Source organism: Silene latifolia, chromosome X (genome assembly GCF_048544455.1).
Source record: "Silene latifolia isolate original U9 population chromosome X, ASM4854445v1, whole genome shotgun sequence".
In the NCBI taxonomy this organism is placed as follows: Eukaryota; Viridiplantae; Streptophyta; class Magnoliopsida; order Caryophyllales; family Caryophyllaceae; genus Silene; species Silene latifolia.
The window spans coordinates 336,526,052-336,653,770 of record NC_133537.1 but is presented as its reverse complement, the minus strand read 5'-3'; the positions used below and the strand labels follow the sequence as shown (position 1 = coordinate 336,653,770).

General features: G+C 36.1%; 14 protein-coding genes across 17 annotated transcripts; 3 read left to right on the top strand and 11 right to left on the bottom strand.

Annotated features, from left to right (window-relative positions):
* Positions 1 to 4,650: 4,650 nt before the first annotated feature.
* Positions 4,651 to 5,439, bottom strand: LOC141620971 (putative F-box protein At4g38870). The gene has a single exon (XM_074437704.1). The coding sequence runs from the start codon at positions 5,437 to 5,439 to the stop codon at positions 4,651 to 4,653; it is 789 nt and encodes a 262-aa protein (XP_074293805.1).
* A 14,280-nt stretch (positions 5,440 to 19,719) lies between these two features.
* On the bottom strand, positions 19,720 to 20,901 carry LOC141620970 (putative F-box protein At1g19160). The gene has a single exon (XM_074437703.1). It carries the CDS (start codon positions 20,899 to 20,901, stop codon positions 19,720 to 19,722), a length of 1,182 nt encoding a protein of 393 aa, XP_074293804.1.
* An 11,337-nt stretch (positions 20,902 to 32,238) lies between these two features.
* LOC141619068 (small ribosomal subunit protein uS9) lies at positions 32,239 to 32,939 on the top strand. The gene has a single exon (XM_074436099.1). It carries the CDS (start codon positions 32,336 to 32,338, stop codon positions 32,780 to 32,782), a length of 447 nt encoding a protein of 148 aa, XP_074292200.1. The 5' UTR covers positions 32,239 to 32,335; the 3' UTR covers positions 32,783 to 32,939.
* Positions 32,940 to 38,100: 5,161 nt separating this feature from the next.
* On the bottom strand, positions 38,101 to 39,570 carry LOC141619067 (2-hydroxyisoflavanone dehydratase-like). The gene has a single exon (XM_074436098.1). It carries the CDS (start codon positions 39,396 to 39,398, stop codon positions 38,466 to 38,468), a length of 933 nt encoding a protein of 310 aa, XP_074292199.1. The 5' UTR covers positions 39,399 to 39,570; the 3' UTR covers positions 38,101 to 38,465.
* A 5,483-nt stretch (positions 39,571 to 45,053) lies between these two features.
* LOC141619075 (protein phosphatase 2C 70) lies at positions 45,054 to 52,696 on the bottom strand. 2 transcript variants are annotated; one of them, XM_074436107.1, is made up of 13 exons: positions 52,384 to 52,696; positions 51,152 to 51,341; positions 50,337 to 50,528; positions 50,076 to 50,251; positions 49,818 to 49,976; positions 48,873 to 49,016; positions 48,731 to 48,792; positions 48,274 to 48,409; positions 47,233 to 47,327; positions 46,316 to 46,431; positions 46,063 to 46,192; positions 45,351 to 45,405; positions 45,054 to 45,257 (listed from the first exon to the last, which is right to left on the bottom strand). In XM_074436107.1, the coding sequence occupies exons 1-13, from the start codon at positions 52,531 to 52,533 to the stop codon at positions 45,099 to 45,101; spliced, it is 1,764 nt and encodes a 587-aa protein (XP_074292208.1). In that variant the 5' UTR covers positions 52,534 to 52,696; the 3' UTR covers positions 45,054 to 45,098. The 2 variants fall into 2 exon arrangements, with proteins under 2 accessions (XP_074292208.1, XP_074292209.1); XM_074436108.1 differs by having other exon boundaries at positions 50,337 to 50,553; positions 52,384 to 52,615.
* A 4,977-nt stretch (positions 52,697 to 57,673) lies between these two features.
* On the top strand, positions 57,674 to 64,511 carry LOC141619074 (peroxisomal adenine nucleotide carrier 1-like). 2 transcript variants are annotated; one of them, XM_074436106.1, is made up of 6 exons: positions 57,674 to 57,946; positions 58,630 to 58,861; positions 59,501 to 59,647; positions 59,824 to 59,987; positions 60,271 to 60,589; positions 64,335 to 64,511. In XM_074436106.1, exons 1-5 carry the CDS (start codon positions 57,801 to 57,803, stop codon positions 60,545 to 60,547), a joined length of 966 nt encoding a protein of 321 aa, XP_074292207.1. In that variant the 5' UTR covers positions 57,674 to 57,800; the 3' UTR covers positions 60,548 to 60,589; positions 64,335 to 64,511. The 2 variants fall into 2 exon arrangements, with proteins under 2 accessions (XP_074292207.1, XP_074292206.1); XM_074436105.1 differs by lacking the exon at positions 64,335 to 64,511 and having other exon boundaries at positions 57,696 to 57,946; positions 60,271 to 60,717.
* On the bottom strand, positions 60,998 to 64,017 carry LOC141622520 (putative GPI-anchored protein At3g06035). The gene is made up of 2 exons (XM_074438557.1): positions 63,814 to 64,017; positions 60,998 to 61,608 (listed from the first exon to the last, which is right to left on the bottom strand). Exons 1-2 carry the CDS (start codon positions 63,893 to 63,895, stop codon positions 61,091 to 61,093), a joined length of 600 nt encoding a protein of 199 aa, XP_074294658.1. The 5' UTR covers positions 63,896 to 64,017; the 3' UTR covers positions 60,998 to 61,090.
* A 282-nt stretch (positions 64,512 to 64,793) lies between the features above and the next one.
* LOC141619072 (putative GPI-anchored protein At3g06035) lies at positions 64,794 to 66,813 on the bottom strand. Its single transcript, XM_074436104.1, has 2 exons — positions 66,484 to 66,813; positions 64,794 to 65,430 (listed from the first exon to the last, which is right to left on the bottom strand). The coding sequence occupies exons 1-2, from the start codon at positions 66,563 to 66,565 to the stop codon at positions 64,931 to 64,933; spliced, it is 582 nt and encodes a 193-aa protein (XP_074292205.1). The 5' UTR covers positions 66,566 to 66,813; the 3' UTR covers positions 64,794 to 64,930.
* Positions 66,814 to 67,052: 239 nt separating this feature from the next.
* Positions 67,053 to 72,666, bottom strand: LOC141619070 (clp protease adapter protein ClpF, chloroplastic). 2 transcript variants are annotated; one of them, XM_074436102.1, is made up of 11 exons: positions 72,273 to 72,547; positions 71,947 to 72,189; positions 71,047 to 71,900; positions 70,635 to 70,952; positions 69,877 to 69,936; positions 69,288 to 69,382; positions 69,030 to 69,202; positions 68,169 to 68,281; positions 68,023 to 68,068; positions 67,694 to 67,734; positions 67,053 to 67,466 (listed from the first exon to the last, which is right to left on the bottom strand). In XM_074436102.1, exons 4-11 carry the CDS (start codon positions 70,947 to 70,949, stop codon positions 67,311 to 67,313), a joined length of 999 nt encoding a protein of 332 aa, XP_074292203.1. In that variant the 5' UTR covers positions 70,950 to 70,952; positions 71,047 to 71,900; positions 71,947 to 72,189; positions 72,273 to 72,547; the 3' UTR covers positions 67,053 to 67,310. The 2 variants fall into 2 exon arrangements, with proteins under 2 accessions (XP_074292203.1, XP_074292202.1); XM_074436101.1 differs by lacking the exon at positions 71,947 to 72,189 and having other exon boundaries at positions 71,048 to 71,095; positions 72,534 to 72,666.
* Positions 72,667 to 73,595: 929 nt separating this feature from the next.
* LOC141619071 (glucose and ribitol dehydrogenase homolog 2-like) lies at positions 73,596 to 81,085 on the bottom strand. Its single transcript, XM_074436103.1, has 4 exons — positions 80,438 to 81,085; positions 75,334 to 75,710; positions 74,299 to 74,657; positions 73,596 to 73,834 (listed from the first exon to the last, which is right to left on the bottom strand). Exons 1-4 carry the CDS (start codon positions 80,558 to 80,560, stop codon positions 73,812 to 73,814), a joined length of 882 nt encoding a protein of 293 aa, XP_074292204.1. The 5' UTR covers positions 80,561 to 81,085; the 3' UTR covers positions 73,596 to 73,811.
* A 1,741-nt stretch (positions 81,086 to 82,826) lies between these two features.
* Positions 82,827 to 87,259, bottom strand: LOC141619064 (peroxiredoxin-2F, mitochondrial). The gene is made up of 5 exons (XM_074436096.1): positions 86,963 to 87,259; positions 86,739 to 86,768; positions 84,699 to 84,857; positions 84,062 to 84,156; positions 82,827 to 83,299 (listed from the first exon to the last, which is right to left on the bottom strand). Exons 1-5 carry the CDS (start codon positions 87,167 to 87,169, stop codon positions 83,194 to 83,196), a joined length of 597 nt encoding a protein of 198 aa, XP_074292197.1. The 5' UTR covers positions 87,170 to 87,259; the 3' UTR covers positions 82,827 to 83,193.
* Positions 87,260 to 87,968: 709 nt separating this feature from the next.
* Positions 87,969 to 95,193, bottom strand: LOC141619063 (NEDD8-activating enzyme E1 catalytic subunit). The gene is made up of 9 exons (XM_074436095.1): positions 94,812 to 95,193; positions 93,501 to 93,664; positions 92,469 to 92,671; positions 91,704 to 91,936; positions 91,354 to 91,416; positions 91,216 to 91,272; positions 90,681 to 90,802; positions 89,775 to 89,892; positions 87,969 to 88,627 (listed from the first exon to the last, which is right to left on the bottom strand). Exons 1-9 carry the CDS (start codon positions 94,977 to 94,979, stop codon positions 88,337 to 88,339), a joined length of 1,419 nt encoding a protein of 472 aa, XP_074292196.1. The 5' UTR covers positions 94,980 to 95,193; the 3' UTR covers positions 87,969 to 88,336.
* A 3,892-nt stretch (positions 95,194 to 99,085) lies between these two features.
* On the bottom strand, positions 99,086 to 104,465 carry LOC141619062 (protein trichome birefringence-like 10). Its single transcript, XM_074436094.1, has 4 exons — positions 103,558 to 104,465; positions 101,794 to 102,183; positions 100,591 to 100,749; positions 99,086 to 99,760 (listed from the first exon to the last, which is right to left on the bottom strand). Exons 1-4 carry the CDS (start codon positions 104,025 to 104,027, stop codon positions 99,379 to 99,381), a joined length of 1,401 nt encoding a protein of 466 aa, XP_074292195.1. The 5' UTR covers positions 104,028 to 104,465; the 3' UTR covers positions 99,086 to 99,378.
* Positions 104,466 to 123,706: 19,241 nt separating this feature from the next.
* Positions 123,707 to 125,217, top strand: LOC141619060 (putative aspartic proteinase GIP2). Its single transcript, XM_074436093.1, has one exon. It carries the CDS (start codon positions 123,750 to 123,752, stop codon positions 125,088 to 125,090), a length of 1,341 nt encoding a protein of 446 aa, XP_074292194.1. The 5' UTR covers positions 123,707 to 123,749; the 3' UTR covers positions 125,091 to 125,217.
* Positions 125,218 to 127,719: the final 2,502 nt, after the last annotated feature.

The following is a 127,719-nucleotide window of genomic DNA, read 5'->3' as shown; positions in this document are numbered from 1 at the left end:
CCCACTCAAATGTACGGACCATTTAGCCATTCGTCCTGACAATTCTGGTTTTCTCATGATAGTTTTAAGAGGATAATTAGTTATCACAGAAATTGTATGAGATTCAAAGTAGGGACGCAGTTTATGGGATGCAGTAACAAGTGCAAGGACAAGTTTTTCTAGTGATGTGTACCTGGTCTCTGCCGAAAGCAGAGACTTATCGATGTAGTATACCGGATCTTGTGATCCTTCCGCTCTCGCACTAGCACCGCACCGATCGCCGCTTCGTGGATCGATGAGATATAGAACAGTGGCTCCCCCGGCTCTCGGTTTCGACGGAGAGGCGAGTCCGAGATAGCGTTTGACTCCGAAATGCTTTTTCGTGGTCGTCCGTCCATTCAAATTTTTGGCTTTTCCTGAGTATATCATAGAATAGCTCGCATCCGTCCGAGGATCCGGATATGAATCTGTTTAGGGCCGCCACTCTTCAAGTCGGCCGGATGTCTTTGGTTTTGCGGTGACTCGGTGCAGGATTGCTCTTATTTGCTCGGTCTTTGGCCTCTATTCCCTCCGGGTCACCATGTACCCTAGGAATTTTCCACTGGATACTCCGAAGGTGCACTTCGTAGGATTCAGCTTCATTTGATATTTCCTGAGGGTATTGAAAGTTTCTTCCAGGTGCTGGTGGTGCTGTGAAGCCTGCTTCGATTTGACGACCATGTCGTCTATATACACTTCCATAGTTTGGCCTATTTGTTCTTTAAACATCATGTTCACCAGCCTCTGATAGGTAGATCCTGCATTTTTTAGTCCAAAAGGCATGACATTATAACAATAGATACCTCTCTCGGATCTGAACGCTGTCTTTTCCTGGTCACTGGGGTGCATCTTTATTTGGTTATATCCGCTCCAGGCATCCAGGAATGTCAGCATCTCGTGGCCTGCAGTAGCATCCACCATGGCGTCTATATGTGGCAGAGGGAATGGATCCTTCGGGCAAGCTTTGTTTAAATCCGTGAAATCGACGCAGACCCTCCACTTGCCATTCTTCTTTGGGACCACTACCACATTAGATAACCATTCTGGGTATTTTACTTCACGAATCTTTCTGCCTGCAAGGTGTTATCTACTTCCCGATTTATGACCTGGTTTCTTTCGAAGCAAACTTTCTTCTTTTTCACGCACGGGTTTATAGCTTGGATCCACACTTAGCTTGTGAGTTATCACACTTGGGTCTATCCCTATCATGTCATCATGTGACCAAGCAAAGCAATCTATGTTAGTTCTCAATGTAGAACGAGTTCTTCATTTAATCTTACCTCTACATTCGATCCAATGAGAATAGTTCGTTCGGATGCGGCGGGTCCAGGATGACTTCGTCTAGTTCCCGCTCGCCGAGGCTCAATGTACTCGTCTGGATGCGCGGCTCTGTAATTGCTATGCGGCGAATTTGTTGTCGGCTTCAGAGCCACCTTGTAGCAATCCTTAGCTTCTTCCTGGTCCCCACGTATTTCTTGCACCCCCAAGGTGTTGGAAACTTCGTGCACGGTGGTACGTTGAGGGGATTGCTTTCATCTCATGGATCCAGGGCCTGCCAAGGATTACATTGTAAGTAGAGGGTCCATCAATAACCAAATACCTTACTGTTTGTTTACACCCTCCGCGTAGGTCGGGATGATGATTTCTCCTAGGGAGTGCTTTGTTTCACATTGAAACCAACCAAGGAACCGCCTTCTTTGCTAGATCTTTTCGGTGAATCCCATTCCTTTGAGTGTTTCCATCATGATCAAGTTGACGGAGCTTAGGTGTCCACTAGGATCTTTTTTACTTTGCAATTTCCTATGGGAAGCGTGATGATTAGGGCGTCGTGGTGCTGTTCAGGAGTAGATCCTGCGTCTGTTTCGTCGAAGGTGACTGATGGCAGATTCTGGTGGTTAACCCCGCAGGAGTTCTCGGTCCTGTCTCCTTTAGCCCTGGTTGCGTGCCTCTTAGCCGCCGAGTAGGTCGGCCCACACAACTCCGATCCACCGTAATGACATTCACAATTCTAGAACAATGAGGAGGAGGGGAGGCGTAACCCGATCTCTTGAATTTACTCTTGTTGTGTTTTCGGGGAGGAGGTGATCCAGGTTTCCTTGGTCATAGTGGAATTTGACTTCTTTTTTGAGGGAGTGGCATTCATCGGTGTTATGAGTGTTGCTGCCGTGGAATTCACACTTTTTGCCGTGTCCCCTCTTTCTTTGGGGTTTCCTTCGGAAGTTTTGGCCATCGACTCTGCGTCCCGGCTCTTTCAAGGCTTTGAATAGTCCTGCAAGATTGGTAGTGAAACCATACTCACTTACTTTTGGAGGCAGATCTGCTTCTGACTTTCCTTCTGAGCTTCCAGAAACTTTATTCACGTTCCTGCTGTAGGGTTTGGATCTTTCGCTTTTCTTTTCTGCGGGAGCCTTTCTGGATACTGGGTCTGAATCATAAGTGCCTCTTACAGGTGCAGCGTCCTCTTCCAGCCTCATGACAGCGATTGCCTTTGACTGTACCTCCTCAAAGGTAGTGCATGGATGCATGGTTAACTCCTTGTATAATCGTGAATCCCGGTGTGCGACCCTCGGCGGAAGGCTTGTATAGCGGTTGCTATATCACACCTCGGAATTGACACCTTTTCTTTGTTGAACCGGTTCAAGAAATCACGGGTTGATTCCTCAAATCCTTGCACCAGCCGATAGAGGTCGCTGGTCTGCTTCTCTGGCTTTCTGCTGCTGGCGAACTGCTGGTTGAAGGCATTGACTAGATCGGCGAAGCTGGATATGTTTTTGTTTGGTAAGCCTACGAACCATTGCAGGGCTGCTCCTGACAGTGTTGATCCGAAACCTTTGCACATGCAAACTTCCTTTAGAGATCCAGTTGCGGTTATCACCATCATTTTCTGCTTGTAGTGGTTGATATGGTCAAGTGGATCCGTGGTTCCATCGTAGAGTGTCATAGCTGGCGGCACACATCCTTTGGGAACACCGATTAGAGCTATATCATCCACGAAAGGTGAGTCTGCGTAGCTATCTTTGGCTGCTTTCTCCAGCGGACGGGCTACGCCTGGGATCCTATACATTAGTTCCCTCAGCTCCTGATATTGCTGCTCCAGCGAATTACCTGCTCCTGCAAGAGGGTTAGAAACAGGCAGAAAAGAGCCAGCAGGTGTACCTCCTAGCCAGGGTGCTCCTGATAGTTGGCCTGGTGCTGGGTGACTAGTTATTGGTGTTGCATTGATTATGGATCCAGGCTGCCATCCTGGTGTCTGCTGCAATTCTCCGATCCAGGCTCCACTGGTGAACTGGTTGCAGGATGGGTTTGCTGCATTGGGAACAGACCCAGATTGCCATCCTGGTGTCTGGTGTGTGGGGGTACCTGAAAAGGGTGGAAGGTCAGATCCAGAAGGGGTGTTAAACAAAGCGTTACCTGTCGTCTGCTGCAGACGGTGTGGATTATCGAATGATAGACATCCCAATCCTCTTGGCTCGATTGGTTCGCTGGGTGCTACCCCTGCAAGATCCAGCCTGGTAACTAGTTCTGACGGGATTGATCGACCCGATCCTCCACTGCTGGTTCTGACTGGAGCCTCTGACGCTGATGCTGGTTTGGATTGGACTGCTGTCACGATTTGAGCCATCATATTCTGGTTGTCTTTCCTCAGATCCTCAACGGCCCGACGCAGAATGTCCATCCCTTGAATCATCACCTGCATCGGATCGAGTGCTGGAGATCCTCTGCTTCGGGGAATTTCTGCACCTGCGCTTTCCTGGGTCGGGCTTCTGGATGCTGCTTCGCCTCCTCTGCTGGGGCTACTCTCCCTGCTGGATTTGGGCTGACTGGATGCACCTGCTGCCTTGGGAATCTGTGGTGGTTTCTGAGGCTGGGGCATGGCTCTGGTTGACATGCTGGCAGGGATCATTTGACTGGATGCAGGGGATGCACTGACTGATCCTGCAGATGCAGAAGAGAGGCCTGCCGCAGAGGATAGGGCTGACATACTCTGGCCACTGGAAGGACTCGGGCTGGTTCCAGACATTGCGATGGATGGTTCGGTTTTGCGAGGCTTGGCTATAGAAAATGATCACTATGCCCCACGGTGGGCGCCAAACTGTTTTGGTAAAAATTTACCGACTATGAACTAATTATGTGAGTGATAGTGATTATCCTTAATGCCAATTATGTTTAAAGTACGAACGAAAGGAATGACGAAATGAAGATAAGCGAAGAGAAAGACACGGAGGATTTTTGGTGACGCGGAAAACCCGGTGTGGGAACAACCGCGGGGGGAGTCGGAATCCCGCCAATTATAGCACTATAATCGAGATTTTATGAATACGTAAGGAAATACAAGTATAATATTGCTAGATAATTATCGCCAATTGCCAATGATTTTTTGGGTGGAGCTGTTGATTGATGATACTTGTGAATGACCTTCGTAGACTGCTTTGCTCTCGTTTTTATAGCTGTTGGAGTCTCCATTTAGGGTTTGACGGCTGCTTCTGCTTCTGTTGCGGATTTCCTGGTCAACTCCCTAAGGAATAGGGAGTAGTTGTTTGACAAGGTCCCTTTCTTCCTTTGCACGTGAGTTTTTATCTTATATAATTTGTGTTTGTTTGCTTTCCATCCCATGGTCCACAATGCGCCACCTCAGCAATCCCTCTCTCCCCTCTCCTTCCAATTGTCGCACGCCACGTAGGCATCCCTTGTCACTTTTCTTCGCCAATAATTCGCTGCCATGTCACGGATAATAAATGACATTTTTATCCATAACAAATACGACATTGCATACCTCATTTCGTCGTTAACGTGCTGTATACCCTGAAGATCGATAAATCTCCAAGCTTTATTGATGCCTATAGTAAATACGCTCAATTTCACTTGGTCATCGTAGTAGGGGGATGCACCAGAAACACACACTACTTTATAACAACCAGTTGAATCAACTGCTATTCCCGCGGTACTCATACCCTCTACAGGAGGCAGACTAATGTTTTCTTTAGTCATAGGATTCGCCACATGAAATATTTCTCTGTTCGACGAATTTATAAGCAAGACTAACCCATTAAAACAGGAAACTACTGCAGTATGGGAAGGAATTTGGATTTCTGTAGCATCATTCAGTGTAGGCGTGTCAGCATCGATATGAATCACATGATTATGATCGCTATGTGGGCAATCGGTCTCTTGAATGAGGAAACCGGGAGTAGACATTAGACAATTTAGTTTAATGAAATCAGGATCGCGAATTATATCGTACCACTGCTTGCACACGTATCTCATAACGTGAAAAAGGGCATTACCAGGAATAAATATTAGGATGTTAAATATTACCTCTATTGGAAGATATGGTGTGTTACGAGAAAGGTTCGAGGAGGAAGTTGGATAACAATGATCATGAGGAGGCTTTTCAACTGCGTTTCCGGTTGCGGTTGTCATCGTTGCGTCTGCCGTTGTTGCCGTCTTCTTCTTTGATGACATTCTTTGTGTGTATTCAATCTTCTGCCCTATTTGTGTTTCTTGTTGCAGTTTTTCGATCAACTCTTTTCTACAGCCGTCATATATAATATACGGAGTAATAACCTAGCTAGGATGAACTCAAAACAGTATTTTAAAACCCGTGAAATTTACGGGCAGTTTTATGTTCCGTAGTTAGATAATTATCCGCGAAAGTGGTAATTAAGCCCCTTAACTTTGTTCAATTGTGAAATTAGGCCCCATAAGTTTCATTTGGAGCAATAAAGCCCCTTAAGTTTCACCAAAAGTGAAATTCAACCCATTTTCTTAATTTTCACCAAATTCTTACATTAAAATCACTTTTAATACAATTTATCAAATATAAATTATTCTGTTTTATAATTTTAGAACTTTTATATTTATACTACTATTGAGAATTGTTTTTTTAAATGTTATAGTATATAGACAATTTATTATATATGTATGAATACTATATAAATTATAAACAATTTACTAAATATGTATGTAAAAGTGTTCTTCAATGATTAATAAATTATGTAGAAATTCGTAAAGTTGAAATTATTAATTTTTAGTATTTAATAAATTATTTAATACTAATATAAAATGTTTTTAATTAAAATTCTTGTGAAAATTTAAAAAATGGGGTTGAATTTCACTTTTGGTGAAACTTAAGGGGCTTGATTGCTCCAAATGAAACTTATGGGGCCTAATTTCACAATTGAACAAAGTTAAGGGGCTTAATTATCTTCAAGCTAATACTCCGTATATTAATAGTAATAAACTAAAAGTCATACGAAAGTCAATCGTATCTTATATAAAATGTATAGTAAAACACAACAAAATAGATTTGATTATGTGTACAATTTGTATCCATATTATTTTAACAAAATCATAACTGAGATATAAATTTGTCAAGTTTCTATTCGACCGGCCGATCCTATCCGATTTTTCAGAGTCAAGACCTGAAAATCTTGAGCCGTAACCCGTTCGATCTAAACCCGAAATAACCCCTTACTTATTTAGGCTTGAAACCCGGCTCGGACAGGACAAACCGTTGAGCAAAGATAGATCAAGATTTTTACTAAAATATTAATACGGAGTATTAATATATTCTATTTGAAAATTAATTCAAAAAGTATTAGTTTAAGTCCTTTAAAATTTCTTTCAATATAATTAGGGTTTTTTGATAACTGCTACCACGTATAATTCAGATTTTACCAACTGCTACCAAAGTAAAATTTCTTTAAAAACTGCTACCAATGTTGTTGGTTCGGATTAAAACTAACTACCAAATCAGGTTAGGAAGCAAATAGAAATGATCTCAGCCATCCATTTCAAATTCTCATCTTAAGTTCAATTTTTTCTTCCTTTAATGCCCTTACCCCCTCCCTTGTGTGTTTCTAATTCATTCTTCTTTCATTCATCTTAAATTTCACCAATTTCAATTCTCATTCTCACTCACTCTCTCTTTTTTCCATTCATTTGACTTCATATTTCAACCTTTTCATCATCAATTTCACATAATTTTTCTATCTCATCTTTTTTCTTCCTCCATTTCATATACCCATAGTATATTATCAAATTAGGGTTCTTAATTTTTTTCGTTTTCTAGATTTGTAGCAATGAATAATTAATTGCCAACTCCTCACTTTACTTGCTCTTCAATCATTTTCTCACCTTGCTGCCTGCTGCTATCCGTCTCCTTCTCTATTATAGAGTAACCTATTGCAGGTGAGGTGGGTAATATTGTTGCACATTGTTGCTGCAATATCTCTTCACTTATTGAGTTTCCGCTCTTACTTTTGTGCTTATTCCAAACACCACTATAGCTTAATGAAACCCCGTTGCATCCATTTCCAGATACGTAGCCATTGGGAATGAACCCTTCCTTAATATTTGTGGGGTGCCAACTACAAAAAGGGACGAATTTGGGGATTCTGGGATTGGAAAACATTGGGTTCTTCAGATTGGATTTAACTCTAATCAGGGATTTAGCTGATTTGGAGAATAAGGTTTAGACAATTTTAGGTTGCAAAATCCCCAATTTAATTGGGAGTAAAATGAGAAGTTTAAAGAATTGTGTTTAGGTTGATTAATGAGTGATGAGTGAAGTAAATAAATTAAGTAGGTTATAAAAAGAGGGATAAGTTTGGGTAATGGGATGATATGAGTGAGGAGAGTGTAAAATATGGGTAGTATTGTCTTTTCATGCGTAAATAGGAGGTTCGTGATCATTGGGTAGTTAGTTTTAATCCGAACCAACAACATTGGTAGCAGTTTTTAAAGAAATTTTACTTTGGTAGCAGTTGGTAAAATCTGAATTATATGTGGTAGCAGTTATCAAAAAACCCATATAATTATTGTAAACTTGAATATGATTAAAATACTTATAATATTAAATATGCTTTAGTTTTTGAAAATATTTTTCCAATCTATAAATAGGTGTTAGATACTAATTGTTGACCTGTACTCTGACTCACTGACCCTAACACAACCCGTGACTCGCATGAGTCGATCAGTATTTGAACTGACCCAATCCGTAGCCGACCAGCCCGACCCGTTTTATTGGTCATTGAAATATTTAGACAACATAGAGGATATATAACCACACTTAATGATACGGGAGTTGCGAGTGACAAGATTGACAATGGTGATGTTGCTCGTAGCTTCGTGCTAGCAGTGGGTCAGGATACCTTGTCGGGTTCTTCGTCATGTTTCGTTTGCTTGATATCTTGTAGTGGACCGTCAATTATGTGACGATTTTATTATCCTAGCTATTAAAGTATCTCTTTAACTTCCTTGTTTAATAAGGGTCCTTAATTTAGCATAAATGATGGTCTTAATTAGCAACTTTTCGTGTGTCTCGGGTAGTTCTATCAATCGGTTTATTTGGATGGCTATTTATAGCCCTGAATGATTTGTAATTGTTATTCAGAAAGATAAGAAAATTCACAATATTTGCTTGCTTAGCAATTCCCGTTTTTATTCAAATGCGTCTTTGAATATTAACTTGTTCGATCTCAATAGGTCTTGAGTTCGTTCGCCATTGATAAGTTATAGGTCTAACTTATCAAATATCGCTTCCGCATTTTAAATTCGTATCATAAGTGGTATCAGAGCCTCGGCTCTTGATTTCCCTAAATCTAGACGGTCCTAGGCATGTCAAAGCCAACTTTTTAGTTGAATTTCCGATTGCGATTGGATTTCAAAGGTTAAACTTGAACAGGTAGTTCGAGGGTTAATCGGTTTTGATTACTCATCTTTAGGGAGAGTTCTACAAAAAAAAAAAAAAAAAAAAGGTACTGTTCACGTGAAAAGTACTGTTCATCCGAAAAAAAAATGGAGTCTTTAAAAATTTTCAATCCAACAAAAGGTTTGTTCTTTTATAAAGAAATTCAAGAGGAGGTTGATTATATCTTGAATCTGGATTTACCTCCGTTGTTTGATGATTATGATGACCCATTGTTGTCTAAGGGTGAAGAACACGCGGTTTATAATGGTGGTTTTTCCGTTGATTTCAATTTGCCTCCGAAATTTGACGATTGCGAAACATCGTGTTACTCTTTTGATGATGGCTATGAGTTCAGTCTGATTTCTAAGACCATCAAGAGCACACTTGATTCTATTGAGTTTCACGATCAGTTCAATTGTAATTTGGTCGATCTTCAAATGGAGAAGGGTGCCCCAACTATAAAGGATTCATCTCGTTTGTATTATTCGTTGGGTTCGGATTTCAAGGCATCGTGCAACTCACTTGATTTTGTTTATAAATCCAGTCTGATGTTAATCATATTCATTTTTGATCCAGGCGGATTTCTACTACAAGAATTGAGGTCAATTCTTTTGTAAGGGGGAGGGGATGATACGGTTTGACTATGCTAATGGGTAAGAGTCGAAGCTTCTTCGATGGTTCGTTTGCTTATTAACTTGCAGTGGACCGTCGTCAGTTAATGTGTGACAAGTTTGCAAATTATTATCTACAACTTTGTTATCTTAACTAATAAAGGGAGTCGTAATGTATCTCTTTAGTTTTCTATTTTAATGCTACAATAAAAGAGTCATAATTTAGTGAGTAATAGCCCTCATTTAGCTGAGTTATGAGGGACTTTTCATTGCTCCTTGAGGCCGAGCAGTCAGATTAGATGGCTATTTATAGCCTTTGTCTTCCTGTAACTTTTCATTCAAAAATGATAAGAAAAGATTAAGAAAAGAAAACTTGTGTTTTTTTTATTGTTTTGGGAGTGTAGTTTACATACCAAAATTCAGTTAGTTTTCGACGCGATTCGAGTCTAACTAGATTGTTTCTCAATAGGTCTTGAGTTCAATCAACCCCATTGACAAATTATAGGTCTAGTTTGTCAAATATCCTTACAAATCAGATCGGGTCGTATCTAGTACGTTCGGATCTTGTTTGTTCTTTCTTTGTTTCCGCTGCACTCATACGAGTTTTATTCTCTCGAGTAAAATTCGTATCATAAGCTTATGATACGAATTTAAAATGCGGAAGCGATATTTGATAAGTTAGACCTATAACTTATCAATGGCGAACGAACTCAAGACCTATTGAGATCGAACAAGTTAATATTCAAAGACGCATTTGAATAAAAACGGGAATTGCTAAGCAAGCAAATATTGTGAATTTTCTTATCTTTCTGAATAACAATTACAAATCATTCAGGGCTATAAATAGCCATCCAAATAAACCGATTGATAGAACTACCCGAGACACACGAAAAGTTGCTAATTAAGACCATCATTTATGCTAAATTAAGGACCCTTATTAAACAAGGAAGTTAAAGAGATACTTTAATAGCTAGGATAATAAAATCGTCACATAATTGACGGTCCACTACAAGATATCAAGCAAACGAAACATGACGAAGAACCCGACAAGGTATCCTGACCCACTGCTAGCACGAAGCTACGAGCAACATCACCATTGTCAATCTTGTCACTCGCAACTCCCGTATCATCCCCTCCTCCTTAGAAAAGAATTGACCTCAATTCTTGTAGTATTGCTCCGCCGGGATCAAAACAGAACACGACCAGCAAGATAGCGAAAATGATGATGAACACGAGTCTTCTTTGCCTTATTTTCAGAATACCCTTGTGCCATATCGACTTGTGCTTTCCACCCCTCCACCCTCCGTGCACAAACATAGCTAACTTACCACGAACTCCTTTGTCGAACAACCCGAACGAGTGCAAGGGTTCTATCGTAGTTGCTGCCCAAACGAACCAGAACGAGCACGAGAATTTTTGAACCTCCTTAGGACTAACCTCGCATCCACAACTAGAACGAAATATATCCAACCCAACACCAAGAGCTGGTGTATAATATGGTGCCTTCGAATCAACCATTACCCTTATAACTTTCTCAATGGACCAACACTCCCATGGAAAATCAGAAATCAAGACACCAACTTGAGCATTAGCAGGACACACGACATATAACTCAACCCAGAAAGTACTCCCACTCACACTCAACTCCATTGGAATGGTGTTTAATTCAACCATGGTAGCCATAACTTCAGAACTTAAACATCTACCAAAATTAAAAGGATTTGCAAAAACGAAATTAATGCAACCTGGGATTGAATTTGTGAGTTTATAGTATGACACAGGAACAGGAATGAACGAACAAAAACTCTGCTCCTTTTCCGAATAATTTCCGCTGCACGTTTCAGAATCCATATCGTTGTTAAAGAATGCTTCAATATCTGACTTGATTCGGGATTTATAATTACCCTTAAATGAGAATGACGATTGAAAACTCGGATTGCCAGGAATCGTTTTGATGGCATATTCAATCTGAAAAGACGACTCTTCAACACTTATATCACGCTCCCCTATTTGATAATCAACCATATAAAAATTCATCAGGTCTTTAATCTCAGTACAATACCGCGCCTCCTCATTGTCATATTTATCAAATATAGGCGGCAAATCGAAATTCACAAAATAATTGTCTTCCTCCTTAAAATCCTCAAAATAGAAGACAACTTCTAAATACTCCTCTGGGTACGTGCCCCCAATAAACTCCGGCAATTCCGAGACCTTGAATTTGTCCTGTTTCGGGCGAAAACGGTTCCCTGTTGGCTGATTACGGAGCATTTCTTGAACCTGGTTGAGTAACATATCGTCGTCGAAGTTTGCCATCAGGTTTGTTGAATTTTTTTTTTTTTTTTTTTTGATTTTTTGTGCTTAATCGAACGAAAGTAGGATCGTCTCGATTGATGGAAATCAAGAGCCGAAGCTCTGATACCACTTATGATACGAATTTTACTCGAGAGAATAAAACTCGTATGAGTGCAGCGGAAACAAAGAAAGAACAAACAAGATCCGAACGTACTAGATACGACCCGATCTGATTTGTAAGGATATTTGACAAACTAGACCTATAATTTGTCAATGGGGTTGATTGAACTCAAGACCTATTGAGAAACAATCTAGTTAGACTCGAATCGCGTCGAAAACTAACTGAATTTTGGTATGTAAACTACACTCCCAAAACAATAAAAAAAACACAAGTTTTCTTTTCTTAATCTTTTCTTATCATTTTTGAATGAAAAGTTACAGGAAGACAAAGGCTATAAATAGCCATCTAATGATGCTCGGCCTCAAGGAGCAATGAAAAGTCCCTCATAACTCAGCTAAATGAGGGCTATTACTCACTAAATTATGACTCTTTTATTGTAGCATTAAAATAGAAAACTAAAGAGATACATTACGACTCCCTTTATTAGTTAAGATAACAAAGTTGTAGATAATAATTTGCAAACTTGTCACACATTAACTGACGACGGTCCACTGCAAGTTAATAAGCAAACGAACCATCGAAGAAGCTTCGACTCTTACCCATTAGCATAGTCAAACTGTATCACTTAAATGGTGAAAAAAATTATTGGGTAAAAAATCCGTAATTAAACCGCTAATAATTTAGAGTACTGTATCTTCTACTTAAATAATAATACTCTTTTACTAAATATCCTATAAATGAGGTAATATAAATCTTCACATTTTTTTCATCAATTTTAAATCTCAAATTTTTTGACTAATTTAATTATCTATAATGACATTCATGTCATTGTTCAATATTAATATCATCTTAATATGTAGTATATGTCATTTTTTATAATAACAATTAATCATATTTTTGTGTTTTATCAATGTATATTTTTTTGTAAAGAACGGGTTGTACTTTTCATTCATTTAGATTAACAATTTCACACTAAATAATAGTGATATATAATTAATAATGTATTAATTATTAAAGATAATAGAAGTATTATATTTAGTCTCATTTTTTATCATATCCCACATAGACATATAACTTTTAATATAAAATTATCTACTCTTACCATTCGTTTTGGAAAGATTAATTATTCAGTGAACTAAATTCATAAGATTGAAGGTGGGTTGTAGACAATTTAACACACTTTGCAATCTACCTAGTATAAAAGCTAGGTTTTTTCGTGACTTCTCATTGGTTGCTGAATTTAGGGATGTATTTTGCATGTGGATCCCGCCATGATTTATATAACAATTAATTACTCTCTCTCCTCAAATCAATCCCCCACATTCACTTTCAGTTATTTAATTTCTCACATTCCCTTTTTCAGATCTTCACTATGCATATATTAAATAATTTTAATTTACATCAAATTATAAACTAAAACATAATACATGCATAAAAAAAGGGAAATCTGGCATATTTTTATGTGCTAAAAAACAAGATAAAAAAATTAAATAGATCTGAATAATTACTAAATGAACATAACTAAAAATATTTAAAAATTTTAAAAATCATTAAATCAATGAGATTTAGTACAAAAAAGAGAATATGAAAATTTTGGGCTTCAATCACTATTGTGAACAAAATTAATTTCGTAATTTTATGTTTTTTTTTAAAAAAAAAGACAACTGTCATGAGGTCCATTTGATTAGCTACAAAAAAGAAATTAAAAATATTAGAATTTCAATTATTTATTATAAAAATAAATAAATAAATTCAAAATAATAATGAGATTAAATCTATGAAATGCACTACAAACCCAAAAATTGACAATATATTTCAAATATAGATATTGTATGAAGTATCCAAATTTAGGTAAATCTACCATTTATGAAAATGCATCTTTATATTGTATTAGAGGTAGATACAGTACAATGGAAACAAATTAAAAAAATACCCAAAAAAAATATTTACAACCACTTCAAAATATAGAACGTTAATAAAAATAAATAAATTTGAAATTACCGATATAAAGTTTATTAAAATTGAAAAAAATATATACACTTTAAAATACATGCAAGTGAATATAAAAAAATTCAATATAAGTTTTGGAGCATGCATACAAAAATTTCTTCTAACTGTTTTCTATAATAATTAACTTCGAACTCCAATTCTGATCCTATAGTTTTAAAATAGAATTGTTAATTAGGTCTATCGAAAAGCTTTTTTATGCATTAAATGAGAAAAGATGAAAAAGGTTGTTTAAGTTGAGTAATATGAGGGATGAAAGATTAAATGATGAGAATGTAGAGAGAGTTTTTATTGCGAAAACCAAAAAAAGGATGTAGAGAGTTTAGGAAAAAAAAGAGAACAAGATGGGGAGATGAGGTGAGATGGAGTCATGAAGGAGTGATGCGGCCTAAGTGTTAGCTTCTAGGTTAGGAATCTTCTAGATAAGTTATAAGTAATATTATTGGTCCATATTTTAATTTGGGCTTATTTGGTTTGCTTGTGCTTTATATTTTCTGCATTTTTAGTTTTACCGTAGTGGACAATAATGTCGTGTAGACCTGTCAAACGGGTCGGGTCTCGAGTCGGGCCATACAGGTTGGGTTATTAGGTTCGGAATACGGGTCAAATAAAAGTTTATGACGTCTTTTATTTTACCATTTTCCAGCCGAAAAACATATTTTCAAATTAAATTATATTTAATATTAATTATATTATTATATTAATTATTTTAATAATTATTTTATTATTTAATGATATAAAACTGACGTTTAAATAAATTTTTAATTAAAAATATAAAAATAATATACTATATTTTATATTTATTATTTCGAATATAAAATAAAAATATTAATATTTTAATAATATTCTTCATTTATTTTTGACCCATCGGGTCGAACGGGGTGGGTCGATTTTCGGCCTTAGAATAACAGGTCATTTCGGATTCAGGATCATTTTGGGTCGCGGGTCAAGATTTACGGGTGTTTGACCCTAAAAAAATCGGGTCATATTTTAACAGGTCTAATATTGTTGTTTATTTTCATGTCGTCCATGTTAAAGTATATTCACCAAAATCGCATTTGTGGCTCCGGAGCCAACTTCCATTGATATTCCTCCCTTTCTTTGCATTTTCTGTGTTTACGGTATATATGTACATTATTTTCTTCATTTCATTAATTCTTCTAATATTTCTGATTTTAGTTTGAAAATAAAGTTCTTCTATATGTAAATGCAAGAGTTTCAAAACTATTTAAATTTTTCAAATGATAAATATATTAGTACCTTATTTATTCAAGTTTTTAAATATTAAATCCCGTAAATTCTATCCGCACGGGCATAATTATAAAATATTATATTATTATTAATATAAACATCATATTATGTTATTTTATTATTACATGAAATATACTCGTGCATATTTTTGCACGGGCCTAAAACTAGTTAAATGGGAAAAACTAAACCCACGTTTTGATGTGGAACCACCCTTTAATTTTATTTTATTTTCTTCTGAAAATCAATAGCCAATAGCACTCTCCAAATAACCTAGTTTGTGTACTAGGTAGATTGAGTTTCGAACCAAAACCTTTAGAAAAATAAAGTCTATTTTAAACTATTTACAAAAAATGGTTCGACATTATCAAAAACGACAAAAATATTTCTCTTGATAAATCTCCAGGGTGTCGATGTGTAAGAGGACGACTATCCAAAAATTTACCTAATACGCATTAAAAATAGCGGATGTGGATTCACTTGTTACCAAAATAAAACATTTATCTCTCCACCAAATTTTCCATTCAATTTTCTTTTTGGAAAACTGCTCACAAAACTCCCATGCTTTCAAGCGTGTGAAGTAGAAGAGTGTGTTGATGCAATTCATGACCCAACATTCACTATGGTCCTAGTGGTATTCTTTTTTTAACAAAGGGGGTGTAAATAATAAGGGTTTTTGTATATTCATTTAGATGTAAGCGCTATTTGGTAAACGATATATTGGTCAATTTTTAGCATATTTAAAGATTTTAGCTTTTTTTTTTTTTTGATGACGAGGGGGTTGAGTCCCCCCCGGGCCCATGCATTCCCGCACCACCACATGGACCATGTAAGCCACCCCATTCGGGGGCTGCAGTGGCCAAGTGATCATCGCCCCAGCTGGTAGTCGAACCTGAGACCTCTCAACTCCTGCATTTCTGCAAGCTTCAAGGTTTAACCCAGCTACCACTGGACTAACACCACTTGGTTAATTAATATAAAAAAAATAAAAAAAAATTAGCATGTTTGATCAATTAATATGCTATTTTTAGTGTTTGGTAAACAACATATTTGGGGTCAATATGCTGTATTACAACATGCCGCTTACCCTAGCATATTGTAAAATATGAAAAAAATTTCCATTTTACAAAGAAAACTAACAATCTACTAATCGTAATCTGTCAATTACCAAACACTCAAATTAATTCTGCTAATTATAATATGTTAGTCAAACCTTCCGATACAATCTGTCATTTATAATCTACTTTTACTGAAATTAATTCGCTCTTTACCAAATAGGCCGTAAATACAAGCTTATTTATACTAACTAGGTTATAACCAATTAAAATTCACGGGCCGTTCTACTCTACAGACATGTATATACGATTATTAAAGATTATAATTTGTAATTCTGAAAAATATTCTCAATTAGATCATGTTTATAGATTTTACGAATAAATGATTGAAAGTTTTACAAAAAAATATGTTCGCAATTTATACGTGTATGAAGAATAAGCTTTACAAAATGTTACTTTCTCCGATTCTTTTAAATTACATAACTTTTTAAGATTATTTTAATGAAATGTGACAATTTGGAGGAATAGAGGAAACATTTTAATTGCAACCATTCCTTATTTGGCCTATTATGAAATTACAACATTTCTACTTTGATCTTGTTTTTGTAGGTAAAATAAATCATTCTATGAAGTGAGACTCACCTCTTTCTCACAATTCATAATAGCCGTTCCAAAAGTAAATGTTTCAATTTCAAAGAGGGAGTAATATAATAACGAAATTGGCGACTGACATATATATCCCCGATACAATGGAAATTATTTCTTTTATTGTTTGTTTGCGAAAGATATAGATTTCTTACCATATCCATATAGCAAACCCATGAGATATGAGTTCTTCATATCCATACTTACCTGTGAAATTTATAGTTCTACAATATTATGCGTTAATTTTAAAAATAATTATACGATCGGGTTGTTCTTATCCTATAAATTTAGATTATAATCCTCCCCGTTGCTTAATCGGAAATCTTATAATGGAACAATTTTAGATTATGTTGATTATTTCAAATTGACTAAATTGCTTCTCAATGAAAATATAAATGATGGGGATCCCGAATTGATGAGAACAAATAATCTACCGTCACAATCTCCTTTAGTGTTCACAAACACTATGATACTATGTGTGGCCCGCTGACCCACATATATGAGGCGGTCATAAACTCCCTTTCACTAATTATTAAATAATGATTCACCGAAAGACATACGACTTTTTTTTTTGGTTCATATATATAAGTAGTTAAAATTAGGGATGGGGCAGAGGATTAGTATGAGGCTAGGAGCGCTTGCCCATGCCGGCGGATGAAAAATTCGAGATTTTGTCAAGTTTTTGAGTTTTCTCAAAGTTATTTTATATCATTCTTGTCTGTCCCCGTTGATTTTAAATCATGGCTCTGTTACTGTTTAAAATAACGTTTTGGTGCAATTAAAACACATATATACCATTTGATAAGAACTTACCCGACTCGACCCCTAAATATTAACTTGATTGTAACAAAATTATATTGCATAATTTCTTATTTCTCTATTTTCTTTCTTTTTTTAGGTTTCAGATACAATTTATATGGAATTCACAAAAGGAATGAATCTTTATAGATGATGTTTAGCCTAAATTAAATATGGTTTTTTTTAAAATGTGCCTAAATGGCACATAATAAGACTTATCTACATCTAAAATAATTGTCCTAATTAATTTATTCTGTTTCCTAGAGTACTTCATCTCTCAATTATGTGTGGAGAAAAATAAGGAAGGGCTGATTGTAATTAGCACAATTTATGAAATTTAAAAAACTTAATGAAATAATTAAGATTAACCTATGCCTAAACTATTTATTATCACGATTCACGTGTCTATTGGGCACATTTTAGAAAAACCCATTAAGGCTCCGTTTGGCACGACACTTCAGGTAACTTATTTGACCAAAGTAGCTTATTTGACCAAAATTTCAGCTACCTGATTTTTTTGAACGTGTTTGGCAAATAGCTTATTTGGTCAAATAAGGTACCTGAAATGAAATGCTACCTAGAGTAGCATTTGAGATTTCAGGTACCTGAAATAAATTATCTTCCATTTATTACCCCTTCAATCTATAATATTAAATAATTATCATATCCTTTTACGTCATTTTACAAAAATCAGCTACCTTTTCAGCTAGTTTGCCAAACATTTTTTTATAATCATTTACCTTATCAGCTCTTACCTTTCAGCTACCTTATCAGTTACCTTTTCAGGTTTCAGTTAGCTTTTCAGGTTCAGTTAGTCTTGCTGAAGACGGGTCGGAGCAAGTGACGGGTAATGCCACTCACAAAACAGATAGGGGGGACAAGGTGGGGGCACCCCCATGTGCTTCCCTCTCTTCTCTATTTGGGTCATTTGTGAGAGGAAATGGTATCCGTCACTCCAAAGTGACGGATACGTGCCGTCTTCAATGAGATTTTGTGTTTCAGGTTTTAGATAGGTTTTCAAGTTTCAGCTACCTTTTCAGCTAGTTTTACCAAACAGAGCCTAAATATTGGCTATAAAGTTTTACCAATGATTTGTAATTAGTTATGTAGAAGGAATCTTTTGTGCATATGTTTTACCTAATTTATGCTTTTTTAAGTCTAAACTTCTACCATAATGTCATGTCATCTCTACTTATATACATGTAATCAGTAACTTAGAATATTAATACATAGATTGATGATTGATTGAATTGATGATTGATGATTACAAAGGTAGTATACTAGTATACAACTAACTAAATCAAAAGAGAATCATTGACTTCATAGAATAAGGAGCAATAGATGGTAACTAATCACACAAATTATACATTGCTTGTAGACTAATATTACGATAGTTGACTAAAGATATTTCGGGAAGATATTTGTGCTGGAGTATCTTTGATAGAAGATGTATCTTTGATATTTCCGCTTAAGATGGACGGTCTATGACGGAGTCCAATTTTGGATGATAGCTCATGAAAACGCGGCTTGTGAAGAGGATTAGTCGGTGACTCGGTGTGTCCGCTAGTTGATCGCTGCCATTAATGTATTGTATTCGAATAAAACCAAGACGAACATGTTCTTTGACAAAATGAAAGGCGAGAGCAAGATACTTTATCCTTGTAAATATAGAATAGGTGTAGCAAAAGATTTGAAAGAAATGATTTTCATTATAGTTCATCGGTGACTCGAGCGATAATATAGAAGTACGAGTCTTTAGAACGGATCATGTCCTTGTAAAGTTGCGCGCTCATATGAATAAGAATTTGTGTCACGTCAATTAGCCATTTTAACTACAACTTTTTATTAATTAATTTACTGTAATCGTGTTTAAAAAAATATTCCCTATCTACTTAAGCTAGATTATTATTTGAACCAATTTCAATTCCGTGATAGAAGGTGTTATATTTAATAACTTGAACACTTAAGAAAGATACCCTTCAATTTGAATTGTTTTGTTTAATCACCCCGGGTTCTATAACACTAAAAAACTTCAATGATAATAAATATTTTCATCTGGATTTTACCAACATTGTTTTTTTAATTAAAAAGTAATTTAACGTAGATTCAACATTTATGCCTTCTAATCTTCGAGCACGTCACTCCCAGGCGGCGTACTTGGCATACGTAAGTTTGCAGGCTATTACGTAAAATAATAATGTCCATCCTGGTCGTTATTTGTTTGCAGTCCTACAAGTTCTTCGGTGAAATCAATGTGTTTGCATGAGACAGGAGGATGCGATAATTGAGCCTACGCTTGATCCGAAAAACCATCAAGTTATCGCTACCAAACTTATAACGAGCCAAAGCAGACCCGTCCTTGATATCACAGTAGAACCACAGTCGCCCTCCAAATAATTTAACCGGTTGATAAAGCAAATTTACATATGGATCCAAGACTTCATCGTAGCGACTACATAGAGTACTCACATTAATAGAGGCTAATTCAGTCCACTCACCAGATTTTACGTCTGTCAATTTCCAGACCCTCCATGTACATCCTCTTCCTGAAGCTATAAACCCTAGATTTGTTCCCATACTTATGAACGCGAAAGCAGTTTTAACTACATCCTCTGGCTCAGAAAACTGATAAATAGTTTCCGTCTCAATATCCAACGCAAATCCATACCGTCTACTGGTAGTATGGTAATAGTGAGTCCACCAATAGATAAATCCTCCCAAAGTTTGTGGACAATACGACATTGCATCCCTCATTTCCGAGTTAACGTGCTGTATACCCTGAAGATCGATAGATCTCCAACCTTTGTCGATGCCTATAGTAAATACCCTCAATTTTACTTGTTTATTGTAGGATCTAGATGCACCAGAAGCACACACTACTTTATAACAACCAGTTGAATCAACTGCTATTCCCGCGGTACTCATACCCTTTAAGGGAGGCAGACTGATGTTTTCTTTAGTCATAGGATTCGCCACATGAAATATTTTTCTATTCGATGAATTTGTAAGCAAGACTAACCCATTAAAACAGGATACTACTGCAGTTTTTGAAGGAATTTGGATTTCTGTAGCATCATTCAGTGTAGGCGTGTCAGCATCGATATGAATCACATGATTATGATCGCTATGTGGGCAATCGGTCTCTTGAATGAGGAAACCAGGAGTAGACATTCGAGAATTTAGTCTAACGAAATCAGGATCGCGAATTATGTCGTACCACTGCTTGCATACGTATCTCATAACGTGAAAAAGGGCATTACCAGGAATAAATATTAGGATGTTAAATATTACCTCTATTGGAAGATATCGTGGATAACAATGATCGTGAGGAGGCTGACGTAGTTTCGAGCGAGTTGGATAACGATGAGGCGGTCCGTCTGCCGTTGTTGCCGTCTTCTTCTTTGATGACATTTTTTGTGTGTATTCAATCTTTTGCCCTATTTGTGTTTCTTGTTGCAGTTTTTCAACAACTCTTTTCTACAGCCGCCTCATAATAATAATAATAACCTAGGATGAACTCAAAACAGCCGCCTCCGTCCCGGTCAATTGCAAAAAAGGATAGGACAACAAATGACCGAAACAGGAGGAGTATTTGTTAAAAATCTTTACAAGTTATTTCTTAGAAATTGTGTTTCGAACTCAAAACCTTTAGAAAAATAAGGTCCATTTTAAACTATTTACAAAAAATGGGTCCATAATACCGAAAACGACAAAAATATTTTCTTTTAATAAATCTCAAAGGTGTCACTGTGTGAGATGGCGACTACCTAAATTATACAGTGTTTAAAATGCGGGTCATCGTTTATAGTTTTCGGTTCTTCTACATTATGAACAGGCTTCATCTTGTGATAATATCTTGCAATTGAAGTTCAGGGACAAGAGAGTAATTAACTGAAAATGAAAATAATTGAAACAAATCATTTAGTTTGATCTCAGGTTGGGCGATTACGATTCACATAATATTTAGGTTCGGGCAAGTCAAATCGGATTCCTAGGGTTGGATCATCAAGAGCTATCAAAATGAAAATAATTGAAACAAATCGTTTGTGTTGCCATTAATAATCACAAAAAACAAGCATTTAACTTTCTCAATCTTTATCATTTAAATTACATTTTCATGCTTGATACAGCCTTAAAAAAACAATCACAAAATACAAGTTTGTCTTAGAGAAGAGCTTCGTATTTTAAGTGATCGTACTAGTGTCACATGTCGCGATAAAATGCTTAAGCTAGGCTTTTTATGTATTGTATAAATTTATTTAATTTACACACTTGTTATTTACGATACATGTCTATACACAAAACTATTTCATGTTTATGTCATGAAATCAAGCAGCTTGTGCGATTAAGGTTCAGGCATTCTAGGGGGCTTTAATTTTCTGTTCTATGGTCTTGAATTTTTTTCCTCGTAATGTTAAGGCGCATTTCCGTAAAGCAGTGTCTCTTAAAAGTTTGAACAAGTTATCAGAAGCACAAGCCTCTTTGGATGAGGCCGTGTTGGTGGAGCCTCATAACCGTGATATTCTTAGGGAGTTGGAGGATATTAAGAAGCTTCAAGCTCTTAAACCAAATGGTAAACGCGTGGTTGATCACTCTTTCGATGTTACGGATATTAGAAAAGGAAAAAGGCCAACATCTACTTTTGAAATTCATAAAACTGGTGTGTTGAAAGAGGTGCCTGAGGTTGTACTTTCTGAAACATCGAAGTTATCTACTAGTTATGTCGATACCTCGTCATTAGATAATATGGACCTGGGTAGTGCTAGCAGTTGTGCTGCTAATTATTGTGATAATGCTGAAGCTAGTTCCAGTCGCGCTCAATCGACTTCAATCCTTGTTCTAATCAAGATGAAAAAGTTCAGGGACATTTTCATGTTGTTGCGGATGCTAAGTTTCAGCCCCTGTTTGAAGTGGGGGTTGAAGCTTCTTCTAGTAGGGGCCTGTTATTGAACAATGACATGCATGGTCTGCGATAATATTAAAAGTAGTAGGATCTCAGATATGGTGATAGAGAACGACTCCAATGCCGAGACTTGCCCTCGCTCGTTAGGGCTATGTGCTAGTCATCTTCCCGCTGCTAAATCTGCCAGATATAGTTTCTCCAACAAAAAATCAAACCCATAAAAAACTGTCTCTCTCTTTCAAAGATTATGAAAACTTGATGTTAGGGAAGAATCTGCAATTTTTTCATCCAAAGTCGGGGGCTCATATGAAAGTTCGCCCCCTCTCTACTAAACCTTATATCACTACAAGAAAAACTGAAACAGGCGACCGAAATTTGGCGACTGAAATAAGTAGTCGCCAAATTGGCGACTGATTTTCAAATTGGCGACTGAAATTAGTCGCCAATTTGGCGACTGACTTATTTAAAAAGGGAATCAAACGTGGCGACCGAACTTTTGGATTTGGCGACTGAATTATTGGTAGTCGCCAAATTGGCGACTGATTTTCAGTCGCCAAATTGAAAATCAGTCGCCAATTTTTTTAGTAGAAACCAGGCTGTCATTTTTAAAAAGGGAATCTACGTGGCGACCGATGTTTTAAATTTGGCGACTGATTTTGTGGTAGTCGCCAAATTTGGCGACTGAAATTCAGTCGCCAAAATGAATTTCAGTCGCCAAATTTTTTAATACAAATCAGCCTCTCTATTACTTTACTCTTTACGAAACAAAAAAAAAAAACAAGGGAGAGCGAAACAGCGGCGACGACGACACAACCAACCAACAACACCACACAACCACCCTTCCACCGCCATTTCCACCGCCACATCCACTCTCTTTAATTAGGTTAGTTGTTTTTGTTTAATTTCAGTTTATTTAGTTTAATTTGTTAGATTAATTTATAGTTAGTTTGATTAATTTGTGGTTAGTTGGTTAGATTTATTTGTAGTTAGTATGTTTGATTAATTTGTAGTTAGATTTAGTTTAATTTGTAGTTAGATTTAATTTAATTTGTGTTTGAATTAAAAGCGGGAAGTGGTGATTTACCCCCATAACTTTGTGCAATTGTGAAATTAACCCCCACAACTTTCAATTGGAGAAATTTGGCCCCATAACTTACATAATAAGTGAAATTAAACCCTTTTATCAAAATCTCACGAGAAATTCAATTTATCATATCAAAAAAAGTAAAAATGGTTATGTTTTTATGAAAAATACAAAATAAAAGTTTAAAAAACTAAAATAAAAAAACAGCATAAATTAGATAGAAAAAAATTAAAAATACTTTACAAAAATCAAACAATTTATTATTTCTATATAAAGTATATATTTTTCAACTATTTTTTACAATTTTTGTAAAAAAAATTCAATTGCAAAATATTTTTTCAACTTTTTTTACATACGTATGTAATTCGGTATGATTTTTGTTAAAAAAAAAACAATTAACAATTTTATGTGAATTTTTTTGAAATGTTGAAAATTAGAAAAATTTGAATATTTTTTTTTTGCCCTTTTATTATATTTTTTGTCATGAAAATATTTTATTCCGACTTCTGATTTTAACACAACTACCTAACAAAATATTTTGCAATTGAAATTTTTTTACAAAAATTGTAAAAAAAAGTTGAAAAATTTGTACTTTATATAAAAATAATAAATTGTTTGATTTTTGTAAAGTATTTTAATTTTTTTTATCTAATTGTGCTTTTTTTAATTTATTTTTGTAAACTTTTATTTTGTATTTTTCATAAAAACAATAACCATTTTCACTTTTTTGATATGATAAATTGAATTTCTCGTGAGATTTTGATAAATGAGTTTAATTTCACTTATTATGTAAGTTATGGGACCAAATCACTCTAATTGAAAGTTATGGGGGTTAATTTCACAATTGCTCAAAGTTATGGGGGTCAATCACTACTTCCCCGGAATTAAAAGGGAATGATTAAGGGGGTTTTTGTGGGGTGGGCCGTGGTGAGGTGGGTGGCGGTTCGGCCGTGGGTGGGCCGTGGTGGGGTGGTTGGCGGTTTGGCCGTGGGTGGGCCCACCGGTGGCGGTTCGGGTCGTGGGGTGGTGTTTGGTGTTGGTAGGTAAGTGAAACCGTCTCATTATCATTAGTATTAAGCTAAGTGGAACCGTCTTAATTAATATTATTATTAATATTAAGCTAAGTGTAACCGTCTTTTGCATTAATGGAATTAGCTAAGTGGAACCGTCTTTTGGATTAAGAGAAATTAGCTATTAGCTAAGTGGAACCTTCTTTAGGACTTGATTTTGATAAATTTAGTTTGATAATTCATGTTATTGATGAATTGAGGTTGAATAACCTTGTTATTTTTGTTTTTCTTTTCTCTTTTCGGGGGGTTGTCACCACGTTGCTAGGCACCACCGCACGTGTAGTGTTGCTTCTTGTTTTCTTTTCATTTTTGCTTTTACTTGATTAGGTAACCTCCTCTTACCAGTTACCTTTTAAATTTACTAATTTTAGTTCAAATTATGTTACGGACTTTAGGATAGAAGCCTTTATTATGTGGTTGAATTGGGCTATTGATTGACTTAATTAATTTAGTACTTGATTGTGTTGTTGTTTGATTTTATGTTGACTTAGTACCCGTTCAAGAATTACTCATTAGGAGTAATTCTTGAATAGTCCCCATTTTGGGACTGTCTTTGTACGTTTCAAGTCATTTAGGTAATAAACACGTACTTGTGATTTATTAATGAGGAATGAGTTTGGTGGCGATCCCTTTAATGTTCTCCGAATACATGTATATGTGGAGTAATTAGTTATTCTACATAGATGTGTATTTGGAGAAATCAAGGGAATTGTCGCTTAATTTTTTCCTCATTAATAAATTACAAGTGTGTTTGCTAGTGACTTGAAACGTACATTGACGGGTTTAGGTTGGAGTGATAAGGACCCCATTCGAAGATGGATTACTTATTGACAATATTTATATATTGTTTTCATATGTTTATTGTATAATGTGGAGTATAATGTTTAAATTTTGTATGTAATATTATTGTTATTTTTTAAAAAATGTTTAAATTATTTTGGGGTCTTCTTTAGATTAAAATGAAGAGATTGGAACGTTCATGGATGTATGAAGGAAGATTAGACCATTCCAATAAGAAAAGACGTCATACCGCTAGATTTATAAAGGGTGTTAGCGAGTTTATTGAATTTGCTAAACAACAAGATGAATATGACTTGGTAGACAAAAAACTTAGGTGCCCTTGTGCCAAATGCAAAAACCTGAAATACCAGCTTGACATTGTAGTAGAAGAACATCTCATTATAAACGGGTTTAAGCCAAATTATTACAATTGGATTTCACATGGAGAAATATATTCTCCAATTCATGAACAAACTCACACTCAACAAATACAAAATGATGAGAACCCATATAGAGAGATGGTTGTTGATGCTATGGATTCCACTATTTTTAATAGTGATGACCATACAACTATTTCTGAAGAACAACCGCCACGCCCGCAAGCAAAAGCCTTTCTTGACATGTTAAAAGCCTCAGAAAAACTCTTGTATGAAGGAAGCAGAATGACATTGTTACAAGCCGCTTCTAGGCTAATTACATTGAAATGTGAGTTTAATATGTCATTTGTTGCTGTTGATGGCATTGCCTTGTTCCTTGAGAAATCTTTCCCCGATGATAATATCATGACCCGAAGTTTCTATACTACCAAAAAAGTAGTTAAAGGTCTTCAGTTACCGCATGAAAAGATTGATGCATGTCCTGAAGGATGTATGCTATTTTGGAAAGATGATGCTTTGCTTGACAAATGTAAAGATTGTGGGGCGGATAGATATGAGACAAGTGAAGGAGATACAGTTTTGGTGTTGAAAAAAGGCAACGGTAGTAAGAGAGCCAAAAAGAGTAAGAAACCAATAGCATGTAACCAATTATTTTACTTTCCTCTCGTACCAAGACTTCAAAGAATCTATGTCACCAAAAACATTGCCGAACAAATGAGATGGCACAAAGAAAACCCGCATGCTCCGGGGAAGATGAGTCATCCTAGTGATGGGGAAGAATGGAAACGATTTGATCAGATGTATCCTGATTTTGCCAAGGAACCCCGCAATGTACGACTTGGCTTGTGTACGGATGGATTTGATCCTTTCGATAATTTTGGGAGGAAGTATTCTTGTTGGCCCGTTATGGTCACACCATATAATTTACCACCTTGGTTATGTATGAAAAGACCATTTATCTTCTTGTCACTTATTGTTCCCGGACCAAAAAGCTCGAAACGTAATTTGGATGTTTATTTACAACCATTGGTGGAGGAGTTGAAATATTTGTGGGAAGTTGGGGTGGAAACTTATGATGTGTCTAAAAAACAAAATTTTCAACTTAAAGCTTCCCTTTTGTGGACAATAAATGATTTTCCCGCCTATGGTATGCTATCTGGATGGTCTACACAAGGACAAAAAGCATGTCCTTGTTACATGGAGGAAAGTAAAGCATTTTGGCTTCCCAATAGCAAGAAAATAAGCTGGTTTGATTGTCATAGATGCTTCTTACGAGAGGGAAATCTACATAGGAAGAACAAGAAAGCTTTCACAAAAGGTAAAGAGGTGTTTGATGCCCCTCCGAAACGAGTGCCTGCGGATGAGATATGAAAGACGGTATGTGATTTACCATTCCCTATTGATGGTACCGAGGAAGAATTTAAAGAATTGAAAAAGCAGAAAAACGGTTGGTTTAAAAGAAGCATTCTTTGGGACCTTCCTTATTGGAAGACAATATTGATAAGACATAATTTGGATGTAATGCACATAGAAAAGAATTTATTTGAGCAACTAATTGACATGATCATGGATGTAGAAGGTGAAAAATGTGATAGCATTGCTTCTAGAAAAGATTTGCAGAAATTTTGTCATCGTCCCAAATTACACATTCGCGGCGACGGGTCTAAGCCAACATCCATTTTCACTCTCGACAAAGCTAAGAGAAAAGTATTGTGTGAGTGGTTACAAAATTTGAAGTTTCCTGATGGGTATGCATCAGATTTTAGTCGATGTGTTGATCTTAAGAAGCTGAAGTTGTAAGGCTTGAAAAGTCATGATTGTCATGTATTAATGGAGCGATTATTACCCGTTGCTTTGAAACACCTCGTGCCGACAAACGTTTGGAATGCAGTTGTTGAGATTAGTCAATTCTTCCGAGATTTATGTGCCTCTTCAATATGTGTTGATGACATGATTCGTCTAGAAGAGCAAATACCACAGATATTGTGTAAGCTTGAAATGATCTTTCCTCCTGCATTTTTTAACTCCATGGAGCATCTACCGGTTCATTTGTCATATGAAGCCAAAGTTGGGGGACCCGTCCAATATAGGTGGATGTATCCATTTGAAAGGTAATTAAGATAATCTAGCTACTTTTAAATTAAAATTAATAATAATAACTAATCTATTTATTATATGTTAACTTTATTATTAATAAAACTCATCATTAAATTTTATAGGTTTCTTAATCATTTGAATAAAAAAATTGGTAATAAAGCTAGGGTGGAAGGTTCTATATGCAATGCTTATTTAACGGAAGAGATTGCAAACTTTTGTTCCCTTTACTTTGAAAAACATATAGAAACCAAAGCAAAAAAACTTGAATGTTCAGAAACCGGATGAAGTAGACGGAAGTTTACCCGAATTTTTTCAAACTCAAGATGATGAAGGGTGTTCATCAAAGGGGCAAACAAGATATTTGGATGATAAGGAGTATAATCGTGCCCACCTTTACGTGCTATCTAATTGTGACCTCTTGGAGTCATACGAAACACAGTCATACGAAACACAGTTTATTAATGATCGTTCTGGAATCGTATGTTGGGTGTAAGTACTGTGTCTATTATTTCACACTTTTTTTTTGTTTTCAATGCAACATGTTTATTTTATGTTAGATTTTTTGTTGATTTTCTAACATGTATGTTTTTTTTTTCATTCAGAGAGGAAAGAAGAAGTCACAGCCGATTGCGACGGTACCGGAACTGTTTCTGGACACGCATTTCAGGGTTGACCACAAAGGGGTTAGAACTTGGACTAAGCCAAAAGACAAGCAATTATATGTAAATTTTCCGTAACACTTAATTTTTGTTAATTTATTCTCTTTTAAAATGTCGTAAATAAGGTGGTTACCATATTAACTTACAACCATTTGTTTAATATTGTAGGAAGCATTTGAACGAGAAAAAGCCGTCAATCCAGAAAAATCGGATAATGACATATGGTATGAGTTGGTGGATGGCTTCAAGAAAGGGCACGTGTATGGTACCGGAAGTTCAACACCGGTTTTCTATGAGAAAACGCGTAGAAGATCGACTTCAACAATTCCTAGCAACACGTATCAACCGGGAATTATTAGTCAACTTCAAAGTCAAATAAGAGAGCGTGATGAACGTGATGCCAAACGTGATGAAGAACTTGCCAAACGTGATGAAGAATTCCGACAAATGAAGGAAAGAATGGAAATGTTTGAGAATTGGTGGCAAGGTTGTAACCCCGGACCTAGATCTAACTACGATCCAAATGATCCGCATGGTCCACATGGGGGGAGTGGAGCCGGTGTTGGCTTCCAAGTAAGATGATTTTAGCATGTAAGCTTGTAAAACTTGAACACTTTAGACTTGAACATTTAGAATAACTTAGCTTGTAAAACTTTCATTTTCAATATATGAAATGAAGTTTGAGAAAATGGGAGGTGTTGGGTTGAAATGTATGGTGTTGTGTGTGTTGAAATTTGGGATGTATGGTGTTGTGGAACATCGGTTTGTATGCAGGTTGTAAATATTTGGCTAGCAATGAAAACGAAAAAAAACCACCAAAACATACAGTAGCTTTGGCGACTGAATTGGGATTTGGCGACTGAAATTCAGTCGCCAATTTGGCGACTGATTCTTGGTAGTCGTCAAAATGGCGACTGAATTGCAGTCGCCAAATCCCAAATCAGTCGCCAAATTACCTCAGCCAAACTCGCTACGTCACCCAAATTTGGCGACTGAATTTAGATTTGGCGACTGCATTTCAGTCGCCAATTTGGCGACTACCTAGAATCAGTCGCCAATTTGGCGACTACCCTATCAGTCGCCATTTTAGTCATTTGGCGACTGATTTTCAGTCGCCAAATTTGGCGACCGACTTTAGTCGCCAAAGCTAGAAAAGGCGACTAAGGTCCGCGACTGACATTTGGCGACTGATTTCAGTCGCCAAAATCAGTCGCCTGTTTTAAATCTTTTTGTAGTGTATCTTGAAGGGAACTCCCCATGAGAAGTCTTCTTGGGAAGCAGTAGTTCCTTCCTCTTCTCCATTGCCCGTGAATCTTTGTCTTGCTACGGGCTTTAGGCCGTCTAAAGATTTGAAAACTCGGTTAGTCGTCTTAATGTTAAAAGACCACGTTTGTCTTAAAAGGAGAGTCTAGTAAGTAATAACAACTCGGTTTTTGAAGTGGCAACACTTGATAGCTCTCTTACGAAGCATTTTCTGATGGACCTTTCTTCTCCAAGGGAAGCAATAGTTCTTTGGTTCGAGGACCAATTTATGAATACCATTTATAAACCCAAGAGTACTGAGTTGGTCCACGAAGAGGTTATTTTTCAAGTGGATAAGAAGATACGACTATCGCCTGACCTTTCTTTAGTTAGTAAGGTCTCCACGTTTCAGTTTCTTGCTGTGCCCAAAGAAGATTTCAGCAAGAATCGTAGTCGTAAGGTGGTTTACCCTTATTGCCATGGTCGTGCGGTTCGAGATGGTCTCAATTTGAGGAAAAGATCTCAGGTTATTAGTGTCAACCGTCGTTCTGTTTTTCTTTGTAGGTACTCGAACACTATTGTAGCGGTTAAATCAGCTAAACGAAAGGAGTCTCATGGGATTTAGTTTGAAGAATATTTTCTTCCTCCTTTTAAGAAATGCCGTCTTTCTGTTAATAACTCTTGTAATATTAGCTCGTTTCGTTGTACTGCGTAGCTATGGGGTTTCTAGTATCCCCGAGTTTGTATGGTAGTTTGACTATGTATTCTCCATTTTTATAATTTCTATAAAATAGTACACGTTTGTCTAAAAAAAATGAAACTCAAAAATAATACGGAAAAAGTATCCCTAAACTTTGTCATTTTGCACGTGGTATTTAAATTTTTAAAATTTGTGCACATGCTACCTTTAAACTTTGATTTTCATGTTGCATGTACCCTTTTTTATCGTTCTTAAAATTTTCAGTTGAGCATAAATCGTATACCAGAAATCGGAATTGACCAATTTTTTATTTGATTTTTAAAACTAAATATCTTTTCGAGATCTATAATTATTGTTGAATGATAAGTGTTCCGGGTGTAATTCCAGAGCAGATGTTTGTTACCACTCGTAGCTAGTAGAATGATGTCCTTGCTTGAATCCTCCTTGCGGTCTCCTGAAACGATGAACAAACTGAGGGCTCGGCTTTGGCCGAGCGTACTCACTCCGACGCTCAAGTCAGTGAACTTAGAGAGAAGTTGTTGTAACTTGGCTAAGAGTATATTGTAGAGAGATAAGAAAGATATTACCAGATGAATAGTGGTTATTAGGTCAATTTGTGGATCCTTTCCTCAATGAAGGTTGAGGAGTATTTATAGGCATTCACCTTTTGTCACGTAGTGGCCAAGTGGCCAAGTGGCTATCAGGTGAAAAGACCGTTGTACCCTCGGCCGATGGACCTGTGGCAGGCTCGCCGAGGGTCTTGGATATGAGTACGCGGATTTGTGTCCCGGCTGGCTTAGTTGTCTGGCCGAGACCCAGGTGACAGGCCGATGGGCTCCATCGGCGAGACTGTCTAAGTCGTTGACTTTGCTGTGGATACCCTTGACCTTGCTCAGTATGTTGACTTGGTCAGCGGTGCAGAATATGCCCCATCAATAAGATTTACATGATACAATACGAAGGTTGAAGGCCTTGAAAGTGTCTACCGATACACAAATTCTCCCTTATGACGGAGGGTATCCGTCACAAACTTGTGACGGGTACCATATTGTCTCACAAAAAAACCCATAAGGGTGAGAGAAGGAGCACATGGGGTGGGTGCCCACCTTGTCTCCTCTACCCATCTCCACTCACAAAATACCCGTCGCAATATCCGACCCGTCACAAGGGAGACCTACTGCCACCGATATTGTAAAACATGAAAATTTTGGGTCATTACAAGCCATCTTCGTAATACTATAACAATTTTTCTAATGTGTGTCCTAAAGATGTACAGTATAGTGGGCCAGCCTCGCCTAAACCGTACCTCCGGTCCACAAAACCCCAGCCTCGACACGATCCCTTGGGCCGGGCTAGTGCTCATATTTCATTGGTCCGACCCGATCCAGTACTAAAAAACAAAGGGCCCCAGCCCACCCCGACATGACTCACTACCGGGCTGGACTACATGACATTGTCCCGACCCAACACAGTTTCATTTTTGGGCTCAGCCTGCCTTCAGTCCAGCTCGACCTACACTAGACCGGCTCAGTGAACACTTCTAGTAAGCTGAGTATGGAAAGATGAACAAAATATTCTTATGATAAATTTGTGTTTACACTTGAATTTCTCATAGAATAAATTACTCGTATTAATCTTTTCATATTCAGTTTATTAATATCTAACCTTAAAACACACGTTAGAAAACCCGAGTTTTAAAAAGTAAATATCTTTCTTAGTCACACTAACGAAGCCCAAAACAAAACACACTCTTCATTCTTCAAACAAAAAAGCCCAAAACACAACAAAAACCCTACGACCTCCCCACAACAAAACCCCTCTCTAAATATAAACCCTAACCCTAATTCCCATTTCATTTCCCATCGCCTCCATCAATCTTAGAGAGAGAGAGAGAGCACACTCTTAGAGAGAGAAACCTCAAAAATCCACAACAATGGCGACACCAACTCCAACCCAAACCCAATCAGTCCAATGCTTCGGCCGAAAGAAAACCGCCGTCGCCGTCACTCACTGCAAAGCCGGACGCGGTCTGATCAAGATCAATGGAGCACCAATCGAACTAATCCAACCCGAAATCCTTCGTTACAAGGTTTTCGAACCAATTCTTCTTCTGGGACGACACCGTTTCGCTGGAGTTGATATGAGGATCCGGGTCAAAGGTGGAGGACACACTTCTCAGATCTATGCTATTCGTCAATCAATTGCCAAGGCTCTTGTTGCATTTTACCAGAAGTTTGTTGATGAACAGCAGAAGAAGGAGATTAAGGATATCTTGGTTAGGTATGATAGGACTCTTCTTGTTGCTGATCCTCGAAGGTGTGAGCCTAAGAAGTTTGGTGGTCGTGGTGCTCGTGCTCGTTTCCAGAAATCTTACCGTTAAGAAGCAGATTTCGGCGTCAGAGAAGAAAGGAAGAGGAAAATGGAGTTTGTGTTTTTTTGTTCTCGTTTATTTTTGTGTTTTGAATGAATGACTTTAGTTTTTATGGATAATGTTGTTTTAGTATTATGGCAATGGTGATTATGACATTTTGGACCGACGTCTTCTCGATTCGCCGTATTTTTGTTCGTAGGAATTTAATCATTTCGAGTATTTGATTGCGTTCATGGTTATTGTTATTGTTGTGCTGTTAAGGTTAGTTTTATTTCTGTGGCGGAACTAGGATTTGATGTTTTGTAGTTCTGAAGCGAATAGTTTCGCTTCAGCGAAAAAAATGTAGAAATTTTTGATGGTGATTAGGTTTGTGTTTGTCATTTAAATTGAATGTGTGTTTAGTTTTGATTCGATACTTGATCCTGGAGTTATACTAGTTTTGACTTGGTTTCGGAACCCGGATTTTTAGTTAGGATAAACTAATTTGGGGTTGATTTGTGTATTATTGAAGGAGAAAATGTGGAGTTATTTTTTTGTAAAGTTTCGAAATTTGGTTGATTTGTGTATTGTTTATGTGAGGCCTAGACAGTTTGTCTAGGTAAAATTGAAAAAAGTTATTATGAATCACTGTAATACAAGTGATGTTGAGGTTCTATATGTGTCGTGTTGAACGGTGGTTCTGTTTAGCTAGCGGAACCAGGGTTTGGAGTTCTCATTTGGTTCGGAGAGCTTTATGTTTTGATGTGTTTATTGATTGTTGTATGATGATAATTAGCTATGCATAGTTGTTGATGGGGGTGTGTCTTTTAGCGGTAAAATGATTTTTGTAAGGTCAATATTGATTTGGTAGCAGAATCTGGATTTTTAGTTGGGATAAAGTAATTTAGTGAAAGGGAACAAGAAATATTGTAAGGTAAATTCGTAAAATGTGGATTTTTTAAGTAAAGTTTCAAACTTAGTTGATTTGGGGATTGTTTCTGACCTAGACCAATTGTTTAGGTAAACTTGAAGCTTTGAATTTATTGTATGAATTGCTGTCATATAAGTGATGTTGAGGTTGGTTTGGGTGGTGTTAACAGTGGTTTTATTTAGGTAGCGGAACCAGGGTTTGTAGTTGGAGAGGTGTATGATCAGTGTAATGAGTTGTGCGTTGAAGTTGAACTGGTGAAATTTTATGAATATCCCACTTGGTTGAGAGACTTTTATGTTTTGATTTTGTGTTTTGAATGTTGATTGATGATAATTATCCAACTATAGTTGTTGGGGGTGTGTGTCTTTTAGCAGCAAAGTGATTTTCGTAAGGTGAAAATATTACTCTAGCTGAACATTTCAAAATTCTTCCCTAGCTGTCCGCTGATAAGATGATGATTAGGTAGTGGAGTATTAAGATCTGTTGTTTGAAGAGTTAAGAAAGGGGAAACGAGTAGAGTTTTGTCGTTGCGAGTGAATTAGTATTTCTATTTTTTATTTTTCAGCTTAATGGTTGATTTGTGATTGTGGCATAAATGGATGAATTTTAAAGTGTTCAACTAGAATATTTTCTATTCAGTAGCAGAACCCGGATTTTCGGTAGAAGAACCTGGATTTTTAGTTCGGATGATGTAATTTGGTGAAGGGGAACAAGGAATATGGTAAGGTCAGGTCAACTCGGAAATCGTGGATTTTTTCTGGATATTTTTTAGTTAAGTTTCAAAATCACTTGATTTGGGGATTGTTTGTGTTGTAGACCGATTTTTTAGGTGAATTTGAAGCTTGTAAATTATTGTAGGGATTACTTTCATATAAGTATATAAGTGATGTTAAAGTTTGGTTTATGTGTGGTGTTAAGAGTCGTTTTGTTTAGGTAGCGGAACGAGTGTTTGGAGTTGGGGAGGAGGAATGCTTATCCCATTTTGTTGAGAGACTTTAAGTTTTGAACATGTGTATCTTTAGCAGCAAAATGATTTTTGTTAGTTGAAAATACTCTAGTTGAACATTTCAAATTCTTCCCTACGTCTGCGTTGCTGCCTGCTTATAAGATGACGATTAGGTAAAGGAAGATTAAGATCTGTTGTTTGAAGAGAGATGAAAATGAAATGAGATGAGTTATGTCGTAACCGGTTAATTATTATTTCTGTTTCTTATTTTTTAGGATATAGTGCTCTATTTGTGATTGTGGTAATTGTGTTAATGTTGGTTTATGGGTATTGTCAAGGTTGGTTTGGTTTGGTTTGTTTAAGGTTATTTAGAAATCATAATTAACCGGTTGGCTAAAGTTTTGATTTTTTTGATGGTGATTAGCTAATGCAGTCGTGGTATGATGAACAGTGGGCGACATTTTAGTCTTGTTTGAAAAAAACTGGGAGTAGATCCATTCTTCTGTGTTTTTGTGTCGGTGTCAATTGTTTGATGAGGCGGAGAAGTAACAATGATTCAAAATAGTTTTTTTAAAGGAAATTTTTGAAAAAATTGGGGACGAGAACCATTCTTCTGTCTTTTTGTGTCAGTGACGGAACCAGTATTTGTTGTAATTAGGGGTAAAAAAATCTTGTAATTTTGGTTGCGTGAAGAACCTAAGATTTGTACAACAGGTGAAGTGGTTTTAGGAAGGGTGAATGAGTTGTATAATAAATAAGGTAGACACGGAAAATGTTAGAAATTCTCTCATTGGGTTGCGAGACTGTTGTGTTTTGTCGTGGTTATTGAGTAATTATATGTTTGGAGGGAAATAATTTTAAGAACATTTGAAAATCCTCCTTAGGGCTGTGCCATTGGTACGACTGATTAGGTAACAAAGTCGAGATGGGATGAAAAATGTTCCAAGGTTTTTTGCAGTAGTCTTGTAGTTGATTATTAAGGCAATAAGTTTTTTTAGGTAAAGCTTGTGTTGTCTGGGTTCGCCTTCTCGGTGCTGTACATGTGTATTGTTCTAGTTTCCTGCTTTATGCGATGAGTACTGGTAGTTCTATGCAGTACGCGATGAGTAATGGTGGTTTTTTTGCACTATGTTGAGCGTCTTTATGATCTTATCATTCTTAAGGCAGTAGCTGTGTAACTAATGATGGTTATTTGCAGTAATTTGATGTTTGGGTTCACTATATCGGAACTGCATATGTATTTGACTGTCGTTGCTAGCTTCTGAATTTGCGATTATTTATGATGATACAATACCTGTTTAGATGTATTTGATACGACTGATAGCTGATTTCGAGCTTCTAAATTAAGCTTGGACTTGGGCTGATTTCGGGAACATCCAAGCATAATTTTAGCTCAGGATCGACTTCCAAATTTTGAAGCCCAAATCTGAATTGATCCAATACATTATATTCTTAATGTGTTTCTGTTTTGGGTTTAAAAACTTTTTAATTACTTCCTCCGTTTAGAACTTAGTTTCCATACGTTTCATTAAAATAAACTTCACATATATTAAACAAACGTATGGAATCTAAGTGAACAGTGGAACTACATTTTATAATAGGTAGGTATAACTGCAAATAATAAAAAAAATATTACTAACATTGTAGATGGTAAAACACTTGACTAATTCCAGAATATGGCACTCTGCATTTTTTGTCAAAAGGTTTAAGACCGTCTCATAGTGAGACCGTTCTAATTTTGCTAATCCAATCTGTACAGTGATTGAATATTAAGACATGTTATGCTTTAACAATCAATGAGCTCATAATAGGGATTGATTGTGCTCAAGTTGAACTTAAATATAATTCATTTGGAGATCTTGTCTGCCGGGTTTGGTTCATATTTTGGTTACAATTTCAGATTACGACTAAGAGATTAAATATTGCACCACACTAATCGTCGCCATATATAGTTTGTTAAATTGTTAGTACGCGATTTATAATAAATACGAAGCGTAAAAAGATTTATAATAAATAGGAAGCGTAAAAAGAAGGATTATCAAAACTTAAATATAATTTTACCGGCAGGATGGTTTGATATTCACAAGTTATTAAGAATTTGTGATGTTTAGCATGTCTTGCTTCAGACGGTTGTTTTTCGCCTGAAATAAGACGGGCAACATGTTGTCATTTTATAATAAAATGTTATTTTTTTATAACATGTTGCCATTATTTTTCACAATCATTTTCAGGGTAAAAATTGACATCTCTAGTGATAATATTTTGTGGATTAAATGGTTACATTCTCTTAAAAAATGGTAACATTTTGTTGGTCTTATTTCAAACGGAAAAATAGTCCATTTAAAATAAGAATTTGTAATCTTCACCAGGATAAAAAATGAAGTAATTGGTTTAGACATGACTTATTGTCTGATGTTATAGTAGGGACTAGGGCTGCTGTTTGAAAAGTAGTTGGTTTCTATTGGTGAATTATCCGTCAAAGTTTTAGTCTCTTTTAAAATGGATATATTCGTTTTAAAATTAAAATACGTCAAATAGTATTCTACTTACATGGATCTGATAAGTTTTTTCCGCTAGTATTAAGCATTTTGCTTTTATCTTATCTAAGTAAATTTAAGATAATATTTTCGTTTTAAACAAGAATTTGTGGTTTAAAGTTATCTTGTCCATACCACTATTAACATGATTAACATTTTCAAGATAAGCCGTATTCAATTGAAACATCAACATTAAAATTTTGCAATAGTCTTTAGGATTGCTTGTCAAGTGGGATACCTTGAAAGAGACGAGAGAATAATACTTGTAATCCTCTTTACAAATTCTCATTCCTAACGGGCATATTCGTCGCAAACTTACAACGAATCAAGTATATTATTTATGTGGAGCAGATAAGATAAAAACAAAATACCTAAAAAATAGTATTGATTTTTTTTATCTTATCTATCCACATTAATAGTACTTAACCCGTCGTAAACTTGTGACGGATATTTCCGTTACAACTTACAAGGGAGACTTGCTGGTTTAGTAATGCAATTATGCAACGGTATATAAGTTTGGTGGGTGTCGGTCATAACACATGGTACTTTCACAAAAATACATTTATATAATACTTGTATACTCTGTCATTCATCATACGGAGTTGCACATTAATATACTTTCATTCCGTTTTAATTATTTGTTTAACTTTAATGATAATTCTACTTATAAAGAATAAAAAAACAAAGAATAAATGATGTTTAGTTTGATGGTTTTTATAAAATATGTATATAACAAATTTACTCTTTCTTTAATTGTGTAATTATAAGGAATAAAGAACTCGAGTTCATACGCTGCAAGAAAGTTCTCTTTTAAATTATTACTTCTATTAATCATTTATCTCACCAACCACTTGCATCATTAAAATATTCCGATATTAAATCCGGATTATAGAAATGAAATAGAAGTAAATGAAGAGAGCAAAAAATAGAGATATAAACAAAAACAATTCTTATATTAACATTTATCCTCAAAAAAAAAAAAAAAAGATGATTCTTCTTTATCTTTTTGTGCAAATAGTAAAAATACATTTCACAATATTGTATATGTAGAATCATATTACAATGTTACTCTCAATTAAAAAAAAAAAGTTTCAAGTAACATTAAACAAAAAAACAAAAAAAAATATTAACACTCTTGTAATAATAGAATGTCAACCAATTTACTCGAGAAATTCTTGCGTCCTCCTAGAGGATGTTCTCCTTATAATATTTAATTCCCATTTTGGTGCTCCTCCTTTGTGTGTAGGGAGGACGACGTCCTCCAGGAGGACCTCCAGGAGGACGCAAGAATTTCTCAATTTACTCATTGAGAAAATCAGCAAGACGTTGGAACAAAAGCTTAGAATTTTGAGCATCCGGATCAACAATATGATACACATGATTTTCATCTTCTTGTACATACAATTCCAACTTTCCATTGTATCCACTCGCTTTAATCGCGTTGTAGTACCTTATCTCGCTTTCTCTCATTTCATCTTTACCCGCCACAAGAACTAAAAACCTGGAGCATCCGAGCCTGCTGAGGCTCGGAGCTCCAGGACTCATAGGATTAATCATAGGACAATTTGAGCCCCCGGGCGCGTTCGGGTAGATAAATTCCCACATCTTGTGGGCCACCTCTAGCTTAGCAGAGCGCTCGTCTAAAATATACGGATGGGATAGAAAAGCTCCTCGGATCTTAACTCGATTGAGTGAATTTAAAGGTTCCGAACCTGCTCGTATGGCTAAGTTATGGACTATATTGCCTCCAGCATTATCCCCGCCAATAAAGAGCGAATCAAGATCTCCATGGTGGGCTAACCATGGGTCAAATCCCGGGTTTGAGCCCACCAACTTGAGGGCAGCCCAGCTGTCCTCGTACGCTGCAGGAAGAGGGTGTTCCGGGGCAAGACGATATTTGACTGATATGATTAAAACTCGAGCCATCGATGCTAAAATGTTTAAATATCGATGATAGACCATCGATTCAGGGGATCTTAGACAAAATGCACCACCATGGTAGTAAACTAAGACCGGTAACTTTTTATGAGAAACCGGGTTGGTGATTTTCGGAAGGTATAGTCTCGCAGATAGCGAAAAAAATTTGACGTCTTTCGATGAAACTCGGGTTTCAGGATCTTCTGCTGATGCAGGAACATTAATATCAGGAAAAAGTCTTTCGACGAAACCATCCTTGTATACACGGATGATACCCGGGAATTCGATTTTAACGTCTTGATTCATCGACTTCATTTTTTATTATCGGATTAATTGAGGAAGAAAATAGAAAATAAGTGTAGAATACATGGAAATTGAATTGAGAATTATATAACAAAGAATTGAAATAAGATGGCAGAAACGTGGAAGATTCATGCTCTACTTTATTAGGCAGAGAAAATTGACTACTGTAAGTACAAAATTGACTACTGTAAAACAAAAACACAAGTTAACTTTGTCTACCATGTATACAAAATAGCAACTTGACTTTAATAATTCGACCACAACGACAACGACAACTACATTACAGCATTATAGACCTGACAAAATCAACCCGACTCGATTGAGCCGACCTGAAAAAGTTGACCCGAGATCCGAAATCGACCCAAACTGCCGCACCAGAATGACACCTGAAGCCTGAATTAACCCGACCCGACTCGAAAATGACCCGAGCTTTCACGGACCCGTAACATACCCGACCTGAAACCACTCAACCTGAAAATGACCCGACAAAATATAACTCTAATTGACCCCAAAAGACTTGAAATGCCTTTTTCTTTCTTAATCATTGACCCGAAAATGACCTGACCCAAAATAATCCGACCCGCTTGACCCGAAATAGACCCGATTGACAAACCCGAAATAGACTCGGAATCCGAAATGACCCAGCCCGACCCGAGCTAACCCGAAATGGCCCGACCCAAATCCAACCCATTAACCCGACTTGTCAGGTCTATTTAGGCTCTGTTTGGCAAAACTACCGAAAAAGGAATCGAAACCCGAAAAAAGAATAAAACCGAAAAAGCTAATCAAAACACGAAAAGGAATCGATAAGGTTGAAAATTAGGAGATTGATAAGATGAATCGATTATATAAAAACTAAGTATAGATCAGCGAATCGCGGTTTTTGTAGATAGGCATATTAGAGAAAATAATAATTATACTAATATTATTTAACTCAATTTGACATTTTATTATACAATTTACTATTAATGATGTTTTGTATTAAGAGGTATAAAGAAATGATTGAACACTTCTAATCCGTATAAGATTTTTGGTTTCTTGAAACAACTTTGTTTTAAAAAATATTATTATTATAGCATTATATGAATTAATATCCACCAAAAGTGTAATATAACTGTTGATTAATGTCTTTAATAATACAACCAGATAAGATATGTGTTATAATATGGAGTATGTACTTATGTATATATGTTAAAATAAAAAAAATTATCCGAAATTTAAACGTTTTACATAGTATTAAGCAAAGATAGATAATACTCCCTCCATTCAACTCCACAAGGCCATTATCTCTTTTGCACACTATTCACAAGCGGACATTCAACTTCAATTTTCTCTCGATACATAAGTGAAAATATATTCATGTGAGATCTTATTTGATTCGTTTTTAAGAGTACATTAAAAATATCTAACTTTTATAATTTTTGCAAATACGTAACTAAAGATATTTGCCGAGTAAAAACCGCGTTGACAAACGTAATAAAGCATAATGGCCTTGTGGAGTTGAATGGAGGGAGTAAGTTAAAGTGTAAGGAAAAAAATAGGCTAAAATAGGTTAGAATTATAAATTTACTAAACTAAACAGTTAGGCCCAATTGTAGATATGACATAATTTAAGCCCAATTATAGAGTAGTTTTCATTTAGGCGGGAAAATATTGAAGGTTTCTTATTCTTTTAGTTTAAGGAGGATGTGTTTGGCAAACTAGCTGAAAAGGTAGTTGATTTTGGTAAAATGACGTAAAAGGATATGAAAATTATTTAATATTATTGAATAAAGGGGTACAAAATGGAAAATAAGTCATTTCAGGTACCTGATTTCTCAAATGCTACTTAAGGTAGCATTTCATTTCAGGCACCTTATTTGACCAAATAAGCTACTTGCCAAACACCTGCAAAAAAATCAGGTAGCTGAAATTTTGGTCAAATAAACTACTTTGGTCAAATAAGTTACCTGAAGTGTCGTGTCAAACGGAGCCTAACACTAGTGTCTAATTGCTCCCGCAAAACCCTTTTATTAATGTGAAAGAAGAAGAGTCAGGAATCTTAAGATGTTGCATTAAACATCGTTGTACTAGTAAAGTAATAGTTGACCTAGTCACATACTCCCTCCCAGTCGTTATAATGTTCCCCTTTGATATGGGCACGATACTTGAAGGAAAAGTATTAAAATATTAGTAAAAGAGTTGGGTGGGGTTGGTGGTAGGAGAGAGGAATGAATTATTAGTAGTTAAATAAGAATTGTGGGGCCAAAACATAAAGGAAAGTAATAAAATATGAGTAAAAGAGTTGTGTGGGGTTTGGTGATAGGAGAGAGAAATGAATAAAATAAGAGTAAAAGTTTCTAAAAATAGAAAGGGGAACATTACTTGAATAATCCGTTTTGGGAAAGAGGGAACATTATAGCGACGAAAAGTCGGACTCGTAAATCTTTATATGGATTACTCTTTAAATACGCTGTATCATGCCGTTCATGCCAAGTTGTAAGGATTCATACTTGGTAAGAAATTAATAACATTAGGTGAAGTCGACAACTGACAAGTCTTGGGTGAGACGGAGTTATACTACTATATAGGTGAGTTCACACGAAACCTTGAAACTCGTCTCCAAGTAATTAATTTTCATGTGGGACTTTAGAGTACCCCTCTTATCTGAACAGAAACATATTTGACTTCGACGTGATAGCAAATGTCGGAAATCACAGTTATGCTTAGATGACATTTCGCGGGTACCCTCTTATGGACCCGATAATTATACTATATAGTTTTAAATCACTAGCACCGTGTGATGGACCCGATTAAGGGATCTCAATGCAAATATTATATAGTTTGGGTTAAAATTAAATTATATAGAAGCTTGGTAATTTTCCTAAACATTTATAAGAGACTAAAACATGGTCAATTTCCTTAAAATAAAATAATTAATTAAGATGGTCAATTTCCTTAAAATAAAATAATTAATTAAGATGGTCAATTTCAAGGAGACTAAAAGAAAGAAGATGCTTAGTAATTTTCCTAAATATTTATAAAATACTAGAAGATGGTCAATTTCCTAAAAAAAAAATAATTAATTAGTATAAACATGCACACTTATGGTATTAATTATTATCATAATAAAATTATATATTAAATTTAAAATCTATGTAATTTTATTAAAGTTTATAGTTTATTAGATGTATAGAGATGTTAATTATTTAACATACAAAAATATAATACAAGTAGGTTATAAATAATTCAAGTTAGATTATTCCATAATATATAATATTGCATAATTTTTTCGATTTGATTTAATGCATATATGTAATATATTTATATAAATATATAATCTTTCTTAAAATTGTATGCCTAAGTAGTAAAAATAATTTCGTCAGTAAAAAAAAGAATTGTAGTAACATTGGATATAGTTATATGATAGTAATCACTCATTTGAATAGTAAAAGTAACAATATTATCAGCGAGATTAGTGAAAGTGGTAGAAACAATAACGAGAGTAGTGAAATAATCAATATTAATGCGGTAATAGTGAAAGTAACAATAATTACGGCGGAAATATTGAAATTATCAATATTAATGCGGCAGTAGTGACAGTAACAATAATTACGGCAGGAGTAGTGAAAGTAACAATGATTATGGGCAAGTAGTGAAATGTTATTACTATTGTTTCATTAATAAGAGTAAAATATTAATAGTAGGAGTAGTGAATTTGTCTCAAAATTTATTTCATCGTAATTTTAGAATGTCATAGAAAAATATATTAATGATAAATTTATGGGTTATGCAACTTTAAGTAATTTTATTTAATGAAAAAAAAAATTAATGGTAAGTAGAGGTAGCCCGGGCGAAGCCGGGCACCAATACTAGTCTGAAGAGAAACTCGGGTACTCTAAAGTGACATTTCACTTTAGAGTACCCTCTTATCTGAAGAGAAACTCGGGTTCTTGTATAATCTTCAACGAATTTTTTTGGTGGTTTAAGAGTGACGATCGTGCTGGAGACGTCTTATACTTTTTGAAAGCGCCTGTATGTGGTTACTGGTTACCCATCTGCATTGTCAAGCAGCATCGAGGTAACCATTTTATCACTAGGAGCCTTGAATGTTGTTTATTATACTTTTTTTTTGTTGACAATAAGGGGGGAGAGTTGGTCCAAGACCTGACCGATGACTGAAAATGAAAATTAATCAAACCTAAAAGTTTCGGTCTTGGGTCCGGATTTAAATTAACCATGTCTTGGACTGAACCGGACCGAAAACCGCAAGTTAAAAAAAATGAGAACCGAGGACCGGAAATAAATGAATTCAGTCCATATCAAATAGTCCAGTTCGGTATTTTTTTTCCGGCACGGACCCCTAAGCTTGCTTCCCTTAGTGAACATATATGTTCACAATCAGCTGAATCAAGCCATTCAAATGCAATAATCACAACCAATTATATACGTCCCAAGTCCTAACAACTCTTGCTATGTCGGCCGATTTGCATGTGCACAGTACAGCAGTACAGGAGTTCACAATCAGGCCACACAGATGCAATAATCACAACCAATTATGTAATTTATATAACCTCCTAGCAAATCTTATTGTGTCGGCTCTTAATAAGTTACTCCCTCCGTCCCAGTCATTTGTTGTCTTTTGGTTTTGGCACAAAGACCAAGGAAAGGGGAGGAGGCCAATTACCAAATGACAAGTGGAATAAATTGAGTTTGAATGATCAAATTACTCATCAAATTCATTCTTAAAATAGAAAGGACAACAAATGACTGAGACACCCAAAAATGGAAAAGGACAACAAATGACCGGGACAGAGGGAGTATAACACAAAGAAAGATCCTTCTGTGGGGTTAAGAGCTTGCGGTGCGAATTCAATACATGAATACTTTCGTATTCTTATGGTACTTTGTACCATATTACTCGATAATTTTTCAGATATTGAAGATTAAATGATTGAACAATTAATAAAAATGATAACAAAAGATTACACATCATGATTACCGACATCTGTTCAAAGGTTCAAACTCGACATACTCAAAATAGACAATCAATAACATCAGAGGTAGCATAGTAGTAGTATGACATTAATAGGTGATACACTCAACATGTATTGGGTTATCTAGAGCTACAATGTTTTTCCAGCTAGTCTGGTTCGGAACAGACCTTATATGTGAGACCAATCCAAATCCTAATATCTGAATAGAATATAGATAGAATGATAGATTGGTTTCACATGTAAGGCCGCCTCAAATAAATTCCTCACCAGTAAATCAGAGTACCCCGTGAAAATGACAACTCCATACAAATTAACAATAACACAATAAACTCGATTTTTTTTTTTTTTGTCTTACAGGTAGCAAGTAGAAGAAAAAGGCCAGGCAACTCATGACTAAGATATATACAGTAGTTTGTAGTATTCACACCTGACTGCCTTCTTGACCTGAATTTGCTCGACGAAGGCTCAGTCGCACGTCTCATGACCAGCTTCCAAAAGACACGCATCCCCATCTGACAATCATGCTTCGTTTCTCGGACCTGGGTTTCCACTTTCTAGTTTCTAGTTCTAGATGACCAAAATCACGGACCTTAAAGAAGTTTGAAGTTATCTGGCGCCCTGGTAGGCTGGAGCTCAGCCATAATATAACACTGACAGTAGGTACAGATCAACCGGATAGATACCAAGATCTCGAGAAGACAATATCACCTCTATCGAAGCCTATAATATTACATAATCAAGCATCATATTTACACAAGATTCTGAGAGCTGTGTCAAAGTCTATATACATTATCGAGGTGTTATCCTTCGTGCGCAGAACTCGAGCTTCATTTAATAAATAATTAGCTATCTTCTCTGCTGAATCCTTTGTATCTGTAGAATATCTCTCCTTTGCCTGCGACCACAACAAAACTTTGTTGTGATTATAATAATAACCCTATGTGTGGACAATATGATTAGCATGCATGATGCATGGTCGATAAATTACCTGAAGAATAAGCTGAAAGGCCTTCTTTACACTTATGACATCCCATAAACCATCACTGCATGCCAAGAGTATCAAAAGTTTAAATCGCTAGGCAGAGTAGCGTACATCTGTACATTAGACCTAGTAGATAACTCCATGAATAATTTAACTAAGATACCTACATTACTTCGACAATTCCTTTTCGCAGCGTGTTGGGTGTTTAAAATCGGACACATCAGTTCAATACTCCATTTTGGGCAAAAAATGATAGATATTCACAAAATAGCCATGTCTTATACTACAACACCGTGTCCATCTGACAATTGTAGCAAAACCGCAGTAATATAGGAAGATGCAGCACTGACACGGGTAATTTTCCCACAAGATAATGACCCATGCTTGAATGAATAGATAGGACAAATAAACATAATGATTTGAAAAACTTTCTAGATAAACTTGAAGTTACAAAAAAAGACATAAGATAATGACCCATGCTTGAATTAATGGATAGGACAAATAAACATAATGATTTGAAAAAGTTTCTAGATAAACTTGAAGTTACAAAAAAAAAAGACGAGAGCTTTGTTAAATAAGCATTTTTGAATGGGAAAAAAAAAAAGAATCTGATAGTGGGATTGGTATTCCACATGTATATTCCGAGTAAAGGCATAGGCAACAAAAGATGTCGGATGACAGACTCTACCCTTCCAGATTAAGCGCAGAATAAACTCACCTCGCCAACAGCGCAAAGGCTTCACTTGCTTGACTGATTCGCACTACTTGACTAATGTAAGGCTTTGCGCTAAACCGGCCATCCTGCTCCTTTAAAAATTTGTCCCCCAACATTCTACCAAGATTTAGGCCTGAATGCACATCCAGGTATATTGTTTTAGTTCTATTGTTGGTTCTGAAAAATGCTGATGTTCAGAATGTTGACAACGACAAAAATATCAATGGACCAGAAAAGATATAAAAGACAACAGTACCACAAAGACGTGTATCCCCATCCTTTAATGGCTCTCCAGTTTCATTGATACGCTGCCTCTCAGAATCGCTAGTTATTCTATGATCTTCACTCATCTTTATCTGGTTTCCATCAAAGCTGCCAAAATGTTCAAGATATATAAGATAAGGCTAAATTATTTTATACATGAACAATGTGATTTTTGCCATCAGCATTATGATTACAGAACATAAAATAGTTACTTTGTACTCCTGTAGTTTTTAGCTGTGATAAAGGCAGACCATTAAGACTATACTTTATATTATGCTCTTTTTCTTCCCATAAAATGCCGCTGGGAAAAGTTAAAAACAGTGAAAACAGAATATATGACACCTTTATTTGTATATCTTTCATCTGTTTCTATTTCTTTCATTCTTACAAGGTCTTTCTTTCACTCAAACAGAGAGGTTTGACCTTCAGCAAATGTGTTACACGACAAGCCATCACAAGTATTCTAACTTGGTTCTACAAATTTAAGTATGACTATTGCTTATAATCAATCCATGCGGGCTTTTAAGGTGTACGAGTTTTTGAAGGTACGTAATTATTCTATAATTCTTAATTCTCCATCATGTTTTACAAAAATCACATACCAGGTATAATTTTACAGCTAAGATGGTCTAACCATTACACATGCACTGCTCATCTGATGTAACAAAGTATTTACCATTATCAGTTTTTTTCAGAACAATGTCATAAAGTGCAAAACTAGTAATCTAGTTCTATTAGGTATAAATAAACATAAACTTCGCATCCGCACACGGGAGTAAACTTGAAAATTAATTATCACAGGCAGAATGAGTAATAGAAAACGAGGTCAATGACAGATAACCGAATGGGGCAGTTTTCAAAACATAAATTAGATATTAAGCACACTTCATAAACTGTGTATGCACGTACTTCAAGATACAGGCGGAGTCTCCAACATTGGCGCATTGAGCAAAGAAACTTTCATCGCCATCAGCCCAAACAAGAAGCACTGTTGCGGTACAACCCTAAACACAAACATCTATGAGCAAATAAACTCAAATATGCGTTTTCGTTTGACAGTAGAAAGTCTTGCATAATGGAAAAGTTTTCGAAAATAAAGCATTGTGAACAGAGCTCAAAATCTAAATTACAGACTGAAAGGAAATCATATTGCGCCATTGGCGGCAAGATAAATGCACACCACCGAGGTTATTTCAGTAAATTAATTATTAGTTCTGTTTCCTCTTTAATGTGTTGTTTTCAATTTCTAATAATGAAAAGAGATTAACCGTCGTATAAGAAACGTTCTAACTGAAATCTTATAAATCAAATCTTAGCAAAACTTATCAGGAAGGATAAGGGCATTACACCATCTGCAGTTCAAGCCTCGATATTAATGACAATTACAGTTGGAAGCTTGAGACTAGTATAATTGTTCCCCTTCCCAAGGTCCTTAGTCATGTAGATGACGGTTTGGAATATTTATTAAAGCTAAGGTTTAAAGCTACTGAATCAGGAAAATCAAATACATCAGTCCCATATACAGTATATGATTACTTGATTAGAATGATATGATAGGCATATGATGATATGAGTCATAGTGATTGGTGGTTCTACAATTTTTACTTCACACTATTTAATATTCAAATACACTACCCCTTTCTCTACATGAAGGGATTTGGGTGGAAAGGGAAGAAAGGGAGAGGACAGGACAATTTCCCTTCCTTGGATAGCAAGTCAGGTTGCAGGGAAATAAAGGGACCCCCTTCCCCTCTTAACAAGCAAATTCGGTCAGAATATAGTAAGGTTTGGGACAGAAAACACCATGCTCTAATTGAAATGCTTTCTTAGATTCCTTCAGAAAACCAAAGAATAAAAATTTAGCTTCCAGGAAGTCTATATATAAATAACTTGAGTCAACTGGTAAACAGATGGAGCATGGTTTTTGTAGACAAGTATAGAAAGTAGAACCTCATAATAGTTATTTAGGCATGCTTCTGTCTGTTGGAATGCATTTCTAAGAACATCTGCAGCATCCTGCTGAGATAAAACCTTCTCCTTCTTCGAAGAATCAGATAAAATAGTTGCAATTGTCTCTGGAAGAATCCTGAAACCACATCATTGCAGGCTTGAGTAATTAAATTATACTATCAAACCAAGGTACAACAATAAAATCCAAATAAGTATGCAATAGAGAATTAGAAGCACATTAGCACCAAATTAGATCGGCTTGAGCGCTAGCTCGTGGAAAGCTGAGATCAAGCACTCCACACTATCCAAAGAGGATCATCATTTATTCAGATATAAAATAAATTACTACAAAAGTATATAATCAAATGTGTAATGTTCAAGGCTGCAGTAGATGTCTGTCTAATGCCGTGCCGTCTAATTTTATAAACAACGAAATATCATGATTATGATTACTAACCTACTCACTGACTTAGCTGCGAGATCTCCACCATGTCCATCGCAGATCCCGAAAACTCCAAACTGTTAACAGCAGAGTTTGAATTACACCATTTATGACCACCATGCAAAGATACCCTCTTGAGTTTCAACTTCTTACTAACCTGATCTGCCCCAGGCAACGGCCACTGGTGAAAGGTGACATCTTCCATAGGGAGCTTTTTTCCTCCGCGTCGCATAGACATTGGATCTGAAGCAATGCCTACTCCTAATGGAATCTTTAATTCAGTCAGGGACGTAATATGAACCTGCCACAGAGAAATGTATGCTACAGAATAAACCAGGGCGATCACAAACCATTAAACCTCATGCAAGCTAGTGTCAGGTATTGAATAGCATACTACTTATCTACTTAAACCATCTAAAGTGGGTCACCATAACTTTATAAAGGAGAATCTGAGTACCATTTATAAGTTGTGAAATGAAGCTGCTAAGTAGAAAAAATGGGTTGCACAAATATACTAGGAGCAGAATGTGGAGCCAGCAAAAGTTGGCCGACCTCTTCTGAAACATCACACTTTTTTCGGTTCAAACTTCCAAAAGGTAAATATAGCTGGCTCATTAGGTGCGCTCTATTTGAGGGTTTCCACTAATTATGCTACTTAACATATGCAAACAATCACCATTACACCAAAATGGAAAGTGTTTATTGTCAATTATGAAGTACCCAAGGCAGTAAGCACTCAGTTTACTATTAGCACATGATAAACTGACCATGTTCTATTTCAACTCAGTGATCTGGCTGGCGCCTCACTATTTCAACTGTGATCCAAACATTATTTACATTTTGTATTCCATGCGCAATTGAGCCAAACATTATTTACATTTTGGCTTTGAGATAAAATTAAATAAATCAAAGTGGTTGATCGTATTCAGTTTAGGGTCATTTGGAAACAACTTCTTTATAATTCAAGAAAGGGTGCATACATCTGATACATCCACCCAAGAGTCCAAGACCCCCAACCCCGCTTGGTAGGAGCTTCTTTGAAGGATTTAAGGTTACGATGTTGATAATGATAATGATGATTGTAAGTGATTAGAAAACTTACATTTACTTTGGAAGTGGTTCCAAGAGTAATTACATCACCATCAACAAGCTCCTTTGGCTCACCCCAAGTTCTGCTCCCTGAATCAGGATGACTAATAGCCTTAGAATTCACAAGAGTCCCATTAAGACTACCCATGTCTACTAGTTCCCATTTCCGCTTCTGAAAGGGAAACAAAAGAAGTGCTATATGTCAGAAACTAATGAAAGCACCAAAGTATTGTTTAAACATAAGAACCTGCAAGATTCTTTAGAAAATTACATTGGGATTCCAGTTTATCATAGCATGTTTTCCAGAAATTTCTGAATCATTTAGTATCAAATTACTCGGTGGGACCCTTCCAAGAGTCAATGGAAGTTTAGAAGCATCTGTAGACCGCAACGAATAACAAAGCCCACACGCAGGACCAGTAATAACTTCCAAAGAGAGGCAGCTTCCTGCACATCTAACAAGAAAATGCAGTGACATGCTTGACATTTTTAATATAAGGCCACACTTTTAGTTGAAAAGTAAGCCAAGTACCTTGATCAGGAAAATCACCGGAAATCTTTTTCATAAGTTTAGCGCGCTTAAATCTTGGATCATAATTAATGTCTTCTTTTGTATTGTGTTGCTGCTCTTCGTCAAAATGGGCGGTCAACAAAGGTCGCCTCACTGTTTGACCAATAAAAATGTCTTCGGATTCCTCACAGATGTCTAGAACTAGACTATCTCCTGGAAAATGGAAAATAAGAAAGAACTAAAACTGTATAAGGATCATAGATTACAGATCAGAAAATCTTGATTTAAAGACAAAAGAAAAAAGATTTATAACCCAATACAATAAACCCTAATTGAGGCTTTGTGCTTTTCATATAATTGAACTCACTCCACCTGTCTTTTGAAATAAGCCTTAGTGTATGTACCAACAACAACAACATCAGAGCCTTAGTGTATGTACCAAAATGACAAAATAAATTTCAAATTCAGATTAAAATAATAATATATATACACCAGTGAATAAAGATCTCCCTAGGCAGATGAACGGCATGAGCTTAGCGATGTACAGAGAGAACATAAAAGTCACCCTTGTTAATTACAGTAATCAATTAAAAGGTAGTAAACATCCTTGATCCTCCATCCAAGTTATGTTGTTGATTGTCCTAATATAATGATCCCCTTTCTAGATCTAGTAAAATAAAATAATGAACATCCCGTATTGCCAGAGTTAGGTAAACATTAATATTTTCAATTATATTGTCCTTCTTTCCTTTTATCAGTAAAAGGATAATGATGCTACTTAAGTTGCCCAAATGAACGAAGACATCGACAGAGAGAATATGGAAACAGTAGCTTACCTTGGGTCGGCTGAGGTGGAAGAGGAGGAAGCCTCTGAATAGGAATAACGTCATGCGTTTCTGGTGAATCAAAATGCTCCTCAGTATGAACATTAGATGCCTCGGGACCAAAAACAATCCCTGGTTCATTTATATGACTTGGGAGCAGATAATAATCTTCCGTTAAAAGTGGTCTCTCTATATCATCAGCCTGCATACGACAACGCATGTCAACAACGCCAATGAGCAGCAGAGGTAATTCAAATGCATCAATATTTTTGAGTCATAGGCAATATATACACGACCTTGCCATTTAAACAACTTCCTTTGTCTCAGTCAATTGTTTACCTTACTATTTTTTACGAGCGGTATTTTAATCAAAGATAAACAAATGATGGGAACAGATGGAGTATAAGTTATCTTTCCCAAGTGTGATTCCATTCACTGAAATGGCACGGGAAAGGATTTCATACTACTGCATTCTGATGCCGCTCTATATGTCTATATCTAAACTAAAATACGGTCAATTTTACGACACTATTCTATTTCTAAAATAGTAAAAGTAAAATCAGAGAATTTCATTCAGTCAACAACAAAAACATCTCCACAAACAGCGAAAGGCATCCAACATTTTCGCTACCAGTGACTAAGAAATGTAATTTGCATCCACATCAGACAAAGATAATACAAAACATTGTCTGGCAATGTATCAGCAGCTAAAAACACGATTATGACAAATGCATAGCTCTTCTCCCAACAAAACAATTACACATTGACAAGAAGCTCAGCGATCAATAACAAGTCGACAACTACATAACACTTCCTAAATGCATAGTTCTTATCATGCAATTATGCATTGACAAGAAGCTCAGCGGTCAATAACGAGTCGACAACTACATAACGCTTCCATACTTGCTTAAAAAGGCATTATACAAACCGTAGATTACAAAAGTATCGCCATATGCAAGTAATTAACAATACGAAGGTCAAGCAAATCACTAATCCCTAGAAATGAGCTATTGATTGATCATTCTAATTCAACAACAACATAATCATCATCTACGCAACTATCAAACATAAAAATACCGAAATCGCAACACTCGAAACACAATAAATCAAATCAATCAAACATTATAACACAAAAAAAATCAAATCAAACACAAAAAACGAACACGAATCAAAATAATCAATCTCATTTCCGCATCGATCAATAAATAACAAAAAAAAAACTAAAAATGAACAAAAAAATGGACCTTGAAGGAGAGAGGGCGATGGAAGGAGCGAGAGAGAAGACGCCATGGTTTGAAGAAAGCGAGGAAGAAGAAGAGGATGAGAAGGAGCATAATAATAATGAAGATTGTGATTCCGATGAATGTAATGCTGGTTTCTACCATCGCCATCATCGCCGAAGGAGATGTGCGAGGATAGAGATTTTACAGAAACAGAAATTGTTAGATGAGGAAATTCAACTCGTCTCCCCTGGTTGGGAGGTCAGGGACGGTTATGCCTATTTTTGTTTCTGCATTTTGGTAGGTTAGTTCGGTCGTGTCGGGTTCGCGTTTATGTGTCTAAAATGATTCTATGATGTTTTAAATTCGGACATAAATTCGAATATCTAAACGGGTCATAGACTCATGGAGGATGAGTTGATGACCCAAAACAATTGGTCTAGTTTAACCATTTCATTTAAACTTAAACCCATTTACTTTGTACACAATTAGAATTTTTAATTTGGATTGAAAAAAATTAAGAGGATGAATTATTAGAAATACAATAAGACGGAATTGAAAAACTAAGTTTTGAATTTTTCATCTACTTATCTTCTAACTCCGTTAATTCAACCATGTAATATATTTATCTATAGAACTATCTAACCCATTTTAAGATAACTCATTCAACACGTAAATGATAATGAAAAGTAATTAGATATGAAATTTGTAGACACGTAAACACGAATAAGGCAATGTGCAATGCAACTATGCAAGGCCTCTCATATACTTTATGTTTACGAAGTATTCATGTGGGTGGATCAACTCAGGTAAATCATGTAAAATACTCAGTATAATACTCCCTCCCAGTTACTATATTGTTCCCATTTGATATGGGCACAATACTTAAGGAAAAATATTAAAATAGGAGTAAAAGAGTTGTGTGGGGTTGGTGATAGGAGAGAGATGAATTATTAGTAGTTAAATAAAGAATTGTGGGGCCAAAACATAAAGGAAAGTAATAAAATAGGAGTAAAAGAGTTGTGTGGGGTTTGGTGATATGGGAGAGGAATGAATAAAATAAGAGTAAAAGTTTCTAAAAATAGAAAGGGGAACATTAGTTGAATAATCCGTTTTGGGAAAGAGGGAACATTATAGTGACTGGGAGGGAGTACATTTTATATTTTACATTAGAAAAAAACGATTTATAATAATTCGGTACAACTTAAGAGCATCCGCAACAACAAAAACTTTTTGTTGTTTTTTGTGGATCCTCAACCCATCCATCTCATCTTATCATAAGATGATTTTTTTTGCGAAAACTTTACACAACAACAATTAATGTTAAATTGGTCTTTACCTCTATAGCTGTTCATGGGCCATCCCTCCCATTAGGCCCACCCGTCCAGCCCGCTTATTACGTGGGCTTGGACAAGTATTTTTTACCCGAAAAATTAAGAGGGCGGGCCAAGCCCAGCCCGCCAAGTTAAATGGGCGGGTATGGACAACAAGAAAATCCCGTGGGCCGGCCCATTAGGCCCGTTTACTATTTAAATCCTTTACTTTTACTCTTAAAAAAAGACATTTTCAAAGAAAATTGTATCAATTTTATATGGATGTGGAACACTAAAATAATACGTAAACTATAAAGGTTAAAATATAACGAAAATATTTATATATTGGGTACCCTTATATATTTTAACTAATAAAACATCTAAATTAAAGTTTCGTGTTACGGCTCATTAGCCCATGGGCCGTCCGACTTTTGAGTGAAGGGCGGGCAAGGGCAAAGATAATTGGCCCATAATTAAGGCCCGACCCGCCCACTAAGGTCTTAAAGGGCAACTTTTTCTTTCGCAGCCTGACCCATGTCCGGCCCAAGCCCGCATTTGAACAGCTCTATAATTACCTCCACTCAACAACAATATCACATTTAAAAAATTAAAAAAAATACTTACCAACACCTACAATTCTCATTGTCAAACTCATCACATTTGGATGAGAGTGACAAAAAGTCATTTTTAGATTAATACTTTTTGTTGTTGTATGGTGATGAGCGTAAAAATATCATGTTTAGGCATAGATCTTTTTGTTGTTGTAGATGGTCTAATCGTCTAATAATCTTCCCTTAATCATTTCTCAAATTAAATTAATTAATCAATACTAGTCTTAAACCCGTGCAAATTGCACGGGTTTGCTATTTAGTTTGCTTTTTCAAAATTAGTTATTATAAGAAAACTAAAAAATAATTAAACCGTATTCAATATGGCTTTTTGCTGTTACGTATTCAATATTGTTTTTATATTAAAACTGCATCAAATGTACAAAACTCATATTATTAAAATCGGATATCGCTTCATATACTTATAAAGTTGTGAGAAAGTTGTAGTGTATATTTTTGCTGAGCCCTACCATCTATAAGCTTATGAAAATATACATTTTGGGTTCCATACGATAATCTGAACATAGGTTGATATACATTATCACCCAACAATAATTAATATAGTACAGAGTATTGTTTTTCGGTTCGGTCATGTACTTTGCAATTCGCATATATGGTGTAAGATGGTCGTATAAGTTCCTTGCAAAATTAAGGTAAGCCTTTTTTAAGGCGACGGTATCCATATTATCCAGACAAATGGTAACATAGGGAAAAAGTGGTTATTTAAGAAAAGGTGGAAAAGTTAGGGGTAAAGTAGGAAAGTTTGGTTGGGGCCACATGGGTTTAGGTGGATTAAATAGGTAGTTGGTGAGTGGGTGAGTGGATGGTAAAGTTGTAAATAGGTAGTGGATGTAAGGGTAATTTAGTCATTTTTCATGCCAAATATGGTATGTTACCATTGGTGTGGTTCATCCATTTTAGGTAAGTGTTACCATCTGTCTGGATCGGAGGGAGTATTTAATTGCACGGGTATGTAATAAAAAGACAATGCAAACTAATCATCTATCCTCATGCCACATCAACATTTTCAATTATTTACACAACCCACCTCCACATTACCAAGTCATTTATTAGCAAAAAAAAAAACAATTAAAAAAAGCATTATATAACACCATTAAACTCTTATTTGAGAAAACAAAAATAAGTAAATGTTTAAATAATTTGTAGCATTAAATACAAACTAAAACACCACAAATTTTAAAATTTGTCTTTCACAAAAAATTTAGAGAGACGGTCTCAATATCGTTATTGAGAGACCTCTCACATGATGGGTGGGGGGTTATTTAATTTTTGTTTTCTATGTTATGTCTTCCACTAATTTAGTGGAAGACGTTCTCTCATGAGACCTACTGTTTTTGGATTTTATTGTGAAATAAGTTATCCCGCAAAAAAAAATCACATTATATCACTATAATTTTATTGTGTTTGTAAATGTTATCATCTCTTACTAACTTTAGGACCCGTGTAAAATGGCACGGGCATATAAATTGAACATATAAAAAAGCTTTTAATATTTTGTTGTTACTACGACATATTAATTTAATTGTGCAATATTATGTTGATAATTGTACCCGTTAATTTAAATGAATAGGATACAGATAAAAAGAACTTGAAAAATAAAATAAGATATTTTTTTTCATATAACGTACTTCAAATATTATATACTCAAAAATGCCAACATGTTTGACACTAATGAGGGTACAATCATGCGTAACTTAAACAATTAATCTCAAAGACACCCGTGATTTTCACGGGTGCAAAAGCTAGTTGTTATTAAGAAAAGTATCAAAAAAATGTGATTAATATTAAAAAGCCTTCAAATATTTTAATCAATTTGATAAAGAGGATATAAGCCATATTTAATAAAGAGGACAGTTTTAAACCCGTGCAATTTACATGGGTATGCTATTTGAAATTTTGTAATTTAAAAAACATAAATATTTAAGATAAATTACTACTTTAATTATCTTTTTGATTTTAAAGCTAAATCGGTAAAATATCTCTAGTATTTCTAATTTGTAATAAAACAACTGCTGCTATTCCTACTAAGGCATATGATAATAAGTTAAGTAGGGAAATATTTTCAATATTATATCACTAATTATGGAAAATATGAGTTTCAACTCTAATTTATCATGATATATTCTCAACAAACTTTCCCTAATTAGTTTATTATCATGTATTCTACTTGTCTCATGGTAAATATGAATTTCAACTCTCCAGTTCCCTTTTACCTATTTCTTCTCCCAAGAATTATTATATCATATATTCTAGTGGACTTAGTTTTTATGTTGACGGAGCCCGTAAACCCACAGCTATATCATTTGACCCAAAATACCACAACTAAGAAATCTACCTCATGTCATATATATATATAATCACTCTCATTAACCCTCACTCCTCAATACTATACTCAATTCCACCTCCGCCGTCATCTCATAGAATTTACCATATTCAATATCCACTCATCATCTTGATTTACACTACTCTCCATCCCTCCCTCCCTCATTCTTTGTAGTTGCTCATTCTTTGTAGTTGCTTCTCTTAATCTCCATACATTAAGATAAGATTAAGATTATATTAGTATTTCTGCTAAACCATTTTTTTCAAAGAAGGGAGTCTTTTTGTATCACTATTTTGTACGATTTCACTCTTCTTCTTTTTTCGATTTTGCAATTTATTTACGTTTTAAAATGTTTTGAACCTTTTTTTTATAGATTATATATGTGCATATTCGTTCTTAAGATTTTCAAGTTTGTAGATCTAGTGAATAATTGTGATTGATAATGTCAATGTTTTTTATTTCCGTTTTTTTATTCGTCTTTTTTTTTTTTCCATTTTATAAATCATTTTGGTGTTTTTCCTTATATTAATAAGAGTTGTAACTATTAAAAGCATTCCTTTATTATATTTTTATTTCCTACAGAGCACATACTGAGTATAAATATAAATGTTGAAATTGTGCATATTTAATTTTTAATATTCAGTATACTCCGTATTTAGTAGTGTAAATCAAGATGCACAATTCGTTGTGACAACAGTCATGAAATAAAATTGACAAATTAATTAATTGAAATAATTGTTGTAATTATAATGATGTGAATTTTATACTTAAAACTTAAGTCATATTATGTAGTATGTAACTTGTAATTGAACATTGAACTTCTCAGTTCTCATAGAGAAGGAACAATCAAATTGTACATAATTAATTTGTTTAAGCAACGTGGGCACTAAAATTTAGCAAAGAAAAACTGTCCTTTGAATTGTTGACTTTAAACCACAGAGCGCCACGTAGGCTCTGTGGTTGTTCGTTTAATAGATAGGATTCAACCCCCACTTGCCAATTAGTTACACTTTCCATATGGTTCCCAAAGATCCAAAATCTGACTATTTATTGCATTACTATACTAGTCCTAAGTCCTAAATACTTTAGAACACCATAATTCTTCATAGTAATCATCGCAAAAAAAGCTATAATCAATAGAATTATTATTATTACGGTATTATCATAAAAAAAGTGATGGCATTGGATTTTGAATCATTAACAGAGGCAACTTCAGGTGCAATAGGAGCATTAGTTAGTACCACAATTTTGTACCCTTTAGACACTTGTAAAACCAAATTCCAAGCTGAAGCACCTTCTCCTGATCATCCCCCTAGATACAGGTTTTTCCTTCTTTTTACTTGAATTCTTATTTGAAAAATGAGATACCGTCACTGGATGGTAACGTGTCTCGGTCCCATCCTGTCATATACAACATGTGGGTTCCCATTAAAAAATGGTCCCTAACATAAGGCCATTTTAGAAAAATTGTTACATGGAGTACATTTGGTGTACCATGATACTGTACCACGTCATGGTACACCCGAATCAATTAGAACTTAGAAGCCTCTTTTTTGTAATTATTGTGAATTCCAATTTTTTTGATTGGATAGGGACCGGTGTACCTAAGAATTTCTCGTCGTTTGGTTGGTGGGTTGATAAGTACATTTGAGGGGATTTGATATGAAAGTTTATCTCTTGGAATCTAGTTTGGTTAATCTTTGTAGGAAATGTGTGAATTCTTTGAATTGGGTAATTATGATCTATATATAGTAGAGAATAAGAATCTAAATTGGAGGATAAGAGAGAAATGACAGATTGACAGATGATCTTTTACATTGCAATTGATATGACATTCTACCAGACATAACCTTAGGCTACTTAAAGTACTTTTTCCGTCTTAATCATTTGTTTACCTTGAATTAAAATACCCGTCACAAAGAACAAAAAAGTTAAACAAATAATTGACACGGAAAGAGTGGGATTTTGTAATGACAGTAATTGTGTCATGGTTTGAACATTGCAGGTACCTTTCAGATGTGTTATGGGAAGCTATGCGTAAAAGACAGATTCTTTCGTTATATCAGGGATTAGGGACGAAGAATTTACAGTCAGTTATACAACAATTTATTTATTTCTATGGGTATAGCTTTTTCAAGAGGCTTTACTTGAAGAAAAGTAATTCCAAGTCAATGGGCACATCAGCGAACTTGATTGTTGCCGCGGTTGCTGGAGCTTGTACAGTGTTAGTAACACAGGTTATTCCCTTATCATATGACTTGATTAATTCAGTTGCTAGATGTGAATTTAGTCATTTACTAAAGAGTATATGAATATTAAGAAACTTGTTTTATATTTGTTAGATTCGAGTATGGCTGTCATGCACATGTACATATGTGAAGTGTCAGACTTATATGACTCATTTTTTTTTTACTCAAGGTACTTTTTAAAACAAGGAAGGTTATTAAGACGTAAGACTCATAATCATTAAATGTTACTCCCTTCGTCTCATTCATTACCTTTGATTAAAATAATCCTCACTAAGTATTAAAAAAGGTAAACAGATGAATGTGACAGGAAGGAGTCTATAAAATCATTCATGCAAAGTGCATCACTTTGCTTGTCATGTAGACCTCCTTCTTTGGATCTTTTAGAGAAATGTCGGATTCATGACATGATTTTGTGCCCATGTCCTTTTCTTCGGACACCAATGCCATAGTCCGAATCTGATGTATACTGTGGAACTCTTACCCCGTTCTAGAGTTGCTCGTTTGTGATGAGACAGCTGGTTGTGCCGTAAACCAGAATAAGCATGTTTCAACTCTGAACTGAGCAAACTTTACTGTTTTTTTTTTTTTTTTGCTTGATCTTATTTTTGTTCCACATTGATTGGTCAGCCATTGGATACAGCATCATCCAAGATGCAAACTAGTGATTTTGGAAAGTCAAAAGGGTTGTGGACGACTTTAACAGAAGGCAACTGGAGTGACGCCTTTGATGGCCTCGGCATCTCTCTCCTTCTGACAGCAAACCCGTCAATTCAGGTATTCGATTTCATGTCTAAATCTTGTTGTTTAACTGTCAAATGTGGACTACAAGTCTACACTTCATCTGTCTTGGTCAGTTGTTACTTTGTTTTGGCACACGGACCAAGAAAACGAGAGATGGGTGCTCTAAGAAAAACTTGAATTGAATAAAGCTTTCTTCTCTAAATTGGCAGTACACAGTATTTGATCAGCTAAAGAACAAACTCTTGACAAGAAGACTGTCTACAAAAAACACAATCTCTGAGTCATCTCCTCAAGCTCTCTCTGCCTCCACTGCTTTTCTGTTGGGTGCGCTTTCTAAGACCATCGCCACCGTCTTGACATATCCTGCTATTAGGTTTGTGGTTCCTTCCTCTACTTACAGTCCCTCTTGAATGTTTTTGCATCTTTTTCTTACATACCATCTCCGCTTCTACTTTTTTTTATATGTCGTTCTCACTTTTCATGATAACCCGGTTGACTTTCAGTTTCACAATTATATGTAATTGAAGTGAGCATCCCAAGATGTGAGAACGATGCATAATAAGAAACAGAAGAGTTATTAAATATAAACATCTGCCATAATGTAAACAATGTGAGGTTCTACTTGCTTCATGATTAAAAAGAAATGTCAATTTCAGGTGTAAGGTTGTGATTCAGGCCGCCGAGAGAGAAGAAGAAAAAGCTACGCAAACCAGAAAAACTCGCAAAACAGTCTCAGGAGTATTCTACAACATATGGAAACATGAAGGAATATTAGGATATTTCAAGGGTATAGAGGCGCAAATCTTGAAGACGGTCTTAAGTTCAGCCCTACTTTTGATGATCAAAGAGAAGATCACAAAGAGTACATGGGTACTTATGCTTGCTCTCAGAAAATCACTGTTTTTGTCTGCAGCAAAACTGAAGAGTGCGTGATACGTGACTATTTTGTTCAAATTACTCATGCGGAAAGAGACAGTAAAGATACACAAGTTATAAACTTACAGTTGTAATGGTCCCGAGTTTCATTCTTTGTTGTTAGGCGGTGGAAAAAATCGAACTTTATTTGATATAAAATCTAATATTAATTGCTTAAAATTTTGCTACATATTTCTCTTTTGATGGAGCGAACACTCGCTCTATTACAGTGTATGGCGCAATAAAGCCAAGTGACAACCGAGCCTGGTTTGTGCAAATTCCAGGCACGGCCACTTTCGAAGATATGTATCCAAACTCAACCATTGTAACTAATTTTCATGTTGTAATGCATTTAATTTAAGTAAAATGTGATTCTTAGGTTTGTGCAGTTGCAGTAGATGGGTCAGTCTATGGAAGTAATCTGTGACTAACGATTAATAAAACGGAATAATGTGGACTCATTGCACCAAGAATTATGAAATAATCTGTAACATGAGGAAAAAAGATGGTTCATAAAATTTAATACAATTCCGCCGTAATGCCAAATACAGATTGCCAGGTTTAGCCTATGATAACAAATAACCCCATAAAAACCGCCACCAAATAGATCAAAAGATTAGGGCTGAAAATAGATCCGGCGCCTGTAGCATCCTCAAAGATGCTACCTGAGGTATTTGTGCCAAGAACTACGACGATCCAATCACCCTCAGATCCAATACCAATTATAGTATATGTTAAATTGAAGCCGTTCCCGAATTTAACAGTATTCGCGGTATCATTAAGGGAACCCAAATACTTAGACTGTGTGAATTTGGTAAGCACAAGACTTGGGTCCAATTTCGGGACACAAGCAGGCATTACTTCAGCAACTTGATAGCCGCTCGTGTTCAGATGGCAATTAACTAGGAATTGTGGCTCGATGCCAAGAATGGTGTCGGTGGTGTTTGTACATGGTTGACCCTTGAATTGATCTGCTGTTTGTCTGGCATAGCATGCTGCATTTTCGTTCTTTGCGAAGGCTGTCAAGTTTAAGGATGCCCGATACTTGTTGATCCCTTGAAGAAGATTGTCTTCCTCATCTATGGTAAATAGAGTCAAATAATCAAAATTAGATGATTGCAACATAAACTTTACCCGAATCTTTTAGCTCAGATACGTGACACCAAATCCTTTTATAAACCATTTAGCAAAAATCATTCATCTGCAAATTTAATTATCCAAATAAATCGGAAAATCTCACTCTTACTGTGCCCCTAAGTTGCTACAAAAACATACATTTCTCTTTGCACAATATATGACCAATGGCCTGTGTGCATCTATACCAATTTATGGACTATACAACCAGTTGTATATGTTGTACGGTGTAGAATCTGAGCTTTGTGATAAAGTATCCGAGCTTTATGTTAAATAACTAGTGTAGATCTCGCGCAAATGCGCAGTAAATATTGGCATTTTAATAACTAATATTAAAATTAATAAAAAGAATTGAATAATTCCATGACTTGTGTTTATTATGAAAATATTTCAACTATATCAAATTCTTTTAAAAAAAAAATCTTTTTTCATCACGAAATTAATAATAGGAGATAGTTTTTATGCATAGATTATTTTAAATGGAAAATTAGTTTAATAAATGAAAATAAAATTTGTTTCCATATATAAGTTTGAGCACTTTGGAGGGACAAATTTAGAGAAGTTGTATTCTCTTAGTATATAGGAGGATTTATACTTTTTAAATTTGCACCTCATTAATATTTATCAGTTAACTCCATTGTATTTTGATATGAAATGGAAAACTAATAAAAAAAATTATTTAAGTTGTGATTTTTTTTAGTGAATGTTTTTTGTCACGAAACTAATAGTAAACACGTATCAAGTTATTCTCTACAGTAATAGTTATTACATTACTGAAAAATTTAGCAACTTATACTTTATAGTTTAATATCAATTTTATTTTATTTTAATGAAAAAATCATAATTATGAATTTATTTATAAAATTAGAGTTTATTTATAAGAATATATTCATTGAAAAGATAATAATGTAATGTAAGAAAATTAGATGAGTATGAACTTTATTAGAAAGTATTGAACTCATCCATTTACACATTAAAAACATGAACTTTGAATTAGCTCAAAAAAAATACATATAAGCTCGGATTCTTTTACCTTGATTGTACAATGCTTATGGTACGGTACAACTGGATGTATAATCCTATTTGTGCGTCTATATAACGGTCTCAGACAAGATTAACTACTCGTATTACTCTGTGAATTACAAAGTAACCTCCATCTTTACCTTTTCCAATGATTAACTATTTACATATGATGATCAATAAATCCTATAATTTACTCTTTCCGTCTCAGTCATTTGTTCGCCTTATATATTCACTGTAAGGAGTATTTTAATCAAAGGTAAACAAATGATTATGACGGACTATGGAGGGAGTAGATTATCAATCAGATGTATGCTAAGTTTCACACTTTCACTAATCTGTTTATAAATGTACTCCCTCCGTCTCATTCATTTGTTTACGTTTTTATATTCTTGTGAGGAGTCGGTGTTTTAATCAAAGTTAAACAAATGATCAGATCCAAATTGAAGCTAAATAAATCAGCAAAAGCCAGATCAATTTATCAAACTAAAACCATAATGCACACAATCTAGAATCATCAAGAACAAAAAAGGCAATATAATTTATTCTAAATTAAGCTAATTAGGAAATTAGGAAAACAATCCAGCAATGAAGACAGTAGTAAATAAGAATAACAGTGGAAAGAAACTACTCGCTCCGTCCCCGTCATTGATTTACCTTTTTTTATTCTTTATGATGATAGGTAAACAAAGAGAAAAAGGAACCTACATCGGATGTACCACCTCACATTTTATTTATTTTTGAGCATATTTGTATTTTTTCTGAGCTTATTACCTCAAACTTTATTTGTTTTTGAGCATATGTGTATTTTTTCTGAGCTTATTAAAGTTTATAAGTTACATTTTAATTGTTTTTCGTCAAAACCCAAATTTAACTAAGTTTGTAAGTAATATTTTTGAGTTTTATTCTAAATTTTTTGAGCTTAATGTTTTAGTGAATGAACTCAGAAACTTTACAGTAAAACTCATAATTTTTAAAACAAAACTCAAAAACTTTATTATAATGCTCAGAAACTAAAAACTGGTGGTAGTACATCGGATGTATGATCCACTTACTGGTAAACAAATAATTGAGACAAGGGAGTAAATCTTAAAGACCCAACAAAAGAAAATAGGTGAGAAAAAGTTTACCATCAGATTTAACTTGATGGTTAATCAAGAAAGTAGCTTGAAGCAGTAAAAAAAGAAAGGTGATTTGTTTGAAGGATGGCATTGTTGTTGAAAAATGAAGGAATTGAGAGGAAGTTAAAGAGTAGAGTTGAAGTAAACAAAAAGATGGTGTGTTGGAGTGTTATTGTGTGTGCATTTTATATGATTGATTTAGGCGTGTGATTTTACCAGCACTCTTGACTTGACTAGGAGATATAGATTTGGTCATGGCGAGCAGGTTAGGAGCTTTCTAATTTAAAATAAGAATGTCGAAAGCGATTCTACACTAAACCAATGACAATATTGGGCGAGAATTATTCTCCGAAAATATTTGATCTGTTCTTCTCTGCCCTTCAAAATCTGCTCATGTTCTGATGACATGAGAATATTGGGCGAGAATTATTCTCCGAAAATCACTGTTTGTGAGTGCAGCGAAACTGAAGAGTGCATGATACGTGACTGCGTGACTATTTTGTTCAAGTTACTCATGCGGAAAGAGACAGTAAAGAACATTTTTCAGCTATGCAATAAACCTTTCATTCAATGGCAAATGCCAGATACACAAGTTATAAACTTACAGTTGTAATGGTCCCGAGTTTCATTCTTTGTTGTTAGGCGGTGGGAAAAATCGAACTTTATTTGATATAAAATCTAATGTTAATTGCTTAAAATTTTGCTACATATTTCTCTTTTGATGGAGCTAACGCTCGCTCTATTACAGTGTATGGCGCAATAAAGCCAAGTGTTAACCGAGCCTGGTTTGTGCAAATTCCAGGCACGGCCACTTCCGAAGATATGTATCCAAACTCAACCATTGTAACTAATTTTCATGTTGTAATGCATTTAATTTAAGTAAAATGTGATTCTTAGGTTTGTGCAGTTGCAGCTTGCAGTAGATGGGTCAGTCTATGGAAGTAATCTGTGACTACCGATTAATAAAACGGAGTAATGTGGACTCATTGCACCAAGAATTATGAAATAATCTGTAACATGAGGAAAAAAGATGGTTCATAAAAAATAATACAATTCCGCCGTAATGCCAAATACAGAATGAGAATTTTCACAGATCAAAACTAGAGCTGAAATTGCCAGGTTTAGCCTATGATAAAAAATATCCCATAAAAACCGCCACCAAATAGACCAAAAGATTAGGGCTGAAAATAGATCCGGCGCCTGTAGCATCCTCAAAGCTGCTACTTGAGGAATTTGTGCTAAGAACTACGACGATCCAATCACCCTCAGATTCAATACCAATTCCAGTATACTTGGTATCATTAAGGGAACCTGAATACTGAGACTGTGTGAAATTGGTAAGTACAAGACTTGGGTCCAATTTCGGGACACAAGCTGGCATTACTGCAGCATCTTGAGTGTTGCTCATGTTCAGATGGCAATGAGCTAAAAGATCCGGGTAGTTGGGGAATTGTGGCTCGGTGCCAGGAATGGTGTTGGACCCGGTGGTGTTTGTACATGGTTGACCCTTGAATTGATCTGCTATTTGTCCGGCAAAGCATGCTGCATTTTCGTTCTTTACGAGGGCTGTCAAGTTTAAGGATGCCCGATACTTGTTGATCCCTTGAAGAAGATTGTCTTCCTCATCTATGGTAAATACATGTAAACAAGTTAATAGAATTAGATGATCGCAACATCAACATTACCTCAGGTTCAAGTAACAAACTTTCGCAATGCACAGTTTCAGAATTCAGTAGTTCATGCTGAATTAAAGCTCAGATACGTGACACCGAACCCTTTTATAAACCATTTAGCAAAAATCATTCATCTGCAAATTTGATTATCCAAATAAATCGGAAAATCTCACTCTTACTGTGCCATTAAGTTGCTACAAAAACATACATTTCTCTTTTCACAATATATGGCCAATGGCTTGTGTGCGTCTATACAACGGTCTCAGACAAGATTAACTACTCGTATTCTGTGCATTACAACCAGATGACAAAGTAACCTCCTCCTTTACGTTTTCCGATGATTAACTATTTACATATGATGATCAACCAATCCTATATTCTTTTCTATATGTTCTTTGAGATATGCGTTCACCCATAGACGGTTCCAAAGGATGATTCATGTCAGCCGACCCAAATCATTTTGGGATTAAGGCTCTGATGTTGTTGATCAACCAATCCTATAATATACTCTTTCCGTCTCAGTCATTTAATTAGGACGGACTATGGAGGGAGTAGATTATCATCAGATGTATGCTAAGTTTCACTAATCTGTTTATAAATGTACTTTCTCTACCTCATTCATTTGTTTACGTTTTTATATTCTTGTGAGGAGTCGGTATTTTAATCAAAGGTAAACAAATGATCAGATCCAAATTGCAGCTATAAATAAATCAGCAAAAGCCAGATCAATTAATCAAAACTAAAACCATAATGCACAATCTAGAATCATCAAGAACAAAAAAAGGCATATAATTTATTCTAAATTAAGCTAATTAGCAAATTAGGAAAACAATCCAGCAATGAAGACAGTAAATAAGACTAACAGTGGAAAGAAACTACTCGCTCCGTCCCCGTCATTTATTTACCTTTTTTATTCTTTAAGACGATAGGTAAACAAATGATCGAGAGACGGAGAGAGTGAATCTTAAAACCCAACTAAAGAAAATGGGTGAGAAGAAAAACTTACCATCAGATTTAACTTGATGGTTAATCAAGAAAGTAGCTTGAAGCAGTAAAAAAAGAAAGGCGATTTCTTTGAAGGATGCCATTGTTGTTGAAAAGTGAAGGAATTCAGAGGAAGTTAAAGAGTAGAGTTGAAGTAAAAGAGGGAGATGTTTGTTAGAAAAAGCAAGTAAACAAAGAGAGAGTGTGTTGGAGTATCATTGTCTATGCATTTTATATGGTGGATTTTAGGACATGTGATTTTACCAGCTCACTTGACTACCGACTTAATGTCGAAAGCCGACTGTACACCAAACTAATGAGAATATCGGGTGAGAATGAGAGTTTTTTCAGGTAAAGTGTACAATAATATGATATACTTGGTGTACCTAAGAATTTTTCTGATTTAAAAATACGCTTCAGTTTGGTATTTATGGGAATTTCTTACACTTCCATTGACACGCGTTATGAACAGTCAATAGTGAAACGAAAATTATGGATTATCGGGAAATAACTTGGTAATGTCGTAGGAGTTTTGAAGCGTTGAGGTAGTGTTGCTAAAATTAGTAAAACATTTGAAGAGAAGAAATCTTATGAGGTGAAAATAGGAAGTTTTCCATATGAAGTGAACTATAAAAAATAAAAATTACTGGAACATGATTAGGATTTACAATAATGAGATGCCTAAGAAAGATTACTGACATCTGACGAAATATTATCGGACATTTGCAGTAAAAACACCTCTAGGACAATGTGGATTAAAGGATGACCTACAAGGCTACAAGCCAGGAACCTCAAAGATCAAACTTCATCATGAACAGCAGATCAGCCAGAATGTTCCCTGCAGTTATATCAAGGTCGGTCCCCGTCTTCTTCATCTTCAGGATCGGAGGGTACTTCATACCTAGGCTGGTTGTACTTTTCTCGTAACTGTTTGATGGGAATGAAGTCTCCAGCTGAGTCGACTCCATAAAACAGAAATGAAGTGTATGGATGATCAAACCTGGTCTGCACAGATAAACATGGCGTCAAATCAACCATGCCTGATGCCTCAGCCTATTTTGATTCACTTCAGTCTTGTATGAGCTGGTCTAATATGTGGGATCAGCACAAATACTCATGTATTCCTTATTTAATTATGGGGTTAATGAGTTGGTCTTATATGTGAGGCCGTCTCATACGAGTTCTTGTGTTTCGATGCATATACTTGCACATTTGCAGGAAGTTTCACTTACCAGGTCCGGTTTTTCTGGAGCGATCAAATTTTCTTCAGCAACTGAAACAACAATTTTCATGCTTGTCAGTAGACAGTAGAAATTTATGAGAAGATCCTATACTACTTAATAGTTAATACGCCTGTCAGTCGACGTTGTATCAGCTTGTGAAGCCTCAGATTGTAACAAGACCAAAGTGTCTAGCGTCAGCTAACACAAATCATCATTTGAAACCTTTCGAAGTTACGAGAAGATAAACAAAGAAAATTTGAAAAAGAAATAGTAATCTGAAAAGTAAACTCCAGTTTGAAGGCGAAACATGAGATACATAAAGCCCAGATATAAATTACCATAGGTTACGAGAAGATCGGCATCTTCACGGACATCTACCAGTACCTGAAATACTGAGAAAAGGTTGAGATATGTAATTACGCAAACCAAACTTAACCTAGAAACTTCTCACGTTAGGCGGCAGTAAATGAAGGAATCCCATGACCTGGTAGAAAGGCTGATTAGAACCTTTGGATAAACTTTGAACATTTGCAGTTTCCATCCAATCATTTGATTCACAGCACACTGGATCCATGCCACATATTACACCGCGGTATCCTGCATTATACCAGAACTTTTCACCATCAGGAAGAGTGACTTCCACACAAATTTTATTTTCTTTCAGATATAACATATTCTGCTACCATTTGTTTACGTTTTCCTTTTAGATCCGTCTCCCAACCATTTGTTGTGGTAGGATTAGCAAAGTCAATAGCATGACCGCTACCAAGTTTGATGCCTAAAAATCTATATCAAAAGCAAAAAAAAAAAAATGGACAAATGGATCCTTAAGAAAGCTCTCTAGTCTCAACTTACTCAAACCTAAGCCTCAGTTTGCCTTTATAGTGTAATTATATATTTATATGCCTAAACAAAATCATGATCCCAAGATAAGTCTCATGTGGACCCTCAATTGAAGACGACAGTGAGCAAAATCCACGTGAAGGTATTAAGATACAAATGTCAATAGCTTGTTTTATGAGGTCTAAGGGCCACGATAAGATTCCATGCTAAATCTCGAACATAGATTTAATACCAAGGCATATTAGCATTAGTATAGTGTTCGGGAAACTGCCTCACACTGAAACCAATAACAATTGATTCTCGAGGACCCCCGCCTGTATCATGACACTTTACATATTTCGGACTGAAATCCAGTTCCATAAATCAAAGATGAGTTGATGTGTAACCAGAGACAATTTTGTACACACTGTACAATAGCTTATTGTAGAAGTTCCTATGTTAGGCGAAAAATATATACCAACAAGACTAAGAAGAGCAAAGGTTCTACTTTCATATTACTTACCAAAAATCTTATGCCGTAACTTTTGACCCAAACGGAAAGCGAATTGAACTTTTCCATAGGCCAAAGCTTTCGCTGATGCCTCGAGAGATTCTGCCTCCAATTTTGCAATTCCGTCTCGTAACTCAGCAGCCACAGCATAATTTTCAGTGTCGATCGCACTTTGCAATTCTGCTCTGCATGGTGCAGGAAGCTGTGAGGTATCAACAAAACTAACCGAACAGTATCTAATTATCTATGATTCAAGATAAAAAGATATACCGCAATCTCAGTATACGAATAGCTTGATCTTGAACTTCAGTCTTTGCGCTTGAACCTTTTTTTGCATTGCGTTGTCTCGTGACTTCTTCTTCGACCTAGCAACCGCAACCAAAGAAGCTGTATAAGCAATTCATGTCACTGATTTATCTTCTCTGCCACTTGAGATCCATTTAAACCCCAAATTATTGCTTCTACTGTCCTACAGACCGGGAATGTACACCCTGGCTTTCATTTTGAGGTGTCCATAAATAAATATTCCTTTTGAAGCCTCTCCGTGTTTGTATGTTATGTGTGGTCATGATTTGTGATCCCATTTCTTTCATCAACTCGCGATCCCACTTCCCATGCATGGACAATGTTCTTTAATTTATAGAAACAAACTGAGAAGTTAATTCATGGACGGAGGTGCCGAGGTGCTACTTCATCTGTAAAGTATGACATGCATACAAAAGGTAACATGGACAGACAGCTGTGTAGACAAGCTATACGATCTCCTTGAAACCACGACGATGCAGAGCGCCAGGTTCCAATGCGGGAGGTTGGGGAATTACGTGTTTTTCTACATGTTACAATGGTGAAAGCAACAAACCTCAGTGAGCTTGTTTCTCAATTGCTGGGCGATATCGAACTGATCCAAGTTCAAAGCATACTGGGTAGGGAAAAAAGCCAAAAATAAAAAGTTCAGCTTAACGGGATAAAGCATGGCAAAATATTGATACATTAGGCATGACATCTACATTTACAAAACTCAAAAACAAGGTTTTCTAATTTCCAACATTCATATCAATCCCAGTCCTAGATGCAAATTTGAACTTCTGTTCATGCCTCCAACAAATTATTACTTCGTATAATCTTATCTCACATTCATGGTTTCAACTTTCAAGGCTATGAACCATGGTATTATGTAACACCCCGGCCCAAACCGGGTCGGGAGCGGTTACTTATGATAGCTCACCAGGCTGTGTACATGGCCCACATATCAACACGGGTCCTTTATAGCGCATTTTGTCCTCACTCATGCGCATCCCGGGAGCCTTCTCAGGAGGTCACCCACCCTAAGACTACTCCCAGCCAAGCACACTTAACTTTGGAGTTCTTTCGCATGGATGACCATAAAAGAAAGTGCACTTTGTTGATATGAGTAGTACATTCAATCCCTTTAAGCACTAGTCCTTTAAGCCTATCACTGAACCTCTGCAATTAACGTGGGGTGTTACATATTAAATAAGGGCTGTAACAATGACTCGCTGCCAATTTATCGAGGGCTGAAGAGTGACACAAATAATGAGGTCAAAACTCAAAACATTTCTTAAACAGAAAGAAATGATCAGTTCATTAATCTCAAACCTGAACCCGGGTTGCCAAGTCTAGCTGGAAAAAGAAAACCAATATATCCTCATTGGCACTCTCACTAAATTCAATACTAGCTTCCAAACTTTTATCAGCTCCTCCCCCCTTGAAGAGCCATCCTGCTGCAACCTTCACACACCGTTGGCCTGTGCTGTAGTGCTGTCCTCTTAAGAAAGGATACCAGACACCATTGTTCCAGACGGGATTTCTTTGTGCACCACAAAGTAAAAGGGTTCTTTTAACGGAACTCCTCGAGTGAGTTGACCTATATAGCCCACCACTTCCAGGATTTGTCAAAGTGCTAGTTGACATCCCCTGTACCATAACAACAACATTATTACCCCACTGCCTCCAAGATTCCCACAAATTGCAATGTAAGTGGGTCGGACGAAAAAAGAGTGCCTTTTACCTTATGAGCTATATCGTCACAACTTCGTATCAAAATTATAGTTAGAACTCTGCAACCAAATAAAATTTATCTTCAGAATCAAGAGAATTTTTACATCAGCTCTACTATGTTTTTACCAAAAGTAAGTGTTGTGTATCTCTGGGAGAAGGTGGAATCTCTGTATTTAGACAGATAGCTTTTTACAGTGCAGCAAAGCAAATGATGCGAGTATGAGTGAAACAAAAAAATTTATACAGAATATAATTTAGCTTCCAAGATGGTCTCGGCTATATAAAGCTGAACTTTGATTTCAAAACAAACAAGAATTTGGAACACTCTTCACCAAATTTAAGAATTCATATAAAAGTATCCTCGTTCTTGTTTCCTCGTCAAAATCAAGCAGGTGTTCAGAACATCAAACCCCTAACCATTAATACCCTGAGAGACCCATCTCAACAAAAGCTTACGCTGATGGCTAAATCCCAATCAATGGTTCTACGACTATTCATTGTATGGTGATACTTAGTCCATCCAAATTCAGCACTCCATAAGTCCATAAAATGTCGAACCTGGACAAACATATGGCGAAAAGCTATAACTTTATCTTTACCCATGGCCATCAAAGCTAGCTAACCAACCAGGGACGGGTCTAGGGAGGCTACTAGGGGCCCCATCAAAGCTAGCTAACACTAACCAGGTGCTGTGACTAGGGGGGCGCTCACCCCATGAACAACAGAAAATTTTCGATTTTTTTCTAGTATACCTTGCTCAATTATTAGTTGGCCCCCTCACGAAAAATCCCGGCTTCGCCACTGACAGTAACACATTCAACACTTTCAACCAACCAAATGGGCATTTCTTATCTATTACGAATGCTAAATGGGTTCACTGAACACCATCAAACAACCACATAAAGCATACTCCCTTCGTCACGGTCATTTGTTTGCCTTTAGTTTTGGCACAAAGACCAAGAAAATAGGAAGGGGTCAATTATTAGATGACAAGTGGACTAAATTGTGTGTGGAGGATCCAATTGCCCATTAAAGGCATTCCTATAATAGAAAGGCAAACAATTAATGAGACCCCAAAAATGGAATAGGCAAACAAATGACCGGGACGGAGGGAGTATTTAACACCATCAAACACTCATAGTATTAACCATATCTCTAGCAATTAGGAAATCTCCTAATTGATTGTGTGAATATTGTAATTATAGGAATTCCATATTGTGTAAATTATTTTCTTACCTTAACATATGTAAACTATAGTACAGATAAATCAGTTTTTCTGGGAAAAAGATTCAATCTTCTCCTTTTTCAAAGCATTATCAACATATGTTAATAAAAATTTAATCATATTATCAAAATTTCATCCTACAAATATATCATACTTGGTCCAAAATCAAAAATCAAAATTTCCCATGAACGAATTAACAGGATAAATTCAAGAACACAAAAATTAAGCATGAAGAATTGAAGATATGAAGTTAAATTAAACCATGAAATTACCAGCAATGATAAGTAATGAGGGTGCAAAGAATTGATGGAATTGAAGTGGATAGGTGGAAATTTGAGTGACCACAGAGAGCAACAAGTGATTATCTGGTTTAACCGTTTAAGCAAGCTTGCTATTGCTTTCACTTGTTCATAATAATCTCTCTTTTTTTGTCTACTACTATATCATCGGGTTCTAATCCGAAATCAAGTCGGGTAGGACTTGGGCTGGTCAAAGGGTCGCGCTAGGTTTGGCTTGGGAAACCCGGAACCGGCCCAAGATTGGGGCGGGATCAGGGCAGGCCGGGTAAAAGGTGACCCGTGAGGCGGGTCCGGGGTGGGGCGGGCTTGACTTTGGGGACCGGAACCGGCTCGGATAGAGGTCGGGCAGGGCGGGCAGATCGGGGTGGGGCTAAAAGTGACCCTGTGGGTGGTGGGTGGGTCAAGTCGAGCTGGCCCACACTTTTGATCAACCTTGGGTAGGACCATTAAGGTGGTAAAGTTATCCTTCATGAAATCTAACACGGGCACACAGTTGTATACCTAGGACTCAAACTTAAGACCTCACTTAAATTAGATCAATTCCTTAATAATTGAACTCAGTACTCATACTAAACCGCCCATAATTTTATTCTAACATAGTAACACCTATTGCATACTTGTCCTTAAATTTATCTTATTTTGTGTTACGTACATATATATGCCCGATAAATCACGTCATTGTATATACCACCGACTAATAGTAGATTCGGTTTTTAAAATTGTCGGGAGCGATATTAAAGAAGTGCAAAGCACTATAAGAGTCACTAATGTATACCTTGTAATTTTTCTTTTATGATAAATTAAAAGTCAACAATTTATTTTTAGTTTTTCACCACACACGCTTAACTATCGAGGTAAGGTGATCATAAGCTCATGAGTCATGGCTATGCACCTATGCTTTTGGTAGCGGATTCAAACTCCGATCAATCGTTTTGATAATTAGGCAAGGTGATCACTGCAATGTCGGACTGTCGGGTCGAAATTGGTCCGGGTTAAAACATGATTCCAGGCCCAATAGTACCAACTAGAAAAGGAGAAAACAAGAAAAGAACCTCATTCGGTTGCTTCATACATTGTCAGTTCAATTTCTGATTGTTTACATATTGTCGTCACAACAATTTGACAATCACACATATATTAAAGGATTATATACTTCGTAGAACATATATATGCTTCTCACACGATTATTACTGTAAATCTTATTCAATTTAAAGAGCAATCCATTTATCTTCGAATACACACACGCTTGGACTATGCATTTACGACCTGTCCCCCTGCAACATCGACAAAAATCGATTATATTCATTAAAAAAATTCATATACATGAGACAATGTAAGTCTATTGCACTAAATAGAGGGCGAATTAGTAGTGCATAACGCAAATTAGAAAAAAAAAAATGAAAATTTTAATTAAAACTCTTAAAGTTTCAATTTTTTCCGTTGTTTAAGGGGAGACGACTAGCCATGCAAGTATGCAACCAGCCTAGTTTCACTTTGACTCGATTTTTCTCTATTTATATAAAAGATTTTTACTCAAAAATTATTTTTTCTGAAAGATTTTTGTATGAGAAATGTAAATAATTTTTTTTTATCATGTTATAATTTTGATTAGTTTTACCCTATTACTGGTCAAGGTTTTTTTATCTTTGACCACAAAAGTCAAACTAGGAAGATTATTTAATGTTCTACGTGAACATGTACGTGCTACCGAGTTTATTTCCTTAAGAAGATGGCATACCATTAGGATGGAGAAACTGGCCAGTAAAATAGGAAGAACAATCATTACTAGCAAGAAAAACATAAGATGGTGCAATTTCATAAGGCTGAGCAGCATAATCCATAGGCACTTGTGACCCGAATTTGACAACTTCCTCGACTGGTAGCGAAGCGACTTCAAGTGGGGTCCAGACGGGGCCAGGTGCCACCCCATTGACTCGTATTTTGCGAGGGATGAGTTGAAGGGCAAGGCTTCTAGTAAAGGCAACTATAGCTCCTTTTGTGGTGCTATACTCTAACAATGTTGGTAGACCGGTGTAAGCTGTTGATGAGGATGTGTTGATTATGCAACTTCCTTCTTTCATGTGCCTCAGGGCAAACCTATGACATGAACAAAGTAAGGTCTAGACCGTAAGTCGGTTTTTCTAGCATGTGCCCTTTGGAAGCACGATAACAGTCTATATACTTCATAGTTTACCATGATACACGAAGTACTATTTAGTAAAATGGAAAATTAATGAATGTAATCGTGTACTCTGAGGACACACGTAAGAAAAAAAAAAAAGAGATGAGACGGAAAGAATGAAACGGATAAAATACATGCAAGTTAGACCTAGCAAAATTGACCCTAGCCCACATGATTATTTTTGGAAAATGACCGTTTTCCCTAAATAACTATTGATAATTAACAAACCCGAAAATGAAACAAAACCGAAATGACCGGCCAGACCCTACACGATCTGACCTGACTTCTTGCAAACCCAAATCCGACCCTACCCAAATCCGACCCAATTGAACCGTTTACCAGGTCTACTTTGTCATGAAACCATATCAACAAGCTAATGGGCCTCCGCATACCTGGTGCTTAATATTCCACTTTAAAAATTGGAGGGTGGTGAGATTCAAACCCGAGATCTTTCGGTCACATGACTCTGATACCATGTCATGAAACCATCTCAACCAAAAGAGTTTAATCTGATGGTTGAGTCCCAACACCGATTTTATATTCTAACATACTTGATACAAGTAGCAAAGAGATGGTTGGATCATCACTAACCTTGCCAAGAAGAAATAGGCAAAAAAGTTAGTCTCATAAGTTTGTCGAAGTTGATCAGCAGAAACCTCTTCTATGCTTTTACTATAGAACTGGACGGCAACATTATTAACCAGGACATCAATGCGTCCAAACCGAGTAACGACCTCATCGACAACCCGTTTGCAATTATCTTCAGATCGTAAATCCGTGGGTATGGCAATTGGACCATCAGCATCCTTTGCCTTGGCTTCACTGATCAATTTTAGGGCATCCTCCGCGTCAATATCTTCTTGGCCTTTAACATACGTAAAGGCCACAGTCGCGCCTTCTAGCGCGAATAGGTAGCAAACTGCCCTGCCTATCCCGGAATCGCCTCCTGTTACTAATGCCACTTTTCCCTAACAAAATGCCATTAAACTTCATTAGATAATTTACTATGATTAATTGGATTTCTTGTTTTATGTATTAATCCAATTGTCTAAGCAAAATAGATCAAGATGACCTGTACGTCTTGTACAATCCCTCTTCTACTAGGGCCTTGTTTGGATAGAAAAAAAGGAGGGAAAAGAAGGGGAGGGAGGAGGAGGGAAGAGAAAGGAAGGGAAGGGGAGGGGAGGGAGAATGGAGGAGATGATTTTCCCTCCAAATCTTGCCTATGTTGGTGGGGAAATAATTTGCCTTGTAGGAGGGAAATGGAGGGATCCATTTTCCCTCCCCTCCAAATCCCTCTACCTTCATTTTGCTAACCAAACAATGGATTTCCCATCCTTCCAATTCCCTCCCCTCACTTCCCCTCCAAATCTCTCAATCCAAACACACCCTAAAAGAATAAGAGCTCTCTAAATTTTTTCCGCCTAAGTGAAATGTTTAATTATTGGTCCTGGCTCCTTACTCCTCACATTATATCATATTAATATCACCTAAGTGAAATGCTTTATGATTGGTCATCACTCCTCACATTATATCATATTAATTCTATACCATGAATAGGAGATATTACTACTAATTTTTAATTTGTAAACACACATTAATGAGATATTTTAATTTTGTTATACATGTGGTACTACATTAATAATACGTATGTCGTATGATATAAGACAAAATATTATGCACAATTTTTTTTTTCATAATTCTATTTTCCCGTCTTTTGATACAAAGGTACTACAAGTTGACTATCTCCTTTTGTCAATTTTTTAATTTTATTGTATAATTAAGTCATTACTTAAACTTATTCTTTTGATTAATGTAATCGTATAATATTATTATACGTAATAGTGAAGTAATTTATATAATTAGGTACAGTTAAAACGTCAATTTTATCTGGTATGAAAACTATCTAATTTTCTCTATTATATCGCTTAAGCATGTTACCAAGCTATAATATTTAACGCCTTTGTAAATTATTATCTAAAATACCGCGCATTTGCGCGGGATCTACACTAATTAGGAGTATTATGTAATGTAGAGTAGTTGTATTAGTTAATGATTTCTAATATGTATCCAAAAAACACACATTAAAAAAATGGAATTAGTAAATATAAAGTAAATAGTAAAGCACAAATACTATCTTACAACCAGTTGTATATTAGCATTGTACAACCGCCTCAAAGTTGTTGAGTTCTTTACATAAAGTTGTCGAGCTATTTTATAAGTTATTGAGCTAATTTAAAAAGTTATTGAGTTTAATAATTATTCCTCTTAAGCTCAATAACTTTGTATTGTAACTCGACAATTTTGTTAGTAAAGCTCGACAATTTTATAACAAAACTCGACAACACTGAAAAGGTTGTACATAAATTACATACAACCAGTTATATAATCTACTAATTGATAATAAAGTCAGATATACACGAATAAACAAGCAAGCTTGTTCATTATGTTACCTAGTATATAAAGTTTTTATATGACACATGTTCATCTAGGCTCTACATGCATGCATGTTCTCATGGTTACAGAAAAATTTGGTGACATTTCTTATGATGTAAAGGAGTCGTTTTGTTCATGTTGGGTTTGTGCCTTGAATCTGTTAGTTGTCATTTCGAACGACTATGCGAAGCTCATTCATTTTGTATTAGATCTTAGAGAGTACGGAGTATTATATAAACTCTCTAAGACTCTCCCTAGCAGTCATGTTTATCATATCATCTGAATCTGTAATCTAAAAACTCCTCACATTAATAAAACTCTCTCCCTTCTGCCATGTGGACGTAGCTAACACACCGTTAGTAAAATACGTAAATCTGTGCGTTGCTTTCTTTATTGTTCTTTCTTTGTTTTTCTTGCTTCTGTTATAACAGTTCTATCAGGACATTAAAATTTCCCACTAATTGTTGGAAATAGGGGCTTTATTTAGCAAAGTCATTTTTTCATATTGTCCCACATTGGTGAGGAAAAGAAAGATGTATGTGTTTATATATCTCATCTTGCCTTACACTATCACTAGTGGGTCAAGGGAGGCTTTTGTGGAAGCCTTGCGAGGTGCTTAATTCAGCTCGCACACGCGCGCGCGCCGTGCCCGTGCCCGAGCCCGGCCCGGATCCGGATTCGGGATTCGGGATTTGGCAATCGCCTGCGGCGGGCTGTGCCTATATGTTAATACTTGGTAATAATTTGGAGGTCATAATTAGAACCAAAGATTTTTTGTCATCACAATTTGAGATGATGGACTTAGGAGAAGCTGATGTTATCCTAGGAGTTAAGGTCATCCGAAACCCCAATGGAATATGTCTAAGTCAATCTCATTATGTTGAAAAAGTTTAACTGCTTTGATGATGTGCCTGCTAGAACACCCTATGATCCTAGTGTACACTTGTGTAAAAACTTGGGCAAGAGTGTTTCCCAAGAAGAGTATGCTAAAATCCTAGGTAGTGTGATGTTTTTAATAAACTGTACTCGACCAGATATTGCTTATGCAGTTAGTAGACTGAGTCGTTATACACATAACCCTAGTAATGAACACTGGAATGCTCTTCGTCGTTTACTAAAATACCTAAAAGGAACAGTTGACTTATGTTTGCATTATAGTAAATTTCTTTGTGTTGTTAGGGATATTGTGATGCGGCGGGTTGCGTAATGTAACGATGAGATCTGTTCTACTAGTGGTTATGTCTTTACCATGGGTGGAGGTGCTATATCGTGGAAGTCTTCTAAAATGGACTTGTATCGCACGCTCTACCATGGAATCGAGTTCATAGCTCTTGAGTTGCGGGGACAAGAAATTTGAATGGTTGAGAAACCTTTTAGCTGATATACCAGTATGGGGCGGACGGTTGACACCGGTCTCCCTGCACTGTGACTTGCAAGCTGCTATTGGTGTTGCAAAGAATAGTGTCTACAATTCGAAAAAGAGACACATTCGAATAAGGCACGCTGCAGTTAGACAACTCCAAGACAATGGAGTGATTGCTTTGGACTATGTGAAGTCTGAAAACAATCTCGCAGATCCCTTTACTAAAGGGCTGGCTAGGAGACTAGTCGTTGATACGTCGAGGGGAATGGGGCTTAAGTTCTTAGGTCAAGAGTGAGACTTGACTAGGTCTAAAGCTTCTATTCCTATGGCGTTGTATGATTCATAGCCTCTATGGTGGTGCTTTTGAGACGCACTTGATGAATCATACACCAGGTTGGACTTAGGTCCTTAATGACTCATGTGAGAAGTGCTATTGAGAAGCACTTGAGTCACCTACATAGGTGTAACGATCATTATTAGACTATGAGAAGTCTTCTGATCACATCTATTAGTACCGAGGTAAACGCATAACTCTAAAAGAGCGCGTTGCACTTTTGCGGAACGATCTTAATCTGAAGGTATGATATGTGTTGTGGGGGGTATCGACCGAAGCTCAGCTAGGAATTCAAATCGCAAGATATTCTCTCGCTGTAAGTAAGTTGTTTCCTCATTACACTAAAGTGCAATTCAAATCGAAAGATATTGATACCTAAGTATCCAATCCTTCCTTTACCCAGGAATTCTTTTTCTTTGTCTCTGGCGCCCCTAGTGGGGGATTGTTGGAAATAGGGGCTTTATTTAGCAAAGTCATTTTTCCATATTGTCCCACATTGGTGAGGAAAAGAAAGATGTATGTGTTTATATATCTCATCTTGCCTTACACTATCACTAGTGGGTCAAGGGAGGCTTTTGTGGAAGCCTTGTGAGGTGTTAATTCAGCTCGCGCGCGCGCCCGTGCCCGTGCCCGAGCCCGGCCCGGATCCGGATTCGTGATTCGGGATTCGGGATTTGGCAATCGCTTGCGGCGGGCTGTGCCTATCTTTTTGGGCCGCATCCGAGTGGGCTTCTGCTTTGTTGAAACAGTCTAATGGGCTGTTAGTGGAATAAGTCGATCTTTGTTAGTGGGTGAGTTATTCTCTCCCCTTTCTCTCGTTGATAGCGTTTATGGAGGAGCGAGTTTTGGCTCCTAAAACCGCCCGCTCGTTATATAAATACAAAGCAGCTATTCCACACCTTTCATACACAGAAAATCATTCTCTCCTCTATTCTTCTCTTCTCATCTATCTTAAAATTTGGGTCTTGGTTTTAATATCGTTCCAAGTCTCACAGTTCCGAGTGGGCGGAACTGCGTGAAGATTGTAGTGTTATCCTTGGGGAACTACCGGCACTAGCTGATCGCCACCACGGTCGTACCGGAGAAATAGTTTTCAGGCAGTGGCTTCTACCACGACACTACTTACGGGTTTTATTCTCTTATTTTGCTGACCATCTCTATTACGGTATTTCTGTTCCCTCTGGTTACTGCGATTATTTTTCCTACACTAATCAGTAGAAATGTATTAAGTTCCTACATTAAATTCATGTGAATTTGGGAAAAATTGTTTGGTTAGCAATTTAAGACTCTACCTTCGAATCTAAACCATCTAGGATCATGATAGGTCATGACTCGGGAGACTCATGACGTTTCAAATCGTATGATTGTATTATAATCGTAAAATCCACATCAGAATTCTAATAACAATAATGATATTCTGGCTTCGCCATTATTCTCACTAACTAATCGAAAAAAGACATTAATTTGCACATGACTATATATATTATGCCGATAATAAAAAACGAATAATAAAAAACGAATAAATAAATAAAAATAAATGAATGAGGTAGAAGATGCATTACATGAAGTTTGTTGGATCCTTTATAATTAGGGTTGACAGTAATTGGTAAAGGACGCATTACATATTGTTTGCCAGGTTGTGTATCTTGCTGTTGTGCTGGAAATTTCTCATCTTCATTTGCCATTTTTTCCTATGTTTTTTTTTTTTAGTAATTAACACTTTTGATATTGACAAATTTTGGTTATAGGTTTAAAAACTTGTTAATGGTTATCCTAAAACAGCGGCAAAAAAACACACACCCATATATATAGGCGCATGCATGTTAATATGGCTCTTACGTGTTTAGATAGACTATACCACCAGTTATATTACAACTGCTGGTTTAGTTTCTGAGCTCTATACAAAAGTTTTTGAACTAATATATTTCAACATAAAGAAAAATTAAACTTTTAAAATGCTTAGAAAAATTACACATAAGGTCGGATAAATATATAATGGTTATTACAAGTGGAGGTATAGTAGTATTTGTGGTTTAGTGATAATTAGGTGTGACCGTGTGGGAAATTAATATTTTTTACAAAAATTAATTTTATTACGTGTCACCAAACAATCACCCATGGACTGATGAATAATGACGATTTGATATTGAAAGATCGTGTAAAATTGTACCGATTTTTACTATGTAAAAGACTTCGTTATTTTTATGGGTGATTCTTCAATTTACCTTACGAGTTGTTTCAAGTCTAGAAAAAGCAAGATTTTATGGGTCACATAGTCACATTGTCATAAATAGATAAGTTGGTCGTAAAATTTCCATGTATTGACATAAGAAGGTTTTCCCCGTACGAAATGTAGTTGCTCAAATAAGAAGATAATCCTTTGTAGTTTCAATATTCAAGCAATTCCAATAAAGATTAGACACTTTGCCCTCTTTTTCTTTCTTCTTTCAATTTCATCTCTTTTTATTACGTGATCATGATAACAGCATGACTCGTAAATATGTTTAGATTTATTTTAGTCATAAAATAACTCTACACGATAAAGTTTATCCATAACCGTAAATAATACTCTGTATTTCTCTTTTATACGTGTGTATTTATAAATACTCTCATATATAATTCTCATACCAATTGTGATAAACTTTATCAACTCTATACGATACAAACTCCATGGAATCTTAACACTTTAATCGGAATCATGCAAATGCATGGGCTTATGAGTTATGACCAAATTGAGTATGTGTATAACTTTTAGATTTGGGTAAATAATTTACGTGCCCAAGAGAATTTAACTTTGAAGTATATTAGCAAAAGCGGGAAAACCGGAAAGTAAGTTTGAAAAGTGAGCTAAATATAATTATGTAATATTACATCCAAGTCAAGAATGATTACCAATGATAATTACTCATTTGTTGTTCCGTTTACGACTAATCTCGACAACAAGGCACTTAAACAAGATAAAACACTCCTCTCATGAACACACAACTAATTTTTAACATATACGTCAATTAGTCATAGACTCATAGGTAGTGATATTCATGAGTCATGACCTGCGTTCAAACTTGAAATCTAATAAACACGAGATGGGCCTGGCCTTACCCACGGTGGAGGAGAGAAGTCTAACTCACAAGCCCAAGAATGCTCTTATCTCCCAAAACCAATTGGCAATGGGAGAAATACCCCTAGGCCTTATAAGATAGACACTTTTTCTCTTTTTCACCGATGCGGGACTCACAAGTGGATTTATACTCCAACAAAATCCGACGGACAAATGTTACACCGCATTTTGCCTTAAATATGTGAAGGAGATTTTGAAAAATGGGAAGAATATAAAATATATTCAGGGTACAAGAACTATAACAGAATTTTAGATGGATTTCGTTACAAATCAAAGAGTTTCAATGCATACGGTTTTTTTTCCGTTCATATTAAAATTTAGTGAAAATTACAACTTACCACCATGTATTTCCTGTATTTTACAATTTACCACCATGTATTTCATTTATTACAAATTACCACTTACGTTTTATCATATACTTCCCAACTCCCACCGTACAATTTAATTAATAAATTCTAATCATTTATTATTTAAATATCTCATAATTAAATAATAAATCTCTTTGTCCCGAGTTCGTAACCCGTCATCAAATAATACATTTATGTGACTAACTAAGAGTCAAATAATACAAGAAATTGATTATCTCGTATCTCATACAAACAATTAATTTATTCTATTTGGGCGTCATCTTATAGGTGTGACCTAAAGGGATCAGCTGATCACCGCCGTCACACGACAGTAATGTCAAACTCTAGTCAGCCAATCATTACCGATTAACGATGACCAGCTAACAAATAAATAAATAAATCCTTCTGTCTCGATATTCATTTAACTTAATTCCCGACTTTTTAAGTGGATTGGTAGCATCATATAAAAACCAAGCGAGAAGTTCATTGAACCAAAAATGATTCGGAAAGTTCATGATGGCACAAAGGCTCAGACGAAATATTGCTACATATGGGAATAAACAAGCGCATAACATGACAGCAAAATTAACGGCGAAATCCTACAGCAACATTTAGTTGTTACAGGAAGAAGTGAACAATGCCTCGAGTATTTATGTCACGGTCATTAACTTCGCGTCACTGCTATGTTATATGAAAGGGGTGTGCAAAAGCTTAATACATAAGGAACAGCCTTCTGGTTAATAGTACAAGAGAGCTTGTTATGGAAGATGTACTCTGGCCGCAAGGCCCGCAACAAAAGCAAACTATAAATTATTGAAGATCAAAAGACGTGTGAAGGTGACAGTGGAGTCGACTAGATCTGAGCTAGCATATGATCGCCACCAGACACTTTAAATTCAGATGGAACTTTCTCGATGTTCAGAACCTTGATGTTCCCGTCATCTACATAGGCTGACCATCTGCATAAATATAATATTAAAAAGAATTCAGGATACAATTGCATATTAAAAAGAATTCAGGATAATTTTTTTTTTTTTTTTTTTTTTGATGACGAGGGGTTTAATCTCTCGGGCATGTGACTGGTAAGACATCCCTTAGGATGACAGGTAACCGCAGCACTCCCGTGTAGGGAATCGAACCCGGGACCTCTCAATTCGTTGCCAATTTGCAACGCTTTGAAGCACTCCCGCGCTCCACTACACTCAAGCCACTTTGGTTAATTCAGGATAAAATTGCAATCACAAAGGACTACGATTTACAACTTAACAAGGTTAGAGCAGATATAAGCTATCCCTACTCAGATCAGGTACGAGATTCAGATATGAGTGTATACCCAAGTGTTGAATTGGACTCGACATGCCTCGGATGTTTTTGACATGGGTGGTATCCTAAAACAAAATGTAATGTGTATAAATTTTAATTATTCGAGTTCTGTAAAAGTGCGTAGAGGTGCGTTTTAGTAATAAGTTAAAAATCATTGAGTATCAAATAAATGCTTAATACAGTCTCTTTCTCTACTTCTCGCATGCAGTCCCTCCTTTTAACTCTTGAAGTAGAAAAATTGGGTTCATAAAGGTCGGGTACGTATGCAACCCATGAGTGTCGTGCCAGACACAAGTATGTTCCTAAAACGTATAAATTTGAAGTAACATAGGATACAAGGTAAGGGAATTCGCTTGAAAAGCGGATTGATTAATGTCAATCCGTCAGGGATTTAATACCTGTGAGAGCGAGTACCAAGCAAAGCTGCGGAGAGGTCTACAGTTAAGTCCAAGCTTTTGTGAAAGCTTCCATCAAAGTCCCCATAGAATTCAACCTGGAATGAACAAGTTCCAAAAGACAATTAGACAACACGAGATACGAGACGGACAGCCGCAGAGGAAAAGAGATTTACTGACTCCAATTCAATGACATTAATTTCTGGAAAGGTTAGTCGTTAAAAAAGCATACTTTGATGAGTTCGATCAACAAAACTATAATATGCTGACATTAACTCATCAACATTTTCTGATTTAATACAGATATTTATAACAAAAATCGTTATACGTCGTAATACGGGTACGAAATACGCGGAAATCAGTTCGCAATTCGTTTGGAACAGAGGAAATTCGGTGTGTTTGAGCAACTTCTCACTTTGGTGATTTACCCTTTGCTTGGAGAGTAACAATTTCCTTCATATGGTTAGGAAAATAAAGTTGGAGGGAAATAAAGTAGAAGGGTATACCCTCCATAACCGTATTTGGTGGCACGAAACTTATGCTTATTAGGGTATTGTGACAGGGTAAGAGGCGCCTTAGCGTCAAGCTTAAAAGCCAAGAAAAATCACGAAGCAACACATAAGAATTGCAGTGAGCTTACAGCATCTTTTGCGTCAAGCTTCTCAGCCCACCCGTTAATAACATAAGGATCATTAACTGCAACACAAACTACTGAGTCGATCCCCTTAGCCTTGAACTTGTCAATATTGTTCTTGTAACTAGGTACATGCTGAGATGAACAAACTCCAGTGTATGCACCCTGAAAAACAGAACATTACTAAACACATCGCTAAATTGTAATAGGAATATATAACAAACACTAATATGAACAAACTCCGAGCCAAAAGAACGAAATAGAGAGTGTGGTCAAGAACTGCTATATCCAGAATTTAGCTATTGGAGTTCATCTAAAGCACAACCAGTAAAGCCACAAAAAGTTTACTGCAAAAGAACCCCTTCGAGTATTGACAAGTGAACCATGTATTTTCTAGTAGGCCTGAACATTTAAAAATTTAGACTGTGAATTGAGACGCTATTTTGTAAATACGTAGTTATCTTGAATATATTAATCATTTCTTTATTTTCCGATCGCCTGGAAGGGGCAAAAGAAACAACAAGATGTTGCTTCAACAATTTATGATCTCTAGTGGGCTTCCCTTTTTTAAGTTAAGAAGAGGGAGATTTGAACCCAGATGAAGTTCTAAACATCTGCCAGAGAAAAAAGAACGAATGGATCTTGTAGGATTCTCAAGAAGTTCTTCGATTTCTTCCGTTTGAAGAAAGGAAGGATCCCGAAGAATCGATCTCTGCAAAAATATATTCTCTTCATTTTATTTTTATACAAGTTTCTTATCCTGGAATGTTAAGATTATTTTTTGCTGAAATTCTAAAAAAAACATCGCATCATAACTGTTGTATTACTTTTTCTGAACTTTTCTGAATTAACGAATGTCAAAGAGAACAAGCTAAAAACAGAACAAAGGTGCATCGAAATTAGAAAGTATAATGACAGCTAATTTGTCTCAAAGATATGATGCAGTTCACTGACTTGCAAAATTAGGTTCCAGTTCTGAACTATTGATACATTACAAACTACGGGCAGAGTGATTCAAGCATATCAAAAGGGTACATGGATGAAAAATAGGTTTGATGCGCCATCGAAGTACAGATCCCATGAGCTAACTTGCCTGCTTATCTCATGATTCAAACTTTAATGCTATTACCCCTTTCTCACTATCTATACTTGAACAGTTCAACCTACAGACTAGTATCTCTGTCTTCACCAATGAAGGTTTAAACTTTAAAGTACCGATATACTGTAATATAACAGAACCCATTTCTCAAGATTCAAGAATCATTGTTTTTTAACTACCGCGCACGCTTCCAAAATTTAATCTATCCACTAGACATTCTCTTCTCTTCTCCACTACGTAGCTCCCTTTCACCAGGCACCCACCAACATCTTCCAGCTAATAAGCTCAACCACCCTTCGCCAAGCAGCAACCACCAACTCCTCCCCGAAATGACCTCAGCATCACCTCTTTCTTCTAATCACTTTTAATTATTAAACCAATGTGCCATCAAGGCATCAACCACTCTCTCGCAATAAAATATACTGTGTTTGGATAGCAAAAGTGGAGAGAAATGGAGGGGGAACGGAGGAAGGGAGTTTTCCCTCCAAATATCTCCTATGCTGGAGGGATTTCGATTAGGCTTGGAGGAGGGAAAACGGAACCCTCCAAATCCATCCCCCTCCATTTCCCACAAAGGACTTTGTATTCCTCCCTCCCCCTCCTCTTCCTTTCCCCCCAAAACCTCTCATCCAACCAAGGCCTTAGTCCCACAATGATTCGCGGTCTGCTAACTTGAATCATCATCCGAACTTAATAACCACCTACCGTATAATTACTTTACAATAGACAGCATACACTCACCAGCCCAAGAACAACATTAACAGCATAATCCTTCTATAGATACAAATAAATAAGTCAAATAACCCAAATTCATCGAAAATACTACCTGAATTAAATCAAATTTCAGTGATCAAAACATCAAATTCCAAAGCTACCCATTAATCAAGCAACATAAAACCAACAATATACACAAAATCAAACCATACAAAAAATCAGAAATAACTTACAGGAAGCCCAAATATCACAACTTTCTTCCCCTATAATCCAAAAAAACCAAACAAAACATTAGAATTAATGATTTATTCATTTATTCATAATAATAAAAATAACCCATGATTGAATAAACTTCGCCACAATCATTTGTTTACCTTATATATTCTTTGTGACGGGTATTTTAATCGAAGGTAAACAAATAATTGAGACGGAGTGAGTAAAATTAAGAGAAGGGTACCTTAAAAATGTCATGAAGAGAAGTAGTGGCAAACTTGGAAGAAACACCATCATCCCAAGAACGAGCCTTTTGAAGGGAAACATCAGGAGCAGAGGAAACTAAATCAGATCCTACTGATATTGACGAATATGCCCTTGATGCTGCCACTCTAAAACTTGAGCCTAAGGTTTTGAGGATTGTTGAGTTCTTCACCGCCATTGACGCCATTTTTGTTGAGTTTTAAGTTTTGTTTAGGTTTAGTTGATGAAATGGAGGAGAGTAAGAGACCCTTGACGTGCGGTGCCACTTAACTCGACAACTCTGTGGAAGAAGTCAATCGGGTTGGGTTTGGGTTAGGCTAGCTCGGGTTGAGTCAGTATGAGTTTACAAGAAGTTGAATTTCGTGGAATCGGATCATTTTGAATTGGGTTTATTTTGGATTTGTTATTTTCAAATTATTTGTAAATAATAATCTTATGCAACAGTAAATATTTGGGTTATGTCAACTCGGGTTCGGGCCTCAGTTCAGGTGTCGGGTACACGCCCGGTTATTCAGGTCAGGTCAATTTTATCAGGTTTAGATTTAATTCGAGCCTTAAAAATGCAAAAAAAAATTAGTAACATCGGGAAGAATCTTAGCACCCTTGTGGTCATGACCGGCTCAACTCCGGACTACACCTCACTTCAATAAAATTGTCCGTTTCCAAATAATGTGCGTCACAATTCACAAATAACTGTACTACTCCGTGGCAAAGCGAAGGGGAAATAATGTTGTCCGCGCATGACCAGCAATAGTGCAGGAGCCTGCAGTCTAACGGGGATCAAAATGAAGGAATTAAGTTACCATGACGTCCATGAGAATCTGGCCGTGTTAGATGCGCAAAATGGCGGTAGGGCTAGTAGGCGTGGGGAGACGAGAAATTGGAGTGCAAGGCCGGGAGAGAGCAACGAGGACGGATGAGAAATGCGGAGATTCAAACTACAGCCTATCGTTCACAGTGACAGTACCCCTGCCTTGATCACCAAGTTTAAATGCCCATCAATATCTTTGCGGGTACATAATCATACTGTATAACAGCAAACCACATGAAAAATGAGTATTTATGCTCTACACAATGATCATGCTCCACACATGTAAAGCATCCAATTTCGTTCTAATTTCCGCTAATAAATGTTTTGCAAAACACTAATAGTCTTCTGGCTATATGCATCAAACTAGACCAATTACAACTCAGAGCACGAAAGATGGTGCACGGTTCAGCTTCTTTCTGATTACGAACAAGGAACAAGGGAGAAAATTAAAGGGAGCGCAATGCATAGAATATTTTATGCAGCTTCAACAAATTAGTTGTCCTTTCTCAAAAAAAAAAAGCTGAATCACATATGTTTCAGATATTATGCACCACTAGCAGCCATATCTACGTCTGCAATGCCATCAACTCCCTTGAACGCCACACGTAATTTCCTGCTTACAGACATTTTCTTGCCATTCTTGCTAGCAGTAGCTGAAACATTGACAGTTCCACTAGAAACTCGATCCATCAATTCAAACAGTGGCTTTGTGAGGTTTTCACGAGTTTCCTTTTCGAGAACAGCCGGCGCTTGCATGTACAAGTTCTTCCTTTGGAACACGACACTTGACTTTGACACGTGAAGTTTTGGGTGCTCCTCTAGTAGGTCCATGAACTGTTGTCATGTATACCATAAGAAAATGTTAATCCAGGGCTCCTGATATAGAAACAAGATCAAACCACTACATTTGACCCGGTACCGGATCACATTCCAGAAGCTTGAGCCAAACAATGCGACGCTGAATTAAACAATCTCTATCCGCCATTTTTAATAAAAGATTTGAATTGCTCAGTCTAAAGCAAAGTAAGTTCACTCAGAAACTTAAAACATTGAGCATACCATTAGTCAGGAGGAGAGCCTAGTTGAGGAGAAGGGAAAAAGGAATGATCCGTGGTAATGAGGTTCGAAGCCCAAACATAGAAGAAGCTAATCACGACATTTATTATTAACTGATACTTATGAAATAAATAGATGGATATAGGCCAAAACATAAACGCTAAACTGAGATTCTGACAACACAAACTACCATGTTACAATGAAGTGAAATTACGCAAAATAACAGTTAGTTTCAAGTTTCAACCGAGTGGTACTGACCGACATAAATTTTAGTCGCTTTGTGATAAGATAAGAATCCTAAACAGTGAAACCAATTTGTTTGCAGACTAAAAGTAGAAGAGCAAATATGTTATGATTTCTGAAGTAATGTACAGCAGTTAGGCGTCGTAAAACAACACAGAGCATCAGAAGTAGCAAACCTAAGCAGGGAACAAAGTCAAATACTCAAATTACAGTGAAAAGTCGCATGGACTCCTCGAAACAGTGACAAGATAAATTTTAGTCGCTTTGTGACAAGATAAATTTTAGTCGTTCTTCCTTTTTGTTTTTCATCTTCCCTTTTTTTATTCGCATTTTGAGGCGTGCGTTCACCCATGGACGGTTCGAAAGGATGATTCATGTCAGCCGACCCCAAATCATTTTGGGATTAAGGCTCTGATGTTGTTGTTGTTGTTGTTGTTGTTGTTGTGACAAGATAAGAATACTAAACAGTGAAACCAATTTGTTTCCAGACTAAAAGTAGAAGAGCAAATTTGTTATGATTTCTGAAGTAATGTATAGCAGATCGGCGTCGTAAAACAACACAGAGCATCAGAAGAAGCAAACCTAAGCAGGGAACAAAGTCAAATACTCAAATTACAGTGAAAAGTCACTTGGACTCCTCGAAACAAAAAAACAATTAAGAAAGACGAAAAGATTTGTAAACCTTTTGCAGAGAGCAAGAAGTGTCTAACTCAATAAGAACCGGGGGACCACAAATAACGCAATCCTTGTCCTTGACAAACTCAGTCACTTTGGTGTGTAGGCCTTCAACTCCGTTGTACCTGCAATACATCAATTGATTGTACAGGTCCAGAGTTGCAAACAACACAAGGAAAACTACAAGCAAAACAACAGATTTTAATTGTACAGGATTCCAGAAATATTTTCGGTTCTTATTTTCTTTAAAGGGAGGGGAAGAGGATTAAAAGTAACTGCGTACACATCAAAGTACATAATGGAGACATTTACTACCAAGAAAGCAACCAAAGTCCAAGCCAAACTATTTCGCATAGGAAGCCTAGTACGTATGACACATATTTTTTTGAGTATCGTCTAGTATGAGATGATCATGCTGCTCATGTACCAATGTTTGATGCTATTACACCATTATTTCATTTGTTTGACATAATAACTACAAACAGTAAGCACAACTACACTAATGAAAACATCCCTTACACCCGAATATCAATGTAGCGGGTAGACGGTTTAGAATGAGAAGATTATTAAACTTCATACTTACTCTTTCCAAATCTCTTGCAGAATCACAGATATTAAAGTTCAATAAGTTAAATCATCTACAATTTGGCTACTGTTTATCGATTTGGATTCTTAGTATTTAAAGAGAATATGCAGACAATGCAGTATTCGAGCCTACAGGGCCCACCAAGTTTAACAATGAACTTCCATAGAGTTACCTAGGGTTTTGCAAAAAATTTAAATAAATAAAAACCAGTTAGTGGAATCTGTTAAACTGATCGTCAAACCGACAATGCACTGCTCAATCCAAGAAAAGATATATCACTTAAACCAAACACCAGGAAAAAAAATTTATAAAAGGTTTAGGACCCACGTCAAATAGTTGGACAGAGTTTTACTGCATCCAGATGCAATCTTCAAAGTTTCCAGTGCGCAAGCCGCCGATATAATAGCGTTAGTTGAGGCAATAGCTGGAATGATATTTTTCACAACTCCCTGGAAACATTAAAGCACGTCAGCATGATAAAGTGCGCTACTATGGTGTTACCAAACTTCAAATTACTTTACTTTTCTACTATTTTCAGCTGTGTGAATGTAAAGATGCACCTTCAGTCATCAAAGACCAACCCTCCAAGGAACAATTTTGCTTGTCAAGACAGTAATTTACTAATTTGTAATTGGAAGAGGACAAACAATCAACACTTACCTTGGGTAGCAATAAAAAATTTCAATGTAAAGAGGAGGGTCAAAGATAACAAATGGTTGTTGGCAATAATGTGAGAGAAAGACAGTTAATCAATCTTTGACGGTTTACCAGTTCACAACATTAGCATTTGAATGAAAAATAAAAACCCTGAGGGAAGTAAAAAAAATTGCTTCTTAGTTTCTTACACGGGTATACCGTATACCTGAGTGAGAGAATAAGTGACTCCAGGAATACCAAAAAGCTCAGCTCGCTTGACAGCCTACAACATAACAAGCGAAGCATTACAATGGTATGGATGAGGTTGAAGATACTTGACCAAAGTCAACAGCAACTCCAATACCTCTGAATAGATCCACTGCATGTGCTCTGGATTGTCAGGATCAAAAGATTCGCTTTTGTGAACCTGTTCAGGGCATGCAAAATAATTAATCCATAATAATTAAGGTCCGTCCTATTATGATATGTTTAACCCCATTTGAATGTCTTACATTGATAAAAGACGAGGGAATTGATCATTTTATAAACACAAGGAGCTACTTTTATTGCCAATTCGTTTTAGATTGAAAACTTCTTTGGGCTTATGAAGGGACTCTCTCTCTACCCGTGGATGAGACACATACACGTTCCATGTGCAATTAAAAATAATTTATATGAAAAGCGGGTAGAAACGACTAGGGGATTAATAACTACCTCATTCCATTTGATCAAATGGGCATATTCTATACAATGTGCCGCAGTTCTAGGTGTCTCTGCAAGAGTACACAATGGAAATCTGACTTGTGGAGGGAAAAGCCAGATAGTGCACGTAAAACATGGAGTCACTCCTGGCATGATTACTCTAGCATGACCCTTAAAGCCTTCGGTTCCACCATCTACCATAGGCTTAATTGTTTCCTCCATGGGATTGTCATCCGTATCATACTCTGAATAATAAACAACGAAGCTGATTCGTAAACAAAGGCATGAAGTAGTTATTAGTGATAACAAAAAAGTTTATACTATTCAATGCCAAAATGAACAGTAGCATAAAAAGTAGAAGGCACAAACATTCACAGGGATGTTTGATTTGTTTCTCAGCCAGAACTGAAGTATTTGGACACTTGTGCCTAAGATTAATCACATCTACCTCTACTAGCAATAATGTCTCTTACGTAATAGCCTTCCGCTCATAGCGTTAATGGTCTTATGCACAAAGCAAACATAAAACTCCACCTAAACATGCTTGATGACTTGAACTAATAGCAAGGAAGCTATAGTGTAGTTCTAATTTTGAACCTGATTGGAAGGACAATCATCCCCGTACATTTGCTGATCATGTTTGGTTGGAAGGGAGACAGGACAACCCAAAAAAAAAAAACAATTATTGGGTGACACCTTCCAAGTTTCAACAAGCTAGCTTATCAAACTGGTGCGCAAAGATAAAACAATAAGAGTACAAAACTGGAAAAACCATACCTAGAAAACTGCACGCCACTTCATTAATATAGCTTCGCGCTTCAACAGAATCCAGCCCAAGCGCAATAATGCTGAAATCACTGTAAAAGTCAAGATCCTTGTCCTCAATGCGGCCAAAATGTGGAACAATATTAACACCACTAACTCTTTCCATGACACGTTTTGCAGCCACTTCAGCCTTTGGTTTTCCCACATCTTCAAGCCTATAAAAAGCACACATTATAATACTTCTTTGGAAACAACATGATTCAACAACCAAAACGGAGATAAGTACTTTGCAAATTACTTGTCCTTATTTGACTAACAAATGAAGGCATTTATTCTCTTGTCTAAGTGTGAGGCAACGACAAATAATCAACACAAAAATAAAAATGCAAGGATGTAAAGGTCAACTGAAGTTCAGGCTATATAACAAAAGAAACCAAGGGGAGTACAGCATCTGATCACTGCATTCGAATATAAAAAAATTACAACCCTAATTTCCAAATCCAACTGTATTCATGTGCTGCCAGCTTGCCTAGTCATCAACATCTTTTTTTTTACGAGGTCTTGACGCCTAAGGTGTGGCAAGCAATGAAAGCTTAGCAATGTACTTGGACAATATAGATTGTTTCAGTATCAAGGCTCCATATGTGAAACGCACAAACACAACCAAAAGCTTATTCAATTTGATAACAAATTATTTATCACAGTAGTAAGTAGTAACTATTGACCTCGGAATAGGATCAGTATTCTCACTAATTGTCTGTTTCTTGTCAAGTTCTATCAAATTTAATAATTGTGCACTAAAATATCAAAGATCATAGTTGTAGTTGTTTAGCTGGTTTGCAAAAGATACCTTCAAGGCCAGTGTTGGCTATTGCATGATTTACCATCAGCTAAGTGCAATACAAGCATCATACCCAGTTCATATTAACATCTTTTGCTCAAGTGCAGCTACATAAGATAGGAACACACTCCCCACACCCACATACTCACCAATCAGTTACTATGTATGCAAGAACACAATCACAAAACCAGATTAATACAAACCTGAAGAGAAATTGACGATTAAGATTTGTAACTTCGATACGATCCATATCAATCACTTCAAGGTTCTTAAATCCCGTCAGAGCCAAATCCTTCAACAATTCGCATCCTAAACCACCAGCTCCAACAACCAAAATTTTGGCATATTCCTGAATATCATCTCTTAACTGCAAAATTTAACATAAACACCAACAAACTTCTCAACTGCATGCACACCAAATCTTCGTCAAAAAGACTAACCGAAACTAAACAACAACAACAACAACAACAACAACAACAACAACAACAATAGAGCCTTAATAACAAAATTATTTGGGGTCAGCTGACATGAATTGTCTTTTGAAACCGCCCCAAATGATTGAGCACCTCAAAATACAATGAGAAAAATATGCCCTAATCAACACTCAAATTTTCACCCACCCCACACAAACCAATAAATCTTCCATTAAATCAACCAATCAAATCAACATAATCACAAAACTCAATCTTAAAACGTAACGCACACCAAATGTTCATCAAAATGCCAAACGAAACTACTCCCTAAACTACAATTCAACACTAAAATTAAAACACGATGCACGCCAAACATTGCCTAAACGAAAACATACCCTAATTGACGCTAAAATCAATCAATCAATCAATCAAGAGTACAACAATCAAAACCAACAAAACCCAAATCATCATTATCCCAAAAACCCATCTTAGAACACAATACACACCAACTATTCACAGAAATGCGTAAATAAAAACAAACCCTAATCAACACTAGACCTTCCACTACCCAACACAATTCAACAAAATCAACCAATCAAATCGACATTATCACATAATTTCATCTTAAAACACAGTGCAAACCAACTGTTCACCAAAATTTCTCAAACGAAAACAAACCCTGATAAACACAATTCAACTAAACTTCCATAAAACCAACCAATCAAATCGACATAATCGCAGAAACCCATCTTAAAACGCAATGCACACCAACTGTTCACCTAAATGCCTAGACGAAAACAAACCGTAATCAACACTAGAACTTCCACCCAATACAATCAAAACAAATTTTCCATGATATTATCCAATCAAATTGACATAATCGCAAAAACCCATCTTAAAAACACAATGCACACCAAGTGTTCACCGAAATGCCTAAACGAATTTATACCCTAATCAACACTAAAACCTCGTACCAACCAACACCATTCAACAAATCTTCAATAAAATCAACACAAGCGCATAATTTCATCATCATATACAATGCACACTAAGTGTTCACCAAAATGCCTAAACGAAACAAACCCAAATCAAGAGATAAACCTGAGAACTGGGTTCGAAAGTGGGACCAACAAGATGACCATGGCGTAAAAGAAGTTTATCAAGATCTCTAGTACGAGAAGTAGCAGTAGAATCCACCATGGTAACGTCTAAGCAAACTTCTTCAACTTGTGCTTGAACTAACTCTTGAATATCTAAATCTGTATGCATATAGAAAATATATACTGTATATATTTTGGGGGTTTTTGATTCGATTGTAAAATCTTCGCTTGGATTTTACGCTAGGTTTTCACCGATTTTCACCCCCGACTTTTTGAGAGGTTTTTGTGCGTGCAATGGTTGGTTTCTCTGCCCTCCTTGACCTTTTGAGTAAAACTGTAAAAGAATGAGAGAACGCGGAGCTGACTAAATTGGTACCGTTTTTTCAGGCTTAACTAAACCTCACAAACGGGTTAATCGGGTAGGTTTAACGATTTTGGGTTATTTGCGTGAATCGTGTAATACCCCGTGTTTTTAATCGCATATTTATATAATTAATCCCGATATTATAATCTTAGAAGAGAATACATTTTTAGCCTTCGAAACAATAAGTTGCGATTTTTCATTCGCGCGTAATTTTAATCCATCTACATATTTTGGCCCTTAATTGCTCATCCGGACTCTGATTGAGGCGAAACAAAAGCCTAAATTTATTATTTTTCCAAGCCCGACGCAATGGTAATATTTTCTTTTGCCATTAACAATTTTAAAATCTCGAACCTGCTCCGTTGTGCAAAGAGTCTTCATAAAATCATGGTGTTTATAATTAATTCCATGATGACCTTGCAAACAAACAAGGATTTGTTTTTACCTCTCCTATTTAAGAAGGGCTCCTACCCCAATACATCCATTTTTATGAGGAGTTTAATCTTCCATCAGCTTTTGTTTCTTTCTTCATTCTTGTGCATGGACTAGACCTTTCACTCTTACACAAAACATGGTCATTGTCTTTTGTGATGATTTCCAGTTGCATGAAAATGATCCGTGAACTTAAACACATGGAGTGAGTAGATTTACATCCTATTTAAAGCACATAAGTTCACTTATTTCACACCTTACTTCACTTGCTCAAAACTCCTTACGATATTGCATACTCACATCTTCCATCTTCCACAAAGCCCAAGTTAAAACTTGTATACTTTTCATTCCCTTTTATTTTCCTAACTCTTCCTTAATTATAATTATTAGATTAATTAAGTAGATAATTTATTACTAACTTGTTTGTTATTTTGTTGTTATTATGGAATCAAATTAGAGGAGGAAGAGGAAGAGCTTGTTGATCTAAGCATCTTTGACCCGGATAACCTTTAAGGTAACCTAACCTAACCCTCTGCCTCGTAATTGTAGAACACCAGTAATCTAGTCAGGAGGCAAATAGACATATCCTGATAGGATAGGTCTTTCTAACTAGTGTCATATATGTATTTTAGTACGACATAATATTGCTTGTTACATGCATGTTACTTGCACATTTTGAATGAATCACTTAAATAAACTAATACGTGGAAAATTGACAATGTGTCAATTATGTTTATAAGCTTACTTATTATGTTATCACCTCACATGAAAAATATATCTTTGAATAAATTATTTACTATGCACTTACATGTTAGACCCATTAAAACAAAGTCAAAATGAAAATTTGTATGTATATGCTAACTTTTATGGAAAATGATAAAACTTCTTATTTGCACTCTTTTCGTTTCATGCATTATATGGAGTTGAAATTTTTATATGTTTTACCTTCTGATTTATAGGATTTTTAGGCGCAGATCTTGTATCGATACGATTTTTATTCTATTTTATAAAATTCCAACAAGCCTGAATATTGTACGAAATTCAGTAAATTATGTTTTAAAAATCATAAAAAAATTACAGGAGTTCACTTATATTATGAGGAATCACCTGGTAAAATTTTGTTAGAAAATACTTAGTTTAGACCCCTTTTCGAAAATAAACAAAAAGGTCACTTTATAGTTTAATCCAAATTTAATACCTTCAATTTTTTTTTTTGGTGAAGTTACTTTATAAAAATAAAATTTTATTCAAGTGTAATATAGCAAGGGGAATATACAAATACCTTATCAAAAATAATTATATTAAATTATTCTTTTTAAACTAAAACCACCTTACTTAGTTATTTTAATAATTGTTTTAAGAGTTTAAGTAAATTTTATTCTAAAAACCGTTTTAGAAACAACCTTTAAAGATCTTAACAAGTGTAAACGTGATTTTTAGCAATTTTGATGAAATTATTAAATTTTGGACACAAATGCCTTTGAAGGTTTTATTTTAAAATACTCCTCTTCACCATTAAATTTTGAGTAAATCAATACGATAATTATAAGGACCTTATTTGAATATTAAATAAAAATTTAAGGACTTGTCTCTAGTCATGCCTTGACTAATTAAAATATTAGTTAAGTTGTGAGTTGACTATGACGATCTTGGTTAACCATTGACTAATTAATTAGTCAAGAGTTACTAAGTCAAAGTAAATTTATACTTGGAAATGATGTATCTAGCAATTTTAACGCTTGAATAACGAATTAGAAATAATGAATACTTCCTAATATATTACTCGAATAAGATGTTCCAAATCTCAAATACGAACACTACTTGGTTAAGATTAATACCCGTGAAATTCTAATGGAGTAAAAGCATTTCCCACAACTTGGACTAGGGCCTGCGGGAGTCTGTAAGTTCGGTATCATCCTACCGCCATGTTATCCTAACTGCCGAACATGCCACTTAAATGGGATCTCTGAATCGGTATGCTAATTGCGGTTATCTTGGGTATGCCCCTTGAATGAGACCTCTGAGCCAAGTGCCGTTGTATTGTCGATATGTTGGGATGATCCGCATAATATCGTCTCTATGAGACATCTGTTCTTTCGTGCTATATGTTGGGCGCTACCTTGGTAAGTTTTAGGGATCGACGTGTCGGAAGAATCCTTAGAGAGCTTATGCTATACAAGTACGGACAACACATCCCGAAGCTGCGTGTGGAGGGATTGTCGTTAGGATAGTAGTCGACCAGCTGCCACTGAGGAGCTGCGTGTTCCAACAAGTTGTGGGGTGGGTATATGCGCATATATTGACAGGAGCTTGATCAGCTTTACTACCTTTCAGATATCTTGGCAATTATTATTTCACGGTTGCGATCGTGTGCAGACCTTGATAGTTACAATTGTCTTGGTGCCTCGAAGTGTATGGGACGTGTCACTTAAATGGGACCTCTGAGTCCATTCATTAGCCGTCTGTTCTTCCCCACGATTCTGGTTGCTAAACCTAGTCAATTTAGTTGTCCGGTCCTATTGAGCACTAGGGGTGAGATGTAAACCGCCTAGTATCGATATGATCGACGGGATTGATACTCCCACTCGTACTCAAGGTGAGATGCAAGCCGTGAGTATGCGTGTGACATTGGTAGTCACGTCCCGTGCTTTTTGTGAAGAAAATAAATGTTTTAAAAAGAAATGACTACAAGTTTTTATCCGCATAACGTCTACTTGGATTTACCATATGCTGATTGATATAACATGTTGTTGAACAATGTCGTTATATTCACATGTTTATTATGTCATATGCCAATATGAACCAATGTGTTACTTCATGTACATATCAAATGTGTGCACGTCGATGTTGTAATGTGACTGGAGTTGTATGTTTGACCGCCTAATTGCATCACTAATATTCTCCATGATAAGAGGCCGTTGATAGAGGACGGTTAGGTTACTCCCACTAAGGGGGGCAGTTTTATTTTAATGATGTTTCAAGTAACATGGATCTTGAAGACTTGGACTTAGGAGGGGACTGTCGAGAGAATAAAACATCTTATGGTGATCTTTCATGAGTTTATGTAGTAAACCTTTATTAAAGCCGGTCCTTGCATTAATTTGTAATTCGGATATTAAACTTTGCTTTATGTTCTAAACATCCAGTTTTATGAAACAACTCAATACGAGTTGACGGTTTTAAATTTACTGATTTTTATGACTTATCTTTCTTTCCGCTTTCGTTAATTAAGTCATTAGAGAAACTTTTTTTTAGTTTTATTGGTTTGCCCTTTAATTTCCAACTTGACCAAATACAGTTATTATAATAGAAGGGTAATTTCCGCCATCTTATAATTCGAGTATCCCAATAGATTTATGAGTGTATTTATAAGCACTTTTTTTTAATATATATGAAGTATATTTTAATCAAACGTATTAAATCCATTTGAAAAAAAATGAAAAAATGGTAAACAACATAAAACTTCTAATTAACCAATCTAAACAAAAAAAAATCTAAAATGGTCAACAACATAAATAAATACCCATAAATAAAAACTTTAATAACCAATCTTTGTGTATGTATTTGACCCTACATGAGAGTATTATGAGTATAACCTACAAATTAAAGATACACGTATTCTTTGTGCATGCTTCTTGAATACCTTCTCTATGAACATGAACCACAACATTTTCCAGCACTTCCTCAATTGTATTTTCCTGCAAAAATCACTAATGTACTATACATTTGGTTAGATGTAACTTGTAACATACTAACATGCATCGTATATTTTTCACACGGCCTGAGTTTGAGGTGAAGTTACATTCCATGACGGAGTAACATCGCGCCTCAACATAACAGCGTAAAGGAGTTCGTTCCACGAGTCAGGAACTCCGGGCAGGCACCAGTGGCTGCAATCCTGCCGGTGGATTGATGCAGGACCCGCACCAGGGCCTAGGTAGTATAGCGACAAGTGGCCGTCCTTTCTTCTGGAAGACATTACTGTGATGTTCAACACATTAATGGGCTTGTAATTGAAGGAGTGGTTTTTGTGGGCAGTCAAGACGTCTGCGGCTATGGTGAACTTGGGCCATATTTGTGGTGGAACCAATGAGATTCCGATTTCAGGGAGAGTCTCCATGTGACACGTTCCTCCAGTCTTCCAGTCGCCCCCTCTGTCAGGTAGAAATGTAATTTGTATTAGATGAATAAAGCAGTTGATTCGTCTTTTTTAGGGTCATGCCAAAATGGAACGGAGATCAATCTTTTTGAGGCGGAGGGAACAACGCTGATTCAGAGACCCTAAACGCGAACACTAATTCTTACCAGGCTGTAATGCTTACTCCTACCAGGCTGGCAACATATATACTACAATAGTTTATAGGGATATTCTACATGGTACCCCTCAATTTTTCGACTTTCTACATGGTACCCCTACATTTTTTAAAACATACCTGGTACCCCTAATTGTTGTCATTATCACCAAGTATACCCCTAAACTTTATTTTCCGTCAATTAAACTCAGTTTTAGGCGTTAAGTGATTACTTTGACGGGTAACCAAGCTTGTCATTTATCTCCCATGATATAAAAACTCTATTATGCTCAATATCCATATTTGAACGTGATAATTTGGCAGGGGATCAACAAATTTTCCGTCAAAAATTTTTTAGCCCATATACATCAATCAATATTAGGATCGAGATGGATATTGAGCCTAATAGAGTCCTTATGTCATGGGATAATAAACGACAAGCTTGGTTACGCGTCCAAGTCATCACTTAAAGCCTAAAACTGAGTTTAATTGACGAAAAATAAAGTTTAGGGGTACACGTAGTGGTAATGACTACAATTAAGGGTACCAGGTATGTTTTAAAAAGTGTAGGGGTACCATGTAGAAAGTCGAAAAATTGAGGGGTACCATAAAGCTTCTTAGCTTATAGAGCTTGGACGAAAAAAAGAAGTAATAAAGAGTAAAAGAGTAAGATTTCAAGAAAGATGATAAACCTGAAATGTACAGGCGCATATGTACGGAAGAAGACCTGGGTGTTGCTTGTCTTTACATCTTTATCTATCCAGTTAAGTACAGTCTCTAACGATCTTCGATATGCACTATCATCCGTCATACTCATATTTACCTCTGCCCCGGTTTGAAAGTAGCAACCCCTGTCATACAAATTACAAGTTTCAAGGCTTGATGTCATCTTCAACAGTTCGATTTGGGGAATAATGGAATTGCAGACGGAAATTTTAACTCAAATTGTTTCAATGAACATCTGGTATAAATCAGAGATCATAATGCCAAACATGATATGACTAAACCTCAGACATGAGCATATACCGTAAACTGCCAGGTAGCATTCTACAGGCTACAGTAAACTTCAGAAATGAGAATACAAAAGTTTTAAATAAATTATAGCCTGGAAAACGGGTAATTGAGGATGTCGAATCATTTCAGGTATTCTTATGTATATCGGGACAGTAAGCGTCATTTACGAGTAAATTCATCCTACTTGCAGGTCATTTTGAGTCACTTGGCTATGGGGTCAAGTTGGTTTGTCATCGAGTCTTTAAGTCTTGACAATTTCGGATCGTGTTTATTAAGGGTTTGTGACTTATTATCTGTGTAAGTGCAACTACAGTTCTCATTTAAAATTAGTCAATTCGAGTCAAAATTTCAGATCAGGTGATTTCAAGGTCAGATCAAATTTTATCATCTCAAACAAGTCCAACGATGTTCGAGGTACCTACAGGTCGGATCGGATCCATGCACATTTTCGGGTGCATTTGCAGACAGAAGCAATGCCAAGTCTAATTTAATCAAACCTACCACAATACCGAAATAAAATATAACATGGTGCATTTAAAGTCAGAGGCAATAACTCTGCTTATAAATGAGACAGCAATTATCACAATTCCCCATGAATCTAGCATACTCAAATCATTATTAAACTGGGTTAATCGGATTTTCCCAAATATTCTACCAGACCCCAAAACTTACACACAAAATGACCACAGAAATCTAAGAGATTAGCATAGATTAATGTAGAATTGATTAAACCCATTAAAGACCAAATTGCTCGGAATCACAATGACGTGCGCTGCAAATAACATAAGTTCAGAACATAAATTTTCAGGAGACATAGTCAGGTAGTCTGCCGACAGCAGTATTATTAAAACATAAAAATTCACGAGACAGAGAGACAGTACCCTCTTATAGTCTTCTCGTAGTTCCACCAGTGTCCGGTATTAAGGACGAGAATATCAGCATCCCTCCACTTGCCACTGTTCCAATCCATTTGATCCAATCTCAATGTAGACTTCACCTTGTCTGGAACTCCTACAGGGGGACGTCCCTGCTGAACGAGGAAAGGCGACCTATAATACTCGACAGTGCAATTATAGTCCTTAAACTTGAAGATTAAGAAGCCTTTGTGCTTTGTTATTGGATTGCCATTAACTTCATAAACTGTGTTCTGATCAGGAACAGCTGAAGCAAGCATGCAAAGAAGGGACTCCCACTGATTCCTCCCAATTGAGTCCCCCGCAAAAACTATGCGTTTGTTTTTTAACTTCTCCAGCATCAATCTTGCATCAAATCTGATATTTTATTTAATCAAGTAAACGTAGTTAAACCCAGATTTTGGTTCCGAGATTCATGGTTTCATAATTGCCTACGCAACATGGAATTGAATAGTACCGTAAAGGTATTTGAGTTTAAATCGTCTAAGAGTAGACTCGCTTTAGATGGAACATCAGAAACAGATCAAAATTTAGCACCAGACAACATGCCACACAACACGAAAAATGTGTCATCAAGCCATTTCAGATGCCTGTATAGCCGAAAGGGAAAGCAATAAATAACTCAGCGATAAGTAACAAGGTGTATCAAGTAGGGACTAAATGATTGACTGATCAAATCAAACAACCCTCTCGAAAACAATAAATGGAGCAGGTTCATCAATGCTAGGTCCTGCGTATTAATACGATAACTACACATAACTAATCAGTACCCAAAATGTCAATTACTAACATAATCAGCCTCGGAACAAGATTGCATAGATATCCCTTTTAGATCAACGTGAGATTTGTATGGAACGGTATCACATAAACCGGCCTAAATTTTTATTCATCATTTAATTAGGATTGATAGGTCGGTCTCACGTATAAGGCCCTAATTCAAGGTATGAAGAATCATATCACAATGGCAACCCAACTGCCAATTGGTAAGAGCCTTGACAATGTGTCAATGTTGCGTACATCTAACCACCCTTGACCCGACATGGGTAAGAGCCCCGGCAACAGCCATAGGCAGTGGCGTAGCCACCTTATGAGCAATGGGGTCTTGAGAGTTGAGACCCCACAGGTTTTTGTAGATTTACCGAATCGTATGCTGGTATATGTACGATTGTACTGATTTCTGACTACGTAAGACCCCTTTATTTTATGGGTGGTTATTAAATTTACGTTAAGACCCCGCTGATCACTGATCAAATTTTCTGGCTACGCCACTGGCCATAGGGGCTAATGATATAGCATGAAACACAACAAGACAGGTACTAAGACAGCTACATCACCAAAAAAATAAGTTCCATTACCAACCTTCACAAATTTTGAATACTGCCCCCACAAAATAAGGAGCAAAAAAAGCATGAGAGAAAGGTAAAGTACAATCAGGTGGATACATATTAGCCTAACTCTCACTTAGATTGTCTCACACGCTCAAATTATCCTAATTTCAACAACCATTATCTTGTGTAGGACCATTGTACTTCTACAACACAAAAACCCTTAAAATCGCTATCGTCACTAGAAGGCATAGTCTCAGGCCATAACCTAAGATCCTCGGGAATCTCAGCCAAGTTTTAACCACCATAACTACTTTTCCTAACTAAATATAGGGCAATAGGGCATATTTCAATAAATGACAATGTAAAACCGTTTTACACAAGACCAACTCGGAAAAAAGCGTACCTAGGCAAGTTGCAATGCTTAGGCTGCCACCTCCACTTAGTGTAAAAACTATCAGGACGACCACTTTCAGAACACCTAAACCCAAAATCCAAAAATTTACAATCTTTAGAATGATACAAAGGGTAACTCTCATCCCACACCCAATCACCATCAAACACATCACACCCATTTCCTAATTCACTCCAAAAATCAACTTTTTTCACACCAATTTCACTTCCTCCATTATTTTTCAACCATTCAAATCTTTCAGAAGATTTAAAGTTTGGAAACATAAACCCTTTAATATATGCTCTATAATCTAAGTAAAAGAAACAACATATTACACAAATTGTTGCTAAAAAACATCCTATTATGCTTAATGAAGGTTCTAAAAATCTATAAAGTTTCATTCTTTTGATTGTTTTTAATGTTTCGAGAAAGTTTGAAGTATTTTGTGGGTTTATGGCTTGTTGGGGTTGTGATTTTGACATGTTTTGTGTAGAAAGATTGGATTTTTGGATGCAATTGGTCTTCTGTGAGGCGGGTTTTACAAAAACTAAAAAAAAGCGGTTACAGAAGACCGTTTTAAACAAATTCTTGTATAAGACGGCCTTACAGAGTGGTATGTAAGGGGAACTAAGAGTTTTATAGATGGTTACAATTTACAAAAACTTGAAAAGCGGTTATAAAAAGCCGCTTTAAACAAATTATTGTATAAGACGGTCTTGCAGAAAATGATGGATGAAGTAGGAGTGGAATGTAAGGGAAACAAAGATTGGGAAATGAATGAATTGAAAGAAGAATGAAGAAGTGAGACTTGAAAGTGAAGTTAGAAGAAAGGAGAGGAGAATGAGAGGAAGGAGGAGAAGAATAAAAGACATGGGTGTGAAGAAAGCAAAGAAGCACTCATGGTGGCAGTTACTAACTTACTATACAAAAAGGGACTTGCTAAATCCCGCACGACATTTTACTTAATCCCGCACATTTTTTCCCATTATTCCAAATGTACCCCTCTCATTTCTTTCACCCTCACCAAGAAAGAAATGAAAAAACCCAAAAAAACCTCCCAATATCCCCTTTGTCCTCCCCAATCACCCGATCCTTTTTCTTACTAATTCCTGAAAGGGAAACCTTTTTCCATAAACATGATGATATGGAGATGGAACGGCTTATCAAATTGCATCAAACATGACAATGCTGCAAAGCTAGTGCTTTGCCTTTACCGAAATCGTATTTTTCAGTTCTGGAAAATTATTTGGAAAAATTAAAATCATGGAACCACCAAACTCGACGACAAGCGCCTCACACTATAATTCGACCCCCCCCCCCCCCCCCTCCCCCCCGACCACCCTAACCTGGCCTGATAATCCCACAACCACCCATTCAACAACCCAACTCAATCAAAGCCCTAATTGTAAAAGAAAACTTATTTTTAATAAAAAAACATTAACTAAATCGACTAAAATAAAGACGGGTCTTAATAAAATTGTTGATAAAACGGCTAAAATTCAAAATTATATGTGATATGTGCGAATTACGATCCATAAAAGTTGAACCATTAATGAATTGGTTAGGTTTAGAGAGGAAAGGGAGAGAAGTCTTTTAATTTTTTTTTAAGACGAAGGGCAATTGTGGAATATTAGGGTAATATGTGTGGGATTAAGCAAACTAGCGTGCGGGATTTAGCAATTGCGTACAAAAATTGGCCTTTTTGGAGTTGTTTTTAAGAGGGGAGAATAAGGGAAGAAGTGTGTTTGGTGAAAAGATGATTAATGCAATGCAAATTTCTTTATTTATTTCTCTCCTCCCTTTTCCTTTTTTTTTTCTGGATTAGTGACGGATTTTGGTGTAAACGATAAGGATTGAGAGTAAGGACTCTTATTTCTGAAATAAGTAGTTAGACTTTGATTTCTAACTCTTGCGAATGAAAAAGTCAAACTTGCGAAAAGTTCACTCATTAAGGTGCTGTTTGGCCAAACTTCAAAAGTGTTTTTGTAATTGAAAAAGCAGTAGCTTGGCCAAACACGGTAAATTAGAGAGTTTTAAAAGTATTTTTGAAAAGTCAAAAACTGATTATTCACTCCCAGAAGTAGAAGTAGATATTTTCTACTTCTACTCCTCCATTTCACATAAAGAACCAAAAAAACAAACAAAAGTTGTATTAAAGTAGTTAGGCCAAACATATAAATTTGATGAGAAACTGTTTTTACAAAAGTACGGCCAAACAACCAAAAGTTTTCCAAAAAGTAACTTGTGAATTAACTCCTTTTAAAAAAGAAAAACCATTTTACATAAGCAAGACCAAAATTTTATAAGAAATCACTTTTACAAAAGTATGCCCAAACAACCAATTTTTTTCCCAAAAGTAGCTTGTGAATAAGCTCCTTCTAAAAAGGAAAAGCTATTTAGGCTCCGTTTGGCACGACACTTCAGGTAGCTTATTTGACCAAAGTAGCTTATTTGACCAAAATTTCAGCTACCTGATTTTTTTGCAAGTGTTTGGCAAATAGCTTATTTGGTCAAATAAGGTACCTGAAATGAAATGCTACCTCAGGTAGCATTTGAGAAATCAGGTACCTGAAATGACTTATTTTCCATTTTGTACCCATTTATTCTATAATATTAAATAATTTTCATATCCTTTTACGTCATTTTACCAAAATCAACTACCTTTTCAGCTAGTTTACCAAACACATTTTTATATAATCAGTTACCTTATCAGCTCCTAATTTTCATCTACCTTATCGATTTACCTTTTCGAGTTTGATTAGCTTTTCGGTTTTATTCTACCTTTTCAGTTTCAAATTTACCTTTTCAGGTAGTTTTGCCAAACAGAGTCTTACCCAAGCAAGGCCAAACAGCACCTAAATTAGGATACTCCTAGTTAAGAGAAAAAAGAAAAAAAAGGTTGAGGGTCTGAATAATTGACTTTCATTTTTATTTACAAACACAATCTTAAATCATTGCTCATGAGAAATAATATCGAAATATTGGTGAAAAATAAATAATTAAAGATTGAATTTCACTTTCAATTACAGCTATTGCCTATGGGACATGATTGTTAGGCCCTGTTTTTTTGGACTGATAATCGATCGAATCGAACTTATAGGATCTCGAATCAATCGAATCGAACTTATAGGATCGAATCGAATCGAACTTATAGAATCGAATTGAATCGAACTTATAGGATCGAATCGAACTTATAGGATCTCGAACTTAATCGAACTAAACTTATAGGATTCGAATCGAACTTAAATTAAGTGAGGTATAGGATCTCGAATCAACTTATAGGATCGAATCGAATCGAATCGAACTTATAGGATCGAATCGAACTTATAGGATCTCGAATTGAATCGAATCGAACTTATAGGATCTCGAATCGAACTTATAAGATCGAATCGAATCGAACTTATAGGATCGAATCGAATCGAATCGAACTAGTGAATCGAATCGAACTTATAAGATCTGAAGTGAACTTAAATTAAGTGACTTTAAGTCCAAAAGAACAGGGCCTTAGAGATGAAACTTAAGAGGTCTAATTTCATTGCAATAAAGTTAATGGATCAACTGCCAATTTCGAAATTATTCCTTTTAACCGGAGCATTTTTTTCTATGTTTTTTCCTACAAGAAAAAAAGGGTGGTGAAAATATGCTTTTAAAAAAATACTCTGTACGAAACAACTTGAGGAAATAAACAGTTTATAAAGTTATAAGTAAAATAAAAGTATACATAAATGATTTGAGTTGTCGAAATACAGAAAAAAAAATGTATAATCATATTCCACCTATTTCGATCAGTTTTAACATTTGTTTTTTTTTTAAAACACAAAATTTATAAGAAATATACTTCCTCCGTACCATTTGTTTCTTTACGTATTTCTTTTTAGTCCGTTTCATTTGATTCTTTACATTTCCTTATATGGACATCACTTTACCCATTAAATGACCATCATATCCTTCTAAAACTAATGAGATCCACACGCATGAAGACATAATGGTAATCCAGTATATAAAAGCATCACATACTCCACTAGTCCACTTGCTTCCACTTTTTTAATCTTTGTGCAAAAAGCAAACGTAAAAAAATAAATGGAACGGAATAAGTATATTTTGTGATTTTAGAAATGGAAAAAAACACTTTCCAAAGAGAAAAAGTAAACCAAAGTGGCTTGAGTGTAGTGGAGTGCGGGAGTGCCTCAAAGCGTTGCAAATTGACAACGAATTGAGAGGTCCCGGGTTCGACTCCCTACACGGGAGTGTTGCGGTTACCTGTCATCCAAAGGGATGTCTTACCTGACACACATGGTTTGCAGGGTATTGCATGTGTCCGGGGGGACTAAACCCCTCGTCATCAAAAAAAAAAAAAAGAGAGAAAAAGTAACTTATGTAAATAAGACCATTTTTTTTGTCAAATAAGCGCGCTATGTTATGGGTGAGAATTGAACCCCCAACTTATAATTGAGATAAAAAATTTTTTACCACTTGAGCTAACTCTGATTAGGACGTAATTAAGACCATGAAATTTGCGATCATTACATACATCTTATTCGTGGCTCGTGCACACAATCTTATCCAAATTTTTTTGAGATAAAATGAACCGAAGTTGTTCATGCACACACGAGACACGAGTTGCTTACTCTCATTATTAGTCATTATTGACCTATATGAGACCATTCGAGTATTCGACCATCTTCAAACACCACAACATGCATAGAACCTCTGCACCAAATGAGGCCATGTGTACTGTGCATACCGTACGAATTTGAGTTTTGATAAACAATCCGTCTTATTATAGACGGACATTAATCGTTTAAAATTGTAGACGGATAGTGGTCATTTCACAAAATGTAAGTGAAAGAGCAAGTGGGATATTAATTTCCTACGCACCTGCACTATCCACTCTTATTTTGTGAAAGAGACACTATTCATCTACAGCTTTAGAGGAATAATGTCCGTCTAAATCGAGAATTTGTTGTACATTAATACACAGTACTACAGTCCCAGAATTCTCAGCTGACATGAGCTTAATTCCTTTTATTTAGCATTTACTTCGGCTACTTATCTCTCTATATTGCTGACCATCTTCATGTTATTTGACAGAATCTTGAAATGCAGTTTTTTTTTTTTTATTAGGTAAAAAAACTAGATTGATCCTCTAGGGTAGGACCAACATATCTCATCCTTTCGAATGATAGAGGTAAGTTGAAGCCACCGACTTTCAAACCACCTCGAGAGGTTTGGACATGAGTGTCCAATAGAAGCCATAAAGTCGGCAACTTTGTTAGCTTCACGAAAGTAATGTTTAATTATTACTTCATCAAAGAACCGAAGATCTAATTTTACATCCTTTATAATACTAGAAATTCCCAAGGAATTTACCAAGTACTTACATGTCCATGCATATTCTCACGTCTTTGTAGTGTCTATCCCCTTGATTATCAGTTAATAGATCCTACAACCAGTTGTACCCAGTTGTATGCTCTAGAACCCGAGCTATATAATAAAGTTTTCGAGTTTTGTTTTAAAGAAGTCGAGCTATATACCATAAAATTTTTGAATTCACTCACTTAAACATAAAAAAAATTAACTTTAAGAAAGCTCAATAAAATTACACATAAGCTCGATAAGATATAACTTGGTTGTATGATGCTATTGTACCACTGGAGGTATAATGTTATTTGTGCCTTGATTATACCCAATACTATAATAATGAACCCATTTTCTCTCCATTTTCTAAATTGAAATGGTAAGAAATGGAGAAGCAAGTTCTTATCAATAGTCCAGATCGCATTTTGATAACATCTAACGGTTTTAAATTTACGCATAAAGATAAAGGAAAATGAAGTTAAAAGGAGAAATTATTATTTAAAGAGATTGTGAGAGGAAATGGATCCATTTCCTATAATAATAATACCCCAATATTCATTCGGATTGTCGTGGTCCAAAATTCTCCTAAACCTTTCCACTTAAATCTGTGACCGTGTTGGATCCAACACACCATAAATTTGAAGAACTTTTTTTTTGAAGAAACCCCAAAAGGAATTAAATAGCATTATCACGATCAAATAAGAGAAACTCGTCAATGTTTAGCGGAAGTACATTTACCCAACAACGTCTACCAAGAGACCAAGGCCTAACATGAGCAAGCTCTTGAACAACCCTATTACTCGAACGCCTAACATAAAAAAATTCAACAATATTAAAATGAGAACATAACGAATAAATATCATCGTAAATAAGACACAAATCACTACGGCCTTGTTTTCGCTTGCGCAAATCTTCTATCACGGGCAAACAATCACTTTCAATCTCGATATACACTAGCTCCTTGTTCTTGGCCTTGTTGAACCCCATAAGAATTGCTTCTGCCTCGAGCAACGACGGATCCCGAATCTCCCCCTCCAAGACCGTAACACCCCACAACATTCTCCCTTCATCATCTCGGCATACAACACTTGTTTCTCCAATAATCGCCAAATCTATATGACCTTTACCCTTTTTTTAACCTTTTTTTAATATCATAGATTCAAATGCACAATCAGAATTAGTTTAGTTATTTTATAAGGACGAGACTCGTGATTTAAATTCAAAATCAGATTTGAATACAAATATTGTAAATAACATATTGTCCTGGATTTCTTGTGACTGAACCTAAAAAAAAAAAAAAAAAAAAAAAAAAAAAAAAAAAAAAAAAAAAAATCAACCCAATAACAACACTTGTGTTATAATTCTAATTTGATAAGAGAAGATAATATAAAGAGAGAGAGCAATATAAGAGAAAGTGAGCATTGTTATTGTTAGGGTGCAAACCCATGTCCCACATCGGTAGAATAAAGATGGAAGATCATCTTTATAAGTATCTACTAAATATAATAGTATGAGGCCTTTTGGGAAGGAGCCCAAGAGTAAATCCGTGAGGGCTTGGCCCAAAGCGGACAATATCGTACTATTATGGACAGTGGACACCGGTACAGCAGAGACCCGACACGGGATATTCACGCTTCCGCACAACAATTGTTAGGAATTTGTGCCTTGAATTTGTGTCGAAGACGATAAGACAAGAAGAGACGAGTTGAAGCAAAGACAAAAGAAAGGTGGCTGGCAAAGCTTCAAGCGAGTCGGCATGATTTCTACGCGGGTCACACGCATGACTGGATTTGGCATATTGCTTTACGTGGTGTTAATTGCAACATGGCTTACCTTTAGGCGTTGACCTTAATAAGGACTTTAGTTTTAGTGGGTTTCCTAAGCTAACTATTAGTCCGTGCCTTTTCTCTTGTTTGCACTTGTTTTGTTTAGGAAATTATTTATTAATTTCCTAATAGTCTTTGTTTCCTAATTAGTCTAGATCTCTTATTTAGGGTGGAATAAATCTATATAAAGGCCTTAATATTAGTCTAGAATAATTAAGGAGGTAGAGATAGTATTTGAGAGCACAATCTTATGAGAGTCGATTTGTGAGGTTCCCTCCGGGAGGAAGCTTCAATTTGTTCGGGCTCTAGTAGATTGGCGTTCGTCGAATTTGGAGATCGAAGGAGTCCGTTCGGATCTTGGTGGCCACAAGATCGTTTGTCCTTCATCTCGTTTGGGTAGTCTCTTTTGTCCTTTTGAGATTACTATTTTGTTGGTAGAATAGGGTATACTTTTGGCTCATATTGAGCGCGTGTATACCGGTCTGCTGTTGTACTATTATCTCCACAATAGTGAATTTTGCTCTCCTTCAGGGTGGACGTAGCCAGTTATTTTACTGGTGAACCACGTATATCTGTGTGTCACTTTATTTGTTATTCGCTATTATTTTGTTCTTATCACCCTAATCAACTAACTATTGGGTAGTAAGGGACGCCTCCGTTACAACAATTGGCACCGAGCTAGAGTTCGATTTGGGATGCTTCACATTTTGTAATTGTGTTTTAGGCGTTAATTTGGGTTTGTTGAATTTTGGGTGAAAAGATTTTGCGAGCGAATATTTTGAAAGTTGACATACTTTTGGATTTGGTGAGTTTGTGTAAGGATGGTAGTGTTGGCGGTAAGGTGGAGTTTGCTACTATACAGGTCAAGCTAATGGATCCTTCAAGACAAACTTAAAGCTGTTTTTGCGTCTCAGTGAGGCAATTTGAGTTCCAGGTGGAGCTATTTGGGTTCTTGAAAAAGAGCTGTTGGGATCTCATAAGTGGTCATCTGAAACTTCGACGGGAGTTTAATTTGTTCTATGGAGCTTTTGGGTTGGACTTGTTAGTCTAACAATTTGCATCTTTGATGGAGGTGATTTGTGCTCGCATAGAATGTTGTTTTTGGTTTCGACTTGGGTATTTGTTGCCTTGGTGTAGGCATGTTGGTAGTGTTCGCGACACTTTCTTTTGTACCAAGTGAGACATTCTGTTTTGTTCATGGCGTTTGTGTCCTTCTATGGGCAGTTTGGTACGACGGTACATTTGGCCATGATGTTTGGAGGAGATTTTGTTTTGGAATCTAGTGTGTGTTTGTTTTGGGTACACCGTTCCATCATTAGTGACATTGGATATCTCATATATTTGAGTTGGCATTTGGCAGCTTTTGCCCTCGTCGGAGTTTGCTACGTTTGGCCTTCCTATTGCTATGAAGATATATGGTACTTGGTACGTTTGGTAGTTGCAGCTTGCTACATTTGGTACTTCGTATATTTGGTCACGTTTGTTGCACACTTGGTTCGTTTGTCCATTTTGAGGGTTGTGTTCAAGTCAAAGTGGAGACTATCGGGACAGGTGCGTAGTGACTTGAGAATCGATCCTGTTGAAGCTGATTTGGGTTTTTTCTTTGTTTTTCTTGGCTTGGTTCGTGTTTGAATAATTCAAGTCAAGGTGGAGATTGTTAGGAATTTGTACCTTGAATTTGTGTCGAAGACGATAAGACAAGAAGAGACGAGTTGAAGCAAAGACAAAAGAAAGGTGGCTGGCAAAGCTTCAAGCGAGTCGGCATGATTTCTACGCGGGTCACACGCATGACTGGATTTGGCATATTGCTTTACGTGGTGTTAATTGCAACATGGCTTACCTTTAGGCGTTGACCTTAATAAGGACTTTAGTTTTAGTGGGTTTCCTAAGCTAACTATTAGTCCGTGCCTTTTCTCTTGTTTGCACTTGTTTTGTTTAGGAAATTATTTATTAATTTCCTAATAGTCTTTGTTTCCTAATTAGTCTAGATCTCTTATTTAGGGTGGAATAAATCTATATAAAGGCCTTAATATTAGTCTAGAATAATTAAGGAGGTAGAGATAGTATTTGAGAGCACAATCTTATGAGAGTCGATTTGTGAGGTTCCCTCTGGGAGGAAGCTTCAATTTGTTCCGGGCTCTAGTAGATTGGCGTTCGTCTGAATTTGGAGATCGAAGGAGTCCGTTCGGATCTTGGTGGCCACAAGATCGTTTGTCCTTCATCTCGTTTGGGTAGTCTCTTTTGTCCTTTTGAGATTACTATTTTGTTGGTAGAATAGGGTATACTTTTGACTCATATTGAGCGCGTGTATACCGGTCTGCTGTTGTACTATTATCTCCACAATAGTGAATTTTGCTCTCCTTCAGGGTGGACGTAGCCAGTTATTTTACTGGTGAACCACGTATATCTGTGTGTCACTTTATTTGTTATTCACTATTATTTTGTTCTTATCACCCTAATCAACTAACTATTGGGTAACGGGACGCCTCCGTTACAACAGTTATATTATATTATTCCATGTACATGTGCATATATATAGAAAATACAAAGAGACCTTTTGATGAAAGGTAACGGTGGTTCCTAAAGGATAAGGAGATGAAATGTTACAATGGTTGGGAATAGATACAATGGTTGGGGATGTAAGGGTATAATGGTCATCCACTATACATATTTTATAACACTCCTCCTTGGATGACCATTACCTAAAAAAAATAAAATGTCTCACGATGACAATATTCTCCTAAGACGCATAACAAGGTGCCTCATTAAAACCTTTCCTTGGAAAACCCAATGGGACAAAACCATGGATAAGGAAAAAGAGTACAACACGTATTAACTCCCCCTGATGTTTAAACAACTTGATATATCTTGAAATAATCCATGCTTTGACGTAATTTCTCGACCGTTGAAATAGAACCCATCGTGGTTGATAATAAACTTGTTATCTTCAATCAATAGAAATCCTTGATAGTTTCAGTATCATATTTCTTCGGAACTCATATTCTGGATATGGTCATCATTTCATGATAACTCTTTGATTTTCATTTCAAAAAATACCACCGCAATTTTGAGAGAAAATAATTTTAATTCTTCTCAATTGATGACATAACATTATATGCATGTCTAAACATACCAATTGTCATCTTAACAATCATGATGATCATCATGACTATAGCGTATTAATGCGCTTATAGTGCTACCTCGTTAAAAACCTTGCTAGGAAAAATCCATTGGGATAAAAAAACCTAGTCGAAGGGAAAAAGAGTGCAGCTATCATTTCTGAATTCATTCTCTTCAGGAGAATCAATCTGATTAACAATTCATCTTTGAAAAATCATCGATCTTTCTTGCCAAATCTTATTACTGTATGGATTGACATCCTTATTATAGATTTTCGCTATTGAAATTCATTCATATATGAATTTCCATATGCTCAACTATAGGTTGAGACAACACAATTTATTCAAATAAACTCTTTAGTATTTTGAATATTCCCTTTTGGAACTAATCACGATAATCTTTCAATTGTATGGTAGAAGTTTATATTTATAACCAAGAGTTTTCAAAACTCAATTGATCAAGCATCATCATCATTTGATGATCGTTTATAAGAGGTTCCTACAGGGAGTTATCCTCGTTGGAGTATCTTATAAGATAACATTTCTCCTTTTAATAATATAACAAGTTAAAACAATATTATGAAATATGTACATGCATTCATATGACATGAAACCTATTTTTTAAATAATATTTATAAAATAATGCAATGATGGATATATATAAAATCTAATATACAAATAATGTACTTATCTCTAAATGCACATGGTGATGACTCAATAATGCAACTGTACAGTTTATTTTCCAAGATTCATAACATATATTGACTTCAGGTCAATGTATGGACTTCATGTCCATGAGCTCATTTAATAAATGATTATATGTCGACAATTAAAATGGACTTAAGTAGAAGATCCCCATTACGAGTCCATAAGATATCGCGCGCAAATATATATAGGTTCCATAAATATATCGATATAACTTATCATCTTTTGATAATATCAGTACTGTTCAATGACATCTGAATCTGAATATATATTTGGTACCATTATATTTATCTAGGCCATCTATTATCATTCAGATATCTGTGTCACTTCGGGAACACTCCAAATATAGCATTCTTATTTCATACCAACTGCTTCATCTTGCTATTTATCATCTATTTCATTTTCATAGTGGAACCGTCAATTCATCTTGACTTTTATTGAATTACACTTCAGGTGTATATGTATCAATCTGGTAAAAAATATTTGTTTTGTTATATCAAATTCAAAACCTTTACTCAGTGAATTTAATGTATAACATTATTTGAACTTATGGTTTAGTAAGGGATCATTCAATATTTGTTTTTACCAGCTTTTAACTCACTTTTCTCCCCCTAATATGGTAAAAACTATAACCAATATATAGTCAAAAATTTATCATAACCACCTTAGACATCAATTTCTCATATCACCGATGAGATTTTACATGGGCATTTTTGTACAATAACAAAATATTTCGGGGAGTAACATATAATGCAGTTGGTTGGATTTTATATATGCTGAATCACAATGCCCAACTCAGGAGATCACCGATTACATATAATAATCAAAATGTGATTTTTAATCACGAAAACTACTCAGAAAATTCAATATGTAGCTATAAGCCACTTGAATATAACATCAATCCATACATGAACATTTAAGTTCTTTATTCAACTCCGAGTAGTGTTTAGATCTCCAACGTCACATATACTCAATCTCAGTGCAGTGGCTTGCCTTTAATAAAATTTATACACGAGAGAATTTCAGCACTTATCTTTTCTTTATGATAAACTCCAGGTTTATGAAAACGGATATAATATGAACCCGGATGGCCTAAATTGTCACATTTAACCATTTCATGTCGACTTTATCAGTTTGCCCAGAATCCGTGTCAATCTTTCATAAGCATTGGTCGTGTTTCGAAAACTTCACTTATCACACGCCGCATTTTAAGTTGTTATAATTTCTCATGCTAATCATCAAGTTAGCAATATTCGTATCATATAAACTCAAATTAAAAAATTTCATATCTGGCCAGATAAATGATGTGACATAGGACACAACAAGTGTCTCATATATGTAGGCAAGACTCATCAATATTCCTTCAGGAAACATGACTATATTACTCTTTGAGTATTTTTTGATATATAATTTTATCATAAGATCAACAATTATAATCATCAACATCTAATGATGACATACACATTCATGTAAATTGATTATAATCTAACTTACGAATCAATTATTTCCTTCAGGGGTGATGCAATATTCAACAACTTTCAAATTAATTGTATTATTCAGCCAATTACTTTATAATATATCATAAGTTGATCAAATTATCACTTTTATTCCAAGAGTGAAGTAATATCCACTTCTGGTGGGAAAAGCAGTGTTTTCAAATGAACACATAGCTCATGAAAATATCTACATGCTTATACTTAGCCACTGTCGTTGTTGGTATATTTCGTCCAATCAAATCTATTATGCGTGCAATTTCATATTCACTTCAAGGAATAATGATGGTAACCAATAGGACAAGGCTTACGACTATATTATCTCATTAGTTTGTCGAGCCACATGTGAAACAAGATTTCACAAATACTGTTTTAAGCCACTTATACCATATATAATACGTCTACAGGACTACATTATTTTTATGAAAGATAAAATAATTTCATCCTCAAAACATTATATCTCATTCGTTACAAGGATAGATTTTGAAATGATTTGATATGATTTTCAAGTTTTATGAGTATCTCATATTTTGCAAATATCCATGTATAATCCCGAGTTAATATTGCTCAAAATATATTAATTACATGAAAAGTGAAAAATTTGTACACACTATGAACTTCAGGTCACAATTTCAATATATATCTATAAACACAATGAACTTCTGGTCATAGTTTGAATATTTGTAAATTCCATGAATTTTAGGTCATCGTATGAATTTCAAATTTTAACTCGTACATAATATTTCTCATACCGAACTTCTAGCATATATGAGTCTCACATGACTTTTCATGAGATATTTTGTTTCAATGGTGGACGAAATTAGCTCAATAAATGTCGCATCATTAGGCTCAATTAAGGCTTTCTTATTTGGCTCACCAAAGGCCACAATATTAGGCTCAATTAAGGCCGCATCATTAATTAGACTCATTCTTAAGCCACATCTTCTATCTATACTTCAGGTAGAGTCTTTATGAGATATCACATTTACTATTGGAAATGGATTAGATGTAGTTGAACAGGATTTATGACTTTTCAATCAGATTTCATTAATTTGTTCAACTAAAGGCGAACATAGGCGAACACGAAATCAATTCCGAAAAAAAAAAATTCTTTAATAAAGACCGCTTTAGCCATTTTAAACTCAAATATAGTTCATACAATCACAGTCGTGAACTTTTGGCCACTACCATTTACGTGTGAAGTTCTGGCCACTTACAATTAAACAAAATTCATATAACGTTATCAAAATGTGTAGTCATAATTTCCACGGATACCAAGGAGGCGCCTCACATAAAATTTTACGAATGAAATCATATTGTTACTAATATAACATATTGCAAGTCAGATAATTAATTCTCATGATTAATGATTAAAACCCTTTATCAAACAAATGCAATATGTTCCATGAACACAATTAGCAAAGAAGAGGATAAATATGTCGCAGCGATGGAATCATGTGAAAGCAGATGCTAATTTACTTACACAAACCGCATTATAATTTAATATATGAACCAAATGGACAAAATGATTTGGTCAATATAACAAGTCATTAATAAAGATATATAAGAATAATGTACCAATAAAAATCGGAGGAATTTATAAAATAATTAAAGATTGGGAAATAGTGACCAATATTTATTATCAAAACCCAAATTGTCGTTGAACAAATAAAAACCCCTCAATGAATTAACAATGTTAATGCGAAAAACATGCTAACATGATCCCATATATGAATTAACTTGCAAATTTATAAATATCATTAATAATTATACCGAAATCCGAAAAAAAAAAATCAAAGATTGCCAAATTACTAACATTTTTGAATATAGATTCAAAGATGCAAATGAATAATATCACTGAGACATGATCTTAAAATATCATATACGTTATAATTCACACATGCCAAGTATATATAGAGGTTCTAATATTCTCCAAACAAATAAACAATCACATAGTGCTCCTAAGCATTCGATCATCAACAATCTTGGGGCAATAAAATATTGACTCATGCATAAGAAAAATATATATACCTCGCACATCTACTATGGAATATAAAATGTTTAACTACGTTTAAACATTATGATTATGTGCATGAAATGATTATGTGAACAAATGAATTCAAATATACAACTGAATGCATACAAAAAAATGTATCATAATCTTAATAATATAAATTTAGTATAGATAGAAATACTTACAAATTAATTTGGTAGAATTTTTAAGCATGAATCGAAATCAAAGTTGAATAAATATAAGTTTGCAACAAACCTAAATTTGATGGTTCTCCCAAATTTGTTATCAATCTTGAATAGAGAATCGTCGATAACGTGTTATAATTTAATTTGATAAGAGAAGATAATATAAAGAGAAAGCAATATAAGAGAAAGTGAGCATTGTTATATTATATTATTCCATGTACATGTGCATATATATAGAGAATAAAAGAGCTTTTTTGAAAGAACGATGGATCCTAAAGGATAAGGAGATGAAATGTTACAATGGTTGGGAATAGATACAATGGTTGGAAATGTAAGGGTATAATGGTCATCCACTATACATATTTTATAACAACTTGCCAATTTTCATAAAAAATTTAAAATTACCAAACCAGAAACACACGAATTTGAAAACTTCCCAAAATTAACCATATGTAAGCGTTTAATAACACCATCCCAATACTCCAATACCACAATTACCACAATTAACAAATCACCAACACTCCCCGCCAAATCCCTAAACCCAAATGTCAAACCCCAAAACCCCAATTCCAACCCAAACCCCCTCCGATTACACCACCACCTTAATCAAACTATCCGTTACCCGAATTCTCAAACAAACCGGGTTCAATTCCGCCAATTCCTCCGCCTTACAAACCCTAACCCGCATCGCCACCCTCTTCCTCCACCAAATTACAACTTCCGCCGCCTCTAACGCCGCACTCTCCGGCGGCATACCTACTTTACACGACGTCGTTTCCGCCATTGACGATCTTAATTTCCCCCTCGATTTTTCTATTCCGCAACTCTCCCGCTTTATTACCACCACCTCTGATAACCGCCCCTTCCTCCGCCGCATTTCTTCACCGCCGCCGCAGAATGCGGTGGTGGCGGTGAAGGAATGCGGAGGTGTCGGACGACGTGGACCGGAGGTGCCGGTTTGGTTGCCGGAGTTTCCGGATATGAGTGTTGTGAATTGCGATAATGTGCGCGGGAAGGAGGTGTATTGGGAGGAGAGTGTGGTATCGGTACCGAAGGCGGAGGAGAAGGAGAAGGAGAAGGAGAAGGAGAAGGAGGTGTTGAAATCGGTGTCGAAAGAGGAGGGGGATAGGAAGAGGAAGAGGAAGAGGAAAAGGGGAATGGGGGAGTTTATGGTGTTTGGGAGAAGGGAGAGATTGAAGTTTAGGTTAAGGGATACGAGGAAGGCGAAAGCGAAAGCGGGGAATGTGGATGATTTGAAGCTTAGGAATGGAGTTTGTAGAGGTGGTAAGAGGATTGGTTTGGGTAAAAGGGTTAATTGTAATATTAGTAGTTTTTTTGATGATGATGATAAAAGGGAATGAATGTTCTTTTGGTAATTTGTGATGATTCGAGTATTGATTGATTGATTGATTGATTGATTGATTCGAGCAGTTCTAATTGTCAAAGAGTAAGAGGATGTTCAATTTTGAAGCGCATTAGTTGGCCGTCTTTGCTGTGGTTTGAGGAGCTAGTGATCATGATCATGTATGTATCGTAGCCTTGTTATTTATGTTGCCTACTTTGCGTATAATGTGGTTGTCTTACGATTTTGCTGGCTTAAGTTTTGTTTTGCAAGGTAGTTAGTTGATTATGTATATAGGAGTACTTCTCTAGTAGGTTTATAGAAATAATTGAGTTTTTTTTTTTTGGTAGAGGCAAGAAAGTTGTATCGAAAGGAACGGGATTTGGTATTGTTATATAGGATGAGAATAAGAAAAGAAAGTTTTGAAGTTCTATTAAAAAGATTGCTTAAATTCAGTTCTTTGGATTGTTTGCTAATGTAGTTTAATTTGCTGTTTTAGAGACTTTGAGGTGAACGAACGGGTTGCTGTAATTAGTCTATTTCATTTCATGTTATCGTAGATCAAAAGGAAGGGCAATTAAGAATAATTTGATACGAATTTGTGGAGCCCTCCTTGTGCATAAGGCGTTTTAGCTAGTGCATCACTAAGCCTTGAGATTAACTGCGAGTCTACGACCAAGACATGCTTTTCTAACTAAGTTGAGAACCCTTAATTGTTTGTGCCTAATTGACAGAAGATTTAGGCTTGACAGAAGTGATTGAATTCACTGTAATTAATCTATTTGTATGTTGAAATGGGTCTAGAAGGGGAAGATATCATGTAGTATATAAATTCGTAGACATTTTATCAGCCTGAAGAGCTGAGGTGCAAACATGTGCTAGAGCCCAATACGAACACAGTAAATGGGGTCTGTTTAGGTAGTGCGCATTCGTTGTCTGTCTTTGCTGTGATTTGAAGGGCTAGTGAATATCATAGCCTTGTTATTTATATTGTCTACTTTGCTAACAATGTGGTTGTGTTATGGTTATCCTGGTTTAAATTTCTTTTGCAAAGTAATTAGTCTATAATGTACTCCGTATGTAGGAGTACTTGTCTAGTAGGTTTACGGATACCAAAAAGGTTTTTTGGAGAGGCAAGACCGCAAGTAAGTAGAATGGGATTTGGTGTTGATATATATGATTGAGAATAAGAAAAGGAAGTTTTGACCTTTTGTTGAAAATATTTCCTGAAGTTCAGTTATGGGATGGATTGTTAATGGAAATTTGTTTTGCCTTATTAGAGAATTTGGGGGGAATGGGCTGCTGTAATTTATTTCATGTTATCGCTGGTCGAAAGGAAGGGCAATTTAGATGAAATAGATACCCTTAAAAAGTATAGTGGATTTGTATAGGGAAGCACATTGCTTGTTACGCCCTAAGCACACACTGTAATGAGGCGTTTTAGCTCGTGCCTCAGTCCTTAGTTTAAAAAGCGCGCCTTGGATGAGGCACTAGCCAAAACGCCTCAGTGCATTTTAGGCGCGCCTTTAAGACAACGCTCTAACTAGTACGCACTTTCCATATCTTTTAGACTAGGCTCACCATTTCTTTTCCCCATTATTCCTAATTTTACTCCTTCACATGTTAGCCAACTTAAAAACTCCTAAAAAGGCTATTGTCCCCAAAATTTTATTTGGAAATTACAAATTTTTTGTAAAAAATAGGGCGCCTCACGCCCAAAAGGCGCGCGCCTTCGCCTTGCGCTTTGCGCCTTGTCGCCTTGGTGCGCTTTGCGCATTTTCAAACTAAGTGCCTCACTAATCCTTGAGTTTAATCGCACTTGATGCACACATTTAAAACCAAGTTGAGAACCCTTTATTGTCTGTGCCTAATTGTCAGAAGATTGCTTGAAAGAAGTGATTGAATTCACTCTTCTCAATCTATACGAGATGGGTCTTTGGAACTGGACGGGATCGATCATATCCTGTATTTAATTTTTGTAGATATTTAATCAGCCTGAGAAGCTGAGTTGTCTGCAAGAGGCTGAACCTGAACTTAGCATGAGAAACCTTAATTTGATTTGGCTGTTTACTGTGAAAATTTGATTTGCACATATGAGGTTATGAGAATTGAGAACACTAGGAGCTTTTCGGAGGGCTAAAGATAAAATTGCGAATTCTTCCAAGAAACACGTGCTTCCGTAGTTACCAAACTATGTATCTGTTTGGCATGTTGTGTTTCTCTATGAGGTAATCCAGAGATAGTTAGGAATCATGTAGTTGAGAGAGATGACCTACGAAGATGTTTTATGGGTAGTACTGTAGAAGAGATCCATGTTGTGCCTTATGCGTAAGGCGTTTTAGACTTTTAGCTAGTGCTTCACTAACCCTTGAGATTAACTGCGACCAAGACACATTTTTAAACCAAGTTGAAAACCCCTTTTCGTCTGTGCCTAATTAGCAGAAGACTTAAAGCTCGAAAAAAGTGATTGAATTCACGGTAATTAATCTATTTGTATGCTGAGATGGTCTAGGACGGGAAGATATCATGTGTATAATTTTGTAGACATTTTATCAACTTGAGAAACTGAGGTGCAAACACCTGCAAGAGGTTGAACCTGAACATAGTATAAAAAGCCTCCAGTTTCTATGGGCAGTGTAGTACTCGGAAGTAGAGCAATGGGTCCTGTTTTCCGTGAACATGTGATTTGCCATGAGGGTATGACAGATTGAGCTAAAGACGAACTTTCGAAATCTCCCAAGAAAGATGTGCTTCCAGTGAGCTAAGCATCTGTTTGGCATGTCGTGGTGTTTCATTACGACTAATGAGGTAATCGAGAGTTTGAGACAGTTTTTTCGTTTTAAAGTCTAGAACCCCGTGGTTGAGAGAGATGACCTCCTTGTTTTAGCCGGTTGTCTCTGATCCTAATTCATTCTTGCCTTTTACTCTGTAGTCTGTACTACTACTGTAGTACTGCTCACTGTTAAGTGTTATCTATCCTTTTTATTGCCTTCTAGACTCTGCTTCATGTTACCACGATCCTTCACTTTGGGTGTGCGTTACGTGTTCAACACCGAGACACTACGTGATACAGTATATTACAACACTTGATTTCATGGCATTTTTTATAAACAAAATTAAAAATGAGTAAAAATTTATAAACATTTAGGGGGCGTTTGGTTCGATAAAGGGAAAGAAAATGGAATCAATAAAGGGAGAGAAGGGGAATGGAAAGGGATTGCCCCTAATCTACGTAGTTCAGTAGTTGTTTGGTTAGTTCAGGAAAGGAATTTAAACAAAAACAATACACACCCATTTTATACTTAACCACCAACCACCACCAATGTCCAAGCCAACCTCTGCCTCTCACCCACAACAACCGCGGGACTTCGGCGACACTATTCCTTTGATGGCATCTCCGAACTCTCCCCTGCCCGCCTCGGTACAAACACCCACCCACCGCCATAAACACCACCCAAAAGTCTCGAAAAACTTTCCCCTATCACCGAAATTCACTCCCTCACCCCTAAAAACACTAGATCTGGTGTTTTTAGGGGTGAGGGAGTGAATATCAGTGGTGGGGGGAGAGTTTTTCGAGACTTTTGGGTGGTGTTTATGATGGGGATTTTGACTAAGGGTGAGGGGTTGTAGTGCAGTAGAGGTGGTAGTGTAGGTGGGCTTAGAGTTGGCATTGGGCTGCGCTGGGCCGGCCCGTGTGCCGGCCTATCGTACCTTCCCCCAAAAATGGCCCGGCCCAGACACGGATATTGGGGTGGCCGTGCCGGGCCGTACCTGGCCGACTCACCCAAATCCCCGCCGCGATCCGGTCCTGGCACGCCCAGTTTCGTGCTCGGGCCGTGCCTGGCCCATGGGCTAATTGTGTCTGACATGTGGGCCGGCTCAATAGCCTTAGTATTTTTTTAAAATTTTTTAGTTATTTATATAAATAGTGAATATTAATAATTTAAATATATATTTTATTAAATATTAATGAAGCTGACTTCTTGAATTACTCCTTTGACGCATCACGTTGGCAAGTGAAGCTGACTATATTGACCAGTCCTACCCTACCATACAGCGGAGACGCGTAATAATGTACTCAGTACTCCTATCCAACTATCCCTCCATAAAACCTTTATAAATACACCCAACATATCTAAACCCAACATACCACCCTACAAAAATGTCATACCTCACATCACTCCTAACACTCACCACAATTTTGCTCACCATTAACCCACCACAAACCACCGCAAACTCCCCCTTCACCCTTCCAATACTCAAAGACACTCGCCGAACACAATACTACACCTCCTTCCTACTCGGAACACCCACTTTCCGCGTCACCCTCTCCATCGACTTATCCAACCCATGGTCCTGGTTCACCTGCAATTCCGTCGGTAACAACGAAACCATCTACGAACCCGTCCCAAACAGCTCAACCTACCACCCCATCCCTTGCCAAAACACAACATGCGATTCTTACGCTAGTCATTTTTGCTACGACTGCGATTTTCCAACTTGTTTATTAGCTAAAGGCCAAACTTGTGGCGCCGAGCCATACGGTCCGTATTTATACACCCATGATGTTACGGGTCATTTTATCGCGCCTTTAGTCACTGATGTTGTGACTATTTATAAGTCGAGCATGTCGACGTTAGTGAAAACACAATTGTCGAATTTCCCGTTCGCTTGTGGGTATATTAGCGAACTTAAGGGATTGTCGCAATTTACTAAAGGCGTCCTAAGCCTAGCTAGGAAAAACACGGCATTGCCGAGTTTAATTGCGAAGACGTTTAACGTTCCTCGTAAATTCGCTCTTTGTTTGCCATCGACTTCTGGTACGGGTGTTAATGGTGTAATTTATTTCGGGGGTGGACCCTACAGTCTACCCCCGAATAAAAATGATTTGTCTAAGTCATTTGTTACGACTCCTCTTGTTGTGAACCCAATCGACGTTGGTGTTACATTTTATAGGGAAAAATCGTCGGTCGATTATTTCATCAACGTTAAATCGATTTTAGTAGACGGGTCGCCAATGAAAATCGACTCAAGTTTACTTACTATCGACAAAAACGGAACTGGTGGTACGAAACTTAGTACCATTAATGGGTACACGATTCTCCACACCGTGATTTATAACACCCTTGTTCAAGCATTTTCCGCTAAGGCGGCCGTGATGAATATTACAAAGGTGGGACCGGTTAGCGTGTTTGGGACGTGTTTTAGCTCGAAAAATATAGCGGGTTCGAAAACCGGGCCCAAGGTGCCAGTTATTGATTTGGTGTTAGATGGGAATAGTAAATGGAGTATTTATGGGTATAATTCAATGGTAAAGGTATCTAATGATGTGAGATGTTTAGGGTTTTTGGATGGAGGGAATAATGTGAAGACATCAATTGTTATAGGTGGGAAACAAATGGAAGATAATCTTATAGAGTTTGATTTGGAGTCTTCTAAGTTAGGGGTTACCTCTTCTTTGTTAAGTTTTGGTACTAGTTGCTCTCAATTTAAAGGGGTGTAATGTGTAATGTTTTAGCGAATAAGAGGTTTTATTTAAGACTGTGGTAAGCGTGAAACAGATTTAAAAACTTATTTGTAATGCTGATGAATGTACTAATGAATAAAAAAATTCACAAATTCTTATTTCAGACCGTAAGATTCGTCTGAAATAATAAGACGGATCGTTTCTTCTTATAAAATACCCATTTAGGAAGTGAGTGGGAAAGCATATGGGGTGTCCCACCATTAGGGATGACAATGGGTAGGGTCCGCCTAGACCCGGACCCGAGATTTTTTTTTTTAATAAAGGGTCTAAGGGTCGGGTATGGGTCTCATAACTTAGACCCGGACCCGGACCCGAAATATTTTCTTAAGACCCATACCCATGGGGTCTGAAAAAATGAGACTCATACCCGACTCATTAGGGTCCGACCCTCAGGGTCTAGGTCGGGTCCCCGACCCACTGCCATCCCTACCCACCATCCATGTGATTTCCACTTGTGAGAGGTCTTATTGTTTCAGACGGATGTTGCGGTCTGAAGCAAGACGGACTGAAAAAAATTAGTTAGTGAAAAAATAAATTATTTGGATACTTGTATCAAGTGGTGTTTCAGTAGTTGGATCATACATTCGGTGTATTATTACCAGTTTTATAGTTTCTGGGCATTATAATAAAATTTTTGAGTTTTGTTTTAAAAATTATGAGTTTTATTATAAAGTTTCTAAGTTTATTACTAAAACATTAAGCTTAAAATTTTTACAATAAAACTCAAAAACATTATATACAAACTTAGATGAATTTGAGTTTTGAGGGAAAAAAATTAAAATCTAACTCATAAACTTTAATAAGCTCAGAATAAATATACATATAATCAAAAACAAATAAAATTTAAGGTAATAAAATCAGAAAAAATATACATATACTCAAAACAAATAAAATACGAAGTATGAAGTAGTACATTCGATTTAAGTTCTCTTTTTCACGTGGTGTTTGGCACACAATGAGCCACTTATTCGGCAGAATTGTTGGTATTTGACGGGTGAAAAGCGTAATGAAGCGAATGGTATTTGACCAAATTGTACATTGTTTAAGACTATTTTACAATACTATCTCTAATCACTTATAACTAACTACTTTTTTGGGAAATACATCAAAAACATTAAGAGAGAAATAGACAATAATACAATTAAAGTTAAACTTGAAGATATAAAAAGAATTTTTCAATAGTTGAACGTCGACAATGAGGCTATTGGTAGTCTTAGTCGATTTTTAAGAGACCTAAACATCAACAATTTTTGACCGACGTTCTAATTACGTTCTCTCGGAGTCTCGGAGGATGGTCGTCGAACCAGCCGATGGATATTCAAGCACAGTGACCTTGTTCTTAACAGACTCCTTAATTTGCTAATCAATCGCGCTGTAAACATATTTCAGGATCACTTCGCAGCTAACACGAGTAATTAAGAACTTACATTGTACACAAGATACGTACTTATTGGCTCATGTTCTCCTGATATCATCTGGTAGCATTTACTATCCCAAATTTCCGAGAAATTGTTAAAATTATCGATTTTTGTTACACAAAATTCTTAAATATGAACCTTAACATAACAATAAACAATATGAGGAACGACTTTGAGTAATAGAGGGCTTCGCTTAGTCCACACTAATGTTATGTGACTACGCGAGTGATTGTTGACAAAAATGGGCCCATTTCTAAAGTTGGTCATAAATTCTTAAGCCCACAAACTGACACGTTGAATTAAATACCATTTTTCCAAATTATGAAAACAAATATCTTAGACATTGACTTTCAATAATTAATCATATCATAGACTACCGATTATTTTATTTGTTTTTGGTGTAAATTGGGGTGTTCATTGTTCACCGATGATAACAGATTTAACACTGGATAATTATGTCGTTGCGTATGTTCTCACAAATGGCAAATGACTAGTTAGGAAGTTTGCTCCATTTCCAGAGCGAGGATGGGCTAGAAGCCTAGAATCTCTGACCTCATAGTGAAGCGATGAGGTGATAGATTATAGACTATACTTCCTCCGTCTCATTCAATTGTTTACAGTTGCTTTATACATGATTATTAAGGTAAATAAAAAGTAATGAATTTACAACTATTTAAAAAATCAAAATCAACTTGAAATGAGAAGAAATGTAATGGTCCTCACCCATATGAGTTGATTTATTTACTATAAAAGCAAAGTGTAAATTATTGACTGAAATAGTCAGAAAAGAAAAGTGTAACTATTAACCAGGAGTATGCCGGGACTATAATAGTCCATAGTAATAATACCATTGATAATATACTACCTCATATTCAACAAATCCTTTACGTTCTTACTACTCCCTCCGATCTAGATAGATCGTAACACTTACAAAAAATGAACGAATCACACCAATGATAACAAACCATATTTGACATGAAAAATGACTAAATTACCCTTACATCCACTACCTATTTACAACTTTACCATCCACTCACCCACTCACCAAATACCTATTTAATCCACCTAAAGCCATGTGGCTCCAATCTAACTTTCCTACTTTACCCCTCAGTTTTTCACCATTTCTTAAATAAGCCAATTTTCCTTATGTTTCCATCCGTCTGGATCGGAGCGAGTATTATTTAGTG

Excerpts from the sequence above, each read along its gene's own strand:
- LOC141619067 (XM_074436098.1), bottom strand. The coding sequence starts at position 39,398 with ATGAAGTCGATGAATCAAGACGTTAAAATCGAATTCCCGGGTATCATC.
- LOC141620971 (XM_074437704.1), bottom strand. The coding sequence starts at position 5,439 with ATGACAACCGCAACCGGAAACGCAGTTGAAAAGCCTCCTCATGATCAT.
- LOC141622520 (XM_074438557.1), bottom strand. The coding sequence starts at position 63,895 with ATGCCATCCTTCAAACAAATCACCTTTCTTTTTTTACTGCTTCAAGCT. Across the intron at positions 61,609-63,813 it reads CCATCAAGTTAAATCTGATG|ATGAGGAAGACAATCTTCTT; the intron begins GTAAACTTTTTC and ends TATTTACCATAG.
- LOC141619063 (XM_074436095.1), bottom strand. The coding sequence starts at position 94,979 with ATGCATACAGATTTAGATATTCAAGAGTTAGTTCAAGCACAAGTTGAA. Across the intron at positions 91,937-92,468 it reads AGTGGCGTGCAGTTTTCTAG|AGTATGATACGGATGACAAT; the intron begins GTATGGTTTTTC and ends TTTATTATTCAG. Across the intron at positions 91,417-91,703 it reads ATTTGATCAAATGGAATGAG|GTTCACAAAAGCGAATCTTT; the intron begins GTAGTTATTAAT and ends TGCCCTGAACAG.
- LOC141620970 (XM_074437703.1), bottom strand. The coding sequence starts at position 20,901 with ATGTCATCAAAGAAGAAGACGGCAACAACGGCAGACGGACCGCCTCAT.
- LOC141619062 (XM_074436094.1), bottom strand. The coding sequence starts at position 104,027 with ATGTCAAAATCACAACCCCAACAAGCCATAAACCCACAAAATACTTCA. Across the intron at positions 102,184-103,557 it reads AAGCATTGCAACTTGCCTAG|ATTTGATGCAAGATTGATGC; the intron begins GTACGCTTTTTT and ends ATAAAATATCAG. Across the intron at positions 99,761-100,590 it reads TATGCGCCTGTACATTTCAG|AGGGGGCGACTGGAAGACTG; the intron begins GTTTATCATCTT and ends TCTACCTGACAG.
- LOC141619068 (XM_074436099.1), top strand. The coding sequence starts at position 32,336 with ATGGCGACACCAACTCCAACCCAAACCCAATCAGTCCAATGCTTCGGC.
- LOC141619075 (XM_074436107.1), bottom strand. The coding sequence starts at position 52,533 with ATGATGGCGATGGTAGAAACCAGCATTACATTCATCGGAATCACAATC. Across the intron at positions 48,410-48,730 it reads GCAGCTAAGTCAGTGAGTAG|GATTCTTCCAGAGACAATTG; the intron begins GTTAGTAATCAT and ends ATGTGGTTTCAG. Across the intron at positions 46,432-47,232 it reads GACTCCGCCTGTATCTTGAA|CTTTGATGGAAACCAGATAA; the intron begins GTACGTGCATAC and ends ACATTTTGGCAG.
- LOC141619072 (XM_074436104.1), bottom strand. The coding sequence starts at position 66,565 with ATGGCATCCTTCAAAGAAATCGCCTTTCTTTTTTTACTGCTTCAAGCT. Across the intron at positions 65,431-66,483 it reads CCATCAAGTTAAATCTGATG|ATGAGGAAGACAATCTTCTT; the intron begins GTAAGTTTTTCT and ends TATTTACCATAG.
- LOC141619060 (XM_074436093.1), top strand. The coding sequence starts at position 123,750 with ATGTCATACCTCACATCACTCCTAACACTCACCACAATTTTGCTCACC.
- LOC141619071 (XM_074436103.1), bottom strand. The coding sequence starts at position 80,560 with ATGGCAAATGAAGATGAGAAATTTCCAGCACAACAGCAAGATACACAA. Across the intron at positions 74,658-75,333 it reads GCCTATTTCTTCTTGGCAAG|GTTTGCCCTGAGGCACATGA; the intron begins GTTAGTGATGAT and ends TTCATGTCATAG. Across the intron at positions 73,835-74,298 it reads CCAGTTTCTCCATCCTAATG|GGGGACAGGTCGTAAATGCA; the intron begins GTATGCCATCTT and ends TCGATGTTGCAG.
- LOC141619070 (XM_074436101.1), bottom strand. The coding sequence starts at position 70,949 with ATGTCAACTAGCACTTTGACAAATCCTGGAAGTGGTGGGCTATATAGG. Across the intron at positions 69,383-69,876 it reads TGAGAAACAAGCTCACTGAG|GTCGAAGAAGAAGTCACGAG; the intron begins GTTTGTTGCTTT and ends TGCGGTTGCTAG. Across the intron at positions 67,467-67,693 it reads CTCCAGAAAAACCGGACCTG|ACCAGGTTTGATCATCCATA; the intron begins GTAAGTGAAACT and ends TTATCTGTGCAG.
- LOC141619064 (XM_074436096.1), bottom strand. The coding sequence starts at position 87,169 with ATGGCGTCAATGGCGGTGAAGAACTCAACAATCCTCAAAACCTTAGGC. Across the intron at positions 84,157-84,698 it reads AGCTTGACGCAAAAGATGCT|GTTGAATTCTATGGGGACTT; the intron begins GTAAGCTCACTG and ends TGTTCATTCCAG. Across the intron at positions 83,300-84,061 it reads CTTGGTACTCGCTCTCACAG|ATGGTCAGCCTATGTAGATG; the intron begins GTATTAAATCCC and ends ATATTTATGCAG.
- LOC141619074 (XM_074436106.1), top strand. The coding sequence starts at position 57,801 with ATGGCATTGGATTTTGAATCATTAACAGAGGCAACTTCAGGTGCAATA. Across the intron at positions 57,947-58,629 it reads GATCATCCCCCTAGATACAG|GTACCTTTCAGATGTGTTAT; the intron begins GTTTTTCCTTCT and ends TGAACATTGCAG. Across the intron at positions 59,648-59,823 it reads CAGCAAACCCGTCAATTCAG|TACACAGTATTTGATCAGCT; the intron begins GTATTCGATTTC and ends CTAAATTGGCAG.